The sequence below is a fragment of the Panicum virgatum genome, chromosome 9N, assembly GCF_016808335.1.
Source record: "Panicum virgatum strain AP13 chromosome 9N, P.virgatum_v5, whole genome shotgun sequence".
In the NCBI taxonomy this organism is placed as follows: domain Eukaryota; kingdom Viridiplantae; phylum Streptophyta; class Magnoliopsida; order Poales; family Poaceae; genus Panicum; species Panicum virgatum.
The window spans coordinates 66,548,604-66,663,635 of record NC_053153.1 but is presented as its reverse complement, the minus strand read 5'-3'; the positions used below and the strand labels follow the sequence as shown (position 1 = coordinate 66,663,635).

The 115,032-nt window shown below is 50.6% G+C and overlaps 4 protein-coding genes and 3 non-coding genes across 35 annotated transcripts; 4 read left to right on the top strand and 3 right to left on the bottom strand.

Moving 5' to 3' along the window:
• Positions 1-2,521: 2,521 nt before the first annotated feature.
• On the bottom strand, positions 2,522-2,606 carry LOC120693679. The gene has a single exon (XR_005683135.1). It is a non-coding gene; the product is annotated as a small nucleolar RNA snoR109 (small nucleolar RNA).
• Positions 2,607-2,720: 114 nt separating this feature from the next.
• LOC120693691 lies at positions 2,721-2,808 on the bottom strand. The gene has a single exon (XR_005683146.1). It is a non-coding gene; the product is annotated as a small nucleolar RNA snoR118 (small nucleolar RNA).
• Positions 2,809-2,884: 76 nt separating this feature from the next.
• LOC120693646 lies at positions 2,885-2,959 on the bottom strand. The gene has a single exon (XR_005683103.1). It is a non-coding gene; the product is annotated as a small nucleolar RNA R66 (small nucleolar RNA).
• A 21,715-nt stretch (positions 2,960-24,674) lies between these two features.
• On the top strand, positions 24,675-25,548 carry LOC120692704 (calcium-binding protein CP1-like). The gene has a single exon (XM_039976078.1). The coding sequence runs from the start codon at positions 24,832-24,834 to the stop codon at positions 25,330-25,332; it is 501 nt and encodes a 166-aa protein (XP_039832012.1). The 5' UTR covers positions 24,675-24,831; the 3' UTR covers positions 25,333-25,548.
• Positions 25,549-34,146: 8,598 nt separating this feature from the next.
• On the top strand, positions 34,147-38,980 carry LOC120690174 (protein FIZZY-RELATED 2-like). Of its 20 annotated transcripts, none has more exons than XR_005681609.1 (11): positions 34,148-34,796; positions 35,714-35,961; positions 36,042-36,297; positions 36,483-36,587; positions 36,682-36,760; positions 37,163-37,271; positions 37,700-37,775; positions 37,980-38,081; positions 38,165-38,227; positions 38,313-38,381; positions 38,471-38,980. XR_005681609.1 is itself a non-coding variant. In XM_039972725.1 (11 exons), exons 6-11 carry the CDS (start codon positions 37,244-37,246, stop codon positions 38,504-38,506), a joined length of 369 nt encoding a protein of 122 aa, XP_039828659.1. In that variant the 5' UTR covers positions 34,156-34,546; positions 34,760-34,796; positions 35,714-35,961; positions 36,042-36,297; positions 36,483-36,587; positions 37,163-37,243; the 3' UTR covers positions 38,507-38,980. The 20 variants fall into 20 exon arrangements, 15 of the variants coding, with proteins under 15 accessions (XP_039828659.1, XP_039828661.1, XP_039828670.1 ...); XM_039972725.1 differs by lacking the exon at positions 36,682-36,760 and having other exon boundaries at positions 34,156-34,546; positions 34,760-34,796; positions 37,163-37,266; XM_039972727.1 differs by lacking the exon at positions 36,682-36,760 and having other exon boundaries at positions 34,156-34,577; positions 34,760-34,796; positions 37,163-37,266.
• A 6,740-nt stretch (positions 38,981-45,720) lies between these two features.
• On the top strand, positions 45,721-81,154 carry LOC120688622 (protein SUPPRESSOR OF QUENCHING 1, chloroplastic-like). 10 transcript variants are annotated; one of them, XM_039971004.1, is made up of 15 exons: positions 45,722-46,155; positions 47,568-47,668; positions 47,755-47,811; positions 58,632-58,731; positions 59,996-60,054; positions 69,727-69,791; positions 70,923-71,080; positions 71,401-71,450; positions 71,542-71,663; positions 71,747-71,854; positions 77,987-78,079; positions 78,309-78,345; positions 79,666-79,913; positions 80,048-80,203; positions 80,692-81,154. In XM_039971004.1, exons 7-15 carry the CDS (start codon positions 70,983-70,985, stop codon positions 80,866-80,868), a joined length of 1,089 nt encoding a protein of 362 aa, XP_039826938.1. In that variant the 5' UTR covers positions 45,722-46,155; positions 47,568-47,668; positions 47,755-47,811; positions 58,632-58,731; positions 59,996-60,054; positions 69,727-69,791; positions 70,923-70,982; the 3' UTR covers positions 80,869-81,154. The 10 variants fall into 10 exon arrangements, with proteins under 10 accessions (XP_039826939.1, XP_039826938.1, XP_039826934.1 ...); XM_039971006.1 differs by lacking the exons at positions 45,722-46,155; positions 47,568-47,668 and adding exons at positions 47,889-48,028; positions 59,660-59,808 and having other exon boundaries at positions 47,749-47,811; XM_039971005.1 differs by lacking the exon at positions 69,727-69,791 and having other exon boundaries at positions 45,721-46,155.
• A 10,010-nt stretch (positions 81,155-91,164) lies between these two features.
• Positions 91,165-92,347, top strand: LOC120692821 (transcription factor bHLH147-like). Its single transcript, XM_039976219.1, has one exon. It carries the CDS (start codon positions 91,335-91,337, stop codon positions 91,971-91,973), a length of 639 nt encoding a protein of 212 aa, XP_039832153.1. The 5' UTR covers positions 91,165-91,334; the 3' UTR covers positions 91,974-92,347.
• The last annotated feature ends 22,685 nt before the right edge of the window (positions 92,348-115,032 follow it).

Here is a 115,032-nt window from a genome sequence, read left to right as displayed (position 1 = left end):
GGCACGTCGTAAGCATTCAGACATTTATTATAAGCCTTGCCCTTCGGACGGAGTTTCCACTGCTTGCGACGGCAGGCACGTACGCGGTGGCGTGACTCGGACTGGGTCGCACGCGTGGTGGGTCATCGTGAAGACGATCATGCTCGGCACTTCTCTCTGGAGATCAAGAAGACATTGCAAGCACAGCTACTCTCATCATCGTACTCGTTTGGACGGAGCTTCACCGTGCCGTATTGATTTTCTAGATGACAAAATGTACTTTTATTCATGAACACAGCTTGTGGAAAAGTGGAAAATGCCAACTGCTTTAGACCTAGGAGGAAAAGGAGCTAGTTTTGGGTCCAAATCCTGTGGCGCGGCACGAACGAACATTCAGTTAAGTACTGCCCACATCGGAGGCAAGATGTCCCGACCCAATCTCTCAGTCTCACCTCTCAGGCCTCCGTCCACATTCCTCTCAAAAAAAAAGGCCTCCGTCCACATGCAATCTACTAGCAAGCAGGAAGAAGGGCCAGATTCATCAATACATAGAAAAGGCAATCACAATTTCACATGAGTCAGCTTACTCCAAATTTGAGCGGTGTTTGGATGGAGGTTGTAAAATTTTTCACGAAAATTTTTCGGCTCTTTGACCACTAATTAGAGATATTAAATGATGTATAATTATAAAATCAACTCCACAACTATGATATTGTAGCAGTTATTGTAGCTAATGAGACCTTTGACCGTATGATTAGACGCGGTCACTGTAGCTAACCATGGTGTCATTAGATTCATCTCGAAAAGTTACACTCATCCATAAAAAGGTTTTGCAAATAAATTTAGTTTAGTACTGCATGCATATATTGATCTTTTTGTGTAAAATTTTACAAAACACGCATTGACCAAAAGATGACTAGTACTAATAGTGTTAGAACGAGTAGCTGGTTAATTTCGTTGAATGAAGAAGCCAGTATACAAATTGACGGGCTGAAACATAGATCTAAAATGGGCTGCAGTCCTCGGAAGCACGGAGAGACCTCACCCACCACCGCGGGGGCCGCCCAGGCAGCCTTGCAACAACAGTTGATCGCAAATGGGCTTCCAATGTGCATTTGAAGTTGCAGCCCATTAAAGCTGTGATTTATCGTATTGAGTAAAGACCACCACCGGTCTCTAGACTTGTGTCGCTGTGTCATCCCGATCTCTAAACTCACAAATCGACCATTCAAGTCCTCAAACTTGTCCATCTGTGTCATCTCGGTCCATAAACTTATTCCACTGTGTCATCCCTATAAAATCAAACGTTTACATACTGAAATTTGTTCAATCATACCATTCCGATCCCTATACTTTATTTTGAGTCTCATATGGGTCAAACAAAGTGATCTAAAATCTATATATCAAAAAATAATTTATAACTTTTTCAAATAAACTTGAATGAAGATAAAATTTATATCAAAATGGTAGCACTCGGCGTAATCTACAACTTTGTAGTTGAAATATATTTGAATTAAAACTGTTTAGAATCTCAAAATATTGTTGTAAGTTTATAGATTTTAAAATTTAAAAGTTAAAATTAAATTTTTAGACTCTAAATAATTTTAATTCAAAAATTTTTCAACTACAAAGTTGTAGATCGCGTCGAGAGATACAATTTTAATATAAAATTTATCTTCGTTCGAGTTCATATAAAAAAGTTATAAATTATTTTTTGATATAGAGATTTTATATCATCTGATTTAGGGATTGGGATAACACGACTTAACAAATTTGGGTATCTAAACAGATGATTTATAAGTTTAGGAATCAGAATGACTAAGGCAAAAAATTTAAGGACCTAAACGATCGATTTACAAGTTTAAAAACCGAAATGACACAGTTAAGAAGGATGACACACTTTAGTATCGTATTTATATTTTGAAAACCACCGGAGCATTCTTAATTTATTTTGCAAACATAACTTCATATCGATTATCAACGAGACCGTGCAGAAATTTCAAACGGAAATTCTCTATATATGCTTGTTTAGGAGTGAGTTTAATACACTATTTTTAGCAGTTTAGGTATGGATTCAATTCCAGTGAATTTCAGTCCAAGATTCAGATTATTCCCAACATGTTACTGTGTCTGAGTTCATCTTATCCACTCTCGTTCTTATGAATGTTTCCATAAATGTTTTCGTGATGAAGCCCGAAAGATTAACCCAGTTTAGACTACCATCGAGTACGCTTCCGCAGTTCCGTTTCGTGGCAAGGTCGCAAGGAGTATATTGGAGCTCTGAAAATGTAAGCATCAATGACGCAGCCTGCGACGATGGCATCAGGCTGCCCGGATGATGAACAACCAGCCCATCTTCCTCCCTCGATTTAAAACGAAGAAAGAGGAGAAGGGCATCGCTACAAATCAAAATGGGAGGAAGACAACGGCAAGAACTTGCTGTTCGAGGTGGTCTACAAGAATGACTACAGCATGCGCCATTCCCCTCCACTATCCACCTCGGTTTGATCCCAGAAAATTCGAACAAAAATGCTTGATGAGAAGATATTGGAAGGTCGGTAAGCGGATAACCCATTGAAAAGGGCAAGCCGACCAGTTTTTCTTCCTCGTTAATATGGCTACAGCCGAATCGGCAAAATCAAGATGAGAGTAAAGAAGTTGAGCCCCAATCTTGGTACAATGCAGCCTTCTTCACGAATTCATTCAGAAAAAAGTAATTTATATGATGCGAACTGGTAGGCAAGTCAGACGATGCTTTCTAGGCAAGTGCATCTCCGTCAAAACGCAGCAAATTTCACTGCTCGGAGCCCAGTGCATTTCATCATCCATACAGCCAGAACACGAAAAAAAACTATGACACGGAACTATACAGATATGGTAAGAAAGAAGAGAACGAATCTGTGTAGTCCTCAGCGATCATGCTTGTGATTTTCATCAAGGAAGAAAAATCTCAGGTCTCAAAGATTGTGCCATCACTGGACTCCACAGAAGAACTGAATCGAATATACGAACCACAAAAGAATCAAGGAGACTTTTTTTTTGCGGGGATATCTTGGAGAATGTTATTCGCTGCGCTTCACGGTGACGAGTAGGCGAAGCGACTCAAGATCTCCGGCAATCTAGCCCCTCTGGAAAATTCGAGCCCCGGAGAGAAAAATCTGAGGGATCGACTCATCAAGGGGCTCGAGTCTAGAAGGATTTTCGACGGAATCATCATGCAATAAGAACGCGTACGAAAAGAAAAAAAAAAGACAAAGGGGAAAACTGCTCGATTTCATCATCTTACCCATGGCGGCGCTGCGGACTGCGGTTGGGAGCTCGTCGCCTCGATCGCTAAATTTATAGGGGTTGAGGTTACCCGGTGGCTAGGGTTTTTCAGCGGCTTTTGTTTACGGGCCGGGTGGCACGATCTGTCTGGGCTGGTTTTTGTTCCATAACGTTCGGGTCTCGCAGAAATTAGGCCCAGATTTGCACTGGGCTCTTCAGGGATCTATTGTATTGTCGCCCCTCGACTCTTGGGCTATTTTGTTCGGCACCGGATTCCTCACAAGTTTTTTTTAATCGTAATTCCTCACAAGTTGGTGAGGCAGTATGCAGAGGAGACACGTCTGTCCCGTGGTTTACCTAACCGGGGAACCGGTCCGGTTTACCGGTAACCGTGCAAACAGGTCCGGTTTTGGTTTGGTCGGTACCAAACCGCCTCAAATTCAAAATTTAAATTTAAATTAAAAAAATAAAAAATTCCCAAAAAAATCCAAAAAATACTTCAAGGTGCGACGAATTTAATGGTGTCAAATTTTCTAAAAAATTTGTTCATTTAGTATAGTTTGCGGGGATTTGAAGTTAAACAAAAAAACGTGCATACAAAAGTATACAAATACAATGTAAAAGTAGTACAAAATAGGGTTGAAGGGTTCATTCAGACTAAAATTGTCGGTGTTCCGACCCGGGGGGCCTGAATCCCAACTAGTAAATGCTGCGTGTTTCCTCGTCCCAGATGATGATGCAAGAGGCAACACAGTAACGCATGGTTTTATCCTGGTTTCGGCCGCGGGGCCGTACGTCCAGCAAAGGGGGTGTGCGAGGGCACTGTATTATCTTGCACCCGGAGTGTTTGTAGTAGGGGATACAAGCAAAGCGAGAGAGGGAGGGAAGCTCCCAAGTCTCTGCTAGGAGTGAAGTCGGTTGAGGTGAGTGCTCAGTAGTGCTGAGGCCTTTCTGAGGGAGAAAAACCGGAGAACCTGCTGCCAACCCCGCCTAAGGAAGCCCACCTCCTCCTTTTATAGTCACAAGGAAGGGCGGTGCACATGAGTGGGGATATGGAAGTCATCGTTTCCCCTTAAATCGCGGGGGTACTGTGGTCGAACACTGTAGAAAGTGTACTGTGGGAAGGCGGCGCGCGTCGTTGTCGTCCTGGGTTCCGTCCTTGGTCCCGTGAAGATTGCGCCGGTCGTCCTGCAGTGTTCCGGCGGTAGTAATGGCGTGGGACGGTCCCGGACCCCCTGGTCGGAGTGCGGGCGTGCACACTAGAAGGTCCAGGAGCGCGTGGAAGTCCCGGACCCCATAAGGGGGAGGTCCGGGGTCCCGCCCGTGCGTGCAGAGTGCCCCTCTTGGAAGGACACGTGACATCGCCGGACCCCTTCCCCTGCGGGAGGTGAGTCCGGATGGTTGATGTCGGCAGAACAGCAACGGGGGCGGCGCCAGCTTGTCTTGTCCCGTATTGAATGCCCACAGTGCTGCTACAGCGATCGGGGTGGCGGAGCGGTGACCGGGGTCAGCGGATGGGACCCCGGTCACATCTACTGTGGGAGTGGCGGCCTGACGCCGCCCGTCCTTTGAGCCGTGGTGGAGCGGCCGGCCTTTAATGCCTTCGAACGGCGAGCGGTTGTGTGGCGGGGCCGTTTGTCCCTTGTGCCGAGAGACGGCCTCGAGCGAGGCGGAGATGAGTTACCCGCTCGAGGGTAGATCCGCTACCCTCGAGCGAGGCGGAAGTGTGTTGCGTGGTCGAGGGTCCCGAGGGGGGCCCTCGAGCGAGGCGAAGAATGAGTCACCCGCTCGAGGGTAGATCCGCTACCCTCGAGCGAGGCGGAGATTGTCCAGCGGGCCCGGGAGGGACCCTCGAGCGAGGCGGAGATCGTTCCGCGGGTTCGAGAGGGATGTGAATGGTCCGCGTGCTGGGCTTTATTGAGTCTTTTCCTTTCTTCCGGATTGGAAGGAGGCCGTGGGCCTAGTTGACTTAACAGGTGTTTGTGTTTTTTTTTTAAAACAGTCTTAGTACCCCGATTAGGGTGTCCCTAATTGTGGCACCCGACAGTAGCCCCCGAGGCTTTGGTCGAGTCAATGGATTCGGCCAAAGGGTGATTCGGTGATTTCCCTTTTGACGTGATCAGTCAATGCCGCGCACCCGCCAGACGCGCCCAAGCGCCAGCCCAGCAGATGTGACAACACGCCGGTCGGGGTAGTACGCCCGAGGGGGGAGTACTTCGAGGCGCGCGCCTCTTTGTTTGTTTGTTTGAAGGACAAGACGTGTCCGCGCGCTGAGGGGGGGCCAGGGCGACGGTAGCGCCCGCTGCTTGGCAGCTGGTGCTCCCATCGTGATGTCCCGTACGTAGGGCCTTGGCCCCAGCGTTCCTGGTTGCTTTACGGCGCACCGTTCGAGGGCATCCGGCCAGGGCCGATGCTGCACCGCTTAGCATCCGGGGGCTCAGCTCCGCTTTATTTCATTCGGTCGTGTCTCGGCGCGGGGACCGAGGACATCCTTTGCTCGTGGAGCGCCGCTTTGTCACGGGCGATACAAGCCTCCGCTCTTTGATAAGCTTGAAGCTTTGTGCCCGGCGCAGCTATAAATAGGGGTCGTGGGATTTCCCTTCTTCTCCAGCCTCCCGACTCTTTCTTCCAGCATTGCCTAAATCTTGTAATGTTTCCTTTGCCTTTTTGCGACCGGCCCCCAGATGGGGTGGCCTGGCTTTTTTAGGCTTTTGGCGCTAGAAGAATGCTTGCGAGCGGTTGGGGAAGACCGGAGTGGGCGTGCGCTCCATCCCTCAGGTTCAGTGGGATCAGCAGAAGAGCATTGGGCCCGTGGGGTCATGCTTCCGCGATGTCCCCTAGCCTGAAGGGGGATGGAGACGCCTGACCGGGGGCGCTGGCGCCAGGTCCGGCGGCTGTTTTTTGCATCGTCCCCCCCGGCGACAAGGTTGCTCTCGGGGAGACGATGCGGAGGGCGCTGTCCGCCAGCTTGACCCCCCGCGTGGTCTTCGGTGGAGGAGACGCTAGAAGAAGGCTTGCGAGGAGAGCGTCCCGCTGGACCCGTGAGGTCTGGGGGCCGCTTCTCGCATCCCTAGCAGCCTCGCCGCTGCGTCAGCTAGCGGCTCGGTGCCTTTCTTCGTCGCTCGCTCCTCCCCAAGACAGGGAAAATTGCCACGTAGGTGGCAATGTGTTTGTATCTTTCGATGGCTTCGCGCCGGTGACCCTTTGTAACCTTTACTTGCATTTGAGCAATAAAGTCCCATTTCTCCTCTGCGGGGAGGATTACCGAGGGTATAGGGGTGTACAGAGAGTCACGACCCTCGAATATGTGTGAAGTCACCTTCGCGGGGGCGCGTCAGCGCACCCGCGGGTGTAGCCCCCGAGGCTTTGGAGGAGAGTTTGTGCTCGTCCAAGGGCTATAAACGTTGTCCCGCTGGGTAGCTCTACTAGGATGGCCGGCCAGCGTCTTTTTCAGCCGGCATCGGCACTTTTTCAGCAGGCCTCGGCACTCTTAGTGCTGGTACGGCGATCTGGCGTTCAGCTTTAGCCGTTAGGGGGACGTACGCTAATAGCGGTGGGTTCGGTTTACGCGTGGAGCTTCATAAGTGACGGTTATCGATTTATTCGAGGGTGTGGTTTTGAACCGTGGTGTGCGAGGAGCCCCCTAGCCTAGGCCCGTGTGAAGGCGTTCAGGGGAAACCTTCGACTTCGACTACGACCCTCGTCGCCCTTCCGCAGGGAGGAGGGGTGAAGCGCACCACGCTACCCATGCCCGGGCCGCGAGCTATGGCTGCTTCAGTGAGCTATTAGCGGGTTGTTCAAGCGGACGTCCGTGCCCCGTTCGATAGGGGTCGGCTCGTGGTCCATAGACACGTCTCATAAAGCGCTCGCGAGGGTTCGCTAGGCGGGGCTCGAACCCATTCGGTAGGGTTCGAGGGCTCGATGCTCTCCCTCGATGGGATCCCCCTTCTAGGCACCCTCGACTGGCCTTGAACACTGTGTAGGATGTCTCGAACTCCACGCTCGAGGGTAGCTTGTACGGCACATCCCCGCAGTCCTTGACTCTGGGGATCTGGGGCGCCTGTCGAACCCCCTGAAGGGCCAGGCTTCGAACCCCTGATCAGTAAGGCCTCGAAATGCGATTCCTTCAAGGGTGAAGAGACCCTATGAAGGAATATTCCGTCTTGGTTTGAAACGACGCGGAGTCGCGAGCCACGCGCGCGCGGGTCTTCCGCCGGTAGCGGGCGATGTGGCCCGATTTGGGCGGTGCGGTGTGGGCGCGCCTTTTCAGGCGACAGCCTCGGGCAGACGAAGCGGCGTGGGTGGCTGCTGACTGATGGGATAACGCAACAGTCGCGCCGCGCCCGCCGGTTACCGTGCCGCATTCATTGCCGCGTGCACGCGTGGGAGACTCCGCGGTCGTGGGGCCCGCCCGACAGCGATAGCAAAATCTACCGCATTCAATGCGGTAGATTTGGGCCATGGCTACGGATGCGCCCGTCATGGTGAATAAATACGAAGAGAAAGGGGAGGTTCCGGGTTCACCTGGCCATTTGCCTTCATTCTGCTTCGCCTTCTCCGCATCCCTGCATCCTGAGCCCGCAGCCAAGAGCGGAAGGAAGAAGGAAGAGAGAGAAAGAGAGAGAGAGAAGGGAGAAAGAAGCACCTTAGCCATCCAGAGCTTTCGTTCCCACATTCCCCTTCGAGTCGAAGACATGTCGGACATTCAGGAGCCCTTGCCGTGGGGGAAGTCCTCCGCCACCGTGGTGGTCCTGGAGCAGCTGGTCGCCGACCGGCTGCTGTCACGGAACCCAGACTTGGGGGCGCCGGCGTGGATTTCCCCACACCCGGACGAGACCGAGCCGAGGCCCCCGCAAGGCTATGTCGTGAGCTTCGTGCGCCTCCACGAGCGGGGCTTCGGCGTTCCCGCCAGCAGGTTCATGCGGGCCTTATGCGATTACTACGAGGTGGAGCTGCACAACTTCAGCCCCAACTCCATCTCGCAGGCGGCGGTCTTCGTCGCCGTCTGCGAGGGGTACCTCGGCATCGAGGCCCACTGGGACCTCTGGGTTCATCTGTTCCGCGGCGAACTCTTCGTCGAGAACGCGCGGAACCAGCCGAGGCGGTACGCGCGCGCCGGTGGATTGACGCTCCACGTCCGCCCGACCTGGAGGAACTTCTACATCACGAGCAAGATGACGACGAACAACGCTGGGTGGAGCCGAGGGTGGTTCTACCTCCGGAACCACAAGGGCGCGCTTCCGGAGTTCACCAACAAAGTTCTCCGGGAGCGACCGTCGAAGTGGGACTGGGGGGTGTCGCCCCCAGCGCAACAGGCCAAGCTCGAGGGCCTCACCGACGCACTGGTGCGTCTGGCGAAGAAGGGGCTGACGGCAGCGGCCGTCATCGCGAACTTCCACCGGCAGAGGGTTATCCCTCTCGTGGAAAGGGCCTTGCCGATTTTCGAGCTCGCCCCCGGGAGCAAGGTCGAAGGCTCGAGGATGTCGAGCAAGCTTCTCTCCCACACCAACGCCGCCCGGAGGGCGAGGTACGCGGTGGCAGAGTTTCCCCAAGATCCCGCGGATCTTTGGAGGATCAAGATGCGCCCCGAGCCGGGGTATATTTCCCTGGTAAGTTTTGGCTTCGAACTCGTCGTGCGTCGTATAGTCCCCTTTTCCTGACCCCACCTTCGGGCGTGTTCTGCAGGGGTTGAGGTGCGGTACCTCGAGGCCTCCCGTCCCAGAACAGCGCCTGATCAATCGCCTCCACGCGGAGAAGATGAAGAGGCGGAAGGACGCGGCGGAGACAAAGGCCGAGAGGAAAAGGAAAAGGAAGGCGAGGCACGACAAGGCATGCAAGCTCGCTCGCGCGGAGGGGAAGCCGCAGCCCGCCACACCTGAGTCCTCGGAGGAGGACGAGGAGGAGGCCTAGGATGCCGAGGACCACGCTCTGAGGAGCGACGGGGAAGGTGCGCGCGCGAGCCCCGCACCGTTCTACCTGTGGGACGAAGAAGAGGGAGCGATCGTGGCGCCAGAGGAGCCGAGGGCCGCAGGGGGGCCATCGGCTAATCCCTCCCTCGAGGCTGTGGCGCGGGAGTCATCCCCGTCGGCGGCCGCCGAGGAGACGCCCGCGCCCCAGGTGCTGATCCGTGGCGCCGAGGCTGCGGCGGGAGAGGAGTCGTCCGTGCTGGCAGCCTCGAGCCGCCGGGCCGACACGAGGGGGGCGCCGTCGGGGCAGTCTTCGAGGGATGGCTCGATGGCTCGGGCTCGAAGGAGCGCCACGAGGAAGCGGAGCATGAGTGCTCGATCTGGGTAAGTATTCAGAATTTCGCTTTTGTTATGTGTTTGGTGGATTTCTCGATCCTGCTCAACTCGCGTCTCTTGACTTTCAGCCCCGGGGCCGTTTCCAAGGGTGCAGTGCGGCTTGCCCCGGCCAAGGCTCTTAAGACCGGGGCTCACAGCACTCCGCACACGGCGCCGCAAGCTCGGGCACAAGAGGAGGGCGACGCCGGCCAGAGTGGCGCCGAAGCGGCTGCTCAGGCTGACGATGCCGAGGAGACTGGCCGGGGCGGTGCTGGTGGCGCCGCCCAGACGGCCATTGAAGCTGAGGCCGGTCAGGGCGACGCGGCCAGCGCCGCACGACTGGATACGGAAGGAGAAGCTGGCGGGGGCGAGCAGGAGTGTCCTTCCGGCCAAGCAGGGGAGGATACTTTGTCCACGAGCCCCCGAGGGCCGAGGGCGAGGGCATCACGGAGGATGATACGGCGCGAGAAGCGCCGGCGGTGGAAGGAGCCCCTGCGCCGGGGCCCGCGGAGGGCTTGGACGAGGGTTCCGTTGCGGTAGTGCCTCAGCCGACGGCGCAAGGGGGTGTGACGGCGGTGGTGGAGCTGCCGGACAGCAGCGAGGAGTACGGGGATTCGATGGACATCGACCCCGCTGCTGCGGCGAGCGCTGCCGCGCACATCGCCGAGTTCGCGTCGGTCAGCGCGGGCGTGCTCGAAGCGGGGGCCTCCGAGGGGAGCCACCTTGGGGTGATCGCTCCGTCCGGTGTCCCCTCGGAGTTCCTTCGCAAAGAGCAGGAGGAGGAAGAGGCCTGGAACAAGCAGATGGGCGTCGGGCGCGAGATCTTGCAGGCCCTCGACTGCGCTTATCAGCTCCATCAGAACGCGGATTACCAGGTCAGCCAGGTAAATATTTCCCCCCAGAAATTGCTCGGATTCAGTTTTAGATTTTGCGCGTCTTCACCCACGCCCTCCCCCTCTGCAGCAGCTGAGAGAAATCTCGCGCCAAAAGAGCGTCGAGATGAACCGGCTGTACTCCCAGATGAGCCAGCTCGGGCAACACAACGCCGAGCTGGTGCTCAAAAACATCAACGCCAATACAAAAATGGCCGATCTGGGAGCGCGTCAGCAGGCGCTGGAGGAGGAGCTGGCGCGGGTTGCTGGTGAGCGGGACGTCCAGAGGGCGGCAGCGGAGGAGAAGGCCTAGGAGGCCGAGGCACGAGCTGCCGAGCTGCAGCGCCTTCGGACGGCGCTCGAGGATAGAGCTCGGGAGGCTGAGGCGCAGAGCGCCGAGCTGCAACGCCTCAGCGCCACTCTTGAGTAGCAGAAAGCTGAGCTCCTCCACAAAGAGGTGGCCGTGGTTGCGCTCGCCGGGACCCTCCAGGAACAGGGTGTGGCCCTCGAAGAGAGGGAGGTGGCCCTCCAGAACATGGGGGCTAGCCTTAAGGAAAAAGAAGCCTCCTTGTCCTCGCTCGAGGAGGCCGCCCGTACCCAGAGGGAGGAGGCGCAAAAGAACATGGCGGGTGAGTACCTTCGATTTTTCGTCGATTTGCTTTCTTTCGTGGCTAATGTCGATTTCCTTTGCTCAGAGCTGAGGCAAAAGGTGGCGGATGAGACCGCGGCGAAGGAAGCGGTCCACACCGCGCTCACGGCGGCACAGATGGAGTTTGCTGAGCTGGAGCAGACCGCCGTGAGCGTGTGTCAAGAGCTCGAGGGAGAGGGCGCCGTCTCGGGCAGTTCGGTGATCAGCCGCCTGCGCGCGCTAGGCGGCCGGATTGCCGAACACGCCAAGAGTACCTTCCGCCTCGGTGTCCTGCGGGCTCTCGCCGTGGCCTCGACGCATTACCTCATGGATCTCCAGAGGGTGTCGTCGGGGTACGTCGTTCCCGATGATGCGGATGCGGACGCCGCGTCGGTCATCATGGATGAAGCTGACGCAGCCGCGGAGGAGTTCGCCACCGTCCTCGCCGAGAGGCTCGAGGCAGACATCCCTCCCTTCGCTGAATTCGACGCCCCTGAAGACCCGCAGGGGGGGATGGTAGCCTGTAGGAAAGTTGGGCCTCGAAGCCCATTGTAAATAGATTAGTGTTTATCACAGTCGCGCTTCGTAATCGCATCCTATGAATATATGGAATTTTATTTCATAATTTGAATGTGTGGCCTGTCGAGGCCTCGTGTGTTCGAGCCCGTGTTTCTTTACTTTACTTCCGTGTTCTTCGTATGCGACTTAGATAAACATCTGCGAGGAAGTTCGCGTTCATAAGCAACGTAGGCGTAGGGTGGTGAGGGGGGTGCCGTATCCCGGAGGCGTAGGCGGCCCCACGACTCGGCCAGCCCCGTACCGTAGTTGCTTACGCCTCGCGTCCGTTTTTTCCAAGGATACGAGAAGCTTAGGGTCGAGACGGAAATATTTCGAAAAAACATTGGCGACTTTTTGGGGACGTTCGGGGGTTCCCCCCGTAGTAGCCCCCGAGGGAGGCTCGGCTTTGCCGAGGGTAAAGCCGAGCGTACCTCAATGTTCGTGCACGCCCGAGCCCTCGAGGGTCGGGAAGGTTCCCAAAAAGCGATAAGTGAAGGGTGCTTCCTTATTATTTCGGGAAATTGAAAATGCGATTACGAACAATATAGAAATAGCTTGAAATGCTAAGGGTAGAAACGACGTAGATGTTGTATATTCCAAGCGTTGGTGAGGACTTCGCCTTTTTCGTTGGCCAGCTTGTACGTGCCGGGCTTGAGCACCTCGGCGATTATGTATGGTCCTTCCCATGGAGGTGAGAGCTTGTGGCGGCCCCTGTTGTCCTGTCGAAGCCTTAGCACCAAGTCCCCTTCGTTGAGGTCTCGGCGCAGGACCCTCTGCGCTTGATACCTTCGCAAGGACTGCTGGTAGCGCGCAGAGTGGAGGAGCGCCATGTCTCGAGCCTCGTCCACTTGGTCCAGCGAGTCTTCGCGAGCTCGCTGGTTTCGTTGCTCTTGATATGCCTTGAGCCTTGGCGATCCGTATTCCAAGTCGGTGGGGAGGATGGCCTCGGCGCCATTGACGAGGAAGAACGGAGAGAAACCTGTAGCTCTGCTTGGGGTCGTCCTCAGGCTCCAGATGACCGAGGGTAGCTCCGTGAGCCACCTCCGGCCGAACTTGTTCAGCTTGTTGAAGATTCTTGGCTTTAGTCCTTGGAGGATCATGCCGTTGGCACACTCCACTTGCCCGTTCGTCTGTGGGTGTGCCACAGCCGACCAGTCCACACGTATGTGGAAACTGTCATAGAACGCCAAGAACTTCTTGCCTGTGAACTGGGTGCCGTTGTCGGTGATGATCGAGTTCGGGACCCCGAACCTGAAGACGGTGTCGGTGAAGAATTGGACTGCTTGCTCGGATTTGATCTTGCCGATGGGTCGAGCCTCGATCCATTTGGAGAACTTGTCGACCGCCACCAGCAAGTGGGTGAAGCCCCCGGGTGCCTTCTTCAGCGGTCCGACGAGGTCCAGCCCCCACACAGCGAACGGCCACGTGATGGGGATGGTCTGCAGAGCGTGGGCCGGAAGATGTGTTTTTCGAGCATAGAACTGGCAAACCTCGCAGGTCCGCACGACGTCGGTGGCGTCGGCGACCGCGGTGGGCCAGTAAAATCCTTGCCGAAACGCGTTACCCACGAGGGTACGTGGCGCGGCGTGATGGCCGCAGATGCCAGCGTGGATGTCGCGGATCAGCTCCTTGCCCTCGGGGAGGGGGATGCATCGCTGCAAGACACCCGAGGGACTGCGCTTGTGTAGCTCATTGTCGATTAGAGCGAAGGACTTGGCCCTCCTGGCGAGGCGCCGTGCCTGAGCACGGTTCGAGGGTGAGATCCCTTGAATCATCCAGTCAAGGTACTGGACGCGCCAGTCTCGCGAAGTGGGGGCCTCGTCGACTTCCATTGCTTCGGCCTCGTCCGCGGAGGTGGTCCCGAAGTCAATGTCCATGGGCTCGACCCCGTCCACCGGGGGGTTCCCGCCGGGGGACCCGGTGGACGAGGGGCCCGGCTCCGGCGAGTCCTTGAATTCGGCGGAGGGCTTGGCGATGTCGCGGGCGAAGATATTCGGGGGGACAGTGGTCCGCCCCGAGGCTATCTTGGCCAGTTCGTCGGCGTCCTCGTTGTACTTGCGCGGGACATGATTGAGCTCGAGACCGTCGAATTTGCCTTCGAGGCGGCGCACCGCGGTGCAGTATGCCTCCATCTTCGGGTCGTGACAGCTGGACTCTTTCATTACTTGGTCGACGACAAGCTGAGAGTCACCGCGCGCGTCGAGGCGTTTGACGCCGAGCTCGATGGCGATGCGGAGGCCACCGAGGAGGGCCTCATACTCCGCCATATTGTTCGAAGCAGGGAAATGCAAGCGGATCACGTACCGTATGTGTTCTCCGAGGGGTGAGATGAATAGGAGGCCGGCACCGGCGCCAGTTTTCATCACCGACCCGTCGAAGTACATAATCCAGCATTCGCCCTGGATTTGTGATGGGGGTAGCTGAGTGTCCGTCCACTCAGCCACGAAGTCAGCCAAGATTTGGGACTTGGTCGCTCTGCGGGGGGCGTAGGCGAGAGTCTCTCCCATCAGCTCCACAGACCATTTGGCAATTCTACCCTCGGCTTCCCGATTGCGGGCTATCTCTCCCAAGGGGAAAGACGAGACCACGGTGACGGGGTGAGCCTCGAAGTAGTGGCGCAGCTTGCGTCGAGCTAGCACTACTGCGTAGAGCAGCTTCTGAATCTGCGGATAGCGTGTCTTGGTTTCGGACAACACCTCGCTGATATAGTACACCGGCCGCTGGACGGGCAGAGCCTGACCCTCCTCTTGTCTTTCAACCACGATCACCGCGCTGACCACTTGGGTCATCGCAGCTACGTACAGATAGAGGGGCTCGCCGTCCGTAGGTGGCGTAAGAATGGGAGCATGAGTGAGCGATGCCTTCAGCCTTTCGAGGGCTTCTTGAGCTTCGGGGGTCCACGTGAAGTGCTCGGTTTTCCTCAAGAGCCGATACAGGGGTAAGCCTTTCTCGCCGAGACGCGAGATGAAACGGCTAAGGGACGCTAGGCATCCCATGACCCTCTATACCCCCTTTAAATCTCGGATCGGTCCCATCCGAGTGATGGCCGAGACTTTGTCAGGGTTGGGTTCGATGCCCCGCTGGGAGACAATGAAACCCAAGAGCATGCCTCGAGGCACCCCGAATACGCACTTCTCGGGGTTAAGTTTTACCCCTTTGGCCCGTAGGCAATCGAATGTGATCCTGAGATCGGCAACCAGGTCGTCCGCCTTCCTGGATTTTACAACGATATCATCGACATATGCCTCTACGCTCCGCCCGAGATGGTCTCCGAAAACGTGAAGCATACACCGTTGATAGGTAGCTCCGGCGTTTCTGAGGCCAAAGGGCATCGTAACGTAGCAGTACATGCCGAAAGGTGTGATAAAAGAAGTCGCAAGCTGGTCGGACTCTTTCATCTTGATTTGGTGGTAACCGGAGTAAGCATCAAGAAAGGATAAGAGCTCACATCCTGCAGTAGTATCTACAATCTGATCAATTCGTGGCAAAGGAAAGGGAACCTTCGGACATGTCTTATTTAGACTAGTGTAGTCCACACACTTCCTCAAGTTTCCACTCTTTTTCTTCACTAATACTGGATTAGCTAGCCACTCGGGATGGAATACCTCTTTGATGAATCCGGCCGCCAGAAGTTTCTGCAACTCCTCGCCGATCGCCCGGCGCTTGAGCTCGTCGAAGCGTCTTAGGCGCTGCTTCACCGGCTTGGAGTTGGGTCGGACATCAAGAGAGTGCTCGGCGACCTCCCTCGGTATGCCAGGCATGTCCGAGGTGCTCCACGCAAAGATATCTGCGTTGGCGCGGAGGAAATCGACGAGCACCACTTCCTATTTGTCGTCGAGGGTGGAGCTGATCTGCAACGCCTTGCCGTCGGGGTGGCCCGGGTCGAGAGGCACCTTCTTGATACACTCGGCGGGTTCGAAGCTCCCGGCATGTCGGTGATTGGAATCCAAGGCCCCGCTTGCCATTTTGTCGAGGGTGGCTGCGAGGGCCTCGTCCTCCGCTTGAGCTTCCGCGCGCTCAACGCACTCGACGTCGCACTCGTAGGCGTGCTCGAACGAAGAGCCGATGGTGATGACGCCCTTCAGACCCGGAATTTTGAGCTTGAGGTAGGTGTAGTTGGGGACAGCCATAAACTTGGCGTAGCAAGGACGACCAAGGATGGCATGATAGGACCCTCGAAATCCCACCACCTCGAAAGTGAGAACCTCCTTGCGGAAGTTGGCTGCTGTGCCGAAGCATACGGGCAGATCGATCTGGCCGAGGGGTTGGACTCGCTTCCCCGGCGCAACGCCATGGAATGGCGACTTGCTGGGGCGAAGCTTGTCCAGTCCGATCCCCATGAGCTCCAAGGTAGGAGCGTACATGATGTTGAGGCTGCTGCCTCCGTCCATGAGCACCTTGGAGAAGCGAGTGTTGCCGATGATGGGGTCGACAACGAGCGGATACCGTCCCGGATGCGGGACGTAGTCGGGGTGGTCCTCGCGGCCAAAGGCGATGGTATCCTTCAACCAGTCGAGGTAGGATGGCGTAGCTTTGGTAACGGAAAAGACTTCGCGGCGCTCACGCTTGCGCTGCCGAGAAGTCATATTCGTCGTTGTTCCTCCAAAGATGAAGAAGGCGTTCTCCACTGGGGGAACTCGTCATCTCCACCTTTGTCGCCAGCATTCTTCTTCTTGTCCTCGTCGTGATGCGCGACACGGTTGTAGTATTTCTTGAGCATCTCGCACTGCTCGAGGGTATGGTTGACCGGGCCCTTGTGGTAAGGACACAGCTTCTTAAGCATGTCGTCGAACTGGCCACCACCGCCTCGAGGGGGGCCTCGAGGTCCCTTGCGGTCTGGGGCAGCTGCAAAGGCCTCCTCGGAGTCCTCTGCCTGTCTCGACCCGCGCTGGCTCGGTGGGACCGGCTTCTTTCCCTTCTTCCCCCGCTTCAGTTTCTTGGCGGGGGCATTGGGCTTGACGTTGCCGCCCTCCGCGGGCGCATCGTCTTTGCACTCGCTCGATTTATCGTCGAAGATGGCACCAACCGCTTCCTCGCCGGCGGCGTAGTTGGTGGCAGCGTCGAACAACTCATTGGTGTTAACGGGTCGGCTTCTCGCAAGCTCATGCACCAAGTTCCTGCACGTCGTACCCTCGAGGAAAGCGTTAATGACCTCGACGTGGGTGACGCTGGGGAGCTCGGTGCACTGCTCGGAGAAGCGTCGCACGTAGTCACGCAGGGACTCACGGGGCTTTTGACGACACCCTTTGAGGTCCCAAGAGTTCCCAGGGCGCACATACGTGCCCTGGAAATTGCCCACGAAGATATGGACCAAATCGGCCCAGTTGTGGATCTGATCCGCAGGCAGGAGCTCGAGCCACGTTCGTGTGGCGTCCGCAAGATGAAGAGGAAGGTTGCGGATGATAGTCGCGTTCTCCATCGCGCCGCCTAGCTGGCACACTAGGCGGTAGTCGTTGAGCCAGACTGCAGGATCAGTCTCGCCCGAGTATTTGACGAGGGTGTTGGGTTGTCGAAAGCGCGGGGGAAAGGGCGCGGTCCGAATCTCCCGGCTGAACACCCGGGTGCCCGGAGGCTCCGGTGACTCACCCCTGTCGTGCTCGGGGTCGAAGCGTCCACCCCGTCGAGGGGTGTACCTCCTGCCATCGATGACGTTGCGGGCGTCGCCGTCGCCAGCGTGCCCGCGAGTGTCACGGATTCGCTCCCTTACGGGAACTCTCCCGATGCACTCGTGCACCGAGGGTGCCCTCGCGCCGGGTGCTACGGCTGCTTTGCCCTTCGCCGCTGGGGGTGTGTGCACGGAAACCTCACGGTCCTGGTGCGCAGTCCCATCACACTGCTCCGGGGCCTTCAAGCGCATGCGAGACGCAGAACTCTCGGCCTGCTGCACGGCAGCTTGCTCGATGAGCTCCTGTGCCTCGCGGCGCAGGTTGCGGCCCGAAGGTGTCGATGGCTCAGGCATAGCTTGGAGTAGGTAAGCCGCAGCGACGAGCTTCTCGCCCGCCGTCTTCAGTTCCGGCGATTTGTCGAGGTTGTCGTCGGCCAGGATGCGCTCCCGCGCAACACGTCCCGCCGCTTGGGCATGAGCACCAGGCACGGCACGCTGTCGAGGGGTGCCTGGTCCACCATGAAGCACTCCCGGGAAGGATCAAAATCCCCCTCGCTGGAGTCTTCGAAGCAGGTGAGGCAGTACGCCGTCGCCAGCTGGAACGAGCGGAGAGCGTCGGGGTCGTAGAACCCGGAGTAGTCCTCGGCCTCCTCGGCCGTGAAGTTGTTCATGAAGAAGTCGACGTCGTCGGCGATCGAGCTCGCCGTCTCGGGGTAGGATTCGTCAGGGGACGACGCGATGAGGCTGCAGATCGGCAGAAGATGATGACCCGGCGTATCCTCATGCTCGATGAAGTCAGCGACGGTTGACGAGGCGTGGGCGGCAGCGTTGCGCATCCCGAAGGGGAAGGGCGACGCCGAAGTCGAGTCCCCCCTGGGAGGCACTAGTGTTGCCGCAGGCGATGGTGCCGGCGCAGATGACGCCGAGGCACGCGATGACGAAACGGTTGCCCCATTGGCCTTGATGCTGAGTTGCGACACGCCAGCCTCGACCCACGTGGGGGAGCTGTGGCGTGCCGCACGACGCTGCTCCGCGCGTGCTTGTCGCGAACGCTAACCCGAGCACCTGTTGCGCCGGGCTAGCGAAGTCGGAGTGATGAGGTTGCATTCGGAGGAGAGGAGCTGCATGAGGTAACTGTTGCCGGTTGTCCTGAACTCGAGACTCCCGAACGAGATCGCGCGTCCCGCTGGAAACGGATCCGAAACACCCATAGGGTATGGGTTGGATCTGCTCGCCATTCCTGGAGATCAAATGGGAAAAAGAGAGAAAATGTCACGCGGCGCCCCTACCTGGCGCGCCAACTGTCGGTGTTCCGACCCGGGGGGCCTGAATCCCAACTAGTAAATGCTGCGTGTTTCCTCGTCCCAGATGATGATGCAAGAGGCAACACAGTAACGCATGGTTTTATCCTGGTTCCGGCCGCGGGGCCGTACGTCCAGCAAAGGGGGTGTGCGAGGGCACTGTATTATCTTGCACCCGGAGTGTTTGTAGTAGGGGATACAAGCAAAGCGAGAGAGGGAGGGAAGCTCCCAAGTCTCTGCTAGGAGTGAAGTCGGTTGAGGTGAGTGCTCAGTAGTGCTGAGGCCTTTCTGAGGGAGAAAAACCGGAGAACCTGCTGCCAACCCCGCCTAAGGAAGCCCACCTCCTCCTTTTATAGTCACAAGGAAGGGCGGTGCACATGAGTGGGGATATGGAAGTCATCGTTTCCCCTTAAATCACGGGGGTACTGTGGTCGAACACTGTAGAAAGTGTACTGTGGGAAGGCGGCGCGCGTCGTTGTCGTCCTGGGTTCCGTCCTTGGTCCCATGAAGATTGCGCCGGTCGTCCTGCAGTGTTCCGGCGGTAGTAATGGCGTGGGACGGTCCCGGACCCCCTGGTCGGAGTGCGGGCGTGCACACTAGAAGGTCCAGGAGCGCGTGGAAGTCCCGGACCCCATAAGGGGGAGGTCCGGGGTCCCGCCCGTGCGTGCAGAGTGCCCCTCTTGGAAGGACACGTGACATCGCCGGACCCCTTCCCCTGCGGGAGGTGAGTCCGGATGGTTGATGTCGGCAGAACAGCAACGGGGGCGGCGCCAGCTTGTCTTGTCCCGTATTGAATGCCCACAGTGCTGCTACAGCGATCGGGGTGGCGGAGCGGTGACCGGGGTCAGCGGATGGGACCCCGGTCACATCTACTGTGGGAGTGGCGGCCTGACGCCGCCCGTCCTTTGAGCCGTGGTGGAGCGGCCGGCCTTTAATGCCTTCGAACGGCGAGCGGTTGGGTGGCGGGGCCGTTTGTCCCTTGTGCCGAGAGACGGCCTCGAGCGAGGCGGAGATGAGTTACCCGCTCGAGGGTAGATCCGCTACCCTCGAGCGAGGCGGAAGTGTGTTGCGTGGTCGAGGGTCCCGAGGGGGGCCCTCGAGCGAGGCGGAGAATGAGTCACCCGCTCGAGGGTAGATCCGCTACCCTCGAGCGAGGCGGAGATTGTCCAGCGGGCCCGGGAGGGACCCTCGAGCGAGGCGGAGATCGTTCCGCGGGTTCGAGGGGGATGTGAATGGGCCGCGTGCTGGGCTTTATTGAGTCTTTTCCTTTCTTCCGGATTGGAAGGAGACCGTAGGCCTAGTTGACTTAACAGGTGTTTGTGTTTTTTTTAAAAAACAGTCTTAGTACCCCGATTAGGGTGTCCCTAATTGTGGCACCCGACAAAAATATGTTATACAAACATTTATTTAGTATACTTTGCGGGCATTTGAATTTAAACAAAAAAAGAAAAAAATTTGAATTTGACCGGTTACCAGTCAAACCGGCCGTTAACCGGTCTATCCGGCCGGTATATCGGTTAGAACCGTTTCAACGGGAGAATTTGAATTCAAATTTGCGTTTGTCCGATTCCGACCGGTAACCGGACTAACCGGTCTGGTTAGCCGGAACCCGACCCCGACGGTTAGGGGCGACCGGTCGGAAAATTTAACCCTGGCGCTGAGAGCATTTCAGAACGTTTCTGTTAGAACGTCAAACGAGCCCTATACCTATATGGCAATGCAGTGAATTTCTAGAGTAAATTCTGATCTAGATGACACAAATAGAAGCCGCTCTAGCATGCTAAGTACTCTGTTCATTCTACATTGTACTACTAGAATTTTTTTTTGAAAAGTTCTACTAGAATATTTTGATATGCACAGGAGGGAGTAGTATCGTTATGTACGAGTGCCTCACTGCCTCTCACTAGTCAGCTCACGTGACGTCCAATCACCGAGTCATGCTATCTGCCAACCATGTGAACACGTCCTCCACCGCCGTCCTACGGTGAGCCACGCCCTGAAAATACCGGCACACCAAATCGATGTGGACCTGTCTGACGGTTGTCACGTAGCGGACGGCATGTGAGCGAGTGGTCGTCTCCTAACTTATTGTCGGCGTCCCGACTCGGTTGTTCGGACCCAACTAGTGATGATATTGTGTATTCCTCGTCCTAGATGATGATGCAAGAGGCAACACAGTCACGCACAGATTTATTCTGGTTCCGGCCGTGGGGCCGTACGTCCAGCAAAAGAGTATGCAAGAACATTGTACTGTCTTGCACCGGGGGTACCTGTAGTAGGGGTACAAGCGAGGCGAGAGAGGGAAGGAAGCTCTGCTAGAGGAGTTGGTTGGGGCGAGTGCCAATATCGAGGCTCAGAAGAGCGTTTGGGCTCTGCGAGCAGTGCTGAGTATTGTGTTCTACCGGGTGGATGGAATCCTCTAAGGGAAAGCCCGCCTCCTCCTTTTATAGGCACAAGTAAGGCTGGACGAAAAACTCGTGGCTCGGTAGCTCGCTCGGCTCGGCTCATTAGTGGCTCGGCTCGGCTTGGCTCGTTGAAAAAAATTAATGAGCCGAGCCAAGGTTTTAGCTCGGTGTTTTATCGAGCCAGCTCGAGCCAACTCGCAAGCCGCTCGCGAGCCGAAACGAGCCGACGCCCAAATCTGAAGCCGGCCCACCCAATGGCCCAGCCCAGCTGCTAACCCTAAGCCACCACTCCCTCTACTACTTCCCCACTTCCCCTGTGCGCTGCGGCGGCTGTGCCTGCCTGTGCGCGAGCCGCGAGGGCGACTCCTCGGTCCCCCGATCCCCTGCCGGCAAGGCAAGTCCCCTTCCCGATCCCCCGCCGGCGAGTCCCCTCCCCAGCTCCCCCCATTGCCTCGCCCGTCTCCGGCCGTCCCTGGCCACCCCTCCGGCGACCCGCCTCTAGTCCCCAGGTGCCCCGCGCGGCCGCGGCCGACGCAGGCAGGCAAGGCCGCGGGCCGCGGCCGGCACCCCTCCTGCGTCGTCGTCAGGATCTGCTCGCCAGGCGCCAGCTCCAGGCCAGGCTTCCTCTCCCCGCAGCCATGCTCCATCCACTCAAGGGCCTACGACCCCGACGCCCCCGTTTCCCGCAGGTCACGGCCATGGAGAGGCAACACTGCCATCTGGAGGAGGAAGAGGAAAGGCTGAGGACCACCGCGAAGTTCTGGATCGAGCTGGCTCACGAGCAAAATGAGCCAGCTCGAGCTGACAAACGAGCCGAGCCGAGCCTACCTTTTAGCTTGACTTGTTTACGAGCCGAGCCGAGCCAGCTCGTTACCATAACGAGCCAGCTCGAGCTGAGCCGAGCCGAGCTGAGCCGGCTCGATAGCCAGCCTTAGGCACAAGGAGGGGCGGTGTACATACACAGGAAATCGTGAAAGTCGTCGTCTTCTCCCCGAATCGCGGGGGTGCAGTGGTCGAGCACTGTGGAAAGTACACTGTGGGGTATGGTGCCTGGCGTGGCCGTCGTCCTTGGCCTTGCGGAGATCGCGCCGGTGTCCTTGTAGCTCCAGCGGGCGGCGTGGTTGTTGCTGTAGGGGGTACCGTCCCCCAGGCGTGGCGACGTTCCGAGAGTCCTGCAGGCCAGGGTCTTGTCCTGGTCAAGGCCGGAGCCGCTTCCAAGGGTCGTGCCCATGACGTTCGAGGGCTCCGCGGAGGGGAAAGTACGAAGGAGGTATGGGGAGTTGGCAGCACAGTGGCTGGAGCAGTGTCGAGCACATCCTGCACTGCGTCGCAGGTTCCCACAGTGTCGCCACAGCGTCCGGAATGGCGGAGCAGTGACCAGAGTTGGCGGACGGGACTCCGGTCACAGCCATTGTGAGGAATGGCGGCCTGACGCCGTCTGACCCGGGCGCTGTGGAGGAGTGGTTGGAATTTAATGCCTCCGTGCGGCGGGCGGGTGAGCGGAAGGGCCGTTTGTCCTTTCCGTCGAGGGGTGGCCTCGAGTGAGGCGGAGATGATCCGCTCCCCCGAGGGTAGGCTCGCTACCCTCGAGCGAGGCGGAGACGTGGGGCGCGGCCGAGGGTCTCAGCGGGGAATCCTCGAGCGAGGCGGAGATCGCCCTGCAGGTTCGAGGGGGGTGCGGATGAGCCGCACTGTGTACGTGGGCCGCATATTGGGCTTCTTTGAGTCCTTTCCTTTCTTCCAGATTGGAAGGAGGCTGTAGGCCTTTGTGGGCCCAGTTGCCTAACATGTGTTTGCGTTTTTAGGGCGATTTTAGTCACACGACTAGGGTGCCCCTAATCATGGTACCCGACACATATGGCGCGCCGGGATCACATTATTCACTCATCCGTCTCTCAAGTGACCACGTCGCGTCCTTCTCGGCCAGATGCATATGCGCGCCGGCCGGCCCTACCGCCGGGCACTCGCCGTTCGTGCGGGCACACGTGCCTTTGTTCTCTCGGTCGGAATGCTATGGTTGAAAATGCACGGGAAAAATCCCGTTTCTGTCCGTCCGTTTTTCCATATTTATCCCGTATTTTGACCTATACGGAAACGGGACGGGAAAGTCCGGAAACGGGACGGAAAACGGGACGAGTGTATTTGGGAGCGGGACGGGAAATAGGAGAGGGGTTATCCCGCCCGTATTTGCGGGATCCCGTATTTCGACCGGGATACCCCGTTTTTTATCCCGTTTTCACCAAATACGGGATAGGCTCAATTTATACTATGTCCGGCCCAACCCAAAACCTTGACATATAAAGTCAGCACTCAGCAGTTCACTTACTGGTCCAGTCCAATTCTAGTACTAGTCTTGCTGTTGCATGTTTCCTTGACCCTAGGTATAAGCACAAACTGGTCAAGTTCTATATGAGAAAGTTTCATGGTGACTACTATCAGGTTTACTTAGATGAGTTTATGAGTGTGGTCAAGAACTTGTTCCAGTTTTATGCTAGCTCTAAACCTGCAAATTCAAAGAGTTCTGTGAATGAGAATAATCATAGCAGCCCAGCAGATCCACTAGTTGAAAATCAAGATGCTGAACTTGAGAGATTCTTGTATAATGATAATGGGGCCTCCAACAAGGAGTTGAATGAGTTGGACAAATATATGGCTGAATCTCTTACAAAACAGAACCCATTTGACATTCTGTCCTATTGGAAGAACAGCACAAATGAATATCCAATTCTCTCACAAATAGCACGGGATATGATGGCCATTCAAGTTTCATGTGTATGTCCCGGTCGAAGTCCCGGTTCCCGTCCCATTTCCGTGGTATTCCCACCCATATTTGTTTGTTTCCGTAATCCCGTATATCCCGATCCCGCTCCCGTTCTCGGTTTTTCCGCTCCCGCTCCCATTCCCAGTGAAAAAATATGGCAACGAAAATGGGAGAGGAGTTTTCCCAACCGTTCCGTCGTTTTCAACCCTACGGAACGCTGACGGATCCCCCGGGCGTGAAACGAAAGCTGGTTTTCTCTACCATCATCGGTGTTGGAGCATCATATTCCTCCTCCACGGAATTTGATGTTGGCAACTTCTGTCTCCATTCCGCGTGCCAACTCTGGCCAAAATGGTGGGAGCCCAATCCATGGTGCTCAACTAGAAGAAATCAACAGGCTTTCAAGAGAAAAAGGAAAGGCAAAGTGATTTTTTTTGCTAAAATGATGCCACGCAACCTTCACTCTTAAAAAGTACTTCCTAACACGCGTGCTGGCGCTCGCTGTTACTGTTGATCACTCCCTGTTTTCCTCGAAAGCAGCAGCAGCGAGCTCGTGGTAAAGCACGGGAACGGTCTCGGAAAAGCAGTGGCGGTGCGGCTGACGCCACGGAAGATCTCAGCCGGAGAGCGATGCGACGCCGAAGTGACCTCATGACGTCACCCTACACGTCTTTCCGTTTGGCCTGGTCCAACCCCGCGCGACCCCTGCTCCTCGTCAAGCGAGAGCTCCTTGCGCCGCAAGGCCTCTCTCCCGCGTCAGATCTAGGGTGGTCAAGCCAACCAAACAAATCATCACTAATTAATACGAGCGTTGACATGTCAGCGTCTCCCAAACGCCTCGTCCACCGCTCGTCCCTGCACCGGCCTCACGGTCCCGAACCAGCAAGAGCAACGGGGCCCAGGGCGTCAGCGTGATGGAGCCCGCCCGCCCGCTCCTGGACCGGGTCCGCGAGCGGCGAGCAACGTACTCGATGACGGGACACTCCATCCCCCCGCCTCCATAAATCGCGGCCACCCCTCTCCGCTGGGAGTAGCACAAGCCGCGATTAGCCCGTGAACTCCGCAAAAGCAGCGCGCGATTTTGGATCCAGGGCTCTAGAGTCCGGACTGTTCCCGAGTTTTCTTTCTCCCCCACCGCACCACCCCGCCTCCTCGCGCCGCAGCGGACGAGACCATGTGCCCCACGGGCAGGTACCTGGGCCTCGACCTCTCCGCCGCGGGCGTCGGCGGCGACCTGAGGCCGGCGTTCGACGTGCTGGACGCGGACCGGGACGGCCGCATCAGCCGGGAGGACCTCAAGGCCTTCTACGCCACCGCCGGGGGGCGGTTCGACGACGACGACCTGGCGGCCATGATCGCGGCCGCCGACGCCGACCGCGACGGCTTCGTGCAGTACGACGAGTTCAAGCGCCTGCTGGCCGGCCGCGCGGCCGCGGGGGGCGCCGGGGGGCGGTCCGCGATGGAGGACGCGTTCCGGCTCATGGACCTGGACGGGGACGGCAAGGTCGGGTTCGAGGACCTCAAGGCGTACCTCGCGTGGGCCGGGATGCCCGCGGCGGACGAGGAGGTGCGCGCCATGATCCGCGTCGCCGGCGGAGGGGACGGCGACGAAGGCGTGGGGATCGAGGCGCTCGCCAGAGTGCTCGCGGTCGACTTGGAAGGCATCGCCCTCTGATAGCTCTGAACTGCTTGCGGAGGCAGAGCATTGTGCGTCGTTTTCCCTGTGAATCTTTTCTGAAAACTCGGTTGGTGACACCGAGAGATGGATGTGATTTGGTTGGTTCACGCGGACCTTGAGCGCGCGTGTATTGCGCGTGTATTTAACTGCCACTCCATGAGAATATTGAAAATTGCATCGATGCTGCCCATTCAGGTGTTTTCAATTGGAGTCTCTTCTTTTCTTGTTCGAAATGATGAGGCTCTTTCTCAACAGAAAAGTCAGAAAGATTCTCACTTCTCGGTGAAAGCCAGCCGTTCATTTTTGTTTTAAGGGAAAGTAGCTTACCTGGAATGAAGTTCAAATGTAACTACTGTCACAGTCCGAGTTCCAGCTCCGTGACAAGGCAGCATATTGGAGAACTACTGGTGAAAGATAAGCTTGGATTGATCGAAGCAAATTTGATTATTCGTGAGTCCTGTATAAATACAGTATGTAATATTAACCTTTAGGCTACTCTTAATGGAAGTTCCATGAAGAGTTCCGTACAATTAAATTATATATTACATTATTAATTTTGCTGACATGCCAAGAAAAAAAAAAGAGAGTTTTATAGAATGATAGAGAAGTTTCATCAACATCTTACTGGTAGTAGCTTCAATCTTTCAGGCCTCCCAAATCCTGGTAGTAGCTCACGCGGAGGCCCATTAGCTTTTCATCCCCCATCTTTGTCGCCCCGTCCCCGCCGCCGTAGGCCAGACTGGCGGAGCTCGAGGCCGTCAGGCTGCACCGCCTCAACGTCAATCACGAGCGCCTCCTCGACTGCGTCAACGCCGAGATCGTGCTCCCGCTGCGGGGAAGTGTAGCTCCACCGTCTGCGTCCACCGCTGCATCCTCTCGTCGCTAGGAGCTCCTTCTTCCTCGATCACTTCGCCTCCCTCCCATGCCCCGCCGCCTTTGGCGAGAGGCCCCGGCTTGAGCTCAACCGACGTCAATGGTGGCCGGTGGTGGCTGGGCTGATTCCTCAGCCTAGGAGGAGCTTAGCCGCGGGCTGGGAAAGGCAAAGCAAGAGCGCGGGGAGAGACGCGTGCCGAGCGAGATGGCGAGTTTGCTCACTCGGTATACATTGCGAGCGAGGGATAGGGGATAGCGAGTGGGATACCGAGCCGAGCAAGATGAAGAGATTGTTGAATTCTGATTTCTAAAGAATTTATCTATTTTTACCTGTTTAATTCAGATATGTTGTTGGAGATACTCTAAAACAATGTCTAACTTTCTTGGATTTTTTTTCTTTAACCTTTTTGTTACAGGTCTGGTTCTCGAAGAGCACAAGAGGGTAGTTGTGATTGGATGGACCTGTGGTTCCCGAGGACCACGAGCACGAGGCTTGTTTGTATAGTTGTTTGGTTCTGTGCCACAGTTCGCAATCCCACAAGTGTGGCATGTTGGATTGATCTCTTTCCTAATAGACCCAACCCTTAATCCGCGTCCTGATCGGGGGCGTCCAATCCTTAATGGTTGGTGGGCCCCGTTGCACAGCGCTAAAATAAAAGGGGTGAAGGGGCCGGGGCACTGTGAACGAAGTTCGTCACGCCGCCAGTACCCTCTCCCACATCCTAAACCCTAGCCGATCTAGAGGGGCGCTGGAGCAGCGGGAATCACCACCACCGCCATCGACGCTGATTCATCGGCGTCGCTGTCACCGTCCTCGACTCCGACGCCACGTCCACGACGCCTCTGCACTGCTCGTCGCCGCCTTTGAGCGGATCTCCATCAACGAACCTGTGATGGCCGGACCAAGCTCTTCTGCAGGCACTGAAGGTCCTCAATCTCGCTCCTCTCTCTTTTTTCTTTGTGTTATTGTTGTAGATCTAGGACTTTGTTGTACTCAGATCAAGGAAAGAGAGAGAAATCCTACTCGATCCGTGCACTAGTCGGTCCTAGTGATCTATCAATGGTATCAGTCGCCTACACTAAGTGTAGATCGAGATGGGAAATGTTGATTCGGTCACAAATCAAAGAAACAAGAGACAACAAAGGCAAAGCGATGCAAATCGAAAAAGAAAAGTCGAAACCCTAACCCTAACCCTAAGGGAAAATGGGTGGCGGGGCCTTACCTGGGTCCAATCGCCGGCTCCATCGCCGGCCACCGGCTGCGTGGGAGCCCAACAGAGGGCTGGCTCGCCGGCAAACAGATCGGAGCCACTGCTAGTGGACTTGGGACGCCTTCTCCACGCGCGGGCTCGAAAAGGGCACCACCGCCAAGCCGCTCGATGGCGGCGTGCTCCCACACCGGGGAGCATGCGCGCCGGCGAGAGGGCCGGCGGCGGCGCCGTCGCTACCTTCCCGGCGTCCCCCTCGTGGCTAGACTCAAGAAACAGAATGGTGGGTCTGTCAATTTTGTGCATAATAACAAGAAAAGGCCTTTCCATGCTGCTTCTTCCTCTAAAGCTAAAGACAAAGCCCCTATGCCACAGAAGTATCAGCAACAGCGCACTCCAGCACAAGATGAGTGCTTCCACTGCTTTGACAAGGGGCATCGTAAAGCAGATTGTCCCCCCTACTTAAAGATGATAATGGCAAAGAATGGTGAGAATGTAATTTCATTTGTTAATGAATCCCTGTACTTATAGTTTTCTAAATTTACTTGGTGGATTGATTCTGGTGCAACTGTGCATGTTGCAAATTCTTTACAGGGATTCCGTTCGACAAGGACTACGCAAAGAAGCGAAAGACACATTAAAGTCGCGAACGAAGTACAAGCAGATGTTGAAGCTGTTGGCGATGTCTCCATCGAGCTAGTTAATGGTTTCATGCTTGTATTAAAAGATATTTTATTTGTTCCTTCGCTTCAAAGAAACTTGATAAGTGTATCACGCTTAGACACAGATGGTTTTGGTTGTCGTTTTGCGAATGGCAAATGTGAACTATGGTTTGATAATAATTGTATTGGTGTTGCTGTCCTTTACAATGATCTTTATTTATTATCTATGCGTGATAAAGTGCATTCTGTATGTAATGTGAATGTGAATGAATCCTTGTCAAAGAAAGAAACAAAGAAAAGAAAGAGAACTCAAGATACTTCATCGAAATTATGGCACTGTCGTTTAGGTCATATTTCGAGGGGGGAATTGAAAGATTAGTGAAGAGTGAAATTCTTCCACAGTTAGAGTTCTCTGATCTTGAACAATGCGTTGAATGCATTAAAGGAAAATTTGTAAAGCAAATAAAAAAGGGTGCCACACGAAGTGCAGGAACATTAGAAATAATCCACACTGATATATGTGGACTGTTTCCTGTCAAAAGTGTGGATGGCTATGATTCGTTCATAACATTCACAGACAATTACTCCCGCTATGGTTACATTTATCCAATTAAAGAAAGATCTGAGGCATTGGATAAATTTAAAATATTCAAAGCTGAGGTTGAAAATCAGCTTGACAAAAGAATTAAAATAGTAAGATCAGACCGTGGAGGGGAGTACTACGGTCGACATACCCCTTATGGACAAGTTTCTGGACCTTTTGCGAGGTTTTTACAGGAAAATGGTATAGTTGCCCAATACTCTACACCGGGGGAGCCTCAGCAAAATGGAGTAGCTGAAAGGCGCAACCGTACACTAATGGATATGGTGCGCAGTATGATGAGTTATTCCACATTGCCATTGAGTCTGTGGATGGAGGCGTTAAAAACCGCCATCCATATTCTCAACAGAGTGCCAAGCAAATCGGTGCCCAAAACGCCGTATGAGCTATGGACAAGAAGAGAACCCTCACTGACTCACCTACGGGTCTGAGGAAGCCTAGCTGAGGCTAAAGTGTTTAATCCAAATATTGGAAAACTGGATCCCAAAACTGTAAGCTGCCATTTTATAGGCTATCCTGAAAAATCGAAAGGTTTTCGTTTCTACTACCTAGACAGACATACAAAGTTTGTAGAAACGAGACATGCTGTCTTTCTAGAAAGTGAAATGATCAGGGGGGGCATGGTACCTAGAGAAATTGACCTTGAGGAGAAGCGGGTGTATGTGCCTACTCCTATGATTCAAGAGCCATTTTTCTCACTACCTGTTGATGCTGCACCAAAAGTTCCTGAAATAGTGATGTCAGTACCTTCTTCGGTTGTTGCTGCGCCAACTATTCCAGTTATTACGGTGTCAACACCTGTCGCAACTCCACACATACCAACAGTGAGCGAAGGTTTGGAACCTGTCATCCAGGAACCGCCTGAACCCGCGGTTGGACATGAGTAGGAGGAGCTACAGCCTCCTATGGAAAATGTGCCAGAAGTTGAGGCACAAAATGTGCCACAAGCAGTGGCCCTTAGAAGGTCACAAAGAGAAAGAAGGTCGGCTATTTCTAGCGACTATGAAGTTTATAATACAGAAGAGGTTCATATGGAGGGTGATCCCACTTCATATGAAGAAGCCATGAGAAGTATTCACTCATCTAAATGGCTGGAAGCTATGAAGGATGAGATGAAATCAATGAGTTCCAATGGTGTTTGGGACTTAGAGGAAATTCATAAAGGAGCCAAAACAGTAGGCTGTAAATGGGTTTACAAGATAAAACACGACTCCAAAGGGAATGTAGAAAGGTTCAAAGCACGGTTCGTGGCAAAAGGCTTTACGCAAAGAGAAGGGATAGACTATAACGAAACCTTTTCTCCGATTTCGTGTAAAGATTCCTTCAGGATTATAATGGCATTGGTGGCACATTATGACTTAGAGTTATATCAGATGGATGTAAAGACGGCATTCCTTAACGGGGATTTGTATGAAAATGTTTACATGGCACAACCAAAAAGTTTTGTCGTGAAAGAAAAAGAACATATGGGATGTCGCTTAAAGAAATCCATTTATGGATTAAAGCAAGCCTCTAGGCAGTGGTATTTAAAATTTGATGAAACCATAAGGAAATTTGGGTTTAAAGAAAATGAGAAGGACAATTGCATTTATGCAAAGTTCAGAAGTGGAAAATTTATTTTCCTGATCCTATATGTGGATGACATTCTACTTGCTAGTAGCGATGTTGGTCTGCTACTAGAGACAAAGAAATTCTTGCCCTCAAACTTTGATATGAAAGATCTCGGTGAAGCTTCATTTGTTTTGGGAATTGAAATTCACCGAGATAGAACAAAGGGGGTATTAGGACTGTCACAAAAGGCATACTTAGAAAAAGTTCTAAAGAAATATAGTATGCATATGTGCAAGCCTTCACCTGCTCCAATAGTCAAGGGCGATAGATTTGGAAAATTTCAATGTCTCAGGAACCAGTATGAGATCGATCAAATGAAAGCGGTTCCATATACTTCAGCTGTCGGAAGCCTACAGTATGCTCAAGTTTGTACACGCCCTGACTTAGCATTTGTAACCGGGATACTTGGCAGATATCAAAGTAATCCAGGACAGGCACACTGGATCATGGTAAAGAAAGCATTACGTTATGTGCAAGGCACAAAAGACCTCATGCTAACATACAGAAAATCCGATTCCCTAGAGATAGAAGGGCACTCAGATGCGGATTTTGCGGGGGACATTGATGACCGAAAGTCCACGTCCGGTTATGTGTTCACACTCGCAGGGGGAGCTATATCGTGGAAAAGCTCCAAACAAAGCGTCACTGCATCATCAACGATGTACGCTGAATTTGTGGCATGTTATGAGGCCTCGGGGCAGGTTGAATGGTTAAAGAAATTTATACCCGGTTTAAGAGTGGTAGACAGCATTCAAAGATCACTCAGAATGTACTGCGACAATGAACCAGCAGTGTTTTATGCTCACAACAATAAGTCAAGTGGTGCTGCCAAACACATTGACATAAAGTTTTATGTTGTGAAAGAAAAAATCCAGAATCACTCTATTACACTCGAGCATATAAGTACAAAGAAAATGCTTGCGGATCCGCTCACTAAAGGCTTACCACCCAATGTGTTCATGGAACACATAGCCGGCATGGGTTTAAGGAAAAGCCTGTGATTTCTGGAAAACAAAAAGGGCCCAAAAGATAAAGAATTTGTTTCAAAACAGTGATGTGTATGGTAGCTGTTGAGTCTATCGGTCTTGGATCGTGACGATAAAGCATGCTCTATTCATTAATCTGTGATGGAACAACTAAAGGAAAAAGTTTCAAGTTAAAGTATAAAGTTAAAGTACAAAGTGAGATCAAGGGGGAGAATATTGGATTGATCTCTTTCCTAATAGACCCAACGGTCTATTAGGCCCTTAATCCGCGTCCTGATCGGGGGCGCCCAACCCTTAATGGTTGGTGGGTCCCCGCTGCACAGCGCTAAAATAAAAAGGGGTGAAGGGGCCGGGGCACTGTGAACGAAGTTCGTCGCGCCGCCAGTACCCTCTCCCACATCCTAAACCCTAGCCGATCTAGAGGGGCGCTGGAGCAGCGGGAATCACCACCACCGCCATCGACGCTGATTCATCGGCGTCGCTGTCACCGTCCTCGACTCCGACGCCACGTCCACGACGCCTCTGCACTGCTCGCCGCCGCCTTTGAGCGGATCTCCATCAACGAACCTGTGATGGCCGGACCAAGCTCTTCTGCAGGCACTGAAGGTCCTCAATCTCGCTCCTCTCTCTTTTTTCTCTGTGTTATTGTTGTAGATCTAGGACTTTGTTGTACTCAGATCAAGGAAAGATAGAGAAATCCTACTCGATCCGTGCATTAGTCGATCCTAGTGATCTATCATGGCAGCCATACAAATGGTTAGAGGAAGTATTATAATCCTACATCAGCAGGCGAATGGGAGAGACATGTCAGCAACGTCTGACGTGGGAGAGAGAGAAAAGAGAAAAGAGAAGAGAGCGACCGACTTCAATCGTCGGCGAAAAGCGGGCGCAATGCCCATCCGGCCACCGTTGGTCCGCTCCAAGGCTTCCACGTTTGCTGCTGTCCTGCGCAGAGCATTGAAAACTTGTGGGGCCTGCGACCACCCGCGAGGCCGCTCGCGTGAGTTGGCGCGTGAGGCGCGCCTCGCGCGCCAGCCGGCGACTCTATTAATCTTGCTCTTAGACGGTGCTTGGTTGGTGACACAGGTTTGGCAGCCACATGCACTTCAAATCAAAACGTTTGGCGCCAAAGTCCAGAACCTTAGGTCTCCTAGGTAGTACCCAGCTCTAAATACTCTAAGAAACAACCCTTCCAATAATATCAAATAATCAATAGCCCGTTAAGGTAGTGCACCCAACAAACTATCACATGTTGATAGACCTAGCAGGGAAGCTCACAAGTAAGCTTAGTTCACAATATTAACACAAGAAAAATATTATGATGTACCGCTAGTTTGCTACAAATAACTGGGTGGCAGATCTTCAGCTACAACAGAGCATATTTACAACAGGTAAAACCAGCACTTCTGTGCAATAGCTCATTTTCTTAACAGATCTGACAGTACAAAATATAGAGGAAAAGAAAAGTCTGGCTGTGCCCTTAATCTTAGCCTGAATGGAAGATAATTTTCATACCTAGAGCTACATAACTAAATTGCAATCAGATGCAATTTTGGACAACTAGAATTCCAATTATCATAAGCAACCAAACCATGTAAAAGCCTTTGTAAAAAATCCACAAGTAACTGAATTAGCAATGCAATTAACTAGAAATCTGCATGCAAAGTTACTTCTATCTTTGAGTTCCAGATACTCTTTATGCAGCACCTAAACTACTCTACCAGAACAGAATTCATCAATTGCCTCGATTTGGTTTACATGTAGAACTCTTTCCTGCTTGTTGTTATGTTTCAAATGGAGGTCATGTCTGGTTTGATTTCAATAATTAATTCTGCACAAATAAAATCAATGTCAAAACATGATGTGCTGACTCCATATATCTGTTCTTTTTCATGTCTGAATTTATTCCGCACAAAGAAATCGACCCCTAACTACTCCATACGCTTTGATGATGCACTATGGTAGATGCTGAGTTGCCCATACTACTCAGGAACATGAATACAAAAATTAAATCCAGTCAGATTTAGGGATCATAAAGAGGAACCAGCCCAGGTGCAGTAAAAACCAAACAAGACAATGCATTTCAATCTTGAAACAATCTTTACCATGGCACAGATGGTGAATTAGTAACAAGTCAACGCCCACGCCCACGCCTAGGACCCAATCTCTCAGGCCGTCCTCCGCTCGTGGCTGCAGGTCTGAAGCTCTTCCTCCCCAATATCTACAAGAATTGGTGTGAGGTGAGGAGAAACCATAGTGGCAAGGAGATGCTGGCGGAAGCGAAGGTGCTGGACTCACCAAGCAGAGGCAGAGGGACTGGATCGTGAAAGAGGCGCAGCAGAGGCGACGTAGCAGGGGGCGGGGGGTGGATCCACGGCAACGGCGCCGGGGATCTCATTCGCATCGAACTTGGGGGAGGAGATGCGGGCGGAGGCGGACTAACCTGCGAAGGCGCAGGTGCTAGCGGCGTGTTGGCGGTCTCGCTCGAGGACACGACGGTGGAGGGGGAGGTCGCATGGGAGGCGGTGGCGGTGGCGGCGGCGGTCTCGCCCATGATGCGTCGTGACTCGCGAGCGAAGCTGGCGGCGTCGAGAGCCGCGCCCGCGAGGGATCGAGGAACGGGGGAAAGGCTCCCGGCCTCATGCCTCGCGGATTTCTTCCGCGTGGAAAACGCAGGGAAGCGGGCTGCGATTCCGCGCTGATGGGCTTCCAAACGCCGTGACAGGTAGCCCAGGGGAGCTTACCCCTCGGGTTTTTCGGGCCCGGGAAACCGCAGGGAACCCGGCGGGGAATGTGGCTTCCAAACTAGGGCTAAATCTCTGTTTTTTTCTTTTGTCACCGCGCCCTCCTCCATACCCGCCCGCCGTACCCGCTCGCGCACCGCGTCCAATTCCGCCCGCCAATCACGCCTCCTGCCTTCCCAGCTCTCCTTCCCCGCCGCCCCTCCGACGGAAGCATGCCCTGGCCCTATCCATCCATCTGCGCTCAGGATGGCATCCCCTCCCTGTTCCCTATTCCCTCCTGGTGCACGCTGCGGGTTCCTAGCACCGCCGTGCCCGCTGCGGGCTCCTGGCGCCGCCGTGCCCCGCGCGTGCCGGTTGCAGGCTCCTGCCGCCACCGTGCCCCACTGCGGGCTCGTGATACGCGCGCCGGCTGCGGGCTCCGGCGGGCTCCGGGCTCCGCCGTGACACGCGCCGGCTGCGGGCTCCTGCCGCCGTCGTGCCACACGTCGTGACCCTGCGAACAACCGATGCTGGGCCCCGCCTCCAGGTGCAGCGAACGAGACGGCAACGCAAGAACTGTGCGGAGCCGCCTCCCTCTCTCTCTCTCTCTCTCCCGTTTTGATTCTTGCAGTGCTGATGTCTCAGTTTGCCTTCCACTTCTCTCATATCCCCTGTCTTTTCTCTCTATTTCTTATTCCTGTAACCCTGTTAACTGATACAAATGTCTTCAATCTCTCTCTTGTTCGTCACAATCTTGCAGTGATTGGACCGGATCTGAGGTCCTGATTGGTTTCTAGGTGAGCATCAGTTTTCTTGGTTCACTTTTTTGTTCTTTCCATTACTACACTCCATTAATCTGAGTATATGTCCATGCCTATAATCTGTTCATATATACATGGCAGTGATATTTTTCTTCCTTTAGCAGATTGAAATCATTATTGCATATAGTAGGTTTGGATATGCTTAGTCATATAATTCATGGGTTTTTGATATTTCCTCTATGTTCTTTGCACCGGGAGGCTAGAAGAGGATTAGAGGAATGCAGTTTCATGTCGATTTGCTGTCGCTGGGGAATTTCGTTGAACACTTCAGGGCAAGGTTCTACTGAGCTTGTCTAGGAAATCCAAGGGAATACCTGCAGAGCTGATTGCATATTCTTGTAGCCACGCATGCAGGATTAAGTTTGATGTTTCATTTGGTTTGCCTCTGGCCAGTTTTTCCTGTTGTTGGCACATTCTATGATCACCACATCCCATTTATAAGTATATAAATGCTGGTCTATTGTGTGCTTCTATTTATTCATTTATGCTACTTTAGTGATGAACGTATTGGAAAAATGCCATAGTGTTATAGCCTTGCAAGAGGGCTCCAGGCCATGCCCTTAACATAAGACTATAGGTTGTTGCTGATATCATTTGAAGCAGTAATTATTTCTCATGGTTTGGACTCTGGAAATCTTGGCGCAAGTAACTTCGATATTTGTACTGCAATTTCTGTCTATTTTACTTGAGAAACTTGAGCCATAATTAGGAATTAGTAGCAAAGGGGATGTAAAGGTAGCGACGGTGCTAAGCTGGATGGTTGAGTGCATAAGTTTTGCCGTCGGATATGAAATTTGCGTATCTAGCATATTGAATACTGATTGTTCGTAGGATTGTATGTCAAATGGTGCAATGATTTTAATGGTTCTGACAGTCCATTTTAATTGATACAGAATCATTACAACGAGTCCACCCATTCGAGAAGGAAATCCCATCTTTGCTAAACAAGCCAGGGTTTGCATAGCTTTATGCTGGGTGACCAATGCCCAAAAATGGGTGCTCCATATAAATATATAATTGGGTTGATACAGATGCTCAACTGGAGCATTTGACAAGATTCTTGGGCGAGGAAAAGGCTTTTGCTGTTGATACAGAGCAGCACAGTGTTCGGTACTTCCTAGGATATACTGCACTAATGCAGGTAATTACTGATAGTCAGTAATGCACATTCTATTCTTTATAAGTTTGTTATTTTTTTAATGTTGAATTATTCTATTTTAGAACTCTACACAGAAGGAAGATTATTTGATAGACACAGTTGCATTGCATGATGTGATGGGCATGCTACGTCCAGTGTTTGCCAATCCTTCAATGTGTAAGATAAGTATGTAACACATCTTTGTAATGAATGTGCATGTTCACTGCAAAACGCTCAGCCTCTGTAGTCCACTCTTTCAATATAGGAAGCCTTTAAGCTCTATTACAGTACAAGCAAAGATGCATGATGCAATGAATTCTATTTACATTCCATTGAAAGGTAACTGAGTTGTTCTTTCTGGATATGCATTAGAGGTATATAAGCTGTAGGACATCCTGATGGCAACAAATTGTTTTTTCTTTCCTTTACTACATTTATTTGCCACTTAATTACAAAGCCTAAAATAGAAGATACACTGTAAGGCATCCTAAATACTCACATTTCTCTTTTTCCTTATGTTGTAGATCTTCCATGGAGCTGACAATTATGTTCTTTGGCTTCAACGAGATTTTCATATTTAATGTGAAGACTGGGCAATGCATATAATGTGATTCTGCAAAGATTTTCTGGTATGTAAGATATTTAATGTTAGTTGTTTGCTTTACTGGGCAGTATGTGAAGACTGGGCAGTATGTTGTTCCAGTGACCAAAAACTTCCTTCAGATTCAACTCTTTTTGGGCTGGGAAGGGTACTTGCTGCATTCCTTCTAAGGGATACTATCAGCTCTGAGTGCAACTTCAAGTACTCACCTGAACTTAAACTTTTTGTTCTACATTGCAGTTATACTACTGCCCAGAATGTCTTGGAGATCTGATTATTTCAGTGTGAAATTAGATACATAATTTATGAAAATTAACATCTTTATTTCAGATGAATAATATAATATATGAAAACATGTGCGTGCCACACATGGGCTCTGCTGGTAATATATATAAATATTAAGGGCTTTTGTTGATTAAAAGGATGCTGATTAAAAGGGTTGGTTAGCTTGTTGATTTCAGTGTACAGTTTTGTAAACAATTGCTTTGCTGGTAATAACCAGCATAGATTGTTGTCGTTCCCCTGAAAATTCATTAATTTATCACATGATATAATTTTGGAAGAAAAATAATTGATGCCCTGAAACATGCTTTCACATTCCAGTGAAGTGCGGGTAGAAGGTTTGGAGACCTTGGACCATCTTAGACAACTCGCAATCCAAGAATCGTTGTACTGAACAAGGAGATGCAGTTGTATTTGAGTCTGAAGTAAGGTTGTGTTCTACTAAATTTCATGGTTTGATGCCATTTAAGTGCCAATGAAACTCTAATTATGTTCATTTATGCATCATTTTGAAAAACATCACATATCGGTTCACTTGACAGAAGCATTGAATTGCATGTTCCTATTTCTGCTTTACGTGAGCTGGAAAGCTAAAAATGTAAAAAATCTAAGTGGGCCATAGGTCATAGGTGAGCAGCCATGTATCAACCTGCTTCCACCAGGTCAATTCCTAGATCTTGCTTGGGTGCCAATCTCCTCCTAGCCATTTTGTTATTCACATATAGGCCAATGTGACTATTTGATAATGCTTTGTGTTACTGATCTTTTCGTGCTAGAAATATCTTCTTTCTTATTGCCACAATGAACAACCTGAGTAATGCATGTTACTAACTCCTCAAATGGTTTTGATATTTGCAGATCAATGACTTTTGGTGTTTTCATTTGCATCAAGTGCTCAGGAGCTCATAGAAGTCTTGGAGTACACATATCCAAGGTAACCCATGATCCTATAGCATTCTGTTATGTCACTCCAGAAATTTGTTATGTTGGCCAGCAGGGAAATGATTTTCTTGAGGAGTTCACAGACATATCTCAAACCACTGTGAAAGCAAGGAATTGTTTGTATAGAATTGGGGGCAAGGTAGGGTTGAACATCTTGTTTGCTTACAAATACTGACGGAGCTAAATGACTTGACAGGTCTGCAATCTTGTGTGGTCAAAGAATGTAAATGAGCTTGTTAGTACCCACGGATACTCTCAAAACCAAATAATTGTTTGGAGATATCCAACAATGCCTAAGGTATGGTGCAAGCTTATTCTGAAATTAAGTTATTCTATACCTGTTATGCCTGTATCAATCCCATTCCCCTTTGCTATTTGCAGCTTGCCACCTTGACAGGCCATACATACAAAGTATTGTATCTAGCTATTTCCCCTGATGGACAGGTGAGTCTGATGACCTGTCCCGAGTTGTGTTTTGATATACCAAGCATATTTTGTTCTCACTGGCTTCCACTATTGGTATCAATAGACCATTGTTAATGGTGCTGGTGATGAAACACTCTGGTTTTGGAACGTGTTCCTATCTCCAAACTCTCAGGTACTTAAATCTGGAAAGATGATTTCATTGCAAACATTATCTCATTTCTCACAGTCTCCTAATTTAGCTTGGTTCATCTGGTCCTGCAGAGTTCTGACAGTTTAAGTTGCATCGGAGAAAAGTAATTTGCTTGGCTCATAAGATTATTGCAGGCTTGCAGTATATGTTGATGATCATGACATCATTCCATTTGCAACACCCATGCCACCAGGTCATCAACCATCAAAGCTAGCCGAATGTTTTGAGATAGCATGATGCATTGCGATGAACTAGCTTGCGAATCCTTTCATGGCTCTTTTGCTGGGAGTGTACATATTTATCTGAGCAGAGTGGTGCTGTAGGAGTGAACATTGCTGAGGCTTTGAATATCAGCATTGTTCCAATTGATAAGAATATGCCCTCTTGTTTTTGCTCCCTTTTGCGAGTCAAACCTGGAGCTGTTTCTGTAATCTGCTAGCAGCTAACCTATTCAAAACACTTACTAACTCATGATGCCCATGTTGGCATGGTGTAAAATGAGAATACATCTATTCCAGATTCATTGTTACTGTCTTGAAATGGAGGGCTGATGTGCCCTGAATTCACTTGTTTCATATTAAGATTCATCAGAAAATGATTGTTTATTATTTAATGACCTAAATGTCAAGACAGTGCCGAACTTTTTGCTTATTAGCGCATAACTATTTTTTTATGTAAAGTGATTCTCAGCTTGCAAAGTGTCAGGACGCTTTTGATTAGGGGATCCAGCATTGGTAACACTTGCGTCATGCTATGGTGGCATTGTCAGTTGTCACTTCTTGGCAACCTATATAATTCAAGACAATTAACAGCTCAATCATGTCAGCAATTGAAGTCCTGTAAGAACTAGATTGGTTCTGGACCATCCAAGGTTGAACCCCACTAGCTAAAATCGAAGCTTTCACACTTATTCTCATCTCACGAGGAAGATAGGAGAAGGAATGGGGAAATATCTCCACTGACCAGTAGCAGTTGGAAGAGTTAAAACGCCTTCTTGAGCAAAATGGCCTTTTGCTGCTGGTAGAGAAAGTGGATTGAGATGGAGTAGTGTCGAAGCCCGGTAAAAGGAGGAAGACGAAAAGGGATGGTTGGGGTTGGAGGCGGGAGCGATGGCAAGTAGAGGATGGATGGACGCGGACAAGGGACACGGATAATTTTCTATAATCATGTTTAGTAACATGCATTTGTGCACTCATATAGTTGTGTGTTATTGTGCTTCTTCTAATCACATATATTTTTCCTTTAGGTCAAGTGCTTGAAGATTGTGAGTGCTTATGGCATATCGAAATGTTTTCAGATGCAAGAATTCGTAATGACTGAATATATATATGTATGGTATATCGGAATGTTTTCATATGCTAGAATTCATAATGTGTATATGTCTAACTCTATTTGCATCGGTGTGCTTTCATATATAAAGTTTTAATTGCTAGATTTGTAAATTTTTTTATTCGGCTATATATGGTACGTTTGTAAAGAAATTTTACGATGTATCACATTTGGATTCAAAAGGGATGCAAGTCTGCAATGAAATACGACGAGTACACATACGATAAATAGCAAGAGCATTTCCAAAATACCAAAAGTCCGGAACTTCATTCGACCCCATGTATTAGTTTATATTAGATTAGAGTGGATTGCCATGATATTAATAAATAAATTTATTTTTTAGTATTTATTTGATGAGATTTAATTATTTCTAAATATAATTGTTCTTTAAACAAGTGCATGTGGCACCTGCATCCCTACTAGTTTACTGTAACACAACATGAGCAAATCATAGATTTATTAGGTTTAATAGATTTGTCTCGCGAATTAGTCTTCATTTATGCAATTATATTGATTTTATAATTAGCCTATATAATCATCGAGCCGTGTCGTGCTAGGATCAAGCTAAAAATATGGGCCTCGGATCGGGCTGTTGGGCCTCAATTTTTGGACACATATACATAACACTAAAATATAAACCGAGAGAAGGATACCGCTGGTGATTTGGTGAAGAGCACTGTCTCTCCTGTCGTATTCCTCTAGTTTAGTTTTTTTTTATGAGTAGAAACCTCGGAGGCAGCGCGGCAAAAACTTTAAAGGCTAAAAGTTCTCTTGAGACTTTTTGATAAAACCTCTACTAATTGTCACTTACTCCTACCTATAGCTAGTCATATTGCACACTACTGGCTGGTAAATTATAAAAGGAAAATGTAATTAAATAAGATATTTTTCCTTTCACTCCAAAGCAGGGATGGAGGAAGGCATAGAGCCGTGCCCTAGGAGTTAGGCCATTTTTCAACGGAAATGCCATATGCAGGCATGAAAAACTTCTCCAAAAATATTAATCACTCTGTTCGGTTGACTTGTCAGCTAATCAGTCAGTAGTAGGGATGGCAATAGGTACCCTAAGAGGACCATGATGTCGCCTGGAGGGGGGTGAATAGGCGCACATACAAATTTTCACTCAAATGCAGCGGATTAAATTGACTGTCTGTCAAACCCGGAACTTCCGGGTTTCAAATCCGGAACTTCCGGATTTGGGCTAGACAGTAGGTGAACTCGGAACTTCCGGGTTTGTCAATCCAGAACTTCCGAGTTCACTCAGAACAGAGTGAACACAATAAGAGTAGTGCTAGTAAATAAAAGTAAATTCAAACTCCAATTGTAGAGTCTGCTCAGAAAAATTTCTTGAGCAGGTTCACGCAGATCCTGCACATATGAAACAACAATATCTCCAAGACACAAGTGTCTAATGGAGAGCTCCTCAAATCCACAAAACAAATGTAAATGCAATTAACACAAGGATTTGTTTTACAGAAGTTCAGATTCACCTCGTGAACCCACGTGTGAATCCTAGTCTCCGTTGAGGAAGCTTATATCGACCCCAAGGTCAAGATATTTCCACCTTCCACTATATGACCATGCGCCCTCGTGGCACAAGATCGGTGCTGCAACAAACTTGCCGCTGCTCACCACAATCCTTGGGAGCTAACCGGCGACGCATAGCCATCTAGGAGGCTTCACCTCCAAGAGTAACAAATGCGAATCACACAAATCACGGCTAATCTCAAGTGCTCAAGGTTTGTTGTGCTCTCTAGTGCTCTCAAGCATTCACTCTCTCAACCCAACTCACGGATATACACTAATCACGCAATCTCACAAAGAGAGGTTGGGGAGAGCTCAACTATGGCTACCAAGTTTCTTGGGACGACCAGCAATGAATAGAATAGAGCCTGGAACAGCAACCCTCCAAGGAGGGGGCTAAGGGGTATAAATAGCCGGTCCCAACAAAACTAGCCGTTATGTGACAGTTAGAACCCGGAACTTCCGGATTCTAAAACCCGGAACCTCCGGGTTTTCAAACCAACTAGCCGTTAGTGCCACGTGTGCCAAATACGGAACTTCCAGATTTGCCCTGACAGCAATGTTAAAATGTGTACGTGAGGCTTTTGTGTCTCTCTCAACTCACATGGGTTACTTGAGCATTGAGACTAAATTAAAGACCATTGTGATGCATCCCTCTTGATAGTATGGCATACCTAAACTCAAGATCAAAGATAAATAACATTTCAACTTCTTGAGCTTCTCTTTTTCATCCTATGCCGTGTGTTGATCAATCACAATCTGAGGTGTGCATTCAACTTGGCTTCTTTACTTTGAGCACATCTTTCTTGAGCTAGTGACCTTGAACCTTTATCCTTGAATGAAATCAACTTCTAGTTCAAATCACCGTCTTCACAATAAGATTCTAGAAAGATTGATAATTGCCAACATGAACACCACACATGACCAAGATTCTTCAAGTTGAACCCAAAGAACGTTTCGTCGCCCTAGCATTGGTTCCTCGGCACAACCACAATTGCCTTTCTCCAACCTTAGTACCTAAAAACCCATTCCCGAATTCCAACTCTTCATCCTTGCATCACATATAGCTTCATGTAGGCTTGTATCACATTTAACTTACAATGAAATCCATTTTGATCCTCAAGCTATTTTTCTTCTTCTAATGAATAATGCTTCACAACGTGAAATTCTCCTTGTCTCTTAGAATTCTTGGACTTGATCATTATCGGTTTCCTTGCTCATGCCAAGCCTTTGCTTACATAGCCTCTAGAAACTCGTCTTTCGATCCCATCCATTTATTCTCAAGAGCCCTCTTGAACTCACATTGATTTTTACATTATAATGAAAACCATTTCTTTCATACTTGCTTGATCATCAAATATCACTTGCAATTCTTATGACAATTTTTCCAATATATGAGACTATTCATAAGCATACAACCTTGTCTCATTCTCAATACCTTGACTTGTCATTTTGAGTACCACATACTTCAACAAGCTTCATTTAGATATGGGAGTGAATTCTTCATCAATAACACATATCCCAATTCACACAATACTCATTGCTTGTTATCATTCTCATACTAGATCATGTCGTTGCATTCATCTTGTCATATGAGTTTTGTCTTGAACATTGATACATTTCATCGCAGACATAACAAATATGATAATCAATTTCTGCTCATATACTCAACAAGATGATTAGTCCTTTAATTGTGGTGCCAATCAATCCACCAAAACACACTAGGGGCCTAGATGCACTTTCATACCCGAAACCCGAGTACCCGACGGGTTTTACCCGATAAGAAAGCGGGTATGAAATGATTTTTCTACCCGCGGGTATATTATTGGAAAAAATCCTATACCCATCGGGTATGGCGGGTACGAGTGTGGGTTTACACTACCCATACTCGCCTACCCGCGGGTAAGAAATACCCGCAGAAAAAAACAAATGAGCTTAAGTGCCTAACTCATTTTAGCCCATATGACCTATGAATTTAGCTCAAATCCAATTAAACCCTCCTAGTATATATATTGTTGAACCCTCTCTAACTCATGTTAACCCATATGATCCATTAACTTGTTGCAATGAAGCTTGTAATGATTTATTTTTCATGTGAATGTCTAATATTTACATGTAGTACTCGGGTATGATTTCGGGTGCGGGTTACCCGTCGGGTAAAAAATACCCGCGCGGGTACGGGTATGGAATCATTTTCTTACCCGTACGCGGGGACGGGTAACCCGACGGGTAAAATTTAATCCTAGCGGGTACGGGTATGGGTGGCCACTACCCGTCGGGTATATACCCGTTGCCATCCCTAGTCAGTAGTGCTTTTCTCTAATATCAAATCAACACTAGTCACCAGTCAGCCAGCCAGCAGTACTTTTTTCTAATAACAAATCAGCACCAGCCACCAGCCACAACGAAACGAACAAAGTGGATATATATTCCTTCTTGCTGATGGTCTCGCTCTATTATTCGTCTCTTTTTCCTAACTTTTGGTATACTCCTTCTGTTCCTTTTTCTTAGATTACATAATTCAGACACTGATAACGCACACACATTTACCCCTATGAAGAATCCCGCAAATCCTACCCTTATAAGCATATGTGAAGACTAATACGATAAATTCTCGAGATTGACCAAGTGACTATAATTGTCTCATTGTTAACGGGAACGTCAATTATCATGAAAAGCAAAATATTGTTAAATTATAGAAAATTCACTCCCATGAGAAGACGAATTTAGGACCTACATGATACCGAGGTTCTTGTAACCATTAGCCTATATGCCATTTCACCCCTCCATTCTTTTTTCATAGTTCTATTGCATCTTAACATAATGATCTACTCATCCCTTTCCAAATGAAGTCACTCTAGAATTTAAAATTTGTTCTAAAAAATAAGTTATCTATTCTATTTAGAAAGTGCATGTGCATGCAAAAATCAATTAGTGCCAAAATATGAGTAATAAATATTCAATTTGAATTTCAAATAAAACCCTCAAGACAGAAAAGGACTCCCTCCCTACATTAGGCAAACATGGTCATGTTAACTTCTTGTTAATTGGTCCTAAAATTTCTAGAATGACTTGTTTCTTGGAACAGAGAGAGTAGGGAACACAACATTATCATATAATAAATGTAGGACAAATTTTCTGGTTGTTCCTATAAAGTCAGTCTCAGTGGAAATGTTATTGTAGTATCATGAGTATTAAATTTGCTGACATGACAAAGATTTTGTTAAGAGAGAGGATGGAAAATGTCATGGAATGTAAGAGTAGTGTCATCATCATAAAAACAGTCTCAATGGAATTTTTATAGAGGATTTTATGGCATTAAATATTATTAAATTTGCTGACATGATAAAAAGAGAAAATGATGAAATTTCATGGGATGTGAGGATCAACATGAAACTCATCTGGCACAGTTATTTAGTTCCCAATTTAGGTAACCGTGTTTTGAAACTGTGCACTGAGACTGGCCTAACACTCTTCCGACTCAATTATCTAGTTTATGGTTTGGGTAACTGTGTCAATGACACTCCCACTGCGAACTGATCTAAGGCCAGTATCAATGGAAGTATCATAGCAGTGTCTTGAGCATTAAATTTGCTAATATGATAATTTTTTTTATGAAGAGAGACGATGAGAAGTGCCATGGTGATGACACATGAGTGTCATCACTATGACACTTCTCTAGCTCGATTGCTTAGTTTATGGTTTTGATAACTGTGTCGATGACATTTCTATTTAGATTGACCTAATATTTTAACTAGGAATTCCTCGTTACTAGTGCTATTTATTGCTATAGCCTACCGTAATGCCAGTCTCAGTGGAAAATATCATGGCACAATTACCAAGAGTACCACATCAGTTTGACACTGTAATGACATAGTCACTCTCGATGCATAGTGTCATGGCACAATTTTATAGACAACTTATAATATTAAATAATACAATAGTTGTGTCATCAAATATGCCATGACTCAACGAAGACCGGCCTCAGTGGGGAGTGTCATCTCCATGTCAAGACTTGGCAACCGTGCCATGAGAGGGTCATGGTGATGATTCAGGTCATCTTTCTCTTCTCTTAACTTTGTTGTCATGTCAGCAATTGTGCTGATGTTATAACTTTTAATGACTATGACACTCTTATGACACTAGCACGGAGGCTGGCCTAATAGCAAATAGAACGATTATTTATATTATTTGTGAATATTTGAATTTTTAAAATAGGAGTATCAAATGAGAACAGTGCGGGAGAGTTCTTTATTGCCGGTCAGTCGGTCGCATTTCTGATTTGTGATTTCATCTGGAACGTCTTTCTTTTATGTGATTGGAGATGGTCACGGCTAGATAAGGCAACACACGGGGCCAACGTGTCCGCCACAGGACAAGCGCGAGTAGCAGCGTACCCATCCGCTCTACTCGTGCGCCGCGGCGGAGCCACGAGCCAACGAGACGTGTCCCTCCACAAAAACCATCGCCCACGACCCGCCGCCCCGCCACCGCACGCTCCCCACCCAAGCCAAGCAGCAGCCATGGCGCGGCACCTCGCGTCTTCATCTGGAACCCTCCAGCGCCTCCTCGCTTCCCGCCACTACCCTCCCTTCTCCCAGGCGCCGCCTCCCCGCCCGCTCCTCCTCCCGAAGCCCCTATCGACGGCTATGCAGCTCCAGCGAGGCAGCGACGCGGGCGGCGCGGTGTCGTCATCGCCCCGCAGCCGCCTCCGCGCCGTCCCCATCTCCGCGGACGGAGGTGGCGGAGGGGCCGGCCTGGGGGAAGGTCTCCGCTGTGCTCTTTGACATGGACGGCGTGCTCTGCAACAGCGAGGAGCCCTCGCGGCAGGCCGGCGTCGACGTCTTCGCGGAGATGGGCGTCGAGGTCACCGTGGATGATTTCGTCCCTTTCATGGGCACTGGTAAGTGTTAGCTATCTGCCGAGTCCTACTATCAATGGGTATCCCGCCAATAGCGCCCGTGCATTGTTTCCTCCCTTACTGGGACTACCCACGACTTGCGACAGTAGCATCCTATGCTCGCGTCCCCAATATTTCCGTGCTTTGTGTATGCTGCTTGACTGGAATGCTCCTGCACAAAACTGTCGTGATACTACCGTAACTAGAATGTTTGCGAGCTCAATATGCCCGTCCAAACTATTTAGGAACTCTAAACAAGTAAACAGATTGGTGCATCAGAATGCTCGTTACAGCCCACCACGTTTATGGTCACATGCTTTGCATCAGAATAACTACGTCCTAATGTCAGTTGGCGGAGCTAGGATTTTGTAGTTGGGTATTCCCACTTTCTAGAAAAATAGTGCAATAAAAAATACAGCAAATTCACAATATCAACAATTAAAGATACAAACTGTTTATCTTCAATGACGAACTTTATATGTATATATAATTAGGTGAAAAACCTGATTAGCCAAGTCTATTGTTGATTTGTACAAATGGGAATTGTCCAATTCCATATTTGAGTCACAAGTCCACCCTAATGTGCTAAAGGAGCATTCCAATGTTCAAACTACACAAGGTTAGCTAAATCGTTGTTTCCTCCTATCTAAAATTGGGTACTTGGCTTGTTCAGATAAGCTTTTACGTTTGCCATAAACTGAACCATATTGTCTCAGAGATGTACCAAGTTGGCGCGCGGCTCGGCCAACTTACAGCTGGTCCGTCCCTCATCCTCGCGGCAACCACTGATGACCGCGCCACCGCAGGCGTCCTCTTGCGACAGCCGACAGGGTTTGGGCTTGGGATTTAGGAATCAGGATGGGACAGGTGAGGAGACAGGCCTGAGGGAGAGGTGAGAGGGAGGGAGGGAGGGAGCCTAAGGTTGTATTGGGCTGATTTCTAATTCAGAGAACAAAGAATATGGCCTAATATAAGCTATTCATATATGCATACTTCACAGATACATGATTGTTTGGGAAAAAAAATCAATGTAGCTCTGCCCATGCCTAATGTTAGAATCCTAGAAAGTTCTGCACCTCCCAAGTTAATTAATACTAAGTTCAATAATTTGGTTATGCTCATATCCAACATTGCATCTGATCCTAGGTAGTAGTAGTGGTGGTGGTTGCTAGTGTGTGGCATGTCGATAATAGTCATCATGAGCTGTCATGCCTTTAACTACCTTTCCATAGTCGGATGACCCTGCCAAAAAAAAAACAATCCCATGGTTCACCCATCCCATCACATTATCTCAGATTCTTAGAAGTGCAAAAATATACCTGAACCTCTCCTGTGTGTTTGGGAAAAACATATATCCGAACCTTCAGATTTTTCTTTTTTGGTATTGTGCTCTCAATGTGGATATATTGGCTTAGGTGAGGCGAATTTCCTTGGAGGTGTCGCAAGAGTAAAAGGAGTAAAAGATTTCAATCCCGAAAGTGCCAAAAAGAGATTTTTTGAGATATATCTTGACAAGGTTAGATTGTCAGTGCAACCTCTTTTATCATTTTTTTTATCGGTATTGGATCACAGCATAGTTAAAAGCTTTGTTTTCGTCTGCAGTATGCAAAGCCAAATTCTGGCATTGGTTTTCCTGGGGCATTGGAGCTCATCATGGAGGTATTTGCAGCAAAATTAATTAAAATATTTTTTAGTCTAATAAGTAGTAAAACTAAAAGGTCTGCTTTGTTGCACAGTGCAAAAATGCCGGCCTTAAGGTTGCTGTTGCATCCAGCTGTTATGACCGGAAGGGTCTATCAGCGCCGTGCCAAGAAGAAGCTAGCAGGGCAAACCGAGAAAAGTGGCTAAATCAAGCGTGGGCGGTTCTGATCGTGAGGTCTGTTAGGAGTCAGTTTAGATATATTTCCAATAGGAGTCAGTTTAGATATACTTCTATATTCTTGTTACAGAGTCATGCTAGGATATATATACAACTCGTGTAACACCAGGATTGGCAGGCAATAAGATTTATCTAGTTTCCCCCATCTCGTCTCTCTGTTTCCCCTGCCTCCTCTCTGTTATCGGCGACGTCTCCGACGGCGCCAACTCGCCGAGGTCCCGGACCTCGCCTTGCAACCCACCACGATTACAGCCTGCGCCACGTTCCTCCCTCCAATTGACCCCGTCAGTGGATCCGCTGGCTTCCTTGGGCTGAGTTTTGCTATAACTCGTCCTATCAAGCCTCTCTGAAGACCTCTCCATTCAAGGTGGTATATGGCCGGGATCCTCCAGTCCTTCGAGCTTATGAACCCGGCGAGGCACGGTTGCCGGCGGTAGAACAGCAGCTATTGGAGAGGGATGAATTTTTGGCGGAAGTTCGGGATCGCTTGGAGCAAGCACAACAGTATTCCAAGCACCAGTATGATAAGAAGCACCGGGAGCTCGTTTTTGAAGTTGGGCAATGGGTATGGCTACGTTTCTTGCATAGGCCCATGGCATCACTTAATGTGCACGGCAGAGGCAAACTGGGTCCGAGATACTTTGGACCATACAAGATCCTTGAGAAGATTGGTGATGTGGCCTATCGGCTGGAGTTGCCGCCGGCAGCACGTCTACATAACGTCTTTCATGTTGGTCTTCTCAAACCTTTTCACGGGAGTCCACCAGAAGCTCCCCCCGGCATTACCGCCAGTCTAGAATGGCCGCGCTTGCCCTCGTCCGGCCAAGGTGTTGAAGGGCCGCTTAGCTCGTGGACAATATGAGGTTCTCGTTCAATGGGAAGATCAGGAGGCTGCTGCTGCGTGGGTTTCACTGGATGATTTTAGGCGCTTGTATCCTGATTTCCAGCTCGAGGATGAGCTGTTGCTCCAGGGGGGGAGAGATGTTATGACCGGAAGGGTCTATCAGCGCCGTGCCAAGAAGAAGCTAGCAGGGCAAACTGAGAAAAGTGGCTGAAATCAAGCGTGGGCGGTTCTGATCGTGAGGTATGTTAGGAGTCAGTTTAGATATATTTCTATATTCTTGTTACAGAGCCATGCTAGGATATATATACAACTCGTGTAACACCAGGATTGGCAGGCAATAAGATTTATCTAGTTTCCCCCATCTCGTCTCTCTGTTTCCCCTGCCTCCTCTCTGTTATCGGCGACGTCTCCGACGGCGCCAACTCGCCGAGGTCCCGGACCTCGCCTTGCAACCCACCACGATTACAGCCTGCGCCACGTTCCTCCCTCCAATTCAGCCACATCCATCCACGACCATAACAACCTGGTATCAGATTGCTCAGGTTCTTCAGCCGCCATGGATGACCTCCAGAAGTTCGTGGATGACCTCAAGACCCTGATGGAGAAGATGGATACCACGGTGTCTGCTCTTGCACCGTTGGTTCCCAGTGTTGCCTCCTTGGTGGCCCTGCCCACCTCCATGGATGCTCTGCAGACAGCAATGAAGCAAGCCGGCGATCAACTCCAATCTGTTAGCGTTGCAGTGAAGCGTATGGAATTGGGGGATCGTTCATCTGGTCCAAGCTCACAAGGCGATGAGGGATCCTTTTTCAAGGAGACCCAGAAGGATGATGGCGTGCTAGGGCCAAGACCTCAACACCCCTTCCCGCCGCCGCCACCGCCGCCGCTACCGAACTTCCCGCGCCCACCGCCACAGCTGCGATCTGCGGGTCCTCGGCTGGATCCTATGGAAGATGATCATTCTTTTCTCAAGCCCAAGATGGTGTTCCCATCTTATGATGGCTCCACTGATCCGCTGTCATGGATTAATCGCTGCGATCTGTATTTTCGCGGCCACAACACACTGGAGCACAAGAAGGTTTGGATGGCCTCGCTGCACATGACTGATGCTGCCCAACTTTGGTACTACCGGCTTGAAACGCTTCATGGCGAACCTGATTGGCGCCGCTTCTGTCAATTGCTGAACCGCCACTTTGGACCGGCCATGACGGATCCCCTCTGGGAAAGCTCGCCCTCTTGCGCCGTGACGGCACGGTGGAGAACTATGCAAAACAGTTCGTGTCCCTTGCTTGCCGAGAGGTGGAGCTCTCAGAATGTCAGCAATTCCAGCTCTTCATCGCAGGCCTCACCAACCCCTTGCGAACAGATGTGGCCATCCAGTCTCCGGTGACTCTCGACGACGCCATTCGCTACGCCCGTGCCTACGAGCAACGTTTGGCCATTGAACCGGCACCGCAGAGACAGGGCAGCCGCCCTCCGTTTCGATCCATGGGCCAACAAGGAGCATCGGGGACCAATGCACAAGGCGCCCAACCAGCCGGTGTGTACGCAGGTCCGGCTACAGGACCTCAACCTGGGGGCGTTCACACGGCAGCAGTTACACGCAACGCAGCGCTTCCTCGACGTCAACTCACAGCTGCGGAGATGGCCCAGCGCCGCGCTGAGGGACTGTGTTTCAACTGTCCGGAAAAATTCTTTGCTGGTCACCACTGCAAGCACCTAGCAGTCCTTGAAATTATATCGGACGACACAGACGTGGAGGATACCTCGGAGGAATTGGAGGCCGCAGAGATGACCTTCCTTTATGCTCCGCCATCTTCCCAAACTGATGCTGGGACAACACCTTGCATCTCCTTGCATGCATTGACAGGCATCTATTCTTCAGAGATACCGACCATGAAAGTTTGGGTGTTCCTTGGTCGTCGCAGGCTTACAGCACTCCTTGATTCAGGTTCCTCCAAGAATTTTATTAACACACGAGTTGCTGAGGAACTGGGCATTCCTTTGTACACTAGCGGCGCTATAAATGTCACAGTTGGCAATGGAGATCATGTTCGCAGCCCGGGGCAGCTCGCAGAGGTACGTGGTATGGTTGGCGGTGATTATTTTTGGTTTGATGCTCACTCGCTGCCTATGGGATCGTTGGACATGGTAATCGGAGTTAGCTGGATGAGTCTCTTGGGTGATATTCAGTGGAACTTCAGGGAGCAAACATTTGGATTCCGGGTGGCAGATAAACTCATACTTTGGTGCGGCATCGACAGACAAGCCGAGGCCTCTTTCAGGGCAATTACACCAGCAACAGGGCAACTTTTACCAGAGTTATTGCTTGAGTTTGAGGGCCTGTTTAGAGAGCCGCACGGGATGCCACCCAAACGATCCATTGAGCACAGGATCAGGCTCAAACCTGGCTCGGAAGCGGTGGCAGTGAGGCCATATAGATATGCTCATCTCCAGAAGGACGAGCTTGAGAAGCACTGTGCAGACCTCCTTCGCCAAGGCATCATCCGTTTCAGTTCCTCGGCTTTTTCTTCACCAGCCCTATTGGTACGCAAAGCGGATGGCTCATGGCGGTTATGCATTGATTATCACGCCCTAAATTCCTGGACAGTGAAGGATAAATTTCCTATCCCAGTGGTTGAGGAGCTGTTGGACGAACTTTGGGGCGCCAAATTCTTTACTAAGCTGGACCTCCGTTCGGGGTATTATCAAGTGCGCATGGTCCCTGCTGATATAGAGAAAACAGCATTCCGTACACATCAAGGATTATTTGAATTCTTAGTCATGCCGTTCGGCCTGACGAATGCTCCAGCAACCTTTCAAGCACTAATGAATTCGGTACTGAAGCCCTTCCTACGCAAGTTCGTCCTCGTATTTTTTGATGATATATTAATTTACAGTACTACATGGGCCGAGCACTTGCTGCACCTCCGAGCCGTCTTTGAAGCATTACAGCAGCATGCTCTCTTTCTTAAGAAATCTAAATGCTCCTTTGGCGAAACATCTGTTGGTTATCTGGGACATGTTATTTCAGCACAGGGGGTTGCTATGGATGACACCAAGGTGAAAGCTGTTCTTTCGTGGCCGCTGCCCAAGACTGTTCGGGCCGTTCGGGGTTTTCTCGGCCTCGCAGGGTATTACCGTCGCTTTATTCGTGATTACGGCCTCATAGCATCGCCACTCACCAAACTCCTTCGCAAGGATGGGTTTCAGTGGACAGAGGAGGCAACGACAGCTTTCCGGGCCCTCCAGCAAGCTCTGTCCTCTGCTCCGGTTCTGCACTTGCCGGACTTCTCTCGCATGTTTATTGTGGAATGTGATGCTTCGGGGTCCGGGTTTGGTGCAGTTCTTCATCAAGGCAGTGGGCCAATCGCTTTCTTCAGCCGACCCATTGCTCCACGCCATGCCAAGCTAGCTGCTTATGAACGTGAATTAATTGGGTTAGTGCAAGCTGTCAAGCATTGGAGGCCATACCTCTGGGGAAGAGAGTTCATTGCGCGCATAGATCACCACAGCCTCAAATTTTTGCTCGATCAGCGTCTCTCTACAATACCACAACATCACTGGGCCACCAAACTACTGGGATATGATTTTCGTGTGGAGTATAAACCGGGCGCTGCCAATGTTGTGGCAGATGCTTTGTCCAGGCGTGATGAGGAGGACAATGCAACCTGCATGCTCCTGTCCACACCATCCTTTGAGCTGTTTGACGAGCTACGCCGGCAGCTAGCAGCCGATGCATCCCTGCAGGCTGTCCGTGAACAACCAGAGAAGAAGGAGGACGGGTGGTCTCTCGTGGATCAGCTGCTTTTGAAAGAAGGCAAGGTATTTGTGCCAGCTTCTTATGGTACGGTTTCTGCACTCTTGGAGCTAGCACACGGTATGGGTCACGAGGGCATTCAGAAAACACTCCATCGCCTTCGCTCGGATTTTCACATACCCGGTGACCGCAGACTCGTCATGGATTTCATTAGGAACTGTGAGGTGTGTCAGAGGAATAAGACGGAGCACTTGAGGCCGGGAGGCCTTTTACAGCCGCTGGACATTCCTTCGGTAGTATGGGCAGACATTGCAATGGACTTCATCGAAGCCTTACCCAGAGTCAATGGTAAAACGGTCATTCTCACCGTAGTGGATCGGTTCTCAAAGTTCGCTTATTTTATCCCGTTGAGTCATCCGTATACAGCAGCATCGATGGCACGGGTTTTCTTTCAAGAAATTGTTCGCCTCCACAGCCTTCCATCATCCATCGTGAGCGACCGTGATCCAGTGTTTACAAGTGCATTTTGGAAGGAGCTATTTGGCCTCGCGGGTGTCAAGTTGCAGCTCACTTCCGCCCTCCATCCTCAGTCTGATGGTCAATCAGAGGCTACTAACAAAATCATTGCTATGTATTTACGTTGCCTCACAGGTGATTGACCCCGTCAGTGGATCCGCTGGCTTCCTTGGGCTGAGTTTTGCTATAACTCGTCCTATCAAGCCTCTCTGAAGACCTCTCCATTCAAGGTGGTATATGGCCGGGATCCTCCAGTCCTTCGAGCTTATGAACCCGGCGAGGCACGGTTGCCGGCGGTAGAACAGCAGCTATTGGAGAGGGATGAATTTTTGGCGGAAGTTCGGGATCGCTTGGAGCAAGCACAACAGTATTCCAAGCACCAGTATGATAAGAAGCACCGGGAGCTCGTTTTTGAAGTTGGGCAATGGGTATGGCTACGTTTCTTTCATAGGCCCATGGCATCACTTAATGTGCACGGCAGAGGCAAACTGGGTCCGAGATACTTTGGACCATACAAGATCCTTGAGAAGATTGGTGATGTGGCCTATCGGCTGGAGTTGCCGCCGGCAGCACGTCTACATAACGTCTTTCATGTTGGTCTTCTCAAACCTTTTCACGGGAGTCCACCAGAAGCTCCCCCCGGCATTACCGCCAGTCTAGAATGGCCGTGCTTGCCCTCGTCCGGCCAAGGTGTTGAAGGGCCGCTTAGCTCGTGGACAATATGAGGTTCTCGTTCAATGGGAAGATCAGGAGGCTGCTGCTGCGTGGGTTTCACTGGATGATTTTAGGCGCTTGTATCCTGATTTCCAGCTCGAGGATGAGCTGTTGCTCCAGGGGGGGAGAGATGTTATGACCGGAAGGGTCTATCAGCGCCGTGCCAAGAAGAAGCTAGCAGGGCAAACCGAGAAAAGTGGCTGAAATCAAGCGTGGGCGGTTCTGATCGTGAGGTCTGTTAGGAGTCAGTTTAGATATATTTCTATATTCTTGTTACAGAGCCATGCTAGGATATATATACAACTCGTGTAACACCAGGATTGGCAGGCAATAAGATTTATCTAGTTTCCCCCATCTCGTCTCTCTGTTTCCCCTGCCTCCTCTCTGTTATCGGCGACGTCTCCGACGGCGCCAACTTGCCGAGTGTAGGATCAAGAACACCGACTAGAGGGGGGGTGAATAGACGGTTTAAAAACTAAACCCAACAACACTAGAGAAATTTAATTAGTAACAAAGGAAAGCCCTATGTCAAGCTATTACAATCTCTAGATGGGTTTGCAACCTAGGGTGACAAGACACGAATTAAGCTCTAGTAAAGTAAATTGCTCAAAGTAAAGACAAGAATAAAAGAGAGCAAGAGTAGTAACCGAGCTTGACACAAGAATATATCCCGTGGTGTCGATGACTTGCCGGTCACCCCTAATCCACGTTGAGGTGGATTCCAAGAATCAACCGCTCCTCTATCAAGAACCTCTTGATCTTGAGCCGGCTTGAATCAAGGAACCGCTCCACACCTCGATTCCACTAGAGTTGCTCTTCACCACTCCGGTGAGGTGAGCACAAGACCTCTCACAACCGAAATCGGGGCTCCTCAACAATCTCCTTCGAGGTGCTCCACGAAATCCACTTCTCCAAGCCGTCTAGGGAGCGGCAACTCCCAAGAGTAACAAGTTGATGACGCTTGCTTGAAGTTTCCCTAATGCCACAAAGCTCAAACTCTTGATGCAATGCACTAGGAAGCTCTCACACTCTTAAAAATGCAATCTCTAAGCAAGTGTGTGTGAGAGAGGGATGCCTTAGCTCTAATGTGTCAAGAATGCTATCCAAATGGCCAAGAGAGTCACCCAATGGCCGGGCATTGGGTATATATAGACATCCCTCCAAAAACTAGCCGTTACACTCTTTTCTGCGAAGTCGCGGACCGTCCGCGATTCAAAAACCGGACTGTCCGCCGTTATAAACCAGTGAGTCAGAGTGCATTTAATGCATGTCAGAACTAGCCGTTAAGCCCTGGCGGACCGTCCGCGCCCCAGTGGCGGACCGTCCGCAGTTAAGAGTTCCAACCCCACCAGAGACTAACATCGTCTCTGGAACAACTTTGAGATTAGCCTGCGGACCGTCCGCGCCTCAGGAGCGGACCGTCCGCAGTTTAACTTTGAAGCCCACACCAGAGAGACACCCTTTCTGGTAAAAAATGAAATACAGTAGCGGACCGTCCGCCCACCTGGGCCGGACTGTCCGCCAGCCCACCAGAGCCTCTGCAAGCTCTCTGGAACGATCGCGGACTGTCCGCCCCTCTGGGCCGGACAGTCCGCCAGCCCACCAGAGCCTCTGCAAGCTCTCTGGAACGGGCGCGGACTGTCCGCCCCTCAGGTGCGGACTGTCCGCCGTTACTCAGTGAGCTCGAACTTAGTCTATTTCAAAACTTTTCAAAACGCCGTTAGCCCTCATGCATGCAACTAGACATTTTGAGCAAAATGGCACTAAAGACCCGTCAAGCATGAGTACACAACCCCTCTTGATAGTACGGCTAACTATCCAACAAATCCGGTCACTTTTCATCCACTAAACGCCTTGTGACCGGTAAAATGTAAAAGCCCTATTTTATACCTTTGTCTTGAGCCCGAGCTTTACTCATCATCTCCAAAACTCCATACGTTCACAACCAAATGTCTTTCATCCGTGAATCAACCTATACTCATCTTCTCAAATGAAATCGTTAATCCACAAACCGTTGTCATTAATTACCAAAACTAGAATTAGGGGCCTAGATGCTTTCACCGAGGTCCCGGACCTCGCCCTGCAACCCACCACGATTACAGCCTGCGCCACGTTCCTCCCTCCAATTCAGCCCCATCCATCCACGACCAGAACACCAGCGCTGATAGGATTAAGGTGGATGCAAATCTGGCTGCTGCTGGTTTGCCTGTGTCTCTGTAAGTGTATGGTTCTGAATTGAATCTCAAGAGTTAATCATGTAGCTGTGTTCAATTTCCAAAGTTAACCTTTCTTTACCCCTCCTACAATTTAAACCTTATATCATTTTATATGGCCGTATTAGTGTCCATGGTAGGTCACCTGCTCTGACATATTTTATTAGTATCCTCTCATGATGTATTTGATTTAGACTTTGGCGCATAATGATGCTGTGTGTGAAATGACCATGTTTACCCTTCAATCAATGACTTTGATTTAGACTTTGGCGCATAATTGTGGTTTGTGTGAAATGACCATGCTTACCCTTCAATCAATGACTCTTAAGAAATTAATTAGAGTAGTGTCATGGGTGTTGGGCCTAGGATGGCCCAGCCTGGGCTGGCGTGAACAGTACCCGCGGTACTGTAGCGCACATCTAGTTTATGAAAGATTAGATTAGATTGGTTTGTTATTTAGAGATTGATTTCTTAAGGGTCAAGTCAGCCCATCTATATAAGGATGAGATTGTATCTATTTTAACCAAGCAATGAGAATATCAGTTATCCTCTATCTAGGGTTAGGTCCTGCCTCTTGAGGCGCGGCACCGCCACCACGGCGTCGAAGCCGCGCCCTAGAGGTCGAGGGCCATCCTGATCTAGATCCATAACAATTGGTATCAGCTAGCTTCAGTTTCGATCATGGATTCTGCTGCTGGTGATCCATCATCATTGGTGGAAGATTTGTGCGCCTTCAAGTAGCAGCACGCGGACTCTTGGCCAGGCGATGTTTTTAAAGCGGTAAGGCGAGGCGAGGCGATCCACCACCGCCTTATCGCCTAGGCGACGCCTAGGCGGGCTAAGGCGAGACCTTAAGCAAGGCGAGCCGCCACCGCCTTGTCGCCTAGGCGACACCTTGAAAATAGAGGCGACAGGCACGGGCAGCGCTGGCATTGCCACTTTCCGCGGCGGCGGCACAGCAGCAGCTTCAAGGCAGCGTCTCCGTGGATCAGCTTGCTTGTCACGAGGCCCTAGTTGTTGCTGATCCAGCCCCTGCTCGACTCCGTGGTCGGTTGAGAACCGCGCTGCTGCAGTTGCCGGTTCGTACCCCACATGACGTCTCCATGAACTGGTTTGGCCGTAACGTCATCATCCCCACTGCTTCCGCTATGGCCTCGATGCAAGTTGTGCCATGTGCAGCGATGTTAGTAGATGGCTGTCATGCTAGCACGTGTTTGTGGTAAGGGATCTACAGGCCCGTGTGTTTCCCTTGGGAACCAGGAGGGGTGGTTGCTGCATCCAAGAGTATGCTTCAGCTCGAGGACGAGCTGCTCAAAAAAGGAGGGAGTAATGTCATGGGTGTTGGGCCCAGGATGGCCCAGCCTGGGCTGGTGTGAACAGTCCCCCCGGTACTGTAGCGCACATCTAGTTTAGGAAAGATTAGATTAGATTGGTTTGTTATTTAGAGATTGGTTTCTTAAGGGTTAAGTCATCCCATCTATATAAGGATGGGATTGTATCTATTTTAACCAAGCAATGAGAATATCAGTTATCCTCTATCTAGGGTTAAGTCATGCCTCTTGAGGCGCGGCACTGCCACCGCCACCACGGCGTCGAAGTCGCGCCCTAGAGGTCCAGGGCCATCCTGATCTAGATCCATAACAAGTAGATGATATGGATTGGGTTCAAAGGGTAAACAACTGTTGGATAGGATCTCGACAGTGACGCCTTGGTGGTAGAAAGCCCTATTGAAAGAGGAAGAAAGAAACTCAGGAATGGGAGATGCAATGCTGATGGAAAACGTGAGGGAATATTTGGAACTCTGCTTTGCTTACTCATAGCCTAACCAAATAGTGCACGTCTTCAGCTGCCTCTTAAATCAGCAGCGTCCCTAATAGCCCAACTAACAAACACTATCTCTAAGCAACACAAGATAGTCCTTCAAATTAACACAATCTTGTGGTTAACAAGCTCTGGGCATGCACCTGTGCCTACTAATAACTCAATAATAAATGCAACTAATAGTTAGCTATCTAACTGCAGAATACAGTGCATGTACAACTGCTGCAAGCACAGGCCCAAGGCCATAACAGTTGATGAGAGCATAGGAAATGAAAAGGCAATGCAATTAATAAGGGTAGAACAGGAAAGAGGGATGGGGAAGTGCCGCAAAAGTGTAGAGTGATTTGCACTAGGTATAAGTGGGGATGGCTAAAATGACTTGCATTTTGGATCGGGGTTAGTAGATATTATAGATCTGTTCTCTTGGAGTCTGATAGCCTAATAGATCTTCCTATATTATGGGTTCAAACTTTTAAACTGAACATAAGAAGTAGGCAATGGATTTATTTTTGTCATTGGACAAACCCAAATCCCTAAGAATTATGAACTGAACTTTGTTGCTAGTATGACATTGTATATGTCTGTTGGACTTAAGTTCAATCACAATTCACAACCGGCAGAATTCAAAATACCACCCATGAATTTAGAGAACTCTGAAGATTTACTGTTATGCTCATTTTAATCTTTCCACCAATTGTTATGTGGTCCTGATGGATCCATTTTGGATTTCAGATTTGATGCCATTGTTTCTGCTGATGCATTTGAAAATTTGAAGCCTGCTCCGGACATATTCCTGTCGGCATCAAAGAACTTAGGTGTTGACACAAGTGAGGTAAATTATCTTGCAAATCAGAATGGATAGAGGGCAACTCCTTTATGAAAAAAATTCGAACATGTAGAATCTAGTGGAGCAAAGGACTTTAGGTGTTGTCTTGCGCTTAGCTAATGGCTTTGGCTGATATGTTTGAATGACTCTGGCTGTTCTACAACACTAGCAGTAACACCTAAATTGCTGCTCTGTTCCTGGCTGTCTTAGTGCTAGTGCAGTCTCAAACTTGTAAAAGCAGCCCAATGAACACTTCAAGTGTGTCAGGCTGTACCAGACTCTCATATTTGTAAGGTATGGTGGATTTCAAGAGTTCATATGTAGCCTTTTGTTATATGTTAAATACACCCTAGATTAAACTAACAGCAGACAAAGACTTGAATTAGAATTACTCTTTTCTTCTCCCCAATTTAGCCAATTAGTTGTCTATGCTTCTGCTTTCTGCATGATTAATGCTTACTAAGCAAATGCATGTTGTTATTGTTTTACTAACCTTGGGGATTAGAGAAAATAACGAATAGGGCCAAGACGGGCGGCGAAGGTGGAACCGCGATGGTCGGCGGACGGAACCCGCGACGGGCGGGATGCGAAGATGCGCGGCGGCGGACAGGGGCCCGCACCGAGCGAAGTGCGCTGATGCGCAGCGACGGGCCGCATAGGTTCCAAGGGGAAAAAGAAAATGGATCGTGGGGGATTAGGCTAAACTAACCTAACCCTAATCCTTGCTCTGAACCATGTTACTAACCTTGGGGATTAGAGAAGATAAGATCTCCATTAGAGGAGACAATAATATATAGACCTCATGGGCCTGTAGTATGGGCTTTAACAGCTATCACAAAAAGGATACATGTATATTAGATAGCATTACTTTATAATCTCTTGAAGAATCATTAGACAATATGTGATTGCCATACATGTATCTTGATTCCAACAGCGGATGCTACAAGTGACAGATGGGGTGCTTAGTTGTTACACTTACATGTGCGAAGTCTGGGTACGAGTGAGATTCAAAGTTGGATGTTATTCTACCTGAAGTTTGGTACGAGTGAGATTCAATTGAATATTATTCTACCTGAAGTCTGGGTACGGTTAGATTCAAAGTTGAATGTTTTTCCCACTTAATTGCAAAATTTGTAACCGATGCTTGTTCTAATTTTTTGTTTGTCAGACATGAGGAAAACCAAAGTCTTTATCATTCTAAGCGCTGAGATGGAAATATCCATTCCTTTGATCATATTTTATTTGTTTGGATGAACTTTTTTTTTGCCAGTGCATTGTGATAGAAGATGCGCTTGCTGGTGTTCAAGCTGCAAAAGCTGCGGAAATGAGGTGTGTATTCGATGTTTCATTCTGTTATAATTATGCCTGCTTATTTGATCGTAATACTCAAGTTCTAGCAGTTTGAGTTAACTCTATCTAGATCTTTATAAATTCTACAGCGATGCAAATGCTTTAAGTTCTGCTTGTTTCACATATTAAGTAGCTACTTTGATGTGCCAGTTACTTCCATGAAATTGCATCAACATCCTTATTAGTCAGGATGCAATTAATCACTTCCATGAAAATTTTCTATTAGAGTATATTTGGTAGTTGTAGATATACGTATCTAATGACGGGAATTATTGCTATATTCCTCCAACCCTAGATGGGTGGGTATATATAGATCCAACACATGGGCCTCTAGATGGGCCTCTATACACATGGGCTCAATATACTCCAACACCCCCCCGCAGTCTGAACTACCGGCGCAGCGGTGTTCAAGACTGGACAACAAGAGAGTACAAGAAGAGCACAAAAATGGCTAATACCCCCCGCAGCCACAACTAGCCACCAGCTACGTTGAGGCTGGATCGAAACTCCGAGAAGGTCGACGAGGGCAGCCCTTTCGTGAAGATGTCAGCAAACTGGGAGGTAGTCGGGACATGGAGTACCCGAACATCGCCGATGGCGACTCTGTCGCGCACGAAGTGTAGGTCGATCTCCACGTGCTTCGTCCGCTGATGCTGGACGGGGTTGGTGGAGAGATACACGGCGCTGACGTTGTCGCAGTAGACGAGCGTGCTCTTGGCGAGCGGGCTGTGGAGCTCCGCCAAGAGCTGTCGTAGTCAGGACGCCTCTGCCACGCCGTTAGCGACAGCCCGGTACTCCGCCTCGGCACTGGAGCGGGAGACAACCGGCTGCCGCTTGGACGACCAGGAGACCAGGTTGCCGCCCAGGAAGACGGCGTAGCCAGAGGTGGAGCGACGAGTGTCCGGGCAGCCAGCCCAGTCAGCGTCGGTGTAGACCACCAGCTCAGCAGAGGACGAGCGGTGAAGTACCAGGCCGAGGTCCACAGTGCCACGGACGTACCGGAGGAGACGCTTCAGCGCAGCAAGGTGTGACTCCCGGGGATCATGCATGTGGAGACAGACCTGCTGAACAGCGTAGGTGAGGTCCGGCCTGATACCATAATGACGGGAATTATTGCTATATTCCTCCAACCCTAGATGGGTGGGTATGTATAGATCCAACACATGGGCCTCCATACACATGGGCTCAATATACTCCAACAGTATCGTAAACTGCCATATGTATCCCGGGGAGTCTTGCCCCCCCAAGTCTTGTATTCTTATAAATACCGGCCGAGGCCTCAATGCAATCAATCCGCAACATTACACCAATCCTACTTGTTGGTGTATATGTGAGCTCATGTATAGAGGCCCCATCTAGAGGCCCATGTATAGGATCTATATATCCCACCCTTCTAGGGTTTGAAGGAATACAATCAATTATTCTCTCCTACATGGTATCAGCTAGGTTTTCCTCTCTACCTCTCTTCCTCTAGCTGCCGCCGCCGGCACCATGGACAGCCGGTCGCCGGCGCTGCCCCTCTTCCCCTTCCCTCCCTTCTCCTCCTTCCCTCCCCTTTCCTCTGCTCAGGGCGCAGCCACCCCCTACGCCGCCGCGCTAGCTGCCGCCACCGGCGCGCCCCCCGCGGCCTTCGCGGCCCCAGACCCTGCGCCTGCCGGCGAGGGTGCGGGTGCGGCCGGCGCGGCCTGCCCCGCGGCCTTCGTGGCCCCTGCCCGTGCGCCTGCCGCCGGCTCCGCTACCCATGGCGCCCCTGGCGCCGCCGGATCCGGCGCCCCCGGCGCTCCTCCGGCCGTGGGCGTGGGAGGCGCGGGCGCGGTCCCCGGCGCGGGCGCGTGGCCGCCCCAGGACGCCGCCCCTGCAGCGTGGCCCCAGGGCGCCCCCGCGGCCGCGAGCTTCCCCTGCACACGGCTGCCCAGCGCGCCCCTGGGAGGCACGTCCGACGCCGCCGCCCCTGCAGCGTGGCCCCAGGGCTCCCCGCGGCTGCGAGCTCCCCCTGCCCCCGGCGCGCCCCTGGGAGGCACGCCCGCCGCTCCGGCCTTTGCGTGGCCTTGCGCCGCTAATCCAGCCGCCCCACCGCGGGCTGGCGCCTGGGCTGCACGCCAGCTCCGGCCTGTGGGCCATGTCCTTCTCCTGGGCTGGGCCAGCTCCCACCAGGCCCACGCGAGCCTGCTGCTGCCGCCGCCTGGTGCCGCACCGCCTCGCCGGCGCGCCTGCTGCCCTCGGCCGGTGCGGCTGCAGCCGCCGTGGCCGCCCCTCCTCTGCCCCAGGGCGTGGGCGCCGCCCTCCGCGCCGCTCTCGCCGCAGCCCAGGGCGCGCGGGCTGATGGCGCTGGCGTGCCAGCCGCCGCCGCCCACTTCGCGGCCGCCCTGACCGCCGCCGCTGCCGCCCACGGCGCTGCGCCCACGCCACCCATGGCTGCGCAAGCGGCGCCTTTTCCAGCGCCCGCGCCGCCCGTGGCCGCGCCCACGGCGCTCGTGGCCGCGCCCGCGGTGCCTCTACCCGCGATGGCCGCCAATGTTGCTACGGCCGACGCGGATCTCGCCGAGGCCCTCCTCGCCGCCAAGTCCGAGGCTGCGGCGGCTCAGGAGTGGGCCCGCGCGGCTGCCCTCGCTTGGGAGCGCGAGCGCTCCGCGGCCGACGCTCTCGCTCGTCAGGTCCCCCTTCACCGAGCACGGCACCCTCCTTGGTGCTCCTCTCACCGGCCAGACTGGGGGTGGCACTGTGGACCTCGGTGGAGGGGATGTGGTGGTGGTGCTCGGGGCACTCCGGACCCGACTCCGGCTCCCACTCTTGCTCCTGGCCCTGGAGGTACGCCCTGACCATCCTTCAGCGCCTCATGGCCAGGACGCATCCCGATGTGGCAGTTTCAGGGTCCCCGGCTCTCGTCCTCAGCCCCAGCCGGCGGCCATGCTCGCCGCTGCTGCTCCTCTATTCGCACCGTTCTGGACCCCGCCGGCTCCACCCAGCCAGCAGCCGACCTGGCCTGGGGGGTGGGACCAGGCCGCACTGGCGCAGTCCTTCAGCGCCATGGGGCGGACGCCGCCGGTCAGCACCGAGTGGATCGCTGACTCGGGTGTCTCCTTCCACACCACCCCAGATGCCGGTATCCTCTCTTCTGTCCGATCCCCACATCCCTCTTGTCCTTCTTCCATGTCACCGCCGTGGGTTCTGCTCCTGCCTCTTTTCGTCTTCTTAATGTCCTTGTTGCTCCTCAGATGGTTCATAACCTTTTTTCCATTCGTCAGTTTACAGCTGACAATTCTTGTTCCATCGAGTTTGATTCTTCTGGCCTCACTGTAAAGGATTCGGCCTCCCGGCGTCCGCTACTCCGGTGTGACAGCACAGGGCCCATTTACACCATTCGCCTTCCTTCTTCTACTGCACCACTCTCGCCTTCTTCTTCGCCCTAGCCGTCTTGGTCTGCCGCTTTTGCTGCGACGCCGTCTTCCACCACCTGGCACCCGCCGTCTTGGTCACCCTGGCCGCGACGTTCTGGCTCAGCTCAGTTGTAGTACTGATGTTCCTGGTACTATGGCTCCTGCTGAGCCCCTCTGCCATGCGTGCCAGCTCGGTCGTAAAGTTCGGCTCCCTTTTTCTTCTTCCTCGCATGCGACGCATGCATTTGATCTTGTTCACTGTGACCTGTGGACCTCTCATGTTCTTAGCCTTTCTGGCTATAAGTACTATCTGATGGTGGTCGATGATTTCTCGCACTACTCTTGACGTTTCCTTTGCGCGCCGAGTCCGAGACCTTCCCCACCCTCCTCCACTTCTTTGTCTGGGTGTCCACTCAGTTCGGCCTCACCGTTAAAGCCGTCCAGTGTGACAACGGGCGGGAGTTCGACAACTCCACCTCCCGTTCTTTCTTCCTCTCTCGGGGATGTTCAGCTGCGTATGTCTTGTCCGTATACCTCTCCTCAGAACGGCAAGACTGAGCGGATGATTCGCACGACGAACGACGTCGTGCGCACCCTTCTGATCCAGGCCTCTCTGCCCCCGCACTTCTGGGCTGAGAGCCTCCACACCGCCACCTACCTACTCAACCGCCTTCCGTCCACTGCTTCTCCTGTTCCCACTCCACACCACGCTCTCTTCGGTACCCCTCCTCGCTACGACCACAGTCGGGTCTTCGGGTGTGCGTGTTACGCTAACACCTCCGCCACCGCTTCTCACAAGCTAGCGTCCCGCTCGACTCGTGTATTTCTCGGGTATTCCCCTGACCACAAGGGGTACCGATGCTTTGACCTCACCTCTCGCCGCGTTCTGATCTCCCGACACGTCGTCTTTGACGAGTCGGATTTCCCCTACTCCACCTCCTCCACACCTTCTCCTGACCCCGACCTGGAGTCTCTGTTTCCGACTGACCCGGTGGTTCAGCCACCGTTACCTGTCTGTCCTTTTCCTGCAGGTTTTCCCGGTACACCGGCACCGCTTCAGGTGATCCCTGCTGCTCAGCCGGTGCAGGTGTACCGGCGTCGCTCGGCGCCGACTCCGGCTCCGCAGCGGTACGCTCAGCCGGTGCAGGTGTACCGGTGTCGCTCGGCGTCGACACTGGCGCCGCCTCCTGATCCGGAGGCTCCTGCGACGCCTACACCGGAGCCGTCGCCGCCGCCGCCTCCTCCGGCTTCCTCTCGAGCCGAACCGGATGTGTACCACCCGCCAGTCATCCATCGGGATCCTCGGCATATTCATCCCATGGTGACTCGGCGGATGGCGTCTCAGGCCGCGACTCTCACCGCCACCGAGGGAGAACCGCGGGTCTCTCCGGTACCCTCTTCTGTCCGCGACGCCTTGGCGGATCCTCACTGGCGTCGCGCGATGGAAGAGGAGTACGCGGCTCTCCTCGCCAACCAGACGTGGGACCTTGTGCCGCGTCCGTCTGGTTGCAATGTGGTGACTGGCAAGTGGATCTGTACGCATAAGCGTCGGGCTGACGGCACACTGGAGCGCTACAAGGCTCGCTGGGTTCTCCGGGGGTTCACCCAGTGGCCTGGTGTGGACTATGATGAGACCTTCAGTCCAGTGGTGAAACCCTCTACGGTGTGCACGGTCCTCTCGCTTGCGCTCTCGCGCTCTTGGCCTGTGCACCAGCTGGACGTGAAGAATGCGTTTCTTCACGGCACTCTGTCAGAGACTGTCTACTGCTCTCAGCCAGCGGGATTTGTGGACTCGAGTCGTCCGGATATGGTCTGCCAGCTCAACAAGTCTCTCTATGGTCTGAAGCAGGCTCCTCGGGCTTGGTACTCTCGGTTCGCCACGTTCTTGCTGACATTGGGGTTCACCGAAGTCAAGTATGACACGTCTCTCTTCGTCTACCACCGTGGGGATGAGGCTGCATATCTGCTGCTCTATGTCGATGATATTGTGCTCACTGCCTCCAGTCAGCAGTTGCTTCAGAGTGTCATCTCCTCTCTGCAGCAGGAGTTCGCTATGAAGAATCTTGGTCAGCTCCACTTCTTGGGCATCACTGTTGAGCCTCGCCCGTCTGGTCTTCTCCTTCACCAGCGGCAGTACGCACTTGATATCCTGGAGCGGGCTGGAATGACTGATTGCAAGCCCTGCTCCACTCCTGTCGACACTCAGGCGAAGCTGTCCGCTGATCTGGGTGATCCGGTGGCTGATCCTACTGCCTACCGGAGTCTGGCTGGTGCTTTGCAGTACCTCACCTTCACCAGGCCGGACCTCACCTACACTGTCCAGCAGGTCTGTCTCCATATGCATAATCCCCGGGAGTCACACCTTGCTGCGCTAAAGCGTCTCCTCCGCTACGTCCGTGGCACTGTGGACCTCGGCCTGGTGCTTCACCGCTCGTCCTCTGCTGAGCTGGTGGTCTACACCGACGCTGACTGGGCTGGTTGCCCGGACACTCGTCGCTCCACTTCCGGCTACGCCGTCTTCCTGGGCGGCAACCTGGTCTCCTGGTCGTCCAAGCGGCAACCGGTTGTCTCCCGCTCCAGTGCCGAGGCGGAGTACCAGGCTGTCGCTAACGGCGTAGCGTCGTCCTGGCTACGACAGCTCTTGGCAGAGCTCCACAGCCCGCTCGCCAAGAGCACGCTCGTCTACTGCGACAACGTCAGCGCCGTGTATCTCTCCACCAAGCCCGTCCAGCATCAGTGGACGAAGCATGTGGAGATCGACCTACACTTCGTGCGCGACAGAGTCGCAATCGGCGACGTTCGGGTACTCCATGTTCCGACTACCTTCCAGTTTGCTGACATCTTCACTAAGGGGCTGCCCTCCTCGACCTTCTCGGAGTTTCGCTCCAGCCTCAACGTAGCCGGTGGCTAGTTGTGCCTGCGGGGGGTATTAGCCCTTTGTATTATCTCTTTGTACTCTCTTCTTGTCCAGTCTTGAACACCGCTGCGCCGGTTGTTCACACTGCGGGGGGTGTTGTCTTTCTTGTTGTCCAGTCTTGAACACCGCTGTGCCGGTAGTTCAGACTGCGGTGGGGTGTTGGTGTATATTGAGCCAATGTATATAGAAGCCCATCTAGAGGCCCATGTATAGGAATTATATATACCCACCCTTCTAGGGTTGGAGGAATACATCCATTATTCTCTCCATTAGTTCCAAGTACCACCAAACACTTTTTAGCCAACTTTCAGCAGCTAGGGCTTAAACCGACTAAACATGAAAGAAAACCAACAAAAAATGCAGCTTATAACCTGCAGAAGTGCTCCATAAAATGACCCTCCAACTGACACAAGATGTTCCTAGCAATGTCTCTCACATCATACTTGATATTTATTAGTATCACAAGATATTTGTACTTGGTGAGTTGCTGATTGTAGTTTGGGAATCCAAGCAGCTACATCAAGAAATTGCGCAAGCATTCATCTGTACCATTTTAACTGTTTACCATCACAACTGAGTCATTCCCTTTAAAATTTTGCTATTGAACGCATAAAATTATTTCCATGACTTCTGCGTAAACAGAGGGAGGACACGCGCGCAGGGGGTGTGTGGGGGGGGGGGGGGGGGAGTTACCCATATGTAGCCTCACTATTTCAACCTTGCTATTGTCCATGTATATTCATTCCAAAAATTTATGTTGGAGTAGCAACAACTATAGGATGAGCAGGAAGGGAGGTTTGCTTGCTGTTTTGGGACTGCAGGAACTGAGAGGAGAGGCTAGGTTCTTTGAAGCATAAGTTTGCCTCCATTAGCTGCATATAGATACTGTAAGAAAGAGAATAGGAGAGAATAATGGCTTGTATTCCTCCAAACCCTAGAAGGGTGGGATATATAGTTCCTATACATGGGCCTCTAGACGGGCCTCTATACATGGGCTCAATATACACCAACAGATACATATATATAGGAAAGACCCTACACTACTGCTGCTGTCAAAGACAGCTGCTAGACTTGCTGACCAAGGACTTGCTGACCAAGGGAAAAACAGGAAACTGATTTATACTAACTAGACTAAAAAGCTAGTTATGTAAGCTAACACAAGGATTACTTCTAACAGTTTATAGTTAACATCCAGCAAAATCTATTTATTCATGCTCTTTTCAGGATCTTGACGATGTAGTTGGTGCAGCACTTGAATTTTATGAAGACAAGAAATTATTACGGAATGATCCCCTTCCATTGGCATTGGAGAAGGACAAGGATAGTCGTCTACTAACTTCACCTCTAAAATTTCCTGGGAAACTTGCACTTGATGTAGAAAACAATCGATTATTTATATCAGACAGTAATAATAATCGAATTGTGAGTACTTTTGTTCTTTTCTTTCAGGTTTATACCAATACTACATAACATCAGTTAGACCGATTCGCTTAACATAAGTTGATTCATTTTTGTAGCTAATATACCCCCCTCTTCTCTTATGTAATTAAGGTGGTTGTTGGAGTATATTGAGCCCATGTGTATAGAGGCCCATCTAGAGGCCCATGTATTGGATCTATATATATACCCACCCATCTAGGGTTGGAGGAATAGAACAATTATTCCCGTCATTATGGTATCACTAGCCTAGGTTAGGGTTTCATGCCTCCTCTGTTTCCAGCCTCCTCTGTTTCCAGTCGTCGGCTCCCCTGGTGCCCGCCGCCGCCGGCCGGCCGCCGGCGCCGCCGGCCCCCTTCTTTCCCCCTCCTCCTTCCCTCCCCTCCCTCCCTCCCCCTCTGCTCCCACTCGCGCGGATCTGGGCGCCCCGCCCGGTTTTCCTGCAGCCGCCGCCGCCTCTGGCCCGCGTCCTGGGGCTTGGTCCCGATCCGCCGCCGCCCTTCCAGGGCCGGGCGCGGGCGCGGCGGGAACTGCAGGATCCGCCCAGGGTGCGGCCGCCACGGGCTCTGGATGCGCCGCCGTCGCCCCTGCGGTGGTCCTAGCCGCCGATCTCGGGCCAGACGCGGCTGCACCCGCCGCTGCAGGGGCCGGGGACGTCGCCCCCCTTGCTCCAGGCGCGGGCCCTGGCGCGGGTCCTCTGCAGCAGGCCCTGGAGCCGCCTCCCGTGGTGGAGCAGCCCATGGAGGCCGCCATGGCCGCCGCAGGTGCCGATCTGGCCGCCCTGCGGGCCGCAGCACAACTGCTGCAGGCCGCGGGCGCCGATCCGGCGGTCCTGCGGGCCGCAGCCCAGCTACTACACGCCGCGGGGGCTGCTCCTGAGGACGCGGCCGCCGATCCCGCCGTTGCTGCTGCCCACCGCGCCGCCATCGCCGCAGGCAAGCAGCCCGTCGTCGACGCCGCGTCCGACACTGCGTGGACCGGGCTCGGGATGCTGCCCGCGGATGCGCCGCTCCGCCATCGCCATCCGCAGGCAGCCGGCCGACGCCGCACTCGCCAGCATCAGCGGACGAAGCACGTGGAGATTGACCTACACTTCGTGCGCGACAGAGTCGCCATCGGCGATGTTCGGGTACTCCATGTCCCGACGACCTCCCAGTTTGCTGACATCTTCACGAAGGGGCTGCCCTCGTCGACCTTCTCGGAGTTTCGATCCAGGCTCAATGTAGCCGGTGGCTAGTTGTGGCTGCGGGGGGGGGGGGGGGGGGGTGTTGGAGTATATTGAGCCCATATGTATAGAGGCCCATGTATTGGATCTATATATACCCACCCATCTAGGGTTGGAGGAATAGAGCAATTATTCCCGTCATTAGTGGTGACCAATTTGGAAGGGCAGTTCATATGCCAAGTTGGGAGTTCTGAGGAGGGACTGCTTGATGGCCCATTTGATGCTGCCCTATTTAACCGCCCTCAGGTGTGGAAACATAACTATTGTTGCTTGTACAATCAATAAATGTCACTAGGAAGTTAGCCTAGCTCAGTTGATGGCTTGTTGGTGTACACTTCCACGGTCCCACCACCCAGGTTCAGGTTCTTTTCGAATCAAACTTAGGAGCCTAATTCTTCTTAATTAAAAACCCACCTAGCTCCCTCTTGGTCCAGGCTGGTTACAACTTTCCTTTTTTTGGTTCAGAGACAAGATATGAGTGCTCAATTTTGAGATACACTTGGCTTTATTAGATGTATAGACGCTATCCCTCAACGAAGGGCATTGCCACGTCCTGAGCCTGCATGATCCCAATTGATGCACTATTTCTTAAGTCTAAATTATTTGAAATAAAATTTTAGATCTTCCTGATCTGAACTTCTTTTGTGTTATGCATGTTATTTCATACAACTTATATCCCTTGACACCTATTTCAGGGTCTTTCTTACAATTCCAAAAAGAATATCTTATATGTTGCAGACACTGAGAACCATGCACTGCGGTAAGTACCGTGACTGAATTCTGTTAGGTCATTCAGTTTCTGTTTAACTTGCAAAATGACATGGTAATAACCTTCTCAGTCTCAGCAGTTTAATCTTAAGATTGTAGGTATATAGAGAGCTGTATGCCATTGTGCAGTTTGATTTGTTTATCTACTATTGCATAACTTGGTATTTGTATTGAAACTTGTGTACATTGTTCAACTAGTGCCATCCACAGTTTTAGTAGTGTGTCAGAACTAAAATAGGACTAAAAACGCACCCAGGGATCATTGGCATTACACTATTCAGTCTAAGTTAATTCTCATACAACTGAACCAAGAGAGTGAGAACCAAAGATCTGTCCTATCCCACCACAATATTGGTGACCCATATAAAGATATGAAATTTAGCCCTGTGGGATTATAATTAAATTCTGTAATGCTCCAGATTGTTAGTAAAACACTTGCAGATATACTGGTACAACTATTTGGAAATGCCTTAGATGGGCAGATGCATGATTCATCGACCACTTCATTTACAAGATATATAACACTTTTTATCAGTAACCTCAAACGTGAATTGGCTGTGCCTAGGCTGTAGAATTTATTCCATGGCATACTTTTTTTTCTCACTATGTATCTGATCAACTGTATCTAGTGTTTATTTCCAGCCGCTACTCCAGCGCACCCTCACTGCACATTTCGAGGCACATGGCCCATCTTACATACACTAATTAACTAGTGAAAACTTTTTATGGATAGATGCATATCAGAAAAGGTAATCTTCCAAACAGGACCACAGCCTTTATGCCACAATGTGGCTTTAGTTCAGGGGTCAAGTGATTGCCCATATAATTCCATATTGTTTCACCTGTAGAACAAAACAACGAACATTCATCCAAAAACGTACTTTGAAGTTCCAATTTTTTTTTTGAAATTTTGGCAAATCCATAGTTCACCCATGGATGTTCCAAAATTTCTTTTTTTTTCTAAACTTTGAAGTATGCTTTTTGATGAATTTTCACCCTATACAATATTTGTGGCATTTCCACCAGAGTCTCACCTGTCATTTCTGGATTAGTTAAACACTGCCAGTATCATATCATACTTCCTGTTGATAACAAAATAACTTGACTTGAAAGTTTTATGTAGGTCCTAAATTCGCCGTGGGATGTCTGCTATGATCCATCACAGGAGACTGTTTATATTGCAATGGCTGGGCAGCACCAAATCTGGAAGCACAACATACGTGATGGTGTAACCAATGTTCTTAGTGGTGATGGCTACGAGAGAAATTTAAATGGCTCCAGGTAACACATTTTCTGGCATTATCTGTCAGGAAAGATTCAAATCTGCTATGATCAATGGTCATACAATGCATGCTGCCCATGGACAATTGCTTGAGGCATGTTTGTAGACAAGTATCATCAGATTTAAGCCACATTTCATTGTTTATTTTTCATGCTAGTTACTATGAAATTTGAAGTAGAATGACCGTTCTGGATGTTAGTGTACAGGTTTGCTTCTTATATGTTACCAGCCATTTGGCCCCTTCACATCCTTGTGCTTAATTTGGTTGGTACTTCGATGTTCTGGTTGCATTTTCTAAAAATTCAAATTTATGTTGCAGTGCCTCCAGAACATCATTTGCACAGCCTTCTGGGATTTCATTGGCTCCTGGTATTCATTGTCGATTCCTTTTTTCTGTCCTGTCTGTGATCTGACGACATCACAACACTGAGTGTATGACTCACAGGAATCATTCTCACAGAATTGCAGGAGTTATTTGTTGCTGATAGTGAAAGCAGTTCCATTCGGGCTGTTAATCTGAAAACAGGAGGCTCAAGATTGCTAGCTGGGGGAGATCCAGTATTTCCAGAAAATTTGTTTAGGGTATCTGTCTCTTGATACTAAAGATATTTGCCTAGTTACTGCAACACTAAGCAGTCCAAGCATGATTCTTCTGTTCTATTCAGTTTGGAGATTATGATGGGACTGGCTCAGATGTGCTACTCCAACATCCCTTGGGTGTTATTTATGCCCGTGACAATCAAGTATATGTAGCCGATTCGTACAATCACAAGGTAATCACTTGTTCTGACACATAATCATCTATGTCCTATTTAAGTGTAAGATATGTGTGGTGCTAAGTTGGCCTTGTAGCTAATACAGTCTAGGTTTTCCCATGTGCTCTATACCTATATATACGACCTAGACTCCTAGTGGAATAAAGTTTGCAGCCATAGATATTCCCTCTATCGAAATGCAAGGGTTGGTGGATCGGTGATTTCTGATGATACAAGCAAGGACACACCTCTGGCTGTATCTTGTGAGCCAGCCCTTACCGAAGGCATGATGGAGTGAAAGATCGGGACTCTTGGCTATCAAAAGGGAGAGCCAGGGACAATTGATACACGGATTTCCAAATCTATAAAGAAAGACATATATCATATAATGACTCTACTGAAGATATTGAGACACGACCAGGTCCCCTTCGAGTCCAAGTATCAGGTGAGTGCTATCCTATGATACGCGGATACTTCGCAAAACTCACGTACCGGTATCGGATACCGTATCGGATACCCGTACTCCACGGATACTCCCGGATACGTATCCTGTAAGTATCGGACTATTTAGTTATTTTCAAATAATAAAAATAAATCGGATACTCGTGGGATACATGTCCGATACCTTCAAACCCTAACACTACCACTCAATCGCTTCGTATAAAGGTCCTCCGTTCAGCTGTGCCACCCTCTCATCCCCACTCGCGCAGCCGCAGGCCCGCAGCAGCCTCGCACGGCTCCCTTGCTGTCACCGCCGCTCGGCCACCCGCCCACGCCTCCTCCTGCTCCTTCCCCGCTGCTCATCGCTCCCTTGCCGTCACCGCCGCCCGGCCACCCGTCCGTGCCTCCTCCTGCTCCTTCCCCATCGCTCGTCGCTCCCTTGCCGTCACCTCCGCCCGCCCACCCGTCCGTGCCTCCTACTGCTCCAGCGGCTGCGCGGCCTGTCCAGACAGAGGCCCACACATATGTTAAAGCACTATTTAGGGTTGTGCTGCGCTGCTGGAGCTCGCCGCTGGCGGGCCGCCACGGCCGCCAGAGCGCGCCTCTAGACGGCCCGCGCGGCCGCTAGAGAGGGAGAGGATGAGCCGCGGCCTCCGGAGAGGGAGAGGAGCCGCCGCGGCCGCCGGAGTTGGCCGCTACACAGAGAAAGAGAGAGAGAGAGTGCCGGAGGTTGGGGAAGAAGATGATCGACATCCATTCGTGGAACAGACGAACAGGTAAGATAAGGTTGGTTCTTTTTTCCTTTGCCCCTTCCCTTCTCTAATAATTATAGAACATATGAATATATGAGTTTATGACGCATTATAGTCCCTAGAACTTCTATTTTCTCACATTCTAGTTCCTGAAACTTTTATTTATTTTTATTTTTTATATATATTGGCGTATCCCCGTATCCTTGTTTTTGGAAAAATGGCGTATCGGAGTATCCCCGTATCGCGTACCGGTATCCGTATCCACGTATCCGGGCAACATAGGTGCTATCCCCATCCGGCCTTCACCAAATGTCCAGTATTGGCAAATGACAAATGACAAGAGCCTACCGGTACATCCTCCAAGCCAAGATGCGGACTTTAATGATAAATGCCATGGTTATATCAATCATGCAATACCTAATAGTCCAGCTATCAGCCTATCTGCATCTTCTAAGACAATAAAATCCTTCTATTAGAGAATGAGAGCTTCTTCACCCAAGATCTTTAACTTAAGTAAGGACTTGGTTTTCTTACCACTGCTTCCGTGGGCTGATCCGAGGGGCAACACTAGGTTCCTGTCACACCGTATTCCAGTCAGAAAATAAGGACCATATGACTATTTTTTTTCTTTTTTTTTCTTTTTTTTTCGAACACGCAGGAGAGCTGCGTATCTTTGTATTAAGAGAGAAATAGTCCAATTACAAACACATCACCTTACCTTGGACTACAGTAAGGGATGCCAATGTTTTAGAAAAACAAAATAATACAAGCAACAAGAATTTGGGACCTGACCACCTCTAGACCTCCTTTAACTAGATACTGCAACTCCCTCTAGGCTCAGGGTAGTAAGCCCTTTAGCACCAGAGATTTGCCATAAGTGAAATTCATCCTTAAAGGCCTGGAGAGCTCTCTGCAAATTTGGTGCTGCACCATCGAAGATGCAAGCATTCCTGTGCTTCCAGATGATCCAAGCTCCAAGGATTACAAGAGAATTGAATCCCTTCTGTAACTGCTTCTGTAATTTTTTCCAAGATTTCTTCCACCAATCTGCAAGAGAGCTAGATGTGCGACTAGGAACCAAATGAGTTAGGTTCAGTGGCTGGAGAACGCTGAACCAAAATTGCCGTGCAAACACACAAGTAGTGAGTAGATGTTGGATAGTCTCATCTTCTTGGTCACACAGCGGGCAGCAGGCAGGGTGAGGTAGTCCTCTTTTCTGCAGATGATCAGAAGTCCAACATCGGTTACGAATGGCCAACCAAACAAAGGTTTTGCACTTGCTGGGTGCCCAGGATTTCCAGAGCCTCTTCCAAGGTTCAAAGCCAATGGCTCCTTCAAAAAAAGCTCTGTATGCCGATGTAGTAGAGAATTTTCCTGAGGCTTCAAACTTCCAGTGATGAATGTCTTCCGTGTCATTTACAGCAAACTCAGCGAGGGCATCCCAAAGCTCTAAATATTCCGCAAGGCCCTGCCAACTGTGGGCTCCTCTTATGTCTGACACCCAGGAAAGCTCAATCATAGCATCGCTCACAGTTCTAGATTTTCTTAATCTTGGTGGTACAGCCTTGAAAACATTAGGTGCCAGATTCTCAATACTGCAGCCATGTAACCAACGATCAGTCCAAAACAAAGTGTTCCTACCATTGCCCACTGTAGTCACAACTGACACGGCAAACATAGCAGCGGTGTTGGGGTATGTTGGAACTTCCAGACCAGCCCATGGACGGTCCGGTTTAGTCTTCTCAAACCAAAGCCATCGCATTTGCAATGCCCAACCCATAATTTCTAGGTTATGGATTCCTAGCCCCCCAAGATCGAGAGGTCTCATGACCTTTTCCCATGCCACTAAGCAGCTGCCACCATTGATCTCCTTCCTACCCTTCCACAAGAAACTCCTCCTGATTTTGTCTACTGCTCGGATGAACCATTTAGGGACTTTAATAGCGATCAGCAGATATATAGGAATGGCAGTTAGGACAAATCTCACTAATACAGCCCGGCCTGCCAAGCTCATCAGAGAAGCCTTCCAACCAGGAAGTTTGTTGGCAATCTTCTCAATCCAAGTCATCAAGTCACTGCGTCGCAACTTTCTATCCGAGATTGGTAATCCCAAATAAGTGATGGGGAAAATAGTTGTTGTGCACTACAGGGTGTTGTTTACAATCTCCACCATTTCCCCATCACAATGAATTGGAATCACACAACTTTTCTGTAAGTTAGTCTGCAGTCCAGAAGCCTCACCAAATACTTGCAGAAGTTCCTTAGTAATCTGAAGATCCTCTTCCTCTGATCTAATAAAGAGTGCCACATCATCTGTGTATAAGGACATCCGCTGACCAGTAGAGAGGAGGGGTAGGAGCAGGCCTTCCGCTTCAGCTTTCAAAAACAGACTGTTTAGAACATCCATGACCAAAATAAACAGCATGGGGGAGAGGGGATCCCCCTGCCGAAGCCCTCGCCGATGATTAATGAAGCCTCCCGGCTCTCCATTTAGAAGAACTTGAGTTGAGGCTGATTGTAAGAGATTAGAGACTAGATTACGCCATGCAGCTCCAAAGCCCAAATGTTTTAATATCTCTAGTAAGAAAGCCCAATCCACTGAATCGAATGCCTTGGAAATATCGAGTTTCAAAAACAGGCTTGAAATTTTTCGTCGATGTAGGATCTTGATGGTCTGCTGCACCAACATGTAGTTATCATGAATGCACCTGCCTCTTATGAACGCACTTTGATTCGAAGCGACCAAGCTGTCCAGCTGAGGAGCTAGGCGATTTGCCATCATCTTGGTAACCAGCTTTGCGAAGCTGTGCACGAGACTAATTGGACGATAATCCTTGGCTTCAACCGCATCAGCTTACTGTGCGCGCTTTCCTTTCGCCCACATCAAGGCCTCAGTATATAAATAAAGTCTACCGGACAAGATTCATTCAATCAACCATAAAGCAGGGAGGCATATGAGTTAGACGAGGCACGATCGTGAGTTAAAGAAAGAGCATCGACCCTACCTACGTATTTTTTATAAAGTGCAGTATCTCTTCTTAGCCGGATGAGCCTTTTTCTTTTCGAGAACTAGTACCGCCAATTCAAGCTGTCATACTTCTCCTCGTACCTTGCGAAAAAACGGCTTGCTCCTTGGCCTCTAGTTCCTCCAAACTCTTCTCCCCCTCCCCCAGTTCCATCCTATCCTGTTTCCTTCAACTGTTCCTCCAATTGTGTGTCCTGATCAGCTTCTGCAACATCACCTCCAGTTCCGTCTCCTCCAATTAGTCTACTATTTTTTTGCATCTTGTGTTCCACCTGCTGCTCCTGGTACTTTTCCAACTATAATTTTGTCCTAGAGTTCTCCTATTCCTTTTCACATTCGTCCCTTTTCTGTTCCGTCATCAGTATCAATAGCGGAGATCAATCTTGATCTCCCCGGGGCACGCGGGTGCAGCGGAAGCGGCGGCGCGGCTAGGGTTAGGATCTCGTAACCTTGGCGCCTGATACCATGTAGGAAAGGTAGGATGCGTATAATGTGGTCGATGTATTGCATTGAGCCCCTTGGGCAGTATATATAGGAGTACATGGCTTGGAGGGCAAGTAGCCTCTCCTAGAGATAAGGAAGGTTATCCTGGGATTACAATCAATCCTAAACTAACCATATCCAGAGTTGCCTAATATACTCTAACACTCCTTATGGTGTGTTGTAAATAGAAATTGTAGAGACAAAGAGAATAGTGAATTGGCAATTTCTTATTGATCTCAAGGTCCCCTTCCCCTTGTATAGGGAGATTGCAAACCTAGCTAATTCTAGGCATTAGTACATCAGTTTCTCATTCTAATGGCAGCAATAACATTGATTCATAGCCCAGCAATAAAGACAAACAATTCATGCCCTTAGACATGGCTGTTACCATGGCCTTGAAACCATGGCGGCTGCATTGATGAGATCAAATAAAGAGCTTTTGTAACATGATGATCTATCTTATGTTGACAATCAGGTGTGATATTGGTGCGCATAGGGTAGGGTCCAGAATGATGTGATATTCAACACTAACCCTCTCTATATGTAGGCTAAGAGCTCATGGAGTAACTTTGGCAGTTTTCTCCAATTTTTCTGACAGTTCTATCCTGTGCGAGACCAGCTGTTAAAGATAATGCGAATTACAGTCAGATGGTGGTTGGTAGCCCTGTTCATGGTTAACCCAAACCTGTTGAAACCATCAAATTAATCCAGACCAAACCGTGATAGCAGGTTTCAACGGGCTGGTTTGGTTTAGCCAGCAAACAGTCAGACCTGTCATAACCCATAAGTAACAGGATTCAGCCCCATCTAGACAGGAGCGGTAGCGTTATTTCCGAGCGGCAAAGGGTCGGAGATTCCGAGCTACTTCATGAGCCACTGGTAACATACTTGAGCAGTTGAGCTGCTGGTGGTGTCTGCCTGAAGGATCAGAGCCTCTGCTTGAACTGCTGGTGACGCTCGAAGTTGCACGTGTCATTCTCTCTCTCTGATGTGCACCTGCTTGTTCTTGGGGAAAGTGAGGGGAACAGAGATCAGGGAGGATAGAAGAAGGCAGTAGGTTAGATCAAGGTAGGCGTTGTGGGGTTTGACATCGTGATTTGCCGTAATCAAGTCATTGCCAGTATAAACCCACCTAAACCACAGAGACTAAGTGGTGAAACTGGACTCTTCTGGCTTGGATTAGTTTTTGGAACTAAACTGACTAAAACCGTGACTGAACAAAGCTACTGGTAGGGTCAGGAACTATCTTGATCCCCACCCACCCAAAATAAACAAATAAAACTTTTAAATGCCAACATTACTCGTGGTCCATTTTAGTTCAAGTCGTGGATTTCATCACGGAGCCCTGTCTGCAAAAACTGTTGTTATAAATAATAAATTGCATCGTGTGCCCTTTGTTTTGTGCTGAGTCATCCTCATTTTTTTCCTTGTCTTAATCTGAAATGGCAGATAAAAAGGCTAGATCCTGTCACGAGAAAAGTTACGACTGTTGCTGGTACTGGACGCGCAGGATACAAGGGTGGTCCAGGCTTGTCAGCTCAAGTGAGCTTATACTTAAAAGACAAATTTTGTTCTCTCTTACTTTCAGTTGATTTGTATTAGAGCAATCATGCAATTCATTTGAAATTGTGATGCTACATTAGTCAGCTGTACTAGTGCTCTGCTGTAGATTGATAAATGGTGTTGCTTTCTCCGTTCTTTATTATTTCTGATGAACAAATAGTTACTAGGAATTGCTCGATCACAATTGTTTTGAATTTTCTGAATGCAGCTTTCTGAGCCAGCAGGACTTGTTGAAGTTGGAGACGGTAATTTTACTAGAACTGCTATACAAGTGAACCTAATACCATGTATTTATAGCATAATCGTCTCCTACAATTGATTTATTGAATTTGGCAACTCAAGAGCTCATCATTATTTCTTTTAGCTTGTGTAAGGGCGATGGATATTTTGGGGTAACTAGGCCTTATGCTTTGCCAAGAGCTTGAGAGATTGAGGGGGACTAGAATTGTTTCTTCATTGTTCATTGCTTAATTAGATTGATACATCTCCTCTCATTATATAGAGAGGGTTACTTGACCTGTAAGCAAGGCTTACTTAACCCCTAAGTAATATCCTAACCTAATCAATCTATCTTATTCCTTTCCTAACAAACCAAATCCATCTAATCTAATTTGGCGGGTACTGTTCACGCGGTACTGTTACGCGTGGGCCCTTGGGCTGGCTCTGCCTGCCATCTCGGTGGCAGCCTGCTGGCTGCCCATGACAGCTTGTCAGCACCCTGACTGGCCTTTTACTATCAATCGTTTGCATTCCATCTCTATGAACTACCCTAAACAAAGTGCGGTTTGTAAAACAAATAGAAACTTTACTTCATCTCTAAACTACCAAAATACAAGGACTAACAAAAATGAGGCTCACATGACCTGACTACAATACCTGATGTACTTTATGCCTGATATTATGCTTCAGCCAATATTATTCAAGTTTAGATAACTTCCTAGATGAGGATATTTTTTAGGAGTCAGCAGTGACTCCATCAGGACTCATTAATAAGCAAATCCTTTGTGAAGCATTCTCTTCCAACAGTACCTCTTAGAAGGCAGTTCATAAAAAATTAAAAAAAATATTTGGTTCCTCTGCTACTTACAAGCCAATGTATTATATAGAGCCATTTAGGAATATAAAGTGTCTCTAGGAATATAGAGAGACTCATAGGAATATATAGAGTCTTAACAATAAGCTCCTTCAGAATTATATTTCCTGCAAGAATTTGCCCTCGAGCACGAGCCTGCCCTGCCCCAATCCTTTACTACAGATGACACAAATCCCAAGTGATTCCTAGCAAATCCCAACAGCCTTTCCTAGCTTGTAATTTAACAAGCAAAAAGACATAGTCCAGTTCTTCGATACTAAAACTACTGCTTAAATACAGTTCTCCAGATTCTATATTTAAATTTTTCTCCCTCATCACTGTTGAAGTATAAGTGAATTGCCCACCTCTTCCCATCAGCTTAAGCTTTTGGGTTGAATTGGTTGGTACATGCAACTTAATAATCACTACCCTTGTGTTCCATTGTGCTGCAAAATTTATGTAATGCAATGACCACACTGTTGATATGTTACAGGAAGGCTTATTGTAGCAGATACAAATAACAACGCGATCAGATATATAACTCTTAGTGAGAAAGGTGCAGAGGTGAAGACACTAGATTTGATTGGAGTGCAGCCGCCATCACCAAAGCCAAAGACATTGAAACGCCTGAGAAGGCGGGTATCAGTAGACACAGATGTTATTAATGTTGATGGTGGTTCTTCAATGGAAGGATTCTTGTCTCTTGCAATTACAGTACCTGATGGTTACCATTTCTCCAAGGTCACTAATATCCAGAGGACTTAGTTTGCATCATTGATGATAGGCAGAAGTGAATGTGGCACAACATTCAAAGAGTAATATTCTTTCTTTGATTATTTATATTAAGAATAACATTTCTTTTTGCTGAGGTGTAGGAAGCTCGCAGTAAATTTGATGTGGAAACAGAGCCAGCTAATGCAATTGAGATTGAGCCGGCAAATGGTTTTCTAGACTCCGAAGGGCTGGCATCACTGAAGTTCAAAAGGATATCATCATCATCATCATCATCGATGGGAAGGATAAACTGCAAGGTAGCAACATAAAATCAGCACTAAAATTACTTGATTTGTTTGATAATACACACCACTTTAGTCATTCTCTTGGAACATGAATCAAGATGTGACAAATGACCAGGTTAAGCCTATAAAGGTATGGGTTTATCCTAACAAAGCCTTAAGAGATAGAGTATGCTGTAATTAATATGGGGCATTGGATGGAGGCAGCGGTAAAATTGCCTCAAGGTAGCAAGTCTAAACAAAATTGAAATGTTATAATGACCCTTTCAGGAAAATAGTCAAATGCAGATTGTCCTCTTCATATGGTTATTTTGAATTAGTGTGCGTGTGGTATTTAGTTATTATGTAGAGGCTAAATCATGTGCATCGTTAGTATCCCCAGGCTTAGAGGGGCTCTTTGGCATATCATGAAATCCATTTTGTTTCTTTATTAATTAACAATGGCATTGTGGTTTTGACATTTAACAATTGTGTTTCTGATTATGTTCTGTTATGTCTTGTAGGTCTACTACTGTAAAGAAGATGAAGTTTGTCTATATCAATCTGTTGCTTTTGATGTCAAATTCCATGAAGGGACAGAGGCCAGTCCTGAGCAAATTACTTTATCCTATTCTGTGACTCCAAGAGATAATTCAGGTGGTGTGCAATTAATAGCAGGTAGAAAGAATGCGAAGGTATAGTCAGATTCGCATTGATAAGTTTACTTGTGTCATTGTATTGATTGTCAATTCCTTGAAGAAAATGTATATATAATCAATTTAGCTCCAGGCCCGCTATGCTAAGTGGGGGGTTGCCTTTTTTTGGGCCAAAGTTCCAGCTAACTTCCCTTGTATGTTGCATAGCTGACATGCTTCTTGTAACCCAGCTGCATTGATTTTGCAAGTCTTATGTCTCCCTTTGCTGGACAACAAAATTAATAGATTTGTATGTTGTACTACTAGTTCATTGATTGCTTGGAACACCGTATGAAGCCCATTTGTTGGAATCCTGTTAAGTCTAATCGTTGATGAACGCTTGGTTGCATTGAACAATTTGATTCCAAGCAAAGGTGGTAGTGCCCTGCATGTGACCCAAAATACTGCCTGCGTGCCTGCACTTCTGTAGGCAAAATCACTGGCACATTGCAATTTTGCAAATCATCTGCTGATTTGTTGCACATGAGGCTTAACCAAATAACAAAAAATAATAGGGGTGCCAATTGGTAACCATTAGGTGCCCCTCCAACCCTCTCTAGTTCAAAATTTTGTATTAATTCTCCAAAATCATATCTCAATTTGGAAAACTAGTACAAAATTTTGAACTAAAGAGGGTTGGAGGTGCACCTAAGGGTCACCCATTTGCACCCCTAAAAAAATAACCCCTAGGAAATCATTGGATCAGTTCCAAATGATGAGAGCCAGACATGTGTCATAAGAACTCAGTTTTCATCATGCTAGCCTGCATTATGGAGTTCTAGCGTTTCTGAAGCTGTTGATCTCAATAAAATGGTAATGTGACTCATAAGCTTATGGTCATCCTATCAGTTTTGTTTGTTAGGAGACACAAGAACAAGATTAGCTGTCAGTGCTTATCCTTCTACAACCAACGCCTAGAGTACTAGCTCCCTGAAGTTGGGATGGTTTCTGTTGCTGATTCGTGATTGATTGTGTACCGTTTCGTCGTGGTCCATGGCCACAACATCGCTCAGCGCATGTGGGACAGTTGGAAAGCATGGGATCCCATGAATTTTCTCAGCTGTGCTGGGGAAAAGCTATCCCCAGTTCTTTTGCAATTCTCAACTCAAGAGTTTCAGAAGGCAGCTGCCACGTTTTGTTGACCTCTAATATCATACTCTACCATTGACACCTGTTTTATCCCCATACCCTCCAATCATCTTCCAAATGATTATGGTAACAGGTTCAGGCCGGATTGGAATCTTGTGATTTAGTTTTGTCAATTTTAGTGGGACTCGTGACTAGACCAATTGTCTGATTGTTTATGCATTGTTTCATTGTCACCGTCAGAACCCACGATTTAGACCATAGCTGCCATGTGTCTCAGCAGTGTCATGGGCCTCACTTCTGCCATTTGCAAAGCAGATTCTGTTTTAGATCATCATGTTTCTGCATGAGCAGCATTTCTGCTGTCTCGGAAAGATACTAAAAAATTGGAGCCGGATTTCGCTATTGGGATTGAATAATCACCGGACAACGCCGAGCCTTGCGGCTTTGTTGTCTGTGCGTAGGCGGACCCTGTGCCTTCCATTAGCTGGTTGTTGGTAAGCCTACCGAACTTATTGTTCTACTACGCATAGCCTGATAACCGGCTGACACGAGCTTTTGTGCGGCCTGCACAAGATCGTCGTCTGCTCCCATCTGGTATCCATCGATTCATCAGGGAGGAGGGAGCATGCTCGATAGATGCGTTCATGCACCAGGGGCCATGGCCCATGGGTAGCTAGCTGGTGACCAGGGCCTGTTGAGCTGAGCCTGCCAAATTTGTCAGGAACAGCCCTGTTCAGTGAAGTCTGTTCATCCACATGGCTCGATGGCATCTGGCCGGCGGCCCTTCCGGAACCGAGAGACGGAGAGAGCTTGAAAGCCGGTAGCGCTGCGCGGTTGTGCCCTGCAGGCTGCAGCGGCAGCAGCTGGACCTGTGCTCACCTTTATCTCGTGCGCAGGCAGGCAGGCAGGCAGGCTGCTACAGCCCCCTGAGGATACTGCTAGTCTGCTACCCGGAGCGGAGGAAATGAAGGAGCAAATACACTGTTTGGCACTGTAGATGTACTGTTTGGCACTGTAGACAGAAAGGACGTGGGAAACGAGGAGGGAGCAAATTTGCTCTTGCTCCCTCCGCTGTGGTCAGCCTAAGGCCGGACAGGCAACCGTGCCGCACCGCAAAGCTAAGGCCGTTCGGTTCACTGGTCTCGGCCTCTGTTCCGCACGTTAACAGAAGATGCTGTTCCGTTGGTTGCACGGTTAATTTATATAGCTGGAAATCACCACCCAGAGTCTAGAGACGATGGCGAAAACGCAGGCGTTTTGCCGCTTGGCCATTCGACATCGCCGTCACCGTGTGGCATACCGCATGCCTACATTCCCTTCGTCCCGAGCCGCGTGCTGCGATGCGAACCGGTCTCCGGGAGCGGCGCCGCACCGCCTGCCCCGCAAAATCCAAGCACGGAAGCACCGTTCGTCGGGTACCGCGAGCGGTAGGGGGCCGACTGGTCGAAGCTGCTCGACGACGCGGCCTGGCCTCAAGGCTGAAGCACGTGAGGAAGTTTGAAAACGAAAACTAGGCGGCGTCATCTATCATCCGTCGTGGCGCCATCATCTGCTCTAGTAGCCAAGAGGTCGCGGTCATTTTTCTTTTTGGACCAATCTTTTCAAAAAAAAAAGAAAGATAGACCAGACAACAAGCACGGTTTCTTTCCTGACGTGAAACGGGCGTTGGTTCTGGGATATACTCCAAGGCGCAAAGAAAAGATTCCCGCTGCTCCCTCCCGTTCCTTCGCAAACGAGCGGCGGACAGGCCCCGTACGTGCCCGAGCAGGAGGCGCGGCACCCAAACCCTCGCGGAACAGGCGCCGGCACTGACTGCCACACGAGAGCGAGGGAGCGAGAGAGAGTAGTGCCCTGTCGCGCACCCCGTCCCACCACAAGTGCAGGCAGCGGCAGCGGCGCCAGAGATGGACATCCTGTACCGAGCCCCGGATCGGGCAGCGGAATCTGCAGCAAACATGGGCTGTCCGGCCGCCGGGCGAGGGCTGCGCTTCCCCTCCTCACTCCTCAGCCGCCAGCCGGCACGTCTTTTTAGTTGCTTCCACGCGGAAAAGGAAGATGGCCTGCCTGCCAATCATGCCGGCCGGCCGACCAGGCGCGCGGCCGCCCAGCCCAGGGTCTCGCCACTCGCCCTGCCCTTCCTGGGGAGACACCTGCCTTTCTCCCGGACGCGACACCGGCAGCACGGCACGGCACTCGCACAGTGGCGCGCGCGACGGTCTGGGAGCGCTACGCGAGGACGCCGTGGCCGCCGTCACGCAGCAGCGCGTTTCGCCCGCTCACAGACCGCAGCTCGGGCTCCTGCTCGCTGATGAGGGATCGATCATGGCGCCGGATCCCACCGGATCTTGCACGGGTTGTCGTCAGGGGTCACGCGGAATGATCGTGCTGCCCTGCCCCCCACACGGCCTACGTGAGGGCACGTTTGAGCGTCAGGGGTGGTGAGGCGAGGCCAGGCGAGGTGAGGTTCAAACGCAGCAGGACCATCCGGCGATCGGGCGATGCGTGTGTGCCTATCGATCGATCTCCGTTTCAGATTTGCAATTGCAAAGGAGATAGGCGCCGGTGCACGCTGGGCAGGCCGGTACGCGCCGAATCTGTACTCCCGATTTCATGAGGTAGACCGGCGGTGGTCCTAGCTTTGGGTATATGTGTGGTCGTGCACGCTCAAACAGGTGCCCGTCATCAAGAAACAAAAGGAGAAACGCCATTGCTGCAGGTGCAGGTATCTTGGTACGCGTCGCTCCAGAGCTGAGCGTAAGACAAGCGATCAGTCCAATGTCCACAAGGCCACTGCACGTCCCCCCCGGTAAGCATATAAGCAAGGGCCTCCACGCTTCCACTCCCCGCTGGCCTGACTTTTCAATGATTGGGGCTCTACATGGCGCCACGCGTACGCACTGCAGTGCTCAACCAGCCTGTCAGCTACATCACGACCGACCCTCCAGCGAGTGCGCGACCTGGTAGTGGTAGATGCCACCATACCCGCAGGCAAGCGCTCGTTCGTATCGACCCCGCTGGCTAGCCGCCGCCCCCCGCCCTGCCTCGCCAGGCCGGGCCGCCTGGTGTCCGGCGGACGCGCTCGTCGCCTAGCTCCAATACTGCCACCGGAGCGACCGGCCCCGGCCCTGCGCGCCCGCCCGCCGGCCTCGCCGCGCGCCACATGATCCCATTACGCCGCTGCCGACCCATCCAATCCGGCCGATCGAATCACCACCCGCGCGCAAATGCCCCGCGACACCGGCAGGGCAGGCAGGAGGCGTCGCCCCCCCGGCCCCCGCCAGGCTGCCACGCTTCGGCTGCTGGCATGGCGCGCATGTGAGACACAGAAGCGCGCCGATCGGGCTTGGCTCCTCCTCCTCCTCGTTCGGACGATGACCTGCTCGCCTCTCCCTCTCCCTTGATCCCGGGGCGGGCCGTCGAACACAGTGCGCGGTGGAGCCCGTGCGCCGGCGCGCCATGTGCGTGGCGCGGCTCGCGTCTCCACTCGACTCATGTGGTTTCGCCATGCTACATTGCCGACGGATCATTGCCCGCTCCGCTTGCTGTGTGTGCTAGCTAGGCCGGCTCGCATGTTATCATGGCAACGTTGAGGCCTTGCTCCCTGACGGCCTCCCGTCGCCTGTACCTGATCGAACCAATCGAGTGCCTTGACAGTTACTGTGTGCTCAGATTCTCGGCCGTTTTTCTCTGTTTCTTTTTCTTTTTGCATGCTTCGGCATGCAGCCTGCAGGCGTGCATCCATGACGCATCGTGCTTCCAGGTCTGCTCGGTGCTCCGCTGTGCAGAAGGCTTAACGTACACTGCCTGCTCGATCGGCGGTCTGGAGCAGTGGATTCCTTTTACCCGGCCATTCATTTCGGACTTCGGAGGTTTGATCTGCGTTCCAGCGCGTGACGTAGAAAGACGTACTGGCATCTCGCGGCAGTGACGCCCATGTGGCTCCCCATTAAGAAGCAAATGGTATTCAATTAGCCAGTTGGTCCAGAGCCATGGAAGGCAACTCATCAACGTGATGCCTGATCATTTCCTGCTCAGCCCATACTAAGATTAAAACTCTGTTTGGAGGAGCTTAAAGTTGAGTAATAAATTTTAATGCACATATTAGCACTTATGCACATGCTTAAGTTTTTGAATCTTGGTTGAAGTTTAGCCCACCTATTAGCACTTCTGTTTGGATAAGCTAGTGTTATAGTTTGGCACTTTAACCTACTAGCATTTGGATAAAAGAGGTATAAGATGGTACTTGTATCTTTGAGAGAGAGAGAGAGAGAGACACCCTGTTCGGCTGGTCCACGGCTGGCTGGTTTTTTACTGTAGCTACAGTGAAACGTGAGTGCCAACTGTCGCCGCAACAGTCTCCAGCCCAGTCTCTTCCGACCAGCCGAACACAGGCAGAGTAACTTAGATTTGTACTACGATATGAAAACCTGAATTTGGTGTCAGTGTGTAAGTTGTAAGTGCTTTTAGCTGCTGCTTTGCTGCTGATCTAAATGGTGGTAGTATTTGCTTGGTCCCCAAATCGCCGAGATCTGCTCGCTCCTACGAGGAGCTGCTCCTCAAGTCTCAACGTCACGAGAGCCACCGCCACGCACGCATGTGTACGGCGGGGGATGATGCAAACAGCTAGACTAGCGGCTTGTTAGGAAGCGAGGGAGCAGGCATGCGTGCAGTCTATCTTGGGGTAGTCTTAGGTCTTGTTTAGTTTATTTTGCATTTTGCGTTTTTTTGTTTTTTCAAGAAAATTTTTAATATTTGAAGTATTAAATGTAGACTAATTACAAAACTAAGTACAGATATCGTCTGTAAACTACGAGACGAATCTAATGAGCCTAACTAGAGCATCATTAGAGCATGTTTACTGTAGCATTACTGTAGTAATTTAGTGTCTAATCACGTCTTAATTAGACTCATTAGATTCGTCTCACGATTCACAGTCTACTTTTTGTAATGTGATTTATTTTTTGACTATATTTAATACACTATACAAGTGATTTACAAAACTTTTACGTTTTGCGTTTACAGAATTTAAGGCCATGTTTGGTTGGAGGGTAGAAAAATTTTGATAAGAGAGAAATGAAGCTTTGACCACTAATTAGTAGTATTAAATAAAGTCTAATTACAAAATTACCTCCACAACTGTGGTACTGTAGCAGTTGCTCTAGCTAATGAGGCATTTGACCGTACGATTAGAGGATGATTGAGCGCGGTTACTGTAGCATCACTGTAGCCAATCATGATGAAACTTGGCTCATTAGATTCGTCTCGAAAAGTTACACCCATTCCTAAAAAGGTTTTACAAATAAACTTCGTTTAGTACTTCATGCATGCATTTGTCTTTTTGTGCAAAAATTTTCGTTGTTTTATCCAAACACAGCCTAAAAAGCCCTGAAAACACGCGCGCGCGGCCCTGCAGAGCAGAGGTTGCAGACGCGCTTATTAAACAGAGCCGCTCGGATCACGACGGGGGGAGTACGAGCGGCCTGGGCTTGGGCTTGCTTGCTTTCACCTAGTTTACGCCTGCCGAGGCAAGCAGGGGCGTTTGTTTGACTTGGCGCGGCCATTGAAAGGCTCGGCAGCCGCCTCATAAAACGGGGGCGGGCATCCACGCCCCCGTCTTTTACACGGCCAAGCAACGTTTGATCCTGGAGTACCACACAACATGGAACGCACGTGGCTTGATACTCCTCTCTTTCTTCCAGCTTCATGGGTCAAATAGAGTATAACTTTTGTCCACACGAAAAAAAGACCACAAACTGGTGGGCAGTAGTTAGTAGTACAAACTACTACTGTAAGAGAGATTGCCAACGGCACTCGGCAGGCAGTCAAATTGGACAAGCATGTGACCAACGACAGAATCGGAAAACAGTTCCTTTTATTTTAATATATACTCCCTCCGTTCTTTTTTATATGACACCGTCGATTTTTTTCTTCAACTTTGACCAATATTATTTAATTAATCAGTTAGTTAAATGAAGTGAAATGAGTACCTTTACGTCTATTATCAAGAGTCTCTTGAATCTAACTTGAAGATTTGGCTATTTGCATAAATATTTGTAGAAAAGACGAATAGTCAAACGAAGAAAAAAATCAATAGTGTCATATATTTAAGAACGGATGGAGTAATCAGTAGGGGAAAACTCCTCTGTTTCATCAAAAAAAAAAACCTCCTCACCTCCCCAGCTGCACGCTTTAACCAGCACATTATCGAGGATAAGCACGGGTTGTGGGGGGAGGAATTTAAAAACGGGAGGACTGCAACAACAATCTGAGGAACAAGACACGAATGATTCAGCCCAGTTGCGCGGGGGTTGCTTCCGCCGCGCGACGTCCTCTGGGCATGTGACCCGCCGCCGGGGCGCTCCATGTTACCGGCGTGATCCATCCATCGGCGCCCCAGGCCGGCCGGCGCGCCCATGAGGAACATGGCGCCACATGCTACACACGCTAGCGCCGGCTACGTATCCCCCCCTAGTCCACAGCAAAGCAGCAGGCCCCTCTCGCGCCGGCGTGTGCTGCCCCCTCCCGTAATCATGGCTAAAGCGTAGCCGCACTAGCATCGGATCACTCGCCCATACTAGTAGAGGGCAAAAACTACACCGCGCCTACGCCAGGGCCAGGCCCGCGAAGAAGGCGATGCCTAGGTTGAGCCAGCCACCGCCGCTCGATCTGATCGATCTCCGTTCTCCGGATCACAGGATCGGCGCCGGGTTTTGTCAGGCATCGCGTCTGCTTGTGGCGGCAGCTAGTCTCACGAACACAGCCAAGGCTGTTACAGGGAACTGACGCATCGGCGGTAAACCTTGTCACTACTAAGTCAGTAGCGCGCGGGCCCTGAGTAGTGTGGGCAACTCCTCTATGGATGGCATGAAAATGAGGTCTGTTTTGGTGGTCTATGTCTGTGTGATCGATCGGCCGGGGCGGGCGCATAGAAATAGCCCCGCGCGCTACTGCATGTTATTAGAGCTAAGTTTTTTTTTGAGGTAATTTATTAGAGCTAAGTTTAATAACAGAGACAAGTACTTGGTTATTCGTCAAGTTGTAAGATCTAAATTATAGTACAATAGTAGTTTCTTATGTGTTTATAAAAAAATCTTTATTCTATATTTCATCTCCTTTTAACTAGTCCTCCTCATACATTTAATGTATAATCCACCATTTGCATGCCTCCATGCCCAGCTTAGTGCTTATATGAGAGCAAGTTTAATAATAGAGCTAAGTGCTTGGCTATTAGCCAAGCTGTAGGAGCCAAACTATATAATAATAGCATCTTATTTGTCTATAAGAAATTTTTTATTCCATATTCTACCTTCTCTGTTCTAGTTCTTCTCGCATCTATTTAATTATGATCCATCATCTGCATATATGTCTCTATGCCTAGTTTGGTACTGCTCTGAGAGTCAAGCTCTCCTCTCTTCTCTCCTCCAAATCAACATTTGCTTGGTTATAAGCACTGTACTTGCTCTGAGAGTCAAGCTCTCCCCTCTCTCTCTCCTTTCTTTTCTACTCCACAGGGGCGTCCAAGCAGGGGCGTCCTTGGGCCCGTGCGGGCTGTGCGACCGCACAGGGCCCCCAAATTTGAAGGCCCCCCAAAATATGAAGTACATCTTAGTATATAGTAGTATAGGAGGCTTCAATTCTATGAGTTTGCAGTCCATTTTATAGAAAACGAGACCCAAATTGATAGAAGTTGAACCGATCGGCAGCACACCAATTCTCTCGACGCACACACGACGCGAAACCCTAAAGCTTCGGCTTCCTCGCCCATCGGCATCACCATCGCGGCAGGCATCACCCCTGGCCCCTGCGTGTGCGTCCAAAGCAAGCAGGCAAGCAACATGGCGGCCGGCGGCGTCGGTGACATGTGAGTACTGAGTAGGACTCATGTACGCCCATCTGCATTCAAATCCAATTTCATCGCAGGTGTGTTCCATCCTGATCGTTGCTTGCATTTGCAATTGGTTGCACCTGCAGAGGCACTCGCCAAGGCGGAAGGCCAGCCCAAGAGTAAGATTTAATTCAGTGTTATTTTCTTCATTCCTCGTTTAATTATGTTGATGTCTTGATGATTAAAATACATCTATTAATTTTGTTCTTTCAATTGCAAATGCAAGTCATATCGTCAGCAAAACAGCATAGGAAATATGATTCTATCAAAATCGTAGAAAGAAACAAATATGATTCTTGTGCGCATCATTGAAGATTTTATTTCAAAGAGTTACCGAAAAATAAAGTTCTTCAAGTGAAAAATAGCTACGATAATTTTTGAAATATCCTATTTATATGTTACTTATTACTGTAGTTTGATTTTACTAGACCATTAGAACCTCATCTTAGCATTTCGCACTGAGCCCCCATTTTGGTCGGGACGCCCCTGCTACTCCACATCAACATTTGCTTAGCTATAAATTAATTATTGTGATTGCTCCTAGGGCTCTCTCTCTCTCTGCACGTTAGGCCTCTCTCTGCACGATGTTCCCTCCCGCACTGCACTGGACCAACCATGAGAGTCTCGGAACCGGCGGGATCTGATCTGAAGAAGAAAGGGAGGCGTTTAAAAAAAAGAAGAAGAGAACCCTGACAGTGCATACGTACATGGCAATCGCCATGTGCGAAAAGAATCATAGGCTCTTGCAAAGTCAACAACGATAATATGTGCTCGTACTGTACAGCAAGCGTATACGGTATACACGCAGCCCTCGATCTGCCCAATCAGACCATTCGGACGGAATACCACGCCATACGGCAGCCACCGTACCGTAGTACACGGTGTTGCCTCTGCCGTTCGGAGTTTCACACTAGCTAGGACTAGGAGCCTAGCTAGTTGGCTTAGGACCTAGGATTGGAGGGGAGAAGAGGTCACTTGCGTGCACTTGCTCTCGAGCACAGGGCCACCATGTCCATGCGATCCCTACACCGCCGTGACCACACTGGTGGACGCCGGGCCACAAAGTCCAAGCCCAGTGGACCTCATAATTAGCAGCTCACTCCCAGTGTCACACATGCAAAATGGATTAGACCAGAAGGAAAGAAAAAACAAGGGGGATTTTTTTTAAAAAAAATAATAGTACACCTCAGCGCAAAAGAGAGGCGGCAGAAAATCCAAGCGGATCACAGGCAGGAGGGAAGCCGCGCAGATGGGCAGTGGAGCACCATCGGCGTCGCCATTGCCAGTGCCGCACCCCCCTTTATATTCCCCCGCCCTCCCACCCTCTTTCTCCTCCCCATTCCCATCGCCTCGCCTCCCTCGCCTCCCTCGCCTCCTTCCATCCCCTGACCCGAGCCGGCCGCAAAGCCAGCTCCTTGGATCGCGCACACCGTGTTCGTGCCGTCCTCGATCCATCGGGTTCGTTTGCGACCGAGAATTGTCGGCGCGGGCACTGGCAATGGCGTCCACGTCGAGCTCGACGCCCGCGGCGGAGGTGGAGGAGAGGGGGCGGAAGCGGAAGCGCGCGGACGGGCCGGAGCCCGCGGCGGGGGCGGAGGCGCGGCCGTCCAAGTGGCGTACGCGGCGCGAGCACGAGATCTACTCGTCCAAGCTCTTCGAGGCGATCCGCCTCGTGCGCGCCGGGCCGTCCACCTCCGGCGCGGCGGGCCCGCCGCGCTGCAGGGCCGTGCGCGAGGCGGCCGACCGCGCGCTCGCGGTCGCGGCGCGCGGGCGCACGCACTGGAGCCGCGCCATCCTCGCGTCCAGCCGCCGCCGCATCCACGCCGTGCGCCGCGCACGCCTCCGCGCCCCCGCATCCCCGTCGCCGCGCCACGACGCCGCCACCTCCGCCTCCGCCTCCACCTCGGCGACTGGGGAGGGCGCCAGCACGCCTCCCCTGGTGAGGAGCGCGAGGGTGCTGGGGCGGCTGGTGCCCGGCGGCCGGAGTCTGCCGTTCCCGACACTCCTTGAGGAGACCACCGACTACATAGCGGCCCTCGAGATGCAGATCCGCGCCATGACGGCGCTCGCCGAGGCGCTGTCCGCCATCTCGACCACCACCACCTCCTCCTCCTCGGGCGCCGGCTCTTCCTCCTAGCCGGCGTGACCGGAGCTCCAAGATTCGTGCATTGGTTGTAAATTTTCCTTCCTTTTTTTCCTCCCAGCGGATTTTCCTCGGGATTAGTTAACTCTAGCTTCCTCCCTCTCCCCCACTAGTTTTCTTTGTCGTCTTGTTTCTTTCATTTGGGCGAGCGGTTAGTGTGATGATGAAGAAGATGATGTTGGCGTTTCAGGATTAACCCGTGCTGTAATGTGGTAGAACGAAGAAGCCGTAGACCACAGTGGTCATGTTGTTGTGACCTGTCCTCCCCCTTCTTCCAGCTCAGGATTCTTTCGTAGCTTTGTTTGTTGGTCTCTGCTGCCTCGGTCGCTCTCCGATGAATGCATCTCGAAATGTTCATTCAGACCACACCTCACGTATGGTGAATTCTTCCATGTTCCTCTTGCTTAACATCCTGTAGCGTAATCCTCTTCTGCTGCTAGTTAATTCTAAAGTTAAGTTCTTCTGAGTTTGTATCATCTCAATGTCATAATTACCGATCTGTACTTGAGAGGAACCTGAAATGATGCTCGGTTTGTGCGTTGGCGGTCGGGAACGGCGAGCCGTTCATGACGTGCCCGCGATCCCAAGTTACCCCCGGTAATAAACTTGACTAGCCGAGAGAGGTTTGCACGACCAAGATCTCTCAAATTTCCAAAATTTGCTGTCGCATTCAGCAACATTTGAATTACAAAGGGATCTCTAGAAATTATGGACAGAAATTTCGCCAAAGCTTAACAAACGGGATTCCCCTAGACGATAGACCCGTGCTCAAAACAAAGATGGAGCGGCGAGAGGATTGGCAGAAACAAAAAAGAAACAAAAAAGATCTGAGGGGGGTGGTACGTGATTGTTTATTTCGAACTGGCCAGCAGTACCAGCATGGAACGTGAAATGTTGCGCGACGTGAGGGGATTAAATGGCACGTGGCCGATCTGACCGGGCACGCCCGGTTCCTCGCCATCGCATGCAGTTAAAAGCATCTCGCGGACAGTGCCGGCGAGGAGGCGGCCCCCACCGTTCCCAGCGGCTCGTCCGATCCTACGGGCTCGTTCCTTTCTTCACCCGCGTCGCGCTCGCCGCCGGCCCACCACCACGCAACGGAGGCTCTCGAGCTCCGGCGCGCGAGGGGAAAGTACGGCGCTGCCCCGGCGCTAGGCGACAGGGACGGAGGGGAGGGGAAGGCTCGGAGCGGCGCGCCGGTGCCGCACCGTCGCGGCCGCGGCCGCCGGACGGGGCCGAGCTGGCTCATAACGCGGGGCGGGCCCGGGGGCCCAGGGCTCCACGTGGTCCGTACCGGTGGGGGGGGCACGGGGCGGTGGCGACGTGGCCGCTGCATGATTGGCGCGTCGGCGTGGCCGCTGCCGCTGCCATGCTAGGCTGTGCGCGCCACGCGGCTACGTGACAGGGTCCGTGCGCGCCTATCATGATCCCCCGCGCTCATGCCGTCATGCGGTGTGTACCACCACCGGTCGATCAATGCCGCCGCGTACTGTGTGTACTGGAGTGCCATGCGCCTATCTGGCTACTCAGTACTCCGGCCTCTCCCCCTCTACGCCCTGCCCTGCGTGCGCTGTGAGGATGCCTTGCGCCCTTGCCTAGGAGTAGGAGCAATCCTCTTGTGCTCGTGCTGGTGCTGTGCCATACTGCCATCCATGCCATTCGACCGGCCCCCCTGATGAACTGAAGGCCATCGTCCGCCGTCCACTTTTAGCTACTGCTGCGAGCTCGCTCGCTACCTGTCACGTCCAATCCGTTGCTCCAAACTGACGGCACGAATTCTGACTTCCACTCCGTAAGTAAAGTAGAGCGATTTTATTTCTCGTCCGGTCGTCCCAAACCGGCCGGATGATCGCCGATTATAGCACGGTGGTTGTTAGCTCCTTCCCTCCGGCGGCGGCCGCTCGTCGTCGTGCTGGACGTACGAAAGGACAGTATCGGTGGTGGCCGGCGCCGGAGCCGCGCAGCCTTTGCTGAGGGCTTGTGTCTAGTAGCCTAGATTTGTTGTTCATTAGTGGCATGCTGGCACGCCAGCGCTCTGAAAGCCTGCCTTCCTGGTTCCATGTGTCATGTGTGCTGCTTGTGTTGTGTTCTTGCTCTCTCTCCTCACTCTACCTGGCAGAGCCTGCCATCACCAACGTGGGACTGTGCTACCCCCTGGAGAGTCAGAGAGTATGCTTTGTTTGGAGGCCAAACTCGTGTGCTGCCTTCCTGAGAGCGCAGCGAGAAGCCTTACCATCCCACTGCCAAAACATACGGACTTGCTCCAAACTTTTTTCAGCGAAAACGCTTGAAAGTTGAAGCCACCACTAACACTCTCGTCAGCCACAAACCGCGGGGTCAGAGCGTACGTGCACGTTAGGCGATCCGGACCAGGCCGACCACGATTGATGCTCGCGTTGGACTGCCGTCGCTTCAGGACAGCCAACGGAGTAACCGGCGCGGCCGCTTTATTTGTTCGCTCGCCGAGCCGGGCCGGGGGCCCCGCGGCCGAGCACTGCGACGCCACGAGCCATGTGGGATGCCTGGCCACGAGCCCACGAGCGTGGTCCCCGAGCCGAGCCCCGTCCCGCCGGCCCTGCCGCGCGCGTTCCATCTTCCATCCTTCTCCTTTTCCATCGGGTCGGCGGCGGGGGTGGCGCCGGCGCCGGCACCCGCGCGCCGCTCTGCGGTTGCTTCGTTTCCGTTTTCCCTCTCGCTGCACGTGGGCCCGGCCTCCCGATCCAACGCCCCTCTGCTCCTGTGCGCTGTTGAGAATTGAAGGCCCCCTTTCCTACTCGCTTCTGCTAAGGCGGGCGGGCGGAACCGAAACGGAAGTCGTCGTGGAGGAGCCCGAGCCTAGCCCACCACGTGGGCGGATAATGCCCGGGGCCACCCGCTGCCCCCAACCATAAAATCTTTGCGGGGTGGCCATGGCGCATGGCGATGGCGCCTTTTCGCGGCTGACGTGGCCCGGCAATCCTCACCACACGCCCCGCGACGCAAAGGTCTCGCTCTGGCATCTTCGTTGGAGTCACTGGGATCCCCTGCGCTCCGAAATGCGCATGGGCGCCATGGCGGCCCAGGCCAGGCGAGCAACCGAATCTTATGGGCTCGTCGTATGCGCCTGCCGCCGACGGCTTGATTACGGGCCACGTCCCCATTAATTCAGGGTGGCATTGATGGTGAATTACTCTGCTTGTGGCGTTCTCTCCCTTTGGCGCTCCTCATCAGGGCTTAATCGCCCAGCCCAGCATCTGTCTCGGGTCAGATTGTCGCCCGTGCCCTCTCATCAATTGCAGCGCAGCTGCCGCGGCGGATCCTCGTCCATACGACACGGGGACAGGTATGCCTGCCACGCTGTCGATCGTGCCTGCCGCTCTGTATAAACACATGCTCTGATGCTCACACATACGCGTGCCCCCATCTCAAAAACCGATCGAGCTACCGTCACTCACGACAGGCCAGGGCGCACGTTACATGTTGGCGCGGCACGTGAAACCGATCGATCGAGTGCGGGCGCAGCAGGCAACATGCATGCTCCTCCGCCGTAGCCGTGCGCCGATCCGGCGAGGACGGGTGGCGTGGACGCGCTCAAGGAGACGGGGCGGACGAGCGGGATCGCCGTCGTACGCGCGTGCCCGCGGCTCGTTCCTTTCGCGCCGCTCCGCTTGCCCCGTGAATCCGCGACACGGTCACGGGGAGGGGGCCCGGAGGGGACGCGGGGGGCGGGCACGTAATCATGGTGTTTCCTCCCGGGCGATCTGGGGCGATGGCGCCGGCGCCGGCGCCGGCGACTTGGCGTACGTACGCGTGCTGGACTGGAGTGTGGAGGAGCGCCGCCTCATCCGTCGGTCTCGATCGCCACACATGCGTGCAAGGTGCAATGCACGGCAGGCAAAGGCAGCCCGGCGAAACCGACGTCCACCGATTGGTTCTCGAGAGCTGGGCCGCACCTCCAACCGTCTGTTAGGATGGGAACGGCTAGCTGGCGCCCAAGTATTGGTCTGTCAAGTGTCAGAATTAAGGAGCGGAGACCGTTGATGATTGACCGGGACACTTCCCTTCTCGACGGAACGAACGATGAAGCCCGCGCGAGATTTGTTGCAGTAGCAGTGTAGCACCACTGTGACTAGAAGTACCACTTCGCTAGGTCAGTGAGTAAAGCGTTGGGCATCACTTTGAAAAATCACAGAAAAGTAACCTATTAGCACGTGCATTCTGAATGGGATTGGCCACATCACAGGCGCACCGCCGCGGATCAGAGAGCTCGCGCATCAAGTGGCGCGCGCAACTTGCCGGACGGGGGGCCTGGCCTCCAGCAGCCGCGCGGGGCTGAGGACCGAGCGGCGACGCGTCATGCATGTGGGATGGCTCGGCTGGCTGGCCGTGGCCGTGGCCGTGGCCGCTGCCGCCACGGCAGGGACGCAGGGTCGGTTACGAAAGGCGATTGATTGGCCTGGCCCTGGCCCTCCGCGCGCACATGCGAGGCCCGGCGCCCGGCCGGCCGGACGCCGCCACTTGGTGGTAGGGCACAGCGGACGGCAACACCAGACCAGGGGTTTCTATCAATCGCCGAATCAATGCCGATGGATCAGGTAAAACTCCCCCGCTCCTTTCCTCCGGGGAAAACTGCAGCCTCGCCATGCCCTAGATACTGCCCGCGCCCACCTTCCCCTGTTTGCTCGCTGCCCTTGTAGCTTTCGGCTGCGCACTCTGCCGCGCCCGTATTTTACCACCGGGCTGTTTCGAGCGTGCCGTCCACATCCTTTGCCTTGCGCACCCCCTGCCCGGCCTTGTCGATTCCACTTGTCGGCACACGGGGACAGGCGGACAAGCGAATGTTTGAAGCAACGCGCCCGATGTGGGAAGGAGACCGCAAGGCGATGCCGAGGGGTGGTGCCTTGGCCCAGATTGGACTCGGCCGTCGCACCTACACACGAACGCCATGAAAGCACGAGCGCTTTCCCCTCCATCAAACTGCCTTCAAGTCGCAAAAAAAAAAACTTTGCTGCGTCGAGGGCCCTGCGCAGCAGAAAGACATGCAAGACGTACTGCATGTATAAGAGGTATGCGTGCGTTTTTTTAGTAAAATGTTCTGAATCTGACTGTTCTGTTAAGAAGAAAAGGGTTTATATAGATGCACCATCTGCGTACATGTCTTTCAAATGTCATCTGCGCAAAAAAAAAACACACACCAAATACACGTACAGAAGCACGTACAAATTAAGGTCAAGAGTAATGCACGCGGAATGAGAGTTTTTTTTACCATTCAACTAAGAAGCAAAAAAAAATGAAAGAAAATATCCTTTTACAATAAAGGGCCAAGCTGATTGGTGCTGATGTCTTTTTCTTTCCCTTTTACGGGATGCTTGCCTGTTTGTAGCTGGATACCTTGATGGCCACTGCTCCTTTTTGGTTTTAAGTAAGCAAACAGCATGAGTGTCATGAACAGGAATTGGGGATAGGTACAAGTACGCAATCATCACAGTAGGTAGACGGCATGCATGCACATGACATCCACGGAGGAGTCATACTGCCATGGCGCTTTTCGTAGTGATCGGTCCTGATTATTGGAGGGCGTTGCCAGAAATGTCAACCACAGGTACGGCGGCTGGGTCTCCTACGTGACACGATGGAGGCGTACGTATCATACCTTGCGAAGTCAAACCAAATGGTGGCTACACACACAAAAGAAAACAAATATTTCGATGCAAAAGATGAGGAGAAGTATCATTTGATGGCGTTGAGACTAACCAACTGAGTTGCCCAACCGTTATTATCCTAATATTTTATTTTACTTGGATGGTGACAGAGAGTGTTCACAGCACTAATAACTAAATCTTCTACTGTTAGTGAGAGTATATTAAAACTGATTGAGAGAATGCAATCCAAGGCACAGTTCATGGATGTCAGATACAGTCTCCGTTTCAAATGTAGATTGTTTTAGTATTTGAGAATTTTTACAATAATTGAAAAAATAAAAGCCATCCATCTGACAGGATCGTACGGTGATCAAGATAGAAAGTACCTAGACTAAAGTACCTGGTGGTACAAAATATGGAACAAAGTACCAAAACTGGTTCCGAATACCAATTTAATTTATTTTTTTGTAATACCTTCCATTGATCAATGTTTAGAAAAAAATTTCAAGAAAAAAGTATCTGAAAGTATCCATTGGTATTTTACAATCATTGTAATATATTCATAGTTTTTACTCTGGTTCAATTTCTCCATTTACTAGTAAACTACGAGTTTTCTATCAAATGTACCCTTAGACATACTTTATATCTAGATGCATAATAAACACTTATGAATCTAAAAATGTCAAAATTGCCTACGTTTTGGAAAGGAGTAAAATATTATAGTAACAGAAATTTTGTTGATCTGAATTTACTATCACCGCCACGTGTTTGACAAATTGCATTGACCCCACAAATGAGGAAAAGTCTATCTCAAATTCTCCACTGCTAGCTTTTTTTTTAAAAAAATTCCCCACTGCTCTGATGCCTCCACACGTCCAGCGGCGGAGTCAGGAATTTGTTTTTTTTCATTATTAGGGGGGCCAACTATGGTAATTTATATAAAAATTTAATCAAAATTCAAGTGTTCAATATAAATTTGGTAACCATGTAAGGGGGGCCAGGCCCCTGCCCCCGCCCCCGCCCCTGCCCCTGCACACGTCGTACTGTACGTACGTCTAGCATACGCACGGGATGGGGGTAAAGCGATCGAAAGGCAAGGCCGCAAGGGAGTATAAACAATGTCACTTAAAGAACTGAGATCATGAGAGCAAGTGATGAGAGGGGCTCCACGACGCCTCCCAAGGAAAAAGAGAGCGCCCTCCAACCAACCTGCCCGGTGCATGCATGTGCAGCAGATGTGCCGAGTTTGCGATTGAGAGTTGGCAGGCGCGAGCAGACATTCAGACTGTGCTCGAAAAGACACGCGAGATGGGCAGAGGAGCGAGGCAACCTTGCCGGCGGAGGTTCGGAGGAGGGGGCTGCTGGCTGGCCTGACACTGGCCGACCGTCCTGCTCCAGCATGTAGGTGAGCGCTGTGCCTCAGGATGAAAATGGGTTGGCATTGGTCAGGGCGGAGCCATGATTGAAATGCCCGACAATCAGGAGGGGCCACACCTTATTAATGAGTAATATTAGTAATAAAATTAGAAGATTTTATGTGTAATTACACCAACATTAGGGGGGCCATGGCCTCTGCCCGCCCCCTTGTCTCCGCCCCTGGCATTGGTTGACCCAAACGCTAACCCATTGTACCCAATAAATTGTTATTGGGTTTTGGGTTGACCCAATCTAACTTTCCATTGGGTTTTGGTGTTTTGGGTTGACCCAAAAAAAAATCAGCAGGCTGTGAACGCTGCCGTAGCAATTAGCAAGTCGCTAGTACGCCGCTGTCGTGCTCCAGCCTCCAGTTGATTTCTCGCTGCCGTCATGGCCTTGTGGGCGGGTTGAGCAAGCTGCGGCCTGCGGTCCATGATCTGGAGGTGGCATGCGTCCAGCCGCATCGTCCGCGCGCCGTCGCCCGACGAGGACGGCCACAACGGCGGCGGCGGCGACGACGACGAGATGCCCAAGAGCCTGCACCTGGTGTGCGTCGGCGGCGGCGCTGAGGCGGGCTGGACTGTCGTCAGTTGCGAGGTGGTCCTCTTCGAGCACCTTCTATGGATCTTGGAAAACACGAACCCGCAGCCGAAGTCCCTCGACGAGCTCGTCGAGTACGCATGCTGAACGTCGAGAGCGAGCCGCCACCCCGCACCTCGCTGTGCCAGCGTCCCGCCGGCTGGGTCGGAAGCTTCAGCTGCGGTGGATCATCTTGGCAAAGCGTAAGCTCAAGCAGGCGCAACACCAACTGGAACACAGCCTTTGGATTACCCAATAACCCAGTAGGTTCTACACCAATTGAAACCAAAATTTAGTGGGTCAATTTATTGAGTATTTACACCACGCTTTAAACTTTGGGTATTGGGTCATTGGGTTGACACATTAAAACCTGCATCCTTAGCTGTGCCTATGCTCTCTCCGGCGGGGGGCGCGGACAGCTCACGAGAATTGCATCAACGTCATCGTCACCGGATGCATGCATGCATGCAGAGCAGCGGCACGGTGTCCCAGATCACTCGAGAAATGACACGGTTTCCCTGAGGCCCTGCCGGTGCTGCATCAATCAGGACCCTCCTCTCTGGCTCCATGCATCTCCATGGACGTCCATGTGTGTGGGTGCAGCCCACACACACCCTTATACTATATAAGGTGTTTTTAGGGAACCGGATCCGCTGCAGTTACCTCCCCTGCAGTTGGGTCACTGCCACGTGGGCCCCACTCGTGCAGGCCCCACACGCAGTGACTCAACTGCACGGCGGCCAACTACAGCGGAGCCTCGTCCTTCCCACTCCGTAAACGCAAAAAAGCCGTAAACACAAAATTTTGCGAAGGAATCTTGCTAATTTGAAGTACTAAATGAAGCCTATTTACAAATTTTTTTGCATGGTTGGGCTGTAAATCGCGAGACGAATCTAATGAGCCTACTTAATTCATGATTTGCAACAGTGATGCTACAGTACCATCAGCTAATTATTAATTAATCATGGATTAATTAACATCATTAGATTCGTCTCGCGATTTACAACACATCTGTGTAAAAAGTTTTGTAAATAGACTTCATTTAGTACTTCAAATTGAGAAGATTCTCAAACAAAAAATTTTTGCGTGTAAAACGAACAGGACCTAAGTTATATATTCGACTGCTCGTGCTGCTAGCATAGCCTCACTCCAATCACCTGACGAGACACGCTTTCCGATGGTTCGCCATCTAGTACGTGATATATATGGAGTACATTGCATCACGCACAGCTAGCTAGTAGCTGCGAGCATACCAAACAAAAACTCAATCTTTAGGATGTGTTTAGTTGATGAAAAAAATTGGGTTTTAGCCACATTTCATTGTTATTTGACAAATAATATCTAATTATGGATTAATTAGACTTAAAAGATTCATCTCGTGCTAATCAGTTAGACTGTGTAATTAGTTATTTTTTCAACTGCATTTAATGCTTCATGCATGTGTCCGAAGATTTGATGTGACGGATACTGTGTGAACTTTTTTGGAAACTAAACGGGACCTTATTCGGTTATTCTACAAAGAGTATGGTGTAGACTATGTTAGAAATAAAATCAGATCACTAGGAGCAGATTGAGGGGTTACTGTCTTTTATCTGGATGACATCGCTGGTTCCTCGATAAAGATCTGCGCTAGGGCAGTGACGCGGGGTGTAGAGGCGTCACGGTGGCGATGGCGAGGTCGGTGAGGGCCGTTGACGCAGCGGGTCGCCGGAGTTGTGGAGGGCGCCGCCGGTGGTGCTTCCCGTCGCTGTCAGCGCCTCCCTCTCGATCGGACTAGGGATGAAGTGGGGAACAGTCTAATCCTCACCTCCACTTTATAGGACTGCGCGACGGGGGCCCACCAGCCTCATCTTAGGTTGGGCGTCCCCGATCAGAACGCGAGTCAAGGTTGGCCCAGTCGTTGGACTGGCCTAGTGGAGATCAAACTAAATTCTGCCCCTTGATCTCACCTTTGTACTTTAAACTATTCAACTTAGACATAGCTCTTTGTTTTTTCTTTACTTGCTTTGCTACTGGCCTCATCTCATTGCAGATCAGTACGTAGAGCGTGCCTCATCATGACGGTTATTAGCTACCGTCAAACTTAACAGCCACAATGTACATTTCTGTATTGAAACAAGACCTTAACATTTCTTTGGGCCCTTTAATAATCCAGAAATCGTAGACCTCCCGTAAAACCCATGTCGACTTGGGTGGTAGGCCTTTGGTATGCGGATCCGCAAGCACTTGCTTGATACTTTGGTGCTCCATGATTTCATATGATTCTGGATTTTCTCCTTTGCAACATATAACCCATTGTCAATGTGTTTGGCAGCACACTTGACATGTTGCCATAGGAGTAAAAATATTTGAATGGTATATTGCTGTTGTCTACCATTATTAATTCCGAGTAACGGTTTCCTTAACCATTTCGCCTATCCTGTAGCCTCATATAATGCTAAACTTTGGGTACACGACCCACAATATCACAACTATTTTGCTTTGGAGCTTTTCCACAATAAAACTCCAAACGCGAGTGTTAGCTACTATTGTGGGCTTCACTAAACTCGCCAAAACTTAATTCTTTTACTCACAACCTTTTGAGAGTACATGTTCCTTTCTTATTTAGCACGAGGCTGACAATACTTTGCAAAATTGCAAAACATTCTATAACTCCATTCCAGTGATCTATTGCTGGACTGGACTTCTGCCAAAATGTCCTGGATATTTGCGCTATGTCAGGGTAAATTCTTTTGAGCACTAATTTTGCTTCCAACAGCTGAAGCACATGGAACCTTTTCCTTTTTGATCGATCATATAACGGTTCCTGGAATCCTGAAAATTCCAAAACTATTACCCATGACAATAGAACAGACGTAGGCTTACTCGCATGCATATTATATATATATATATATGTAAAACTGCTTTCTAAGTATGCTCTCTGCGAATGTCCTGATACCCCCTTTTTCTTTTATCCCGGTGAATTTCCTTTCCTAGAGCAAATGATTCTTCACCAAGATTATTCTTATCAAAACTAGAGGTCATAATAACCTTCTTTGGACTTTGCGGGAAAAGGAATTTCCCATCTTTGAACTCTGCATATTTGCAATTTGTCATCTTGACCTTTACTTAAAACCCAAAACTTTCTTTTGTTCTCACAAAACTTTTGATATACTGTTCTGTGATATGATTTCATCAGGTGGTATTACAATGTTCTTTTCTTTCCACAACAAAACCATTTGGTTATGTCATGTATATATACTTTCTCGTACAAACTTATGTTAGGAGATGTTGCTCCAACATTCATCTGATGCAATTTTTCAAATTAGTATGCACCAACATCATCATGATTCTAAAAGAACCCTTTCATGAGATTGTACAAAATGTCTCGTTAGAACTTATCCTTTATCTTTGCATAAATTTTTTGGCCACAAGTCGTGCTTAGCGACTTTCCATGTTCCCTTTGAAGTCACATTTAATCTTATAGACCCATTATAGCCTACTGTCTTGGCTCTGTTAGGAACTTATTCTATGTTCCAAAATAAATTTAAAACTTCTAGGTCTCATGACATCTTTTATGGTTTCTTACCACCTCGATGAATGAGACACCTCAATTTCTGTCATTCATTCAACGCCTCAACATATGATGAGATAATTGTAGTGCTTGAATAATAGGAATGAATATATAGTCTCACTTCTCTTCAAGCCTTAGTTCTCGGCATACTTACTCCCTCAGATTATCCCATCTATTGTAAAGATGGAATATCTTCGAGTTTGTGTTTGGGTTCAGTCTTTACAAGCCTCGTAGGGTGCTTCAAGCACCACCTTTTCTTTTCGGTTGATTTGAGGCATAACTATCTTTTCTTCCTATTTGGAGCTGAAAACTCTAGAAATTTCACTTATTTTATTGTTGGGGTATCAATATTATGACCGATGTACTCCCTTTTCGGTCCTATACTTCTTTAATAGATCATTATTGCTTTAAAAATACATCGTATTTAACTTTGAGGGGAATTTTCTTTCGTAATCTCAATCTTTCTTGTTTTTCTAGCCTTTCTCCCCCTCGAAATGTGGCATAAACTTTGTTGCCATAATTTCAAAACTATTTCTAACACTATGAACGAGGAGCCTTCCATTACTTGTTTATTCACATGATCAAGTCATGCAAAACAATGGGAGTACAATTTTCACGTTTCATTTCAAGAGCTCCTCAGAGTTCTTCATTTGTTGCACTTTCAAGAACTCATAAGTTCTTCATGTTGCTATACTTTTGCAAGTCATGCTTGCAATCTTGGTTCGCATACAACTTTCTTTTTGTCCTTCGATTCTTTTCAAGTCACTATCCAACATGCCACTGTAGTAGTGCATGAGAATTGCTGTGATAACTTTAAAAAACCTCCCCCAGATTTCTTTACTTTTATGTGATACTCAAGTAGCACATGAGTCATCACAAAAACTTTTCCTGCCATGCAGGATATGAATGGAACAAGTGTCAAAACTTTTCTGACATGCGGTATAAAACTTCAAAGGCATTTGCAACGCATGTTTAATTCAACGTTGGTCAAATTGAACGTGCGTCAAACTCATTTCAACCATTATCTTTACTGTTGAAGGACAAGGTAAAACCATAATATAGTAATAAAACTTTGGTCACAATGACTAAAACATGCACATATACTTTCTTTTCTGATTAAATCTTCCCGTTAGTTCCAATTTAATCAGAAAATTTAACGAATTATAATATTCGTAAAACTATAGTGAGAGAAATCAAAAACTTTTCGAAAACAGTTACATCTCTTTGCCATATCAACTAAAAGTCAGAATGGAACAAGCACTTTCTTTCTTAACCTCAACTATACAGCTGAGTAACCTCAAAACCTTATCTGTAGCATTGATCGGAATCAACTTTCATCTGTTAATTTCTCTCTACTTGGAAAGAATTGTATGTCTTAATTTAACGTTGGTCAAAATTAAAACATACAACTTTCCTTTACTTTTAATTCTATATCACCGTTGGGCAGAAATAGAACACATGACTAAAATAAAAATTATAATATTGCCATCATCAACTTTGGTCAGAAAATGACAACATCATAATAAACTTTAAATTTCTTTTCTTTTAAGAGCAAACTAATGCTCAACTTAATACTTTCAATGGCAAAATGGTGCCAAAATATCCTTTCTTTGACATACAACAACGGAGGCTTTTCTTAACCTTAAATTTAAAGGCTCCTTTTTCCCACAGGGGAAAACTCATCTGAGTCTATCTTTCTTTATTGCAGCCGAAAACTTTTCTTTCTTTTCAGAAGCAACTCTTTGTCTTTTTCTATTCTCTGAAAAATTGATCATATTGATGCAAAATTTGTCAGAGGTTTAACCTTGAACTTTAAACTCACAATAAAATCATAATATTGTTATCATCAATGTTGGTCAGAAAATAACAATACTATAATTTAACTTCAAATCAATATCTTTCTACTCCTCTATTTAAATTTTCCCGTTGGTTCCAATTTAAATGGAGGATTAAACTTTTACTTTGCAGCGGAAACTTTACAAATACATTTATTAAGGAGCATCTTTACACTCATTTACTCTCTAAACAATTTATCTTGTTGGATCAAAATTGAATAGAGATAAAACTATACAAAAGTCACTAGAAAAAAAAACTTCTGAAAAAGAAAAACTAAAGACTTTGCTTGCAGGCGAGCTTGTGTCGCCTCAGCAGCCCAGCAGCCACTCGGCCCGGCTCACTTTGCTCATTGCGTTTGCACGGCCTAGCTCTGCAAGTGCCTTTGCGCAGCCCAGCAGGCGCTCGCCCCGCTCGGCAGCAACCGCCTGGGCTTCTCTTGCGCGCGCGGGCCGGCGGCCTAGCTCGCCTGCTCCCGGTGGCCTATGGCCCAGCTAGCAGCTCAGCCCGCTTCGGCACGCGTCTGGGCCGGCGGCCCAGCTTGCTTGGGTCTGAGCGCCCCTGGCCGCTGGATCTTATCGGACGGCCATCTATATGAATCGCGAGAACAAAAACCACAGCCGGCCGCCGCCCTAACCCTAGCTTTCATTCTTCCCCGCCCCTTCTCTCTCCACTTGAAGCGGCAGCCGCCGGTGGCACCTGGAGGAAGTGACAGCACCGCCGTCAGCCCCCTTCGCCGGCGTGCACGGCCGGCGACCAGCGAGCCTCCTCAGTCTGCAGCGTTCGGTCCGCCGCCGCGCCTAGTGCGGCGACCCTGAGGCTTCCTTTCTCGCAACGCCGCGCGGAGACGAGCGCCGGAGCGACGGCCGCAGTGGTGGACGGCGCCACCGTGGGGCCTCTCGCCGGCGCGCACGTTCGCCCGAGAGCGAGCGCGACGCCGTCGAGCGGCCTTGCGGTGGTGCTCGAGTCCGAGTCCTCGCGCCGGCGGAGCCGGCTCCATGGGGTGCCCTGCCCGCACGGCGACGGTCGAGCGCCGACGAGCCGGCGTCTTGGCCCTTTCCCGTGCGGCGACAGCCAGCGGTGGTAGCGGCGGTGTGACCCAGGTGAGTCCCGCCGCACCTCTTTCTTTTCCTAGGGTTAGGGTTTGACTTCACTTTATCGATCCGAGGTCGATTCGCTTTTCTTTTCCACTGTTTCTTTCGATTCGTGGTCGAAACCTTCCCCAACTTGATCTACACACTAGATCGGCTCTTGATACCATTGTTAGAAATAAAATCAGATCACTAGGAGCAGATCGAGGGGTTACTGTCTTTTATCTGGATGACACCGCTGGTTCCTCGATGAAGATCTGCGCTAGGGCAGCGACGCGGGGTGCAGAGGCGTCACGGTGGCGATGGCGAGGTCGGTGAGGGCCGTTGACGCAGCGGGTCGCCGGAGTTGTGGAGGGCGGCGCCGGTGGTGCTTCCCGTCGCTGTCAGCGCCTCCCTCTCGATCGGATTAGGGATGAGGTGGGGAACAGTGGTGGCGACGAACCTCGTGATCCGAGCCTTTAATCTCCACCTCCACTTTATAGGGCTGCGCGACGGAGGCCCACCAGTCTCATCTTGGGCTGGGCGTCCCCGATCAGGACGCGAGTCAAGATTGGCCCGGTCGTTGGACTGTCCCGGTGGAGATCAAACTAACAGACTACATAGCATGGTGTGGGCGTCGAAACTGTCACTTCCTTCACTCTCGCCGCGTACTGGCTGACGAGGCGAGGAGCGGCCCGGCACATGGGGCGGCGGACAGGGCAGGCCGGGTCAGGGGGAGGGCGAGTCCGGCGAGCGATGCGCGCCAATACCAAAATGGCAAAGCGATTGGACTCGCGACCGATCGATCGAGGCGGCGGCGGTGGACATGACGGCTTAGCCTAGCCAACCCCATCCACGTCCATATGTCTTGCTTTGCCCTTCGCTTCGCACATCTCACATGCTTGCGAGAAGCACGCTGAGGCCGCAGCCCACCCCGGCGAGTTCAAATCGAAGCTGTTTTCGCCAGGCGCTTGCATGATTGGCTGGTGGACCGGGCGCCGGCCGGCCGGCCCGCGCGACGTACCAGAAGCGCGCGCATGGAACCACCTCTCCTCGCATGCACGCGACGCGTACGGGCGGGGGCGCGCGCACGCCTGCTCCCGTGCACGGCTGGCCCGGCCTGCCGCGCGAGCGCGTGCATGTGGGCATGTGCGCGTACCCGCGCGGTGGTGGCCGTGCATGCCCGCATGCCTGCCCCCGCAGAGCCGCGCGCCGCGCCGGGCGAGAGGGCGGACGAGCACCGAAGCAAAACCGCCCCGCTGTGGCAGCAGCGGCAGCAAGCGCATGTGGCCTGTCGACGCGCCGGCGGGTAGGCGCTGGCTGGCGATCAGGCCGGCGAGCCCCGGTGGCGTACGTCGGATCGGGCGATCGGCTCTGGTCTCGCTCCGCTGTGGAGCCTCGTGCGCGCGGGGCTCTTTCTGCCTCTGGCGTCTGGACCACCAATAATGGACGAAGGAGGCCGCCGGTGGGCGGAAGGAAGGCCGCATGCGGTGGCGTCCATGAGTCCATCCATCTGCTGCGCCTGCGCGCGCGACTTTGCACGGCGTCGGCACATGCGCGTACGATCGATGCGGCTGCCGCTCGCTCGCTCTCCGCGATCCGGTATCGGGAGCGCGCTTTTGCTGGGGCCCCGCGCGCCCGGCGTCGCGCTGAAAGCGTACGGCGGGAGCTGCTCGGTGTCGTGGTGTAGCGCAACCGGCCAAGAAGCCCAAGACTGTTTGACGCCAAAATGTACCACCGTGCCGGCCGGTCAGGTCAGAGATCTGCATGAATGGCAAATGGTCACGTGCAGCTGCTTTAATCCTAGTTTTTCTTTTTCTTTCTTGTGGCGCTTTTGATAACTTTCGTAGATACGCCTAACCAGTGTCACCGCAAAAGAAACTCGAGAAGATAAGGAGGGGAAAAACCGAAGGCACCACTGTCACCCTCCGCTAGTCTGTCGCCTGACGCCCAGCTCAAGCGACAAAGGTTCGAGCGTGCCAGCAACAGACGGACCAGCGTGTCTCCCTCCTAAATCTGTTGACCGTCGATCGATCCGGACGCGCGACGGCCGGCCGGCCGGCCGGCGCCTGTCCGTGTCACTAGGCACTAGCCACCCCCGACCGTCGATCTCGAAATGAGCGGCGTACGCGGCCGGCCGCCATGTTCTCGCCAGGCCCAGATCGATTACCCTTTCCGGAACAGTGGCTTTACACACGGAGGGGAGAAAAGGTGCCTGCGCAGCGCGCACGCGGCGCTGTCACTTTGCCATGGTGTGCGTGAGCGATGGCTACTGATAGATAGCTCGGGCTCAGCCCCAGCCGGCCGCCCAGCAGAGGTTAAAAGCTAGCGGCCGGCCGCGTACGGCCGCGCAGCAAAGCAGGGCACCGCCACCACCAGCAGCACACGCGCACGCACGCACGCACTAGCTGCCGCTGAGGCTGAGTTGATCGATCGGGACGCGCACGTTGTTAGGCGGGGCTAGCGAGCAGGGCCATGCTGTGCATGTTAAAGTATAGATGTGTTTGTGTGCGTATTCCTGTAATTGAGCAACAAACTGGGACATGTCACGGCTGGGAGATGTTATCGAGTTGTTGTAGACTTCCTAGATTAGATGAGGTTGTTGTAACAAACATCTCCCGGCCGTCTCTCCTGGTTGTTGCGTCCTCTGTAAAAGCCACGCATTGGGGCTGTTCCATGCAATCAACACGAACACACCGTGACCCAAGATAGGGCACAGGTGCTTCCCACCTTCCAGCGCCTCTGAACTTTCACATGGTAATCAGAGCTCTAGAGTAGATCCATGGCTTCCTCTTCTCAATCCAACACCATGAATCCACTCCTTGGCCAACCCGTTTCAGAGAAACTTACCAGATCCAATCATGCGCTGTGGAAGGCGCAGGTTCGTGCCACAATTCGTGGTGCTCGACTTCAAGGCTACCTCACCGGCGCAACCAAGGAGCCGCCCAAAGAGGTGATCGTCAAGGCGACAGATGGCAAGGAGACCAAGATCGCCAACCCCGAGTGGGAAGAATGGGAGACCAAGGATCAACAAGTCCTTGGGTACATCCTGGTGTCTCTCTCAAGAGATGTCCTGGTCCAGGTTGCTGCATGTGATACGGCAGCGGCGGCTTGGAAGATCATAGAAGACATGTTTGCGTCACAGACCCGTTCCAGGGCTGTGAACACGCGGATCGCCCTGTCAACCACCAAGAAAGGAGGTATGACAGCTACGGAGTACTTCACAAAGATGAAAGCCCTAGGAGATGAGATGGCCTCAGCAGGAAGGCCAATAGAACAAGATGAGCTGGTCGAATATATCATCACCGGCCTTGCAGATGAAGAATGGAGTCCACTGGTGTCCGCGTTATGCACCAGGGCTGAACCAGTAACTCTGGGGGAACTTTTCTCTCAGATGCTTAGTTTTGAAACAAGAATGAATCTGATGCATGCAGGTGAAGATCAGAATCGGTCGGCAAACTCTGCCGGCCGTGGTCGAGGGAATTCTCGTGGCCGGGGATCCTACCGTGGACGTGGCCGTGGTGGCTCTCCTAGCTACCAATCTGGAGGACGTGGCAACTCAGGCTCATCAAGGCAGGGGTCAGGCTCTCGTGGCTCCTACAACAACAACAATAGAGGAGGGCAAACTGATGATCGCCCCCTCTGCTAAGTGTGCTTCAAAAAGGGGCACACCGCTGAACGCTGCTGGCACAGATTCGAGGAGGACTTTGTTCCTGATCCGAAGCTCGTAGCGGCCGCCACCAACACCTCCTACACGATCGACAACAACTGGTACACAGATACCGGAGCCACTGATCACATCACTGGAGAATTGGAGAAGATGACGACCAAGAGCAAGTACCATGGGGCAGATCAGATCCACACCGCCAACGGCTCAGGTATGGACATCAGCTACATTGGTAATACTACTTTACGTACCCCTAAAAGAGATATTCATCTTAAAGATATCCTATATGTGCCACAAGCTAAGAAAAATCTTGTTTCTGTACATCGCTTGGCTACTGATAATTCTGCTTTCCTGGAATTTCATCCTGATTTCTTCTTGATTAAGGATCAGGTCACGAAGAATATAATTCTTAAAGGAAGATGCCATAAAGGTCTCTACCCTTTACCATCAAGTTCAATAAAAGGAAGTCTGCAGCGCCTCCAAGGTCCCTTTGTCTAGGTGGCATGATCGTTTGGGCCACCCCTCATCTCCCATTGTTAAGCAAGTAGTCAACAACAATAATCTCCTTTGTTCAGGAGAATCTTTGAATTCGTCAGTTTGTGATGCTTGTCAACAAGCAAAGAGTCACCAATTACCGTATTCTCGGTCCTCTAGTGTTTCTAAATTCCCTTTGGAACTTGTTTACTCGGATGTGTGGGGTGCTGCACCTACTTCTGTAGGTGGAAAAAAAATATTATGTGAGTTTCATTGATGATTATAGCAAATTCACTTGGGTTTACTTCTTAAATTTAAATCTGAGGTGTTTCAAAAATTCCAAGAATTTCAAGCGATGGTAGAAAGACTTTTTGATCGAAAAATCCTTGCTATGCAAACCGATTGGGGAGGCGAGTATCAAAAACTCAATTCCTTCTTTTCAAAGATTGGAATTGTTCATTATGTGTCCTGTCCTCATGCCCATCAACAGAATGGGTCTGCAGAGAGAAAGCATAGGCACATTGTTGAAGTGGGACTGTCCTTGTTGTCTCATGCCTCCATGCCTCTCAAATTTTGGGATGAGGCATTTCAATCTGCCGCATACCTTATTAATCGAGTTCCCAGTAAAACCATCTCAAACACTACACCACTAGAACGCCTGTTTCACCAAAAACCTGACTACTCTTTTCTTCGTGTCTTTGGGTGTGCATGTTGGCCTCACCTACGCCCCTACAATACACATAAACTCCAGTTTCGGTCGAAACAGTGCGTCTTTCTTGGATATAGTAATCTGCATAAAGGTTACAAGTGTTTAGATCCATCTACAGGACGGGTCTATATTTCTCGTGATGTGGTGTTTGATGAAAATGTTTTTCCTTTCTCCAAAATGCATTTCAATGCGGGAGCTTGACTTAGGTCTGAAATCAATCTTCTTGATCCTTCCCTTTTAAATCCTTCTTTTCTCTCCGGGGGTACACAAGTGGTAGAACCATGTGCTGATGTTCCTCCTGAAAATACTAATTCTACTGTGCAAGTGCAGGAAGAAACTGGTGAAAACTCCACACAAGATCATGCAGGAATTGCAGGCAATGAAGCTGCTCCCCTCGGCATGCAACACGAGGGGGATCTGCTCCCGGCTGTGGCGACAGAATCCTCCCCGGAATCTTCACCGGCTCCTGCTGCTCCTCGACAGTCCACGCCTACACCGTCCTCCGCTCGTCTCGGCGAGGGGGACCAAGCTGCTGTCACGTCGCTGGGTGGTTCACTGGCAGCAGCTGGCGACAACACTCCCGCGGCTCACATGGAGGATCTCTCGGATTCGAGTCCTTTTGTGCTGCCGCCCGTGCAAGTTCCTGTGAGGCCTCGCACCCGTCTTCAAGATGGAATTCGAAAAGCAAAAAAATACAGTGATGGTACAGTAAGGTATGGTTTTCTAACCGCTACTGGTGAACCTAATACTGTTGATGAAGCATTAGAGAATACAAATTGGCGAAAAGCTATGGAGTCTGAGTATCAAGCACTCATGAAAAACAAGACATGGCACCTAGTTCCTCCACACAAAGGAAGGAATGTCATAGGATGCAAGTGGGTCTATAAGATCAAAAGAAAACAAGATGGAAGTTTGGACCGGTACAAGGCTAGACTTGTTGCAAAAGGCTTCAAGCAAAGGTATGGCATTGACTATGAAGATACGTTTAGTCCAGTTGTAAAGGCTGCTACCATTCGCACTATTTTATCTATTGCTGTGTCAAATGGTTGGAGCCTTAGGCAACTTGATGTACAAAATGCCTTCTTACATGGTTTCTTGGAAGAAGAAGTTTATATGCAGCAGCCCCCAGGTTTTGAGGATTCATCAAGACCGAATTTCGTGTGCAAGCTTGATAAAGCACTATATGGTTTGAAACAAGCTCCTAGGGCTTGGTATGCAAGATTGAGCAATAAACTTATGCAACTCGGCTTCAAATCTTCCAAGGCAGATACATCATTATTTTTCTTTAACAAGGGAGGCATACAAATCTTTGTCCTTGTCTATGTTGATGATATTATTGTTGCAAGCTCAACTGAAAAGGCAACGACGGCACTCCTCCAAGATTTACAAGAAGAGTTTGCTCTTAAGGATCTTGGTCGGCTTCACTATTTCCTTGGCATTGAGGTGACACATGTGAAAGATGGCATTGTCCGGACACAAGATAAGTATGCATCAGATCTACTCAAAAGAGTAGGAATGTCAGAGTGTAAGCCAGTGACTACACCATTGTCCACAAGTGAAAAATTGTCGTTGTATGAAGGAGATCTTTTGGGTCCTAATGATGCCACAAATTATAGGAGTATAGTTGGAGCTCTTCAGTACTTAACTCTTACCAGACCTGATATTGCTTTCTCGGTGAACAAGGTATGCCAATTTCTTCATGCGCCAACTACAATACATTGGGCAGCAGTGAAGAGTATTTTGCGATATGTGAAGCAATGTACAGGTTTGGGACTAAAGATACACAAATCATCATCCACCTTGGTGAGTGCATTTTCAGATGCCGACTGGGCTGGAAGCATAGATGACCGTCGCTCTACAGGTGGATTTGCAGTATTTGTGGGTTCAAATTTAGTCTCCTGGAGTGCTAGGAAGCAGGCTACCGTTTCTCGGTCTAGTACAGAGTCTGAATACAAGGCAATTGCAAATGCTACAGCTGAAGTAATATGGATACAAACTCTACTACAAGAATTAGGAATCAAAAGTCCACCTGCAGCAAAACTATGGTGTGATAACATAGGTGCAAAGTATTTGTCTGCCAACCCAGTTTTTCATGCAAGAACAAAACACATAGAAATTGATTATCATTTTGTCAGAGAACGTGTGTTCAACAAACTCTTGGAGATTGAATATATTTCTACTGGTGATCAAGTGGCTGACGGATTCACTAAAGCATTGCCGGTGAGATTACTTGAAAACTTTAAGAACAATCTCAACCTAACAAAGTTGTGATTGAGGGAGGCTGTTAAAGTATAGATGTGTTTGTGTGCGTATTCCTGTAATTGAGCAACAAACTGGGACATGTCACGGCTGGGAGATGTTATCGAGTTGTTGTAGACTTCCTAGATTAGATGAGGTTGTTGTAACAAACATCTCCCGGCCGTCTCTCCTGGTTGTTGCGTCCTCTGTAAAAGCCACGCATTGGGGCTGTTCCATGCAATCAACACGAACACACCGTGACCCAAGATAGGGCACAGGTGCTTCCCACCTTCCAGCGCCTCTGAACTTTCACAGTGCATGCTATTGCTTGCCCCCTGCATTCTGTCGAGCGTCGACGCGTACAGTCCCGTGCACATCCAGGAGAATCGGAGCACTGATCGTCTCCGGTTCGTTTGGGTTAAAATGTAAAGCGGAGGTGCACGCTCTTTTTTGTTTGTTTTTATGACTGATGATCGGAGACGGGAGACACCGTGTACAGTACGATCGGCCGGGGATATCGACATCGGAGAGGACAGGGTTACTCTGTTTCACGAGATTCCTTGTCATCGAGATTCCTTGTCATTTTCGGCTGGAGCAGTGCGGTGCAGAGGCTGATGCGTTACGTTCTGGGCCACTGGCGCCGAACACGATGAACTAGTTGGGTGTGAGGATCACTCACTGACTCGCACACCAGAATGATCCCTACTGGGTAGGTTCGTGTTCGTCGTCGCTGCTCATCCGGACTCGGGTCGGGGGCACGGGACTCCAACAGTGCTGATTTGTGTGCTGGCTTGTTCTAGTCGATAGACAAGACTCTTGACCCCCTCATTCCATTTCTTGCTACACATGGGCATGGTTTTTTTTCTCGAATACGCGAGAGAACTGCGCGTCATTGTATTAGAAGAGAATAAAAAAATTATTTACAACCCACGGAATTCACGAAACACATTAGGCACTAATCTAGCGCTAAGAAGTAATAGGACCAATCCTCGACAGACTATTCGCACTTAAAACAACCCAAACGACACGCGCTCAATGGGCAGCAGCACAGGCACATCACACATGGTCACGATAAGAAAACAAGTGTATGATTATCACAATGGTAAGAAAGTGTATGATTATTACAATGCAAGGAGAGATATGTCAGGACTGTCACCCTTCAGGCTCATGCATGTTTGCTTACAAAATTGGGTCCTCGTAGTACATAGGATAGGGGGCACGCATTAAGCTGAAGATGTGCACCGCAGTAGATGTATTCTGTTTACTATTTAGTATATATATAAATTAAATGCAATGTGCTAATGCTGTGTTCTCGAAGTGTTTGGATGGAAGACAAGAGCGTTGGGTTGGCTCCACGGTGGAATATTCCCTCAAAATGTGGGTTAGTTTCCTTCCACGAAATCTGAGGGACGGGACCGACCCGCTCGGGTTCGCTCGTGTCCGTCCGCTCTCCGTCTTCTTCCGTCGCCTCCCCCAACTCCGCTCTCCATCGCCACCACCCACCACTGTCTCCGCCGCCTTCCCTTCGCGCCCCCCAACAACTCCGCGGCCGACCAGCGCCATGCGCATCCGCCGAGCAAGGCCGCGAGCGAGGTCCCCCATCCCCTCGTCTCGAGCTCCGCCGGCCCCCTGCGGACTTGCGGCCGTCCCTCCTCGTCCTCCGCGTGTTGGCCGCGGGGCACGCGGCGCACGGCCGGGCGGAGGCCGCATCGCGCGCGGCCGAGCGAACTGCGGCTGTGAGCTCCTTGAGCCTGCGCTCTCTCTCTTCGAGCTCCGACGGCGCGGAGGCCATGGCCACCGGGCTGCTCCCCTACGCGGCGCGCGGGGGCCTCTCCAGCATGGCTGCCGGCGCGTGAGGAGACCGGTCCGCAGCGGCGGCCGCCTCGCGGCGGT

What these genes read in the sequence shown, in the direction of transcription:
- LOC120692704 (XM_039976078.1), top strand. Translation starts at nt 24,832, where the DNA reads ATGTGCCCCACGGGCAGGTACCTGGGCCTCGACCTCTCCGCCGCGGGC.
- LOC120690174 (XM_039972725.1), top strand. Translation starts at nt 37,244, where the DNA reads ATGCAGTTGTATTTGAGTCTGAA. An exon ending in CTATTTCCCCTGATGGACAG is followed by an intron (nt 38,228 to 38,312) that starts GTGAGTCTGATG and finishes TGGTATCAATAG; the next exon opens with ACCATTGTTAATGGTGCTGG. An exon ending in TCCTATCTCCAAACTCTCAG is followed by an intron (nt 38,382 to 38,470) that starts GTACTTAAATCT and finishes CTGGTCCTGCAG; the next exon opens with AGTTCTGACAGTTTAAGTTG.
- LOC120688622 (XM_039971000.1), top strand. Translation starts at nt 59,743, where the DNA reads ATGTTATTCTACCTGAAGTTTG. An exon ending in GCAAAAGCTGCGGAAATGAG is followed by an intron (nt 60,055 to 70,922) that starts GTGTGTATTCGA and finishes AGTTTTATGTAG; the next exon opens with GTCCTAAATTCGCCGTGGGA. An exon ending in GTCCAGGCTTGTCAGCTCAA is followed by an intron (nt 78,080 to 78,308) that starts GTGAGCTTATAC and finishes TTCTGAATGCAG; the next exon opens with CTTTCTGAGCCAGCAGGACT.
- LOC120692821 (XM_039976219.1), top strand. Translation starts at nt 91,335, where the DNA reads ATGGCGTCCACGTCGAGCTCGACGCCCGCGGCGGAGGTGGAGGAGAGG.